The sequence below is a fragment of the Heterocephalus glaber genome, unplaced genomic scaffold (assembly GCF_053883595.1).
Source record: "Heterocephalus glaber isolate CG9 unplaced genomic scaffold, H.glaber_assembly_v1.0 deba00001497, whole genome shotgun sequence".
NCBI lineage: Eukaryota > Metazoa > Chordata > Mammalia > Rodentia > Bathyergidae > Heterocephalus > Heterocephalus glaber.
The window spans coordinates 4,354,627-4,493,554 of record NW_028258320.1 but is presented as its reverse complement, the minus strand read 5'-3'; the positions used below and the strand labels follow the sequence as shown (position 1 = coordinate 4,493,554).

General features: G+C 50.2%; 5 protein-coding genes, 1 long non-coding RNA gene and 3 pseudogenes across 11 annotated transcripts in view; 7 read left to right on the top strand and 2 right to left on the bottom strand.

Annotated features, from left to right (window-relative positions):
* The window catches only part of LOC110349606 (uncharacterized), a 6,066-nt gene extending 4,662 nt beyond the window's left edge, over window positions 1-1,404 (bottom strand). Inside the window, exons 1-3 of one of the 2 annotated variants that reach the window (XR_015440241.1) lie at window positions 1,333-1,404; window positions 444-840; window positions 211-337 (exon numbers count right to left, since the gene is read on the bottom strand). This is a non-coding gene — a long non-coding RNA (uncharacterized LOC110349606). Of the gene's footprint in view, window positions 167-210; window positions 338-443; window positions 841-1,332 lie in introns of those variants that run through there. The other variant, XR_015440242.1, reaches the window with a different exon arrangement.
* Window positions 1,405-21,472: 20,068 nt separating this feature from the next.
* LOC147825527 (high mobility group protein B1 pseudogene) lies at window positions 21,473-22,512 on the top strand (annotated as a pseudogene).
* A 39,235-nt stretch (window positions 22,513-61,747) lies between these two features.
* On the top strand, window positions 61,748-70,502 carry LOC147825526 (triggering receptor expressed on myeloid cells 3-like; annotated as a pseudogene).
* On the bottom strand, window positions 63,732-63,968 carry LOC101716359 (signal transducer CD24 pseudogene; annotated as a pseudogene).
* A 9,171-nt stretch (window positions 70,503-79,673) lies between the features above and the next one.
* On the top strand, window positions 79,674-80,278 carry Treml4 (triggering receptor expressed on myeloid cells like 4). The gene is made up of 2 exons (XM_087184392.1): window positions 79,674-79,734; window positions 79,905-80,278. The coding sequence occupies exons 1-2, from the start codon at window positions 79,674-79,676 to the stop codon at window positions 80,276-80,278; spliced, it is 435 nt and encodes a 144-aa protein (XP_087040518.1).
* Window positions 80,279-93,153: 12,875 nt separating this feature from the next.
* Window positions 93,154-103,256, top strand: Treml2 (triggering receptor expressed on myeloid cells like 2). The gene is made up of 5 exons (XM_004846606.3): window positions 93,154-93,361; window positions 95,456-95,776; window positions 99,049-99,427; window positions 100,154-100,260; window positions 100,442-103,256. Exons 1-5 carry the CDS (start codon window positions 93,310-93,312, stop codon window positions 100,534-100,536), a joined length of 954 nt encoding a protein of 317 aa, XP_004846663.2. The 5' UTR covers window positions 93,154-93,309; the 3' UTR covers window positions 100,537-103,256.
* Window positions 103,257-103,451: 195 nt separating this feature from the next.
* LOC101704193 (natural cytotoxicity triggering receptor 2) lies at window positions 103,452-112,264 on the top strand. Its single transcript, XM_021259857.2, has 6 exons — window positions 103,452-103,728; window positions 103,962-104,276; window positions 105,003-105,087; window positions 106,562-106,686; window positions 107,105-107,160; window positions 107,897-112,264. Exons 1-6 carry the CDS (start codon window positions 103,671-103,673, stop codon window positions 108,119-108,121), a joined length of 864 nt encoding a protein of 287 aa, XP_021115516.1. The 5' UTR covers window positions 103,452-103,670; the 3' UTR covers window positions 108,122-112,264.
* A 10,139-nt stretch (window positions 112,265-122,403) lies between these two features.
* Trem2 (triggering receptor expressed on myeloid cells 2) lies at window positions 122,404-128,274 on the top strand. Of its 5 annotated transcripts, none has more exons than XM_087184510.1 (5): window positions 122,404-122,687; window positions 124,045-124,395; window positions 125,370-125,443; window positions 125,996-126,183; window positions 126,256-126,473. In XM_087184510.1, exons 1-5 carry the CDS (start codon window positions 122,648-122,650, stop codon window positions 126,455-126,457), a joined length of 855 nt encoding a protein of 284 aa, XP_087040636.1. In that variant the 5' UTR covers window positions 122,404-122,647; the 3' UTR covers window positions 126,458-126,473. The 5 variants fall into 5 exon arrangements, with proteins under 5 accessions (XP_087040636.1, XP_004846664.2, XP_021115519.2 ...); XM_004846607.4 differs by having other exon boundaries at window positions 122,429-122,687; window positions 125,370-125,463; XM_021259860.2 differs by lacking the exon at window positions 126,256-126,473 and adding an exon at window positions 126,538-128,271 and having other exon boundaries at window positions 122,441-122,687; window positions 125,370-125,463; window positions 125,996-126,192.
* A 38-nt stretch (window positions 128,275-128,312) lies between these two features.
* On the top strand, window positions 128,313-133,587 carry Treml1 (triggering receptor expressed on myeloid cells like 1). Its single transcript, XM_013072782.3, has 6 exons — window positions 128,313-129,298; window positions 129,433-129,765; window positions 131,708-131,852; window positions 132,142-132,227; window positions 132,643-132,695; window positions 132,976-133,587. Exons 1-6 carry the CDS (start codon window positions 129,256-129,258, stop codon window positions 133,264-133,266), a joined length of 951 nt encoding a protein of 316 aa, XP_012928236.1. The 5' UTR covers window positions 128,313-129,255; the 3' UTR covers window positions 133,267-133,587.
* Window positions 133,588-138,928: the final 5,341 nt, after the last annotated feature.

Below are 138,928 nucleotides of genomic sequence, written 5' to 3'. Positions count from 1 at the left end.
AAGTAAATATCTGACGGTGGCTCAAGGAAGCCAGTCAAGACCGGCCTGGAGAAGAAACCCAGACCTCGGTCCGCCCCTCATCTGGGCAGCCCCCTCCCTGTGCGCGCGCGCAGGACAGCAGGGGCCCCTGGGCCTCGCCCCGGGGTCCCAGATAGCCCGTCCCCCTCCGGCCACCTCCCCCAGCCCGGCTCCCGGCCGGCGCAGGGTTACCGTATTTCCTCTCTGGCGCCTTAGCTTTTGAGCGCAGTGTTTAACTTCTCCAACCCGGGGAAAGAAGGCAGTCCAGTCCGGAGAGACTGGGTTTGTCCTCTTAGCTCTCCCATGAATCTCTCTTGCCCTGCACACCCGGAAACCCATTTTTCTGCTTGCACCTGAATATTTAGGGGGCCTCTCAAACAAACCCCTCACCCTGCAAGTCTCCCCTCCCCTCGCAGGACCTGTACCTGCGTCCTGTTCCTCTCAGAAAAGGGGAACTGTATCTTCCCCTCAGGCTCTGGAAGAAACTCTGGGGTTGTTGTCCACGCTTCTCTTTCTCCCAGCACTCACCCAAATGCCGCAGCAAATCTTGTTTATTTTGTCTTCAAAATGTCCAGAATCTGCTACTCCTCACCCTGCCCCCCCAATATCGCAGGACCTCCCTTGCTGCTCTGTCTCCCAGCAGCATTTACTTCCTCATCTGTCTCCCCTCCCGTGTTGCAGGGGCTAAGAGGACAGGGACTGCAAGAAAAGTCTCAGGCCCCAGAGCAGCTCCTCTCTCAGTCAGGCACTCAGAAGATAGCTGTTGAAGGAACCGAGTTTGTCTCGAAGGCCCAGGCCTTGGTAAGAAATGGAGGTCGTGGCCTGAGGGTAGAGGGAAGGCAGAGTGGAGCAGAGGTGTCGCTTGGCTGTGTGCCCCGGGGACCAGCCCAAAGCAGAGAGGCTCACCCCAGGGAAACTGTGACCTCCCTGGGGCCCGCCCATCCATCCATCCATCCATCCATCCATCCATCCATCCATCCACCCACCCATCCATCCATCCACCCATCCACCCAGGCATCAATCCAGGAAGTGTCTTTAAGGTCCCTGGTGTGCCCAGCCTGGGTGAAGCCCCAGGACATGAAGTGTAAGGCCAGGGCCAGTAGTTAGGGGACTTGGCCATCAGCAGGCCTGCTCTGGGCTGGCTGTGTGACCATATATGAGCTTCAGTTCTCTCAACTGTAGAAGACAGACAATCCCACCCTGCATGCCTCATGAATTAGAGCATCGTATGAGACAGCCCCACCAGACACTCCAAAGTGTCCGACCCAGGGATTGGAGGTAACATACGAAGCCAGGGCTCCCCAGGCACCCGACCTTCTGTTTCAGTCCTGGTCTCCTGGTTTTAGAGGGGCCGATGGGAGCCTTCCCAATCTGGCTTCCTTCCTGTTCCCACAGCCCAGTGAGGGCTCCCCCTCGTGGCACTGCCCGGACTAACAGGTCTCAGGGCTTCCTGAGGGAGAGAGATGGTTGTGGACCAGAAAAGGGAAGCAGGAACGGCCAGAAGAGGAGGATTGAGGCTTGGGAGAGGAGTAGGTGAATGGGAAAGGAAGGGAATCCTCAGAGAGAATTCCAGGCTGGAAGGGGCCAGAACCTCCTCCCCACCCCGTGTTATAGACAAGGGAACTGAGGTTCAGGGAGAGGGAGTCAGGGGTGGATCACAACTCAGGGGTCTACACCTGGCCCTGCTGGTGCTTGCTGCAGGACTCAGGTCTCACTTGCATTTCTGCAGGCTGGTGAACAACTGGTGCAGATTCCCTGTGCGTGCAGCAGCGTGGCCCTGAGGATGTCTGTCCACACAGCGTCCTCTCCTGGGGCGAGGATTCCTGATGGCAGAGACTCTGCCTCAGACCAGATACATTTGGAGCCAGAGACCAGAGAGCTCACTGCAGAGAATGGAGCCATCACTGAATGTTACAGAGACCTGAGATGAGCAGCTTGGCCAGAGGGGTGCACGTGTGTGCGTGTGTGTGTGTGTGTTTGTGCAGTTGCACATATGGAGCACTATATTTGAAGTGAGACACCAAATCACCAAGGAACTTGCCCAAGCTCAGGAAGAATTAGGGAAAGACCAATGCAGTGGATATAGAAGGCACTCACTAGATAGCGTTGCCAACCCAGAAACTGCCTGATGGGTTTTTGTTGGAGACAGGGTCTTGCTATGTAGTTCAGGCTGGATTTGAGCTCTTTATGTAGCCCAGGCTGGCCTCACATTCACCAAGAGCTTCCTGCCTCAGCCTCCCAAGAGCTGGGATTACAGGTGTTCGCCATCACACCCAGCTAAGACTTATGTTTACAGAGCTGGTTTCAGGGGAGCTCTTCCCAGCCTGAGATCACTTGCTCTTCTGTGGTGATCTCGTTAGCCTGCCTTGGACATGCAGCCTGGCCCTGGCTCTGTGGTTACGTTTGGAGGAGGTGAGGTGAGGGTGCATAGCAGTGAGGCGGGAGAGAGCAGGGCAAGGGGCTCCCCGGCTTGAGCTGAGGGGCATCTATGTGGTCTCCTCTCTGCCAGGTTTCTGTTCACCCCCGTGAGCTCTAGGGCCCCTGGGAAAATGTACCAGTGCTATCTAGGAGGCAGGAAGGGACCTGGGGCCACTCCCTTGGTACAGTGGCAGGGTGCCCAGGAGGTGAGGGAGGCCCTGGATTGCGGGAGGAGCCCATGGGCTCCAGCTCCAGTGTCTACTGCGAGACCCTGCCACATGAACTACTTAAGAAAATGCCAGGTGCATAGTAAGTGCTTAATAAACAGGACTGAGAATGAGGAAGGCACCTTCTGTCTGCACTGCATGTGGTTTACCCAGCTGATTCACAGACTAGAGCACTTGGGTCTTGGGACCCTAAAATCCCTCTGGCTCTGAGATTGTTCTGTGGCTCTGGGGAATGAAGCCTGGGGAAGTTCATGATGGGGTGGGGGACCTCAAGGGCAAACCTTGTGGCTCAAACCATGGTGCCCAGGGGTATCTTGGGACAAGTTGCAGGGTCCTGAGGGTCTTAGGTTGTCCCCACCCAGCCTGTGCCTTGTGGTTGGGTTTGGGGGAGGAGGAGAGAGGATTTCATAGGAGCAGAGCAGGCAGGGAGAGCTGTTTGCCCATCGTGTTTACCAAGCTGCATTGAATTATGACTGAACGCCCAGATCTGGCTGCAGGGGATTGCCTAAATCACTTAGGGGTTGACAAGGAGATAGAGAGGGGACATGGGAGCTGGAGGGAGAATGTTCCTGTAATTCTTCAGTGTGAGGTACATTAAGGAGCCATAAGCCATGTCGAGAGCTTGAATTACATTAGAGAGATTATCCTGTTACAGTTCATAATCCTGGATAATATACTGCCTTGGAACACACCTGCCCAGGATAAATCTCACCTGTAATGGGCTGACCCTGGGGACCAGGGATGCTGGGGTTGCTGGCAGGGCCATCAGAGTGGACGCGGCCTGGAGAGAGGCACCTGTGAGCCCCGTTGAGGCCCTGAGTTGTCTGCCTGGGGGAGGGATGGAGCTGGGATTCTTACACTTCTCTACCCCCTCACAAGGAGTGTGGCTCCCAGGCCCCAACCCCACCTCCTGCCCAGTACCCCGCCTCCTGCCCCCCCCCCCCCCCCCCCCCGTCTCTCCAGATTCCTCCCTCTGAATGTCTTCCCTGATCCCTGCACACCCAGCTTTTTGGTCACTGAGACAAAATACTCAACACTCACAATTTAAAAGAAAGAGCAGTTTATTTTGGCTCACGGTTTTCAGAGGGTTCAGTCCATGGTCCACTAGCTCCAAGGCAGGAAGGGACTGGTGGGGGACAGCTGCTCATCCACAGCAGCCAGGAAGCAGAGAAGGGAGGGGCAGGGAACAAGGACACACCCTTCCAGGTCATGTTCCTGGGGACCTACCCTTTCCAACCAGGGTCCACCTCTGGATGTGAGACATTTGGGGGATGATTTAGATCTAAACCATGGCATGTCATGGCCCACGGAGACCGTGGCTTCTCTGAGAAGCCACACAGACCTCTGTAGCCTGAGAGCTCTGTCCCACATCATGCATGGACCCGGATCCTCTCTCCTCAAGCTGTCACGTCCTTCCTGCACTGGTGCTGCACACTGGGGATGTCACCAGCCACGGGGCTGGCTCTGTCCTGGCACATCTTAGTGTGACAGGTCACCATACCTCCCGGGGCTGATCTCAGCGTCCTCAGGGCCCAGTCTTCCCAGCAAACTCTTGACACTTCCCAGGTGGTGAGGTGAGTTCTTCCCAGCCCGAGCCATCTCCCCTGCAGCCAGGTGTCCCTTCTGTCTCCAGGGAGGCCTGGCTGGAGCTGGGTTCCTGCCATGTGTCCCTAGTATGGTGCTGTGTGACAGCCCAAGGTCCAGCTATCCTGGGCTTTGCCCTCCTCCTCCTAGCTGCCTTCCCTAGGTTCATGGGCCACATGTGCCTCTACCTGGGCACATGTGGAAGACATGATTCTGAACCTCCTGGCTTCGGCTCCTGGGGCTTCTGCCAACCCATGTCACTTGAGAGCTTCCACAGACATCACTTGTCTGGTGTCACTGAGTGCCAGGCACTGGGTCACGCTATGCCCTAATGACCTTCTGTGTCCCATGCCAGTCTTACAAGGTCACTGTGACACAATTTCTGTTTTGTGTACAAGAATGCTGAGACGTAGAGGACTGATAAAAAAAAATTATGGTGTGTTGCCCATCATGGTGGCACACGGCTGTAATCCCAGCACCAGGGAGGCTGAGGCAGGAGGATCACTGTGAGTTTGAGGCCAGCCTGGGCTACATAGTGAGTTCAAGGCCAGCCTGAACTACAAAGTGAAATCCTCCTGTCTCAAACAAAACAGTGTGTTTAAATAAAAATAATTTATTACAGTAAAAGACACATTGCCATAAATTTCCCTCAGATCCTTCCCTTTGCTTTGAACACATTCATCTCATCATTCTTGGCACTTTCTGAATCAGTTCTGGAAGTCCTCTTTTGTGAGTGTCTTTTCAAGACTTACCAAAAATCAGTAAATTCTGTTGCCGAGCAGCAGAAAGGCAGCTCAGGAAAACATGACACTGTGTCCTCACCTACCTCAGTCACCGGATCTGGCACCATGTGACTTCCAGCTCTTCCCCAAAGTAAAAATAACCATGGAAAGAAAACATTATGAATAAACTCGGGACATCGAGGCAGCCAGGACAGCACAACTAAAGACACTCAATGTGTCTTTTACAGAAAAAAGAAAAAGAAAAAAAACCCACCATATTTTTTTTAACGCACCTTCTGTAGTGTCACAGGTCCACCCCTAGTCCAGGGCAGAAGTGGCCCTGGAACCCATGTTCAGAGCATGTGAGACAGTGGTAGCAGCTTCCTCCCCAGCTTCCTGTCCACGAGGCCACCCCCCTCCAAGCCCTGTTGTCCCTGCAGCCATCTCTAGGTCCCTGCTCCTGCCAGCCTCGGGCATGCTCTGCATTGCAGGTAGCTCTGTATTGTAGATTCCTCCCCTCTGTGTCCCCAACGGGGCTCACCCAGAGATGAGCCATCTGTCCATGGAATCCTGGTGTGTCCGGGCTGGTAGGAGCCTGAGACTTTACCTGACCTGTGGTTTTCAAACCAGAACATAGAAGTCCCAGTGAGAAATCAGATCGATAGAGGGAGGTGGTGTACAGACTCCACCTGGTGCAGTCCCCTGCCCTAGACTCCTGGTGCATACTGGGAAATAGTTGCCCACCTGTCCCCTCCATGGTGCACAGCAGGATGGGACACTGAAGTTCTGGGCATGGAGGATCAGCTGCTCAGCTCATAAGGACCTTGTGCCTTCATCACTAACTGAGGATGTAAATGGCAACAACTCACTTTCCCTAAGATCTGAGCATTGCAGGCCTGGGCCTGACCTTGGCTCCCACTGCCCATGCACAGAGCTGTGTGATCACGAGCAAGTCCATGACAGAACCTCTGTAGCTCTCCATCTCCTCTTGGAAAAATGGCAGCAATCACAGGACATACTGGTTTTAGTTTTCTGCCACTGTGTGAGAACTATCCTGGCACACAGAGGCTGGCAGTCAGTGTGGTGGTGTCTCTCCTGGGTGGCAGCTGGCTGGGCTCAGCTGGGTGGTTCTTCTTGTGGCTGCTCCACAGCTGCAGCCAGATGGGGCTGGGCTGGAGCCATTTGCAGGGCTGGCACAGATGCCAGGCAGCCAGAGGGCTCCGCGTCCGTGTGGGCTTTCTTGCTGCCAACCAGACTCTTCTATAGCAGCTTGGAGCCCCCCAGAGGCTCCAGTGGAGCTTCCAGGCCTTCTTAATGCTCAGGCTCAGAAGCGTGCAGGTTCCTGTCTCTAGCATTCAACCCATTAAAGACTAAAGGAGAAGGGAAATAAACTCCATCTCCCAGTGTATCAATGACATAATTTGTAGTCATTTTTAAGCTGCCACAGCCTGTGACCTTGAACACAAAAATGACTCAATCTATTTGTTTTCCCTTCAGTTTTCATTTCTGAGGAATGAAGACACCAGCCTAAGGGAAGCATGGTGTCTAGTGCATAGGAAGCACGCCCACATTAGCCGTTGCATGCTTTATTTCTAACTCACATGCCCAGCACTGTGCTAGAAATGGGGCCTGGGGGTGGTGGGGGTGACTCATAGCAACACAGCCTATACCCCTGGTAATAAATAATCTAGGTCATGAGATAAAATTAACACACAGAGAGAAATCAAAATGCTAATTCAAGGGCTTTCGTAATGAAGGAGTGCATGAGGAGGGCAGGTGACAAGGACTAAAGGAAGTTGAGGGACAGGGAGTGGAGGTGAGGCTGGAGGCAGTGAAAGCTTTGAGGAAGGAGAGGGCCCTTGAAGGACATCATGGCCTAATGGTTAGAGCCTCACTTCTGGGTCTGAGCTCTGTTGTCAGATCTCATGCAGCCACGGCCTGGATGTGCCCCTGTGGCCTTGGTAAGTTGCTTAGCCTCTTGTGGCTCAGTTTCCTTCCTGTGAAGTATAGCTCATCAGACAGAAGTGAGGAGTAAGTGTCTGATTGCCTACAAAGTGACCAGAGCATGCTGGGCACACTGTCGGCGCCCAGCGGAGAGAACCTCTCTGTCCCTAGAGAGAAGGCCTGGGGGTGGGGTGGGCAGAGGCCCCTGGACGGATGGTGCCAGTGACAGCAGTGCAAGGCAGGAAGTCATGCAAGTCCTGCTCAGGCCCAGGGTGACAGCAGCTTTGCAGGGGGCAGGGGTGGCTCTGGGGGAGCAGCAGGAGCCGAGGCAGAGAGCCGGAGCCCAACCTGGAGCAGCTTGGACTTGGGCCTCACAGGCTGAAGGGAGCAGGTGACTGTCTTTCACCAGGAGGGGCCATGGGGCTGTCTCAGGTGGTGTCTTTGAGACAGAGGAGGTATAGGGGCTGTGAGCCAGGGGATGGCCTGGGCTGCAGGGCCCCTGCCTCCTGGCCCTCCTCTTGCTGAGCCTGGCAGGTGGCTTCCACCCTGGCACCCTCTCCCTCCTCCTGGAGTGCCATGGGAGACAGCTGGGAAGCTTAGGGCTGCCCCATCTTGCCCGGGGTGGACTGGACCCTGTCAGGGGTCCCCCAACCAACAGGAGCAGCTCTGGAAACTTGGTTCTGGCCCAAACCAGGCTGCAGGGCCAGGTTGGCAGACAGTGACAGAGAGCCCTGGCACTGACTTTGTGTGCTCGAGAGAGTGTCTGTGGGCATGTGTGTGAGACAGAGGAACCGTGTATGTGAGACTGTGTCTGTCTTTGAGAGAGTGTATTTGCACTTGTGTGTGTAAAACTGTGAGTGTCTGGCCCAGATGAGGAGGGAGGACTGTGTGTCTTTCTTTGAGGGACACCCTGTCCCTCCTTACCCAGCACTTACCACGCCGGGCCCAGGGTTTAGAGCTGAGGGCAGTGGGTCCCTGAATCCCCTGGCCAGAGCCCCTGCTGGGGAAGAGTGGGTGGGCAGGGGACACCTTTGCTTCCTGTGGAGAAGCAGGGAGCAAGATGGTGCGAGCCCTGTGCTCTCCTCCGCTGCCCTCCCTCTTGCAGGTTTCCTCTGCCTCTGCTCTCCCACTCCCTGTCTGGACTCTGAGAGGCCTGTGTTCAAATCCCAGCCCCTGCTGTTCCATGCAGTGGCACCTGCAGTGTCACCTCAGCTCTGCTGTGGCAAAGGGCACAGTGAAAGTCACCACTGGGCAGTTGGGAGGAAAAATGGAAACGTGGTCTAAATGCCCAGCGAAAGCATTTTCTCTCTTTTCTCCATCTTGGTTCTTTACCTTTTTCTTTTTTCTTTTATTCATGTAAGGGCCATTTGCTGAGTTTTCGCTGCATCCTTTGGGCCACAGTGGAAAGAAAGGGGTGGGCTGCCCTGGCCCCCAGGTAGTAAGCTTCCCACTGGGGCAGAGGCAGCCCTGTCCTCTGGCCTCTGCCAGCACCCATCCCATCTTTTTTGGGAAATGGGAGCCATGGAAGGTTTCTGAGCAGGGGAGTGGGGCCTGGGGCACCATATGCATGCACACCCGTGTGTGTGTATGCATGCGTGTGTGTGTGTGTATGCACGTGGGTGTGTAAGTGGGGCAGCTGAGCCTCTGCAGACCCCAGCAGCCCCCCCCCATCTTCCTCTCCCTTCTCTGCGTCCTGACACCCCTCGCCCCCTCCCCATGCCGCTCCCCTCCGACTCCCCCTGCGGCTGCCAGCTGCCAGCCACTGACATCTCCTTTCATGTTTGGGGCTGAGCGGGCTTTGAATGTTCGTTTGATTCCGTTAAGATAATAGCTGGTTCACTGTCAGATGCGGGCTGATCAGTTAAAGCCTTAATCACTGCCTGTCTCCTGCACCGCACTTATTTTTTAAGAGATTAATCCCTGCAGCCCTGCTCTGGCTCACATTCGGCTTGGAAAAAAAAGAAAGGCAAGTTTTGTGTTCTCCGTGTTTTTGTTATTGTTATTATCGTCACCCTTGTTATTCTGCTTACGAACTCCATCCTTCTGGCCTTTCTCTTCTGTCCCTCTGGTTTCCCAGGCCCTCGACTCACTTGTACGTTTGTGAGTCTCTCTCTCCCTCTCTCACTCACACGCACACGTGCGCGCACACACACACACATTCATACTCACCGACATGGCTCTCCACAGTGCGTGATCTATGCAGATACAGTTACAGTATGAGCAACATGAGTGCCCATACCCTCTCTGCCCCCTCAGGCCACTTGGGTGCCCTACATACTGTGGGGTTTAGGACACAGGGCCAGGCACGTGTGGCCTGGAGAAGCAGAGACAGGCAGCGCTGTGCTCTGGGCAGGGGTGTCCTTTGGAGTCAGACTCACCTGCCCCTCCCTGCAAATATTCATATGGTGCCCCAAGGAAGCAGCCTCAGTTTCTGCATCTGTGAAATGGTCTGAGGAGGTGACCTGGAAGGTGCTGGCCAACCATGGACTGAACCCTTGGAAACCATGAGCCAAAGAAACATCTCCTCCTGTAAGTTTTGGGTATTGGGTATTTTGTCCCAGTAACCAAAAACTGAGTAATATAAATACCTCTGAGTCAGGAACAGATCTGTGCCACCCCTGGTGACATCCAGTTTGGTACAGCCTGGCCCGGTCTTTGAAGTGTAGGGAAGGGCCTTAGTAAATGCTGAGGCAGTGTTGGGCAGAAGTCAGCTCTGGCTGTGCTGTGCCTGACTGTGTGGCCCAGACTGAGTCCACACCTTCTCAGAGCCCTGGCCTAGTTGTGTGCTTCAAGGGGCTGGACTCAGTCTCTGGGCTGCTTCCTACTGTCAAACTTGACCTCTGACTGCAAACTGCAGACGCAAATCTTCACAGTCGGTGTCAGGCAGAGTCTCTGTCACCACCCGGACAAGGCTTGTATGCTGAACAGTGCTCACCCAATGGTGGCCAGGAAGCAGAGAGAGGGGGAGAAGTTGGGGGCAAGGGTCCACCCTTTCAGGTGATGTCCTCAGTGACCCACCTCCAACCAGGCCCCACCTCCCAACAGGAAGTCAGCCATGAACTCGTCATGGAGGAGCCCCTAATGAACCCATGATGCAGTCACCAACAGGCCCGCCTCTGAGTACCTGACACTTGGAGGGACATTCCAGATCTCAGTCCCAACATTGCTGTGGGACCAGGAAGGTTCTCTGCAGGGGTGGTGCTGGCAGAACGTGGCCTGCAAGGACTCCCAGGCAGGCCACTGGAGATGCTGGTTTTGCTTCCAGGCTGAGGGCAGGCAGCGTGGCCTGGGTTCAGTGAGAGGCCATCCAGGGGCTGGAGCTGCCTGCATGCTGGGTCTTCATGGAGGAAACAGAGATGCTTGAGAAGGAGGTCACAGTGGCAGGGACAGATGTGCATGAGAGGAGGGAGGGCTTTCTGTTTTGGGGCATGGGAGCTTGAATTTGTAGCCTTCCTGCCTCAGTCTTACAGAGTGCAGGGCTTACAGGTGTGCACCATCATACCTGACCATTAAGAGCTCTGCCGGTTGGAAATGTTGGATGTCCTGTAGCTTCTGGGGCTCGGTTTCCTCCGTACACTAGGACTGACCACAGCAGGTTTAGCACTTGGCGTTGGCCATGGCCATCCAGCTCAGATGCCTCAATGTGTCCTGCCCTGAGCTTAGTGCTGGAGACATAGAGCTGGACCAGATGAGATCCCTGCTGCAGTGGGAACTCAGGGAGTGCAGGGCCAGACAAGGGCTCCAGCCTCAGGGAGGAGGGCCGGCCTTCCGAAAGAGGTGGCTTGCGAGGTGGCACTTGTCTGTTCTGCTCACTGCCGATCCCCATGCCCAGTGAAGGCCAGCGCAGGCAGGCAGGGGCTCTACCAGTCCTTGCTGCGATAGCGAAGAATCAGTTGAGCTCGTTCCTAAACCAGGAATGGGGATGGAAATCCCCTTCTGGGGCCTCAGGGTTTAGATGGGAGCTGAGGGCTCACTGGCTATTCTAGGAATCTAGGCAACAGACAAGGGCACGTGTGGGGCTGGGGAGGAGGAGGACGGTTCAGGCTGGGTGGATCCCATGTCTTCCTGGAGCAGGGGCTGGGAAGGGCCTGAGGGGCTGAGACATCCAACCCCCAGGAGGCAGCTGGGGTTAATGGTGTGACATCCCATCCCGGGGCAGTCTACCCGTGGGTTTCTAATGCCTTTTCTAATTTGGTGAGGCTGAAGATTAGAAGGCAGGGAGAAGAGTTTTTCCTCTCGAAGGTTATTATCCTGCCAACTCCCCCGGTGCCCAGGGGAGGGAGTCCGTGTGCTCCAGAAGGGAAAGAAGCAAAGCCTGACATTCTGGATGGGGGGCCCCCAGGGAGCGGGGCGGGAGCCTGGCTGGAGCAAATAAAATTGATGCTATTAATGGATCCCGTGCTGGTAAAACGGGAGCAGCAACTCGCGGGAGGAGGGGCATCCTAGAAGTAGGACTCACGGGGCTGAGAGCAGAGATTGCTCCCTCCAAGGGCCCCAGAATTGCTGTTTCCTGGAAAAGAGGAGCAGAGGCCTCGAATTCGGGTCACCCCTGCTCAGCTCCGGGCCCAGGCCTTTGATTGGAATCTCAGCTCCTCAGGGAGAGCTCGGCACCCATGGCTGCCAGTCCCCAGAACCCAGCTCAGGAGAATTCTGTCTCCTACCTGGCCTTGCAAAAAGTGTACCCTGGGGAATGATGAGAGAGAGAGAGAGAGAGAGAGAGAGAGAGAGAGAGAGAGAGAGAGAGAGAGAGAGAGAGAGAACAAGGCAGAGCAGAGAAGAGATGAGCAAGGGAAGGAAGCACAGGGGAGGAGGAGAGGGTGGATAGGAGAGGCCTTTGAGCTCAGGTCCGACTGCACTGAGCTGGGGGTGGGCAGGAAGTGACTCAAGTGCTGGTCCCCAGGCCTTAGGAAGGGGACGGAGCACAACCAGGTGCCCGGAAGTCCAGGCCTGTTGTGAAGGTCCGCACAGGCTCCAAGAGGCGCCGGTTCCTCTTCACCCTTCCTGCAGCAGCCAGCAATTAGTCCCTTCTGTCTCACGCACTGCCTCCCCACGGACACCCTCCGAGGCCCCCAGCCTGCTTGCTGCAGGAGATCTTTTCCCTCCAGTACTGAGGATTGAACTCAGGGCCTTTGCACTGAGCTGCATCCCTAGGTCTTTTATTATCTTTCATTTTGAGACAGGGTCTTGCTAAGTTGCCCAGAGTGGGCTTGAACTTGCAATCCTCCTGTCTCAGCCCCCCAGAGTGCTGGGATTATAGACATGCACCACCATGCCAGTAAGCCTGGCTTGTTTTCTTTTGAAGGCAGCAACCCTGACTTCTGCAGCCACAGGATCTAGCACAAGGCCAGGCATATAGTAGGGGTCAGTATGTGTTTGCTGAGTGGCTGACATTTTAGAGATGCCACCCATCGCTTCCTTAGTGCAGAGACCAGCACTGACTGCTCAGAGTCACAGGGGGGCCTAGTGGTGCCCCCCCACCCACCTTGATTAGCTTGTCTTGTGGGGTCATGGAAAGCCATGGCTCAGAGGCCAGGAAAGCTGAGTCCTAGCCCTCCCTGACCCCGAACTAGCTCGGGACCTTGGGGGAGAGGGTGCTACTTCCCTTTGGGCCTCAGTTTCCCCAGTATGCAGAAGTGCTGACCAAGATGAGATCCCAGATCCTGCTGAGGGCTGTGGCCTCTGTTCCAGCGGGACTCACTGTGGTCACCGTGGCTCCTGGGCAGTCACAGCTGCAGCTGGACAGGGAAAAGAGGAGTGGGGGCAGACAGGGCTGCTGAGGAAGGGCCCTAGGAGTGAAGGGGCCTGGGCAGGGTGGTGGGGAGGGAAGCACAGGCCCACGACGCCCACTGGGTGGTCCGGCCACCCCAGGGGAGGAAGGGGCCAGGCCTAGTGAGCAGCCACAAGGCCTTGGCAGTGGCGGGCTCTAGGGCATTCTAGACTGCATTCCCTGTCTGTACCAGCAGGCACCGAATGTGTGGCCACCTCCAGGGAGTCACTTTTTTTTTTTGGTACCGGGATCAAACTCGGGTCCTTGCACTTGTGCAGCAGGCGGCGAAACCACTGAGCTAAATCTCCGGCCCCAGGGAGTCATTTTTAACAGCCCTGAAATGGGCCAGGTGTGGAGGTACACATCTGTAATCCCAGCACACAGGAGGCTGAGGCAGGAGGATTGTCACAAATTTGAGGCTAGTCCCCGCTACATAGTAAGTTCAAGGCCAGCCCGAACTACATAGTGAGACCCTGTCTCAAAACAAACTAAAACAAAAACAAAAACCAAGCAAAAAAAGCCATGGTGTCTCTTCACAGTACCCCAACCTACACTGTAGAGTTTACTTTTCCTCTCCCTTTTTCCTACTTTTACTCGGCCCAAACTGCCTCTTCAGAGCCTGTTTTTTTCTGCCTTTAATAAATGTGAAACATGGAAAAACAAAGCAAAACAAAACAAAAACACAAAACAAAATATAGCCCCCAAATGATTACCACAGTAATAAATAACAACTAAATAATAACGGTGGTTAGAAAAGAGAGAGACAGTGAAATGGTTCTTTTACTCAACTCTGTGTAATCATCTCAATAGATAATTCAATAAAAGACTGCAGTATACAAAAGGGCAAAAGAAGGTGGGATGGTGACCTTCACCTATAATCCCAGCACTCTGGTAGGCTGAAGCAGGAGGATTGCAAGCTCAACCCCAACCTGGGCAATTTAGTGATTATTGTGTGACACTGTTTGGAACCCAATGGACAGAAGTTGATGCATGGCTAACAGAGCCAGCTTCAGGATCGAGGACTTGCTCCTGAACTGAACTTGGCCTTGTGCCTCCCGTGTTCTGGGTGTTGATTCCCAAGAGTTCTTCACGTGGACCGTGTATTGGGTAGGGCACACTCTTCCCTTCGGGGCAAGTCACTGGGATGCGCCAATGTGCAGCTCAGCTGGATTCTTCTTTTTAGACACAGGCTCTCCCTGTGTAAATTCAGGCTGGTCTCGAACTCTCAGTGATCCTCCTGCCTCAGCCTCCTGAGTGCTGGGATTACAGGTATGCACTGCCACAGCTGGCTTAGCATTTTTCTTATTCATGGCAGGTGATGTGGACATTTCTCTTTGACAGTGTCGGACCCAGCTCGCTCTCCAGGCCTTGGACATCTGGCTCCCACAGGGACACAGTGTGACAGGGCTACTCCCTGCAGGTGGCTGCCCCCCCCCCCCGTGGGAATTCCTGAGGGTATTTTTGGGTATCACTACCTGGAAGAGGCGTGCCTGAATGTGGCCCTGGTGTCCAGTGGCTGGAGGTCAGGAGTGCTGCTAGCTGCCCTTTCACGCACGGTGCAGTCCCTGCAGTCCAGCCCGAATTCAGCATCTCGCTCTGGCCCTGCCTCCCTGGTCTCCAGCACCCACTCAGGGCCCTGGCATGGGCTTGGAGCTCTGCCTGGCTCTTCTGTTACAGGGACGTGGCAGGGAGCATGTGCCCCTCCACCCCTTCCTTTCTTATCTGTACAGGGGGAGTTAATAAAACTCGGGCTGTGGTGAGGCCAGCAGAGATGAAGGCTGAGGAGGTGACCTTGATCCTGACGCTGACCGTGATGGGCTAGGAAGTGTGGGATGGGAAACCCTCAGGCCCAAGCCAGAGGCTCCCTAAGATTCCATGTTGCTGGGGAGGGGCTGGACCTGCTGCTCCTCTCATTCCTCCCTGGAAGTCAGGGAAAGGGAGGGACGAGGGGAACCCACAGAGCCCGGGAGCAGTAGGCAGACAGCCCTGAGTCCGGGAAGCCCTAGGGGTGAATTGTGGCTCCTTCCCACCCTGGGTGCCACCTCCCCAGACAGCAGCAATTATGGCAATCAGAGTTGACACCAATTACAGCAGGTGGAGAGGGCACAGGCTGCCCGGTGTCTCCGCTTTGCATATCTTAATGGGGACTGGCAGATGCTGACCCCCAGGGGCACCGGCCTCGCCAGCTCTCAGCTGTCCCTGTGGCACCAATTTTCACAGCCAAATTACTGCCAGGGCCAGCCCGTGTGTAGGTGGACCTGGGTCCCCAAGGCAGAGCTGTTTAAGCCTCCAGGGCGCGAGAGGATAGCTAGGTGGCCCTTGCCGGGGTGGCTGAGGGTGCATGGGACCCTGGTCTCGGGGAGCTCTGGTCGATCCGCACAGCCTGCTTGGGGACTGTGCATGCATAGGCGTGTGTGTGTGTGTGTGTGTGTGTGTGTGTGTGTGTGTGTGTGTAAGGCGCTCAAGTGCAGCCTCTGCCCTGCAGGTGCAAGGTCTCACCCTGTCCCCCAGCCCTGGGTGGTGTAACAGACAGCAGGAGGAGACTGTGAAGGGTAAAGCTCCCATTAGAGGGAAAGCTTTCTTCCTTCCTTCCTTCCCTCCTTCCCTCCCTCCTTCCCTCCCTCCTTCCCTCCCTCCTTCCTTCCTTCCCTCCCTCCTTCCTTCGTTCCTTGAGACAGGGCCTCTTCATGTACTTCAGGCTGGCCAAGTCTTGATCCTCTTGCCTCAGCCTCCTGTGTGCTGGGCTTGCAGGCTTGCATGCCCAGCTGGACCTGGAAGCTCTTGCAGAGTGAAGTCCTGAGGTGGCCAGAGCCAAGTTCAGGTCATAGCACAGTTGGGATTGGATCTTCAGGCAATGGGATACCAACTTCCGGGAACCCACATGGCCCTTCCTCCCTTGGCACAGTGCCATGGGGCCTCTTGTGTCCCCTTGTTGACCCTAGACCTTCCCCGGGGCTTGTGCCAGCTACACCTGGGTCCCCAGAAAGTCCTTCAGAGCCGGGGGCCCTGCCATGTGCAGACACTTCCTCGAGTCCCCCAGGAGATGGATGAGTTTAGGGAGGCTCTTTCCCAGGGGCTCCCAGGCACAGTCACCCCTCACCCTGTCACCCCGACCCAGGCCCCTTGGGACATGGGAAGCCTCCCTTGCAACCTCGTGAAAAAGAACTCTTTGTGGGAAGCTCCTTCCCCAGGGAGAGGGGGTTCCCATATCCAGTGCAAAATCAGATGGTACAGGGGCAAGGAAGCTGGCGGAGTGGTGTGGGGTGGTTCTGCCGGGTCACCCCAAACCCAAAGTTCTGGACACCACTGCGTACCCGGGTGGGGCTCCATCCGGGGGATGCCAGGGCGCTGGTGCTGGCAGAGTCAGACCCATGCCAAGGCGACCGTCCGACTCTCAAGCCATGGTCCCTGAAAGTCCACACTCTGCTCCCAGCCTGGGCATCTCCTTCAAAAGCACAGCTCCTTTGAGGAGATCCTGGGCTGGTTCTGGCTCAGACCTCTTGATCCTAAATCTGGGTGCCAGGCTCATCCTTTGAGCTTTTGGGCGCTGCTGCTGGTCACTGGGGTACTTGGTCCTGAGGTCCGGGACCAAGGGGCAGCAGGCATCCTGTCCCCAAAAGCAGGGCAGCTGTGTTAGTCACTGTCCTGCCTAGCAGGGCGCCCGGCCCAGCAGACACAGCCGGAAGTCAAGGGAGGTAGGTGCGATTTGGCCTCAAGGGCGGAGGTTAGGCGGGGCCCCTGTGTCCCGTGGTCTGCTGGCTGCTGTGCCCTGCCCAGTCCCAGGGTGACGCTTCCTGCAGACTGAGGGAGGCGGAGAATGTGCATTGTGTCAGCAAGGGTTCCTGGGGATTCCTAGGGATTAACAATCAGACACAGGCAGCCCTGTTCTCTCCTCTGCCCTCTTCCTCACCCAGGCCTGAGAAAAAGAAAATCTGTTGGAAATGCACCCTCCACCCCCGCTGTCCCGCCCCCTTCTCCTCCTGCTTTCAGCAATTTAAAAGAAAAATAAAATACATTCCAGGAACCAGGATGGCTACGGAGCAACTCCAACCCGAAAATGCTTAAAGATGTTTTAATGACTTAAACACAGGGGCTGGTTTGTGCCTAAGTTTCCACATTAAAAGGTGTGGGGGAGCAGATTCAATATTAAATATCCTGCCGGCCCTTTCCCCAGCCCCTTCCCGGCCCCGCCTGGTTCTTGGAGCCTCTGGCCCGGCACCCACCCCCCCACCACCGCCCCACACCCCGTTTTCCCCTGCACCCCGGCCTTCAGCTGTGGGTTATTAGCACCCGGTGTGAACAGAGACCAGGCCCCTCCATAAAGTTTATATTCACATTCCAAAAAAGAAAAAACAAGGACGGGGAGAAAAACAACACCGGAGGTACAGGCCCCACCACTTGGCAGGCAGAGACCTGCCCCCAAGCCCAGGGCAGAGGAGCTGTTAACTAGCAGCTGACAGATGTTTACAACGGGAATTAGACCCTCATTTGGCTTGGGATTAGCCCAGATCTTCCATCTCGGTACTCCGGGCTTTCCTTCCTAGAGTTGGGGTGCTGGGGGGGGTTCTGTCTTTGGGGTCCTGGTCGGCAGGCTCACTCTACGCAGGGGTTGGAAGGCGCGAGGAGACAAGCAGGACTCAGGAAACTGGGGATTTGGGGCTCTGGGCATGGCAGGGAGTGGCCAGCGGGAGGACCCCGTGAGTTTCTCAGGCGTTAGTTGGAGCGACGTGGACAGTATGCAGTCATGGAGTACAGAGGCAGGTGATACCTTAGGTGCCAGGGTGCCAAGCCCTGGGGTCGACAAAGTCCAGCTCTGGACTGAGCCCTTTTGGATCTGATCCTCCTAGAAAGCCCTAGGGTTTACAGATGAGGATGGTGAGCTTAGAGAGAGAGCATAACTTCCCAAGAACCCCGCTGATGAGTACGAGAGCTGGAGTCGGGACGCAGGATGAGGAACTCCAGGCTCTGAACCTGTAGGTCACAGTGGCTCTCTTGCTGACCCCACAATGAGTTCCCTCTAGGAAATCGCTTGCCGTCGGGGTCCACCCAAGTTCAAGTGCTGTGGCTGCACCCCCTGTGTGGGCCCTGTAGGGGTGATGAGACCATGAGGGGAGAGCACTCACGAGGTCAGCGCCTTACAAAGAGGCTGAGGGGGGTGCTTGTCCCTTCTGCCCCTCAGCCATGGGAGGACCCAGCAGGAAGGCGCCATGTCTGCTGTGGAGAACGAGCCCTTGCTGGACCCTGCACCTGCAGGGGCCTTGATGTTGGGCTTGTGGCCTCCGGGCCTGTGAGCAATGGGACACAGGAGGGTCCTTCACTGGCAGGGTGCTTGGCTGGGTGTGGTCTCCCCAGAAGGCAGCTGGGTGTGTGCCAGGAGCCCTTCGGAGAGGGAGCTGTCAGCATCCGTCTGGAGTGCAGGGTGGGGCCTTGCAGCTGCCCAGATGTTAGGCCTCCTGGGAGCTCGGCTCTGCAGAGGTGCCTCCAGCTGTTTATGGGCTCTTCTCCTCCAGAGGGGCTGGCAGAGATGGCTCTGATAGAGGCTCCTGTGTGCCAGGCGAGCGCTCTACCTCTGGGCTACACCCCAGGGCTTTTATTTTTTATTTTGAGACAGAGTATCGCTAAGTCACCAAATTGCCCAAGCTGGGCTTGAACTTGCCATCTCCTGTCTCAGCCTCCCAGGGTGCTGGGATCACAGGTATGTCCCACCATGCCTAGCAATCCCGATGGAAAGGTGAGGAAAATTTGAGGCAGGTGTAATACTTAGACTCGAAGCACCCTTTCCAAGTTAAATTGCTCTGTCCGTTTGGGAATGTGAGAGCTTGCCATAGAACTTGATTTGCTCATAAGATCTTCACTTGGGTGTATTTCAAAGCTGGAGGTCAGAGAAAGGGAGGTTGGAACTGGAAGGTGAACCTCTAGCCCCTCTGCTTGGAGAGACAAATACAAGGTATATGTTGCCAACCTTTTGTCTCCTCGTGTGGGTTGGCACAGGTGTGGCATTAGAGGTCGTGGGTCAGAGCTGCCCCTCACAGAAGGGACCCCCAGGGGACAAGGCAGCAGAGCCAGGGAGGCCTGGGTGGGTTTCTCTAGGGATTTGGAAGGAGGAGGAGCCAGGCTTTGTGCAAAGGGCGACCCGTTTTCCTTAAGGCCGCGTCACTCACTGGCTGAGACAGGTCTCAGTGTCTCCTTTTTCTATTCATCCACCCTCCAACTTCTGGGGCTTTCATCCTGGAGCAGGGGGTCTCCCTAAAGTTCTCCAAGACACCCCGCCCCCCAAAGCTCAGCTTATTCCAGCCAACACTCAGGAGCCCCTAGGAACACAGGTGCCTCAGAACCAGGCTCGGCCCTCAGGGAGCCAGATGCAGGCCAGCACTCAAGACGACAACTGCCCCGAGGATGTCGCAGGAGGTTAATAACTTAAGCATCGTCAAGTCCAAATGAGAAAGAGGAAGCTCTGCCTTCTGACTGTGGAGGATGAAATTCTAGTGAAATTTGATGCCAGTCCGGGGCCTGGGGGTGGGCTGCAGGGGAACACAGGCTGGGGAGGCAGGGTGATCGGGTCTGTGGAGCCCCAGAGATGAGGTTGAGATGCAGAACTGTGGGTGTCGGTGCTCGAGGAGCAGTGAAACCCCTACTCTGGGGCTCTATTGAATGACCTGCCATCCATGCACCAGGGCAGGGCTTCTCCATGGGCACCTGTCCTGCTCTGGGCCTTCCGGGGCTCCTTGCCAACCAATCCCCAGGCTCTGCTGCCTTCGCACCTTTCACTTCTGCTCTTTGCTTGTGACCTGGACTCCCAGGGCCCCCAAGCCACCCCTGCCTGGGGATGCTGTCTGGGCAATGGGCAGTGTGTGGTCTCTGTCCTCCCCAGCATCCTCCTTCTCTGGGCAGTGGCCTGGAGGGAAGAAGTGACCCACCTTTTGGACATTTCAGGGGACCAGTGCTCCCAAGTCTCCCCAAGGAAGGCTCCACAATGTGGAGACTTGTCCAGATTTGGCCTTGTTCTCTTTTCCTGGGGGAAAAGTAGGGCCTGTGTGTGTGTGTGTGTGTGTGTGTGTGTGTGTGTGTGTGTATGTGTATGTGTTTGCGCCAGGCAGAGTCCTAGGCGTTGGAGATTTGGAAAGAAAGGGGATATGGCTCTGTTCTTCCAAATGACAATTTGGTACTGTAGGCTGACAAAAGACAACATTACAATGCCTTTAAGGGTCTTCATTGGTTTGCACTTGTGATTCTAGAATCATGAATCACTTCTTTCTCCCAGAGAGAGTATGCAGCCCAGGGGCTGAGCAGGGCAGGTTGGTTGGGTAGCAGAGAAGGGCTAAAAAAGCAGGAACACAGGGTAGCAGGTGGCTTCAGTGTTTCAGAGTTGCTTCCCTGTAAGGCAGAGATGGGAAGCAGCTGAGTGGAAACATCAGGTTATGTGTTCTCTGGTAAAGACTGAAGCTGGGCGAGGTGGAGCTCAATGGTGGGGCTCTTGCCTGGCATGCACAAGGCCTGGTTCAATGACCAGCACTGAAACAGAAAGAAAGGAAGGGAAAAAAAAGCTCTTTAGGAAAATTGGCTGCTGTCTTTTGCTTGGGCTTTTATTTCTTTGGAAAGTTGGATAACAACTTAGTTATGCTTTGGTACTGGGGAAATTTAGTATGAGTGACTGCATGTTGGTTTTTGTTCTCATTTTGGGGGACTTGTGTAGAAGCTTAGCCCAAAATAGTGGCCTCCTATGATTTTCATTTAATAAGACCAAGGATGCTAACATACACTTCTGAGAGCTGACAGAGTGCGTTACATATATGCTCGCTCGTGTAGACGTGTAATACTGCATATGAATCATGCAATCCTCCAGCAGCCCTGAGGGGCAATGACTGCCTCCTGTGAAGTGCCCAGGACCCGAGCCTCAGAGGCTCTGTCACTTGCCCAAGGGCAGACAACCAGTAAGTGGTGGAGCTGGGATTTGAACCCAGGCTACTTGGCTGGAGCTGCAGAATCTGTGTTTTTAAAAATTAACTTACTGGGCCGGGGATTTAGCTCAGTGGTTCCAGCGCCTGCCTTGCAAGTGCAAGGTCCTGAGTTCAATCCCTGGTACCAAAAAAAAAAAAAAAATTAACTTACAGTGTAGACTGGTGCAACCACTGTGGAAATCAGTGCAGAGAGTTCTCAAAAAACTAAAACTAGGCCGGGGATTTAGCTCAGGGGTTTTGCCGCCTGCTGCGCAAGCTCAAGAACCCGAGTTCGATCCCCGGTACCAAAAAAAAAAAACAACAAAAAACTAAAACTAGAGGCTCCATTTGACCCAGCTATACCTCTTCTTGGTATCTTCCCGAAAGAATTAAAAGCATCATACCACAGTGATATAAGCACACCCATGTATATAACGGCACAGTTTGTAATAGCTAAAGCTTGGAAACAGCCCAAAGAAGATGTGGTTTTTTATACAATGGAGTATTATTCTGCCATAAAGAAGGATAAGCTTCAGACATTTATAGCTAACTCAATGCTCTTAAGTGAAATAAATCGGACACACATGTTCAAATACCGCATTGTTTCTCTGGTGTGAGAAACCGAAAGTGGAGATAAGGCCTGAAATGTATAATGGATGTTGGGAAATGGGAAGAAAGTGTTTAAATGGGAAGGGGAACAGGGAGGAGGGAGGGAGAAAGGAAAGGACAAGAAAAAAAGTGAAAATAGAAGGAAAAAATGAAAACAAAGCTTTTGTACATAGGGAGGTAGGGGGTTGAAGGGGGTAATGGAATAAAATAAAATAAATAAAGTAAAATAAAAAAATTAATTTGCTCTCACAGCCATTGCAGTACATTGAGCTCCATAGAGACAGCGCTGGGGCAAGTGAGAGCCGGAGGGCCCTGGGCGACTCTGTGCCTCGCAGACAGAAGCAAGTAAACCTGGGCAAAGGAGATCCAAAGGAGCCGGGAGGCAGGACGTCATCACGGGCATTCTTGGTGCAGACCTGCCGAGAGGAGCACAAGAAGAAGCACCCAGACGCTTCCGCTAACTTCTCTGAGCTTTCTAAGAAGTGCTCGGAGAGGTGGAAGACCATGTCTGCTAAAGAGAAAGGAACACTTGAAGACATGGCAAAGGCAGACAAGGCCCATTAGGGAAGAGACATGCAAATCTGAATCCCTCCTAAAGGAGAGACAAGGGAAGTTCAAGGGTCCCAATGCGCCCACGAGGCCTCCTTCGGCCTTCTTCTTGTTCTGTTCTGAGTATCGCCCCAAAATCAAAGGAGAACATCCTGGCCTTTCCATTGGTGATGTTGCAAAGAAACTGGGAGAAATGTGGAATAATACTGCAGCAGGTGACAAGCAGCCTTACGAGAAGAAGGCTGCCGAGCTGAAGGAAAAGTATGAAAAGGACATCGCTGCCTACCGAGCTAAAGGAAAACCTGATGCAGCAAAAAAGGGAGTTGTCAAGGCTGAGAAAAGCAAGAAAAAGAAGGAAGAGGAAGAAGATGAAGAGGGTGAGGAAGAGGAAGAAGATGAAGAGGATGAAGATGAAGAATAAGAAGATGATGATGAATACGTTGGTTCTAGCAGTTTTTTCTTGTCTATAAAGCATTTACCCCCCTATATACAACTCACTCCTTTTAAAGAAAAAAATTGAAATGTAAGGCTGTGTAAGATTTGTTTTTAAACCATACAGTGTCTTTTTTTGTATAGTTAACACACTACTGAATGTGATAGCCCTGTGCCGGTGGTATTTCAATAGCCACTAACCTTGCCTGGTACAGAATGGGGGTTGTAAATTGGCATGGAAATTTAAAGTAGATTCTTGTTGGCGCACAGCACAAATTAGTTATCTATGGGGACGGTAGCTTTTCATCTTCAGTTGTCTCTGACACAGCTTATACGAAATGTTGTTCTGTTAACTAAATATCACTCTGTATTTACAAAAAAAAAAGTTGCAGCTGCTTTGTTGACATTCTGAATGCTTCTAAGTAAATACAATTTTTTAAATTAAAAAATTAATTTGCAGTCTAGCTGGGTGTGGTGGTGCACATCCATTATCACAGCACTCCAGGAGGCTGAGGCAGAAGGATTGCAAGTTGAAGCAATCCAACTTCAATTCCTAGTAAATAAAAAGAAAAGAAAAAGCCATTCATGGGGTAAGGGAGGTGGCAAGAAGAGCGTGTGTGACCCAGATGCAAAGAGGGGAATAGAAGGTACTTTATAAGACAGAATCCTAAACCTAACTTTTTCCAGAAAGAAAGAGAAGAAATACCCAGAACAAGCTGGGAAATCTCAGATCAAGAGGGTCTCGCTAGAAGTCACAGTGAGGAGGGGGACATTTCGCTGATGTCCTGCACCGGTCACCACAGGGGGAGAATCTTGAGGTCCAGGAGGACAAGGTGGACATGAGTGAGAGACAACCGAGTCTGGAGAGAGACAACGAGGCTGTGGAAAGCACCCAGTGTCTTTGTGTGACACCCAGGGAAGTGGCCCTCCAAGCAGTTGAGGACGATGACGGTGATTCTCCACAAAGTAGGCTTTGGTTGTGGACCTCACTCACCATCCAGATGGGGTGACTGAGAATGTGTTTGTCATAGGCTTCCGGGCTCCAGTCTGTATGTTTTGAGCAACTTAAGAAATAAATTATATATAATTTAATAAAAACAAAACTTGTTGTTTCAAAAGTCAAATAATGGTAGAAAGCTTACAGCAAGCCTGCTTGGACTCCTGTCTTGCGATCATTATCATGGCCCACACTGGTTACCTGCCTGGTGCATTAGAAGCAAGCTTTTCAACATTTGTTGCTTTTGCTTTAGCTTTTCAATGTGCTCTAGAATTTGCCTTCACATTTTAAAACAACATGTGTGTAATGTTGTCTCTTGGTCCATTCATTCTACACCATTTAAAAAACCACTCCTAGGTAAATATTACCAATTCCTCAAGGTTTCAGAGCTTTACTAGCCCACTTCCGGTAGACAAGGTCATGTGACTCTTTCTGGCCAATGGTATTGTAAGAGGAAGTGATGTGTGTCACAGGAAGACAAGATGGCACAGGAAGACAAGAGCTCCTGCCTGTTTCTCTAGTCTCTCTGTCCTGACACTTTCTGCCCATGTTCAGATGGTATAGCTATTACACAGATTCCCTGAAATATCATAGGCAGCAGAACCTCTGAGGACCCAGATGAGGACTACTGGATTAGTAAGACAAAAGCTTTTCTTATATTATGCCATTTCAAGTCACTATTGAATAACTTAGTCCATCCTGATGAATATGTAACTAATTATGAGGAGTTTAGCTGTTTACACCCTTTCTTCAAACCTCTCTTAATGATATCTCAGCTTTTTGTTAAGCACGTCAACACTGCTTCCAATTTAACGATTAAGTAAGATTTGTCACTGGAAGCTACATGGTGTTTTATGATGAAATCTTTTATTGTAAAATGGTTTATATTTCTAGATTTAGTAATTGTCTCATTTTAAAATTTGATTAGTTCTCTTTAATGTTCTAACAAAATTCTCATCAAATGACTATGCAAAATGTATCTTATTGCAATTTTTACTCTGTCACACTGTCATATAATTTATCAGTTCTACTCTTTTGCATTTCTTGGAGAGCACTCCAAACTTCTGCTGTAAAATGGACCGAAATCTCTCTAGACCTATACAATTGTTGTTCCCCATTTTCTGGATCTCATGTTGACCTCTTCTTCTTCTCCTTCTTCTCTCTTCTTCTTCTTTTTTGTTTGTTTGTTTAATTTCTTTCTGGTGGAGCACATCCTATAGTACCTTTCTGAGAAAAGGTCAATGGAAGATATACATTTTAGATTTTGCATGGCTGAAAATGTCTTTTCATTGTCTTCTCATATAATTGATAAATTAGCTGGGTACAGAAGCCTACACTGAAAATAACCATGAGAGAGACTATTAGGGTGGTCGCCCAGCATCTTGGGCACATGGACTACATTTCCCAGCTTCCCCTGCAATAAATTTTGGCCATGGCACTACATTCTCTTTAATGGATATTTAAAAATTCCAGGCCTGGCCCATTAAACCCCATGGTGCTCCTCCATCCTTTCCCTTTCTGGTAATATGAATGGAGGCAGTGAAAACAAAATCCTAGAAGTGTGCAGAGGCATGAGACGAAGGGAGCATCAGTTCTTGAATGGTCACGTGGGGACAAATCACCACCAGGAATGTTATGTGAGCTAAAGACAAACAGCTGTCGTCTTGGGCCAGTGAATTGGGGTCTGTGTTTGCAGCCTGACCTACTCTAACTAGTATACAAAATGAGTCTAGGAGTGGGCAGTGCCATCAGGAAAATTTAAAGAAGTGGTATTGGCTGGGGACGGGGGGAGAGGACACAGCCTGAGTGGGCTGGGAGCTGGAGATGCCTGCTAAGCCGGGACCAGCACAGCAGATGCCAGAGATCACGTAGTTTCCTTCTGCAATTGTACCTAGAACTGGAGAGGATGGGTTTCTGGAGCCCCCAGAGGATGGGATAAGGCTGAGTGGGGATTTGAGCCACAAAGACTGATTAAGTTGTCTCCATGAAACCAGGGGGCTCACCCCTCCTGGGAAGATCAGACTGAGGAGATCGTCTCTCTACTAAGCCTCTCGCTACAGATGGCCTGAGAGGAGCTGAGGTTTGACAGGTAGAGATCGACACGGAGCCAAAGGAGCAAAAAGCAAACAAATTTAAGAACCATGTCCAGGAAACTTGGGGTGCGGTTCCTGGTATGTGTAACCTAGGGGAAGCAGAGATCAGACATACTTGGAGGAAGACGTTGAATTCCCAAGGAAACCACAACCATGGCCCTGAAAAACTTAAAGACAGCATCTGGACCGAAAGCTCCCAAGAACAACATGTGTTCTGTGTAGAGGCGTCCACAGGCCCCGAGTTCAGGGGAGTCTATGCGTGTCGACAGCAAAAGGACATTGTGCTTTTCCTTGGCTTTGAAATGGAATCCAGCATTTCTTCCTGCTAAGGTTGTAGACAAACAAGCCACAGTGGCATCAGGAGTCCCTGCGACTTTGTCACCGGTAGAAGTCACACATATTTTCATATCACATTACGGTTGTTGCAGATATCTCAAAATATCATTACATTCATCACCGCTTGGAAATTACGGCAGTCATTAGACCCGCCACCAGCCTGTGCATAATTGCAGCCTCACTGTTGACAGACAGCCATGCACGCGACTGGCCGGCGCTGTGCAGGGAGGCACCTGCCACCGGAAGGGGAGCTCATGCGTGCTCACGTGGGATAGCTAGGCAGCTCTGTCACTTTCCCACAGTCCCTGCCTCAGTTGTTACTCAGTTAATATGAATGAAGCCTTAGCTCCATGCTGGGTGAGTGTGGGATAGCAGGAGGAAAGAACTGGGGCATGTAGTGCAAGGAAACAAAAACTGCCATTGTCCTGGATTTTAGTTTAGTTTAGTTTAGTTTTTGCCCTTGATTTTATAGTCTGCAAAAAAGCAAATAAGAATTTTCTCTTGCAACAACCCTCTAAGTCTGGTGGTGTTACTTATAGAAAGGAAAACTGAGGCTCGGAGCTATGAAATGATTCATCCTAGGCCCCTTTCTGATAGGAAATATAGGACCCCAGATATTTAGAGATAAAATCCACACTCTTTCCCTATTTCCAAGTGGCTGTTGATTTGATGAATAGATCCTGAAGAGGCTTAAGAAAAACAATTGGTTGTCTGTACCCAAATCTGGCAAGGGACCTCCCAGGAAGTAACTCCACGTAGAAGAAGTGTTTGCGTGGCTCATCCCCGATCCCCACAGCAAGTCCTAAGGGGCCAGCTGGTCTGTATCCTCGTCACCCCACCTCCTTACGTAGGGGTTGGAAGCACACACCCACAGCAGCTGGGCAGGTTAACATCCGGGACCAAGACGGGCCTGGGACTGGATGATGAGAAATGAACGAGTCTGGGGGTGAACTTGAACCTGAAGGTGTTCAAGTGTTAAGGGGGGGTCGGCACACCGTGGCTGGTGAAAATGTGTGTACAGGAACACTCACCCATCGCTGGTGGGAGTGCTAAAAATCTAGCCACTTTGGAAGATATTGGCAGATTCTTACAGATCCAACACGTTCTCCCCGTGGGCCCCAGGAACACGCCCCTGGGTGTTGATCCAAATGAGATGAAAACTTCTGTCCACACAAAACCCTGCACATGGATGTTGATAGCGGCTTATTGACCACTGCCCAAATGGGGAGGCTACCCGGCTGCCCCTCCACAGGCGAGTGGAGAAAGAAACAGTGCTGCATCTACACAGTGGAATATGAATCACGGGTAAGACAAGCTACAAAGCCATGAAAACACACGGAGGAACCCTAAGCACATATCACACAAAAATGCCAGTGCGAAAAGGCCACATGCTGTAGGATTCCACCAGCTACATCGCATCTCCAAAAACTCGATGGCACAGAGACATGAGAGATGAGCAGAGCACGGTGAGCGAGGGGAGGTGACCCACAGAGGGTTGTGAGGGCAGTGAAACCGCTCATTTGGACTTTTATTTTGTTTTTGGTACCAAACTCGGGACCTTGCGCTTGTGAGGCGGGTGGTGGCGCCACTGAGCTACATCCCCCCGCCCTCCATTTTGACTTTTGGGAAGACTAGAAGTCTCACAGTGCCGGCTCTGGTGAACGAGGTGGATAGAACACGCCCTGATGTTTTTATTTGTCAGAAATTGACATAAATATTTTGTATTAATTCAGGACACCGAGGCAGTCACAAAAATACTTGGAGGACTTGTGGAAGTGCTTCAGAAAGTTGCAAGGATGATGGAATGAGTGCGTTGGAAGTGAGGGATCACATTTTGAGAGGGATTTATGGCAATGTGTCATACTTTTTTTTTTTTTTTGAAACAGGGTGTTACTATGTAGTTCAGGCTGGCCTCAAACTCATGGCTATCCTCTTGCCTCAGCCTCCTGTGTGCTGGGATTACAGGTGTGCACCACCACGCCCAGCTCAACATTTTTAAATCTCAGCATTCACTGTGGCTTTGGATCACCTCTGTATCCCTAGCCATGAGCTCCCATGCCAGCTCTCAACATCCCTCAACCCCTTCTCTCCGTAGCGAAAATGAGGAGCCTTCCTGTTGTAGAATCCACTTCTTTGTCTCCACCACAGGTGGGAGAGACAGGGGTGAGACGCGGGCAGGCAGCATCTCCTCCTCACCCCTCAGAACTTCCTCTCAGGAAATGGGGCCAGAGCCAGAGCTGAGGGAATCTGCTCTCTCACAGTGGATGAATCTGTCCTGGTGCGATGCTGGCTGAGGGAGAGGGTGCTGCTGCCTCCCTGCCCTCCCAGCTCCCCACCATGCCACTCCTCTTGGGTACACCCCAACTTGTCAGGGAGGAAGAAGCAGTCCCCTCCCATGATTGTCTTGGGGCTCAGCTGTCCCACAGGCTCCGAAGTCCACAGTGAAGGCCAGGTGTTCGCTGCTGTCCCACAGTGCTGTGCGAGCAGGCATTGCTGCCATGGGCATGCGGTCTGAGGACCCAGCGACCCGCCGTCCACGTCCCCCCGAGGAGTCCTGCAGGCCTGTCCACGTGGAAGCCACGTGCCCACCCAGAGCCACTTTCCCAGTGAGGGCACCTGGAAAGGTGACATGACTCCCCACCTCCCTCACTGAGATGAAAGTGTATCTACTCAGCTGTGGTTCTCTCATCTGCTTAAAGCAGAAGCGACCATCTCAAGTGACACTTGATCTGCCCAGACTCCTGCCATTTAGGGGTCCCAGGGTCCTCGACTTTATGACTGAGGGTCTCAGTTATGGCTCCCTTACCCATAGGGGACAATGTGACCCTGGGATCTTTTTCTCCAGTGTCAGGATTCTGGTGGAGTCAGATCCACTGGAGTTCAATCCCCACAAATCAACTTCCTAGGATTTGGCTGGGAATCACATCAAGGGCTGGGAGAATTGGGCTCATCACAATATGTGCCCTCCTATTTAAGAACACAGCATGACCCCTCATCTTCGGGGATATGTTCCAGGATCCCAGAGGGTCCCCAGAACCATGGATATAATTATAAAATGCAATTTACAATAGCTGCAAAACCTGTCAAATGCTTACGAATAAATCTAGTGCAAAATGTTCAAGACTTTCACATGGAAACTATAGAACACTACTGAGAGAATTTAAAGACCTAAATACAATAGTCCCCCTTGGGTTGTTCAGTTCCACATAGACAACCATGGTCCAAAAATATTACATGGAGAATCTGAGAAATAAGCAATTTATGAGTTTTGCAGGCCTGTAATCCCAGCACTCGGGAGGAGGAGGCTGAGGCAGGAGGATCGCTGTGAGTTCAAGCCTAGCCCAGGCTATGTAGTGAGTTCAAGACCAGTGTGAACTACAGAGCGAGACCCTGTCTCAAAAAAACAGAGAAAAGAAAAAATAAACGAGTTTTAAATTGTGTTCCGTTCTGAGGAGCTTGATGATGTCTTATACTCCTAAAATTGTACTGTTCAACCCAATGTATGCTCTGTTTTTCCTTTACATACATGCCTGTGATAAATTTAAATCTATTTCTTACATAATTAAGGGATGAATGGGCCAGAGATTTAGCTCAGTATTTCCACTGCCTGCCTCAAAAGTGCACGGTCCCAAGAAACAAAAAAAAGAGAGAGAGATGAACGATAACAAGGAATCCTAAAAGAAACGACGACAATGATATTTTGTAACAAAGGTTAATACGTAAATCTGCCCCCCACCACTGTCTCTCTCACAGTTGCAAAATACCTTATGGTAATTTCACCTTTTCCCTCACATGAAGCACTTTCGGGCCTCTCTGTAGCGGGTCCGAGTCATCAGCATCACTACTCTCGCTCTTTGGGACCATTAGTAAATGAAATGAGGGTTTCTTTTCTTTTCTTTTTCTTTTTTGGTACCGGGGATCGAACTCAGGTCCTTGCGCTTGCGCAGCAGGCGATGAAACCACTGAGCTAAATCCCCAGCAAAATGAGCAAAATGAGGGTTTCTTGAACACAGGCAGCATGGCCCATAGTCGATCTGATAATGCGGTTGCTAAGTGACTAGCGGGCAGGCGGTGTAGACAGTGTGGATGATTCATGTCCAGGCTGATGGAGCAGAGAGGCCAACTGGTCCTGCTGCTCAGAATGGTGTCCTCCTCCTCCTCCTCCTCCTCCTCCTCCTCCTCCTCCTCCTCCTCCTCTTCTTCTTCCTGGGCTTGAACTCGGGGCCCAGGGCCTTCACACTGAGCTCCATCCCAGCCTTTCTCCTTTTTTTTTGGCGGTAAACCCTTTATCGGTACATTTTAGGTAGACATAATGATAACGCTCATCGTAGGGAATGTGTACCTGTACGTGATAGATCTTGCTGCTTTTTTCCCATTCCTTTCCCCTCCCTCTGATCCCTCTTCCCCTTCTTATTTATAAAAGCTTTGCTTCCATGTTTTTCTTTCTATTCTTTTTTTTTTTTTTGGTACCAGGGATCTAACATGGGACCTTGCACTTCCGAGGCGGGCGCAGTGCTGCCTCGCTGAGCTAAATCCCCAGCTGCTTTCCTTCTATTCTTTTGTCCCTTGTGCCTTCTTTCCTTTCCCCCTCCCCCTCCCTTGTTCCCCTTCCATTTCCCAGTGTCTGTTATACATTTTGGTCCTTATTTCCACTTTTGGTTTCTCACACTAGAGAAACAGTGCGGTATTTAAACATGTGTGTCCGACTTATCTCACTTAAGACTATGGTCTCAAGGTGCAGCCATTTAGCTAGAAATGTCTGCAGCTCATCCTTCTTTCCGGCAGAGTAGTGCTCCATTGTATAAAAAACTCCCATCTTTATCCTCCAGGCCTTCATTTTATCTTTCATTTTGAGTCAGGGTCTCACTAAGCCACTAAGCTGCCCAGGCTGGGTCTGAACTTGCAGTCCTCTTGCCTCAGCCTCCAGAGTGCTGGGATGCAGGCCTGTGCCACCATGCCTGGCTTTGATTTTTCTTTTTGACTTTTAGAAAGTGTCCTGTTTTTCCCTTCTAAGTGATTTACATCAGTATCTGCAGTCCCTTGGCCCCTAGCTTGCTGTCCCTCCAGAAAAGAGCCCTAGGGAGGAGTATTCCTCTGTTTTGTTTGTTTTGTTTATTTGAGACAGGGTCTCCCTATGTAGTTCAGGCTGGCCTTCCTCTTGTGGAGATCCTCCGGCCTCAGCCTCCTGAATGCTGGGATTACAGGCGTGTACCACTCCGACCAGGTGAGTTTTTTGGGTTTTTTGGGGTGAAGTATTCCTGCTGCTGGACCTTTCTGAGCCCCTGGGCGTGGTCAGGCTCCAACACTTGGGGGGTGTGTGTTTGGGGTGTTCTAGTTGTGGTTCCAGTGTGGCTGAGGCTGGTGCTTTGTACATCTCCTGAGAATGAGCTTGGTCCAGTGCCCCCGGAGCAGGCCCAGGGGAGCTGTCTAAGCCCCTCAAGGTTCTGGAGTCAGGGAAGGGGAGGCAGAGCTGGTGGCAGGGGATGAAGACCAGCAGGGGACTCCTCTGGCTGCCACCTCAGTTCCAGTCACAGCCTCCCCAGCACACCCTGCTCCCCGCCCAGAGTCCCCACCTTGACCACCAAGCCCTGGCCACTTCCAGGACCAGGACAAGGTTCTCAGCACTGCTGACATCTGGGGCTGGACAGTCCCTTGTGTGGCACTGTCCGTGCATTATGGGATGTTAAAGCATCGCTGACTCCACCCATGAGATGCCCGCAGCAACCCCCACCTGCCCAAGGGCCACAGCAGAGCAGGGCAGATTGTCCCTGGCTGAGAACCACTGCTCACTGATCTCCCTGAAGCCCCTCCACCCACCCCTCCCTCTCCCGGCTCCAGCTGTCCCTCACCTGGCAGCCCTTTCCTTCCTCCCCATGTCACACCATCACCCTTTACTCTGAACTCTGAGCAGCCTGAGCCAGCCTGACCTGCAGGCAGGAGAGTGACCGGCATTTCCTCTGCGTTTCCCTGCAGTTTGGGGAGGCTGAAGACTGGGAGAAGAAATTCCCAGCTTGAGTTCGGCTTAAACAGCTTGCCATTGCTGAGATGAAATCCCTGAGAGCAATAGCTTAAGGAGGAAAGGTTCATGTCGGCTCACGTGATAGTCCAGGGTGAGCTGGCTCCTTTGCTTGGTCCCGAGGTGTCACAGAGCAGAGCAAGGCAGGAGTTTGTGGCAGAGGGGGCTTCTCTCCTCGAGGCAGCCAGAGAGCAGAGAGAGAGAACAAGACAGGAAGGTGTCAGGGACAAGACCCGGAGCTACGTCCTTCAACCAGGCCCCACCTCCTCACTTCCTGTCACTTCCTAATAATGCCATAAATTAGGACTCTGTCAATGGATCAATCCCCTGAGCCTCAATGGTCCAATCACTGTCACAAAACCCTGCAAACACAGGAGCCTTCTGGGGGACACTTTAGAGCCAATCCATGAGATGTATATTCACACACTGCATTAATACAAGTGCACACCTCAACAAACATGGACAAACTGTGCATACTCATGGAACCGGGCCATCAGTCAGATCACCCCCAAATCTCCTTCACAATTCCTTCCAACCATGTCCTCTCTAGGCAGCCCCATCCTGCCTTCTAGCAGTGTGGACTCATTTTGCCTGCTTTCATATTTTTAACTAATGGAACCATGGAACATGGACGCCATTGAGAGCCATCTATGTTGTTGCTTGTAGCAATAGTTCATTCTTTCTCCTTGCTGTATAGTGTTTCATTGTGTAACTATGTTACAATTTATCCATTTTCCTGCTAGAGGGCATTTGGTAGTTTACAGTTTAGACCTAAAATGCTTCCTCAGTCTCATATGTTCAGAGCAGGGGCTTTTGGAAGGTGATTGGATCATGAGGAGCCATACTCAGTGGATTCACCCATTGAGAGTTCAAAGCTGGATGTACTGTTAGGAGGTGCCTGATGGGAAGAGGTGGGTCACTGGGGGTGTGACCTGGAAGGGTGGATTCTTGTCCTTGTCCCCAGTTCTCTCTCCCTTCTCTCTTCTCTCCTTCCTGGCTGCCATGGGTGAACAGCTTCTCTCTGCCAGGCCCTTCTGCCATGATGTTTCTGCCTTGAAGCCAGACGACCATGGACTGAACCCTTTGAAACTGTGAGCCAAATGAACATCTGTGGATTGCAGGTGTTGAGTATTTTGTTCCAGAGTTGGGGAAATGACTAATTCAGGGCTCTGGTATAGGACACAGCTGTGGACATTGTTGCAAAATTCCCCAAAGCTTGTGTAGAAGGAGGCTTCAAAACCTACAATTGGTTACCACTGCCTCCTAGCTTGGGGCTGTTCTCCTGAAGACAAGAGAAGACCACTCATGTACTAAGAACATTTGTTATAGGAGGATGATGCTGGAGCTTAAAGGGACCACACAGACCTTAAGTCCAGGCCTCTCATTCTGCACAGCAAGACGCTGAGGCTCAGACACAACGGTTGACTCGCGGGAGACGGTTGGCTCTAGCCTGCTTCCAAGCCAAGGTCCTGGACTCCAGGTCCACGCTGCTTTTTGAGAGCTCGAGGAGAGCTGGGGAGGACGGCAGGGGAACTGGGGGCTGGTCGGGCCCACCAGGTTGACAGAGCGTCTGGGAGAGCAGAGGGCCCCGCACTGGTGGCTGTCTTGCTCCTACATTTTCCATGCGTTTGGGCTGAAGCCAAGGAAAACACAAGCTCCACTCCTCCTCCCGCCAGAGAAGTCAAAGGGAGAGCTTTACAATTAGTCTGGAAAATCTTCCACCCCTCGTCCTCCCGCTGTGTGTGTGGGGCTCTGTTGGCAGGAGGGACAGGGGTTCCAGGGTCTGGAACGAGATGGGCTTCCCCCTCGGGGGGCTCACAATCTTTGCTAAAACCAGACAGACCTTAGCGCAAAACGCTATTTATTGCGCACTGAAATTCCATCCGCCGGGAACCAGGAAGGCGCATGAAGCCAGCCTTGGCAGAAACAGCCAAGCTGGGGACCCCCAGCTCCTGCCTGTTCCTACCGGGTGCCCCAGACCCACCTCTCTCCCTGCTACCTTCCAATTTCGCAGTCTGGTGTCCGCCCCAGCGTCCAGGGCCCCCTGCCAGTAAGTCTCGCTCCATTCATAAAGAGCTGGTTGAGGCCGGGGCTCGAAGAGTCCCACGCCCCCTGCCTAGGCCCAGCGATGCCCACCGGGTGGCTGTGACCTAGAAGAAGAATCAGAGGGGTTGCTTTTCTTCGCCAGTCTTGCGCTATCCCTCGACCCTCCCCAGGCAGCCGTCTTCCCACCCCAACTCCCGCGCCAGGCTGGGGCGCCAAGCAAAAACTGATCACAATGCAATTGCCAAGTCGTTAAGGTATTTGAATTAAAAAAAAAAAAAAAACTCCCGAGAAAGAAAGTATTTGATGGCTAATAATCTCATTTCAATATAATGGGACCTTCTTCTACAGAGAGCAAGACAGGTTAAGAGATATAATTATGACTTTGCAAACTCTCTCCAAGCGCTGGAGACGCTGACAGGTCTGCGCGCGGCTGCGCCCGGCTCCGGGCTCCGAGGGGAGACGCTTTGTCTCAGGGCCAGTTAAAGAGACACGGTCCCTTTCCCCCGCTCGGCCTACACTGCAATTTAACTGTCAGCGCGTGGCCGCTCTGGGCTGGGCGTCTGAGTCCCGCGCGCGAGTGGGGGTGGGCAGGGTGGGGGGGCGACCTGGGGGAGGGGTGCGAGCCCTGGACTCCAGCTGGGCTCTCCAGCCCTGCCCCTCGGGGCTTCTCCTAGGTCTCCTCTACACCGTCTACACCGCAGGCTCCGGGAGGAGCAAGGATGGGAAGGACATGGGCAAGCACATGCCCATTTTCGAAGTGGTGTGTTCTCAAAGGATACAGAAGGAGTCGGATCGCTAGAATTGTTGGGTGTCAGCCGCGGAAGGGAACCCATTTAGGAAGCTCGGGTTAAGAGACAGTGGTACCTAGCAGCGGAGATGTCTGTTTCCCCTACTCTCTGGGCAAACTTTTTTTCTATTTTCTTTCACTACAACGGGAGAGAATTTCCCATCTAAAGCCCAGTTAGGGAAAGTTCCAGGAAAGAGGAATTCTCCCAGGCTCACTGAAGTGGAAGGGAAGGAATCCCTAATGTGGTGTAGACTGTGCGCGGGGAGGGCGCACGGAGGCCAGCGAGCGCGCTGCGTGCTTAGCGAGGTCGAGGGCCGGCGAAAAGTCAAGGCCCGGAGCTCCGGGTGTTTGGGCCCGGCGGCCTAAGAGCTACGCAGCAAAGAGGCGCGCGGGGACCCGGGCGCGGGCTCAGAAGGGCGCGAGGACGCACGGTGTGCACAGCGCTCCGGGACGGCGCGGGGCTCCCAACCCCGAGAAATAGTCGGGAGCGGGTGAGCGCAGGCTGGGGCACAGGGAGACTGCGCGGGAGACAGTCCGCAGATACTCCTGTCGGGCGTGTCCACGTCTCCGTGCGTCCTCGACTGTCTCACGAAGCCTTCCGGAGCTTTACACTGGACAGCTGTCGCCGCTCTTGGCGCGGTCCACCTTTGCAGTGAAGGAATTCGGAGGAAGCGGGTGCGCCCCCGCGCCCCCAACACTATGGGCCCCGCGAAAGGCGGCCTGGCAGGAGGTGGCCCCCTCTCCGTGTCTCCGCGGCTTCTCCCGCTGGAGTTCCAGGCCTTCCGCTGCGCGGCGCTCGGGGACGTTTCCACCCCTTCCCGCTGCCTCCGCGCTCTGTAGAGCCCCTAGACAGCAATAAACCAGGGGTGGCGCTGACGCGTCCTGCGTGGCCGCACGTCCCGCTGCGTCTCCTCGCAGTGGAGTCTTAGCCCAGCTGGGTCACCCTCCCTCGCGGGGCCGCTCCCCCTTCTGGTCCCCGCCGCCGCCCGCAGCGCTGCTCGCCGAGTGGGTCTCGGTGGCAGCCCCTCCCCCACGCGCCTTCGCCTCTCGGGCCCACGGTGGCCGACAGTGCCAGGCCACTCCCGGTGGCCCCCTCGCTGCCCCTGGGGCTCCCAGCAGGATGGGGGGGGGCCTGGGAGTAGCCCGGTCTGGTGCACCAGGCAATAGTTTGCCACGGTGGCCCTCTGTCCATGTCCCCCTCGGTGTCTAAAGTGTCCCCAGGGGACCGTGCCGAGGCAGCCACGTGGCCGCGAGGGCGCGTTGCGGGGTGATCGTGGGGATGTGGCCGAGCCGAGCGCGCCGAGGGCGGAAGGGGCCGCTCGGGGAGCCGCGTGAGGCTGGCCAGGGTTCTGGCCCGGTGGGGGGCGCCGCAGCGTGCGCCGGCGGGGTCACGGGTGAAGGGCCAGGCGGAGGGCAGCGCACGGGGAGCCGGCGCGGCGGCTCGGGTTACCGCGGCCCGGGCGCGGGGGCCGGGGCGGGCTCGGGCCGCCCCCCGCTGTTTGCATTTCTCTGGCAGGCGGCGGGGCTCGGCTTGAAAGGAATCGCCTTCATTTGGAACGCTGTTTATTTTCCTTAACTACCCAGCGCCGACAGACGACCCCCGAGCCCCCGAGGCCGGCGGCCGGACCTCAAGCCCGTTCTGGGAAAGGGTCAGGACGGGGCGAGCTGGCAGAGGGGCCCCCTCCCGGGAAGGCGCCTTCGTCCCCGGCTGCCGGCAAGGGGGAAGGGTCAAGGACGGGCCCGCAGTGGGCGCTCTCAAGCTTAGGCGACCCTTCTCGACTGTTGGCTCCGGGACCTGGGCCAAGACACCCTTGTGACTCAGTTTCCCCCACCCCCCTGGAGTGTAACGCAGAGCTTCGCTGCAGGTTGCAAAGATGCAATGAGTTAACGCAGCGTGGGCACAAGGCCAGGACTTTGCCAGGCGCTCAGGTGGCCATGGCGCTTTTTTGTGGGCGCGATAGTCTTTTTTATAGGTGGGGTGGGGCCAGCCAGCAGGTGTGGGTCCACGGGAGGGGACTAGAGAGGAAGGCTCGTGCGTGACTCCCCAGCTCCGGGAAGAGGCGCGGGCTGGGGCGAGTTCTGAGCATTTTGACATGAAATGAATAAAATGCAAATGATATTCAAAGCAAGATGCTAATGAGGATCTATTCTGTGAGCGCCCACGGCCCGCAGTGCCCGGGACGGGAGGCTCCCGCCGTCCTGGGCCGGGCCGTGGGAAGCTCCTCCGGCGTGCGCGGCCGGCTGGGCGCGCTCACGCCGACTTGAAAATGAGGTCAGGGAAGGTCGTTCCACCCCGAAGCATAAAGCAAGGAGGAAAGGAGAATAGCTGTGCGCGGCAGTCCCCGGAGGCCGCCGAGAGAGGCAGAGCAGCGAGGGGGCGGGAGGGAGAAAAGTTCTGGGTGGAAGTGTGTGGGGGAAACGGACAAGACCGCCGACCCCCAGCCTCCTCCCGGCGCCCCAGGCTTCTTCGGTCCCCGCCTTGGGTGTTCGGCGCTCAGCTCCCGGCGCAGTCGCGTCCCGGCCGGGCTGCCGCGTCCCAGCCTCTCTGGCTCTTTGCCCACGGGCTGGTACTGTCCCGAGCGAGGTCCCGGGACCCGGCCAGGGACCCCGACATGCTCAGGCCGCCCTGGGGCCCGAACAGAGACGCAAGTCCCTGGTGACCCAGCTCCCCGGGGAGGCCGAACCAGACCGGGAGCCCTCGGTGGCTTCCCGGCTTCCCCGCGCTCCCTGACCCCGGGAAGCGCACCTGACGATGGGCCGCGCCTCCATCCGTCTGCTCCCGATTACGTCCAACTTTATCTTCCTTATGACAGCGAATAACGCCAAGAAGCCTAAAGCCTGTGTCGGGGGTGCACAATCGTCCCCCTCGGGTTACATTTGCAAAACGCTGGCCCCGACAAGATTCTTCCCAAGCCGCCACATTTTGCAAATCAGTTTATTAAGTCAAACATCCAGTCAACAAACATTTAAGTAAATTCCTATCAAGTGTTGGAGCAACTGAAGGACAAAACCCTGGTGTTTCTCCGGGGTCACAAAGACAACAAACAAACACAGGAACAAACAACACGGTGTCTGCGGAGGCGGCCGCTCCCCAGGGAGCAGGCAGAGCCCAGGACGAGCGGAGTTTCCCGAGTGGGACCGAGGTCAGGTCTTCCCACCGGCCCCCTCCGGAATCCGGGACCCCAGCCTGTACGTCTGTGGAGTATCCACTCCATGCTCTGCCAACCCCGGGCCTGTGCCCGGCTGCAGAGGCGGGGAGGTGGGGTCCACCCCTGCCGACTCCCATCCGCGCTCGGGGAATTTCTCTCCGGCTCACGCACGGGAGGCTCCGGCTGCGCGAAAAGCCGGCGCCGCGGTCCCACACCGCCTTCCGGTGGCCCCAGGCAGCATTGCAGCCGGAATCACAACCAGTTGCAGAGCTGGGCCTGGGACGGCAGAGGGCGCGGGAACAGGTTTCTCGATCGCCTGCCAGGTGCCAGGTGTTGGCAAGGCGCTCCTCTGACTCCTTAACGAATGACTTCAGGAGATGCTGGTTCCTGGGGCCACCTCATCCCTGCAGTGAAGATGCTCGCGATCTGTAACCTCAAGGTCCCGAGGCCCCTGCTCGGCCCAGGGACGCCCTCGGTACCGTAGGGCACTGGGGCTGGCTTTGCACCTGCAGCGCCCGGGCTGGGCACAGCGCCGCCTCTGCCCGGCAGCGCGGGGCCGGGAGCCATTCGCCATCCTCTGCTGCCCTCTAGTGGTTCAGGTAGACACTGCTGCCAGGCTCCTTCCCTGCCACCTAGCAGGACAAGGCCCTGGGAGAGGGGCAGGAAACTCCGGGGAGATTTGGCCGCGGGGCTGTGCCACGTGACCCGGGTCGCTCCCTCCGGCAGGCAGGCCCTGAATGAGCCCTACCTAGGCTCAGCCCTGAGAAGCGGCCAGAGACCCCTGCTGCTTCAGAGCATCATGAAGAGCAGGCGCCAAGTGGCTCCCGCGATGGTCCATGATATGTCAGAGGAGTAAAAACTTAGGTCCACATAAAAACCTGCCAACACCTGCCAACGAGCACTCACAGCGGTTTTATTTGTCATGGTAAAAAACAAACAAACAAACAAACTCAAAAAGCAAAACCAGAAACAACCCAGATGTCAAAGACATTCTTTTTTTCAAATAAAGATAGATTCACAGGAAGTTCAGAGATTGTGCAGAGAGGCCTCGAGCCTCTTCCTCATTCACCCATATGTATGTTTCCTTCCTTCCTTCTTTTCTTTCTTTCTTTCTTTCTTTCTTTCTTTCTTTCTTTCTTTCTTTCTTTCTTTCTTTCTTTCTTCCTTTCTTTCTTCCTTTCTTTCTTTCCTTCTCTCTTTCTTGCAGTACTAAGGCTCAAACCCAGAGCCGGCTCACAGGCAGGTGGCTACCACGGATCCACACCCCAGCCCCTGAGTGTGAATTCTGCAACCAAGACACGATGATTTCACCGCTGCAAAGGGCTCCCCCTGCCGCCTCTTTATGCTCCCACCCTCCCAGCTCTCTCAGCCCCTGCCAGCTGTTAATGCACCCCCCTCCCCAGCCCTGTCATTCTAAGCTGTAATATAAACAGAACCATACAGTGTGGGAGCTTTTGGAGTTGTTTTCTCATGCCATGCACATTCCGTAAGCTCCACCCCAAGTATTTCATGTATCTGTAGTTGGCATTTTTCATGGCTGAGTAATATTCTACAGATGTGCCCTGGTTTGTCTACCACTCCTCTGTTGAGGAACTTCTGTGTTCTTTCCAGTTTCTGGCTCTCACAAATAAAGCTTCTATGAACACTCTGTTTTAGGATTTTATGCAGACATAGATTTATGTGTCTCTGGGGTAGATGTGGACAGCGTGGAGGTCATTATGCTCTGAAATAAGCCAGGTGAGGATGCGGCACACTCTCACTTATGGGTGGAATGGGAAGAAACCCTTTTTATTTTTTACTTTGAAACAGTGTCTCACTACATCACTAAGTGGCCCATGCTGGGGATGTAGCTCAGTGGGAAGGCCCTGGTTTCAATCCCTAGTACTACAAAAAAAATAACAAGTGAGAACCAGTGACAAAATATCATCACTGTGACAAAATACCTGAGATAATCAACTTAAAAAGATGAAAAGTTTATTTTGGCTGTGATTCCAGAGCTGCCAGACCCTGGTTGTTCGGCTCTGTGGCTTTGGGTGTGTGGTCACACAGTGCAGTGTCAGGGCCACATGCAGAGGAGGCCTGGGAACTACACTTAGAGCCACATAGAGCCACAGGTGGGGACAAGCCTTCCATGGACACTGGCCACCGTCCCTCCCTAGATGTGACCCCTGGTGAGCCACATCTTGCAGTGAGTCTTTTTTTGTTATGTATTTGTTTGTTTTTATTCTATTGAAGATTGAGCCCAGGGCCTTCAGCCTGAGCTCCACCCCCAGACCTTTTAAAATTATCTATTTTGAGACAGGGTCTCACTGAATCATTAAGTCTTCCAGAGTGGTCTTGAACTTATGATCCTCCTGCCTCAGCCTCCTGAGTGCTGGGATCACAGGCATGCACCACCATGCCCAGCTCAAATAAAGTTTTATAGACACTTTTGTGTGCATACACGAGCTATGCGCTCACACGGACACTAGAGATGGAATCTGCCTGCAGGAAGTGGCTGACGTCTACTATCTTGATACCCCTGGACTGACCTCCTACGTGTGCCCCAATGTCTATTTCCACCAGCAGCATTAGAGACCACAATTTTCTTACAACCTCGTCACTACTGGGAATAACCAGTCTTTAAATTTTTATTAATTTGCTGGGTACAAAATGATCTTCTCATTATTGCTTTTAATTTGCTTTCTCCCAGTTGCCGATGAAATTGATCTTGTCTTCCATGTATTACTTTTCCCTGGGCTTTTCTTTGAATGGCAGCTTCTGACTTTTCTGTTTCTTCTGCTGAGTCATTGCCCTTTACTTATTGATTACACAATTGTGCCCTTGGTGGGACATAGGTACTGGTTTGTTTATCTCTTCGAATTTCTAAAATGCCTTGTCTTGGGTGTGGTTTGTCGTGCACAGGACTGTGGTCTCAGCAGAGCCCTCTGTCAGTCCCTCCCGGTGAGGGCGTGGGGACGCAGTCACACCTTGTGGTAGGTCACAGCGATTTGCCGAGAGCCCACCCTGGCCTGTCTTTCCCGGATGGGCCCGACCCTGGCCACAGCTCCTTCCCACCCCCCATTCCTCAGGCCCCACTTTTCTCCCCAGGAGTCTGGAACTCAAGGCCTCCAGGGCCGCAGTGTCTCCCAAGTGCTGCACCCGGAGTAAGCCAGATGCACCTGCCTGCTGCCCCCTCTGCCTGCTCCCTGCCTCCCATCTGAAGCCAGGCCCATGTGGGCCAGGTGGGGTCGCAGGAAAGGAAAGGGGTCCTCGACCAGGCTTTCAGGGTGAGGGGTGAGGGGCTAGGGCCTACCATGGTCCCTGGGTAGTGGGATTCACTTTGGGGCTCCCCTGCACCTCTGAGGAGGAAGAATGGAGAAGAACCCAGGCATTGAGAAAGTGGGGAGGCCCGAGGATTTAGCTCAGTAGCTTCGCTGCCTGCTGTGCAAGTGCAAGGACCCAAGTTCGATCCCCGGTACCAAAAAAAAAAAAGAATCTGCTGAGAAAGTGGAGAGCCCAGGAGGATGGTCTCCCAGGAGTCCCCAGTGTCCCTGGAGCCCCATCCTCCAGGTGCACAGGGCATCTCTGGACCCTGAAAAGCCTCAGCTCTGCCCCTCCTTGGCAGCCACGGGGTGCTCTGGGGGGCTGTGCCCAGCCTGGTTTCCCCTCCTACCCTGGGTGAGCCTCAGCAGAAGGGGAGGGGGAGGAGGAGACTGTGGCCTCTGGAATTTGGTCCTACCTCCTCCTGACACCCGCCGCATTTCCTGGGCCCTGCTTTTTTGGTTCCCCTGGAAGGGTAGCTGAAGACAGTTGACAGGGTCACAGGCCCATAGGCCCATGACCTTATCCCCCCAGGGCCCTAGGCCTCATACCCACACCTACTTGGTGGGTCAGTAGTGTCCCCATGGGGGTGGGGTGGTTAATGGGGGTCAACAGGGTGGGGAAGGAGCAGGAAGGCATGAGGCAAAAGTGGGGAAGCAAAGCGGATGGGGGCAGAGAGGAAGGGACAGGAATGGGGGATTGGTTCAGGATGGGGGGGGAGGAGAGAGAAATCTGCAGCCCGGGAAGCCAGGCTGCACCCCATCTTCCCACAGCCTCCCCCGATGGTGCTTGAGAAATGTTGGTTGGAAAAGAAAGCAGGTGAGAGAATGGAACATAGTGTCTTTTATTAAAATTTATACATAGTTTACCAGAAAAGAAGGGACAAAAACCAAACAGGAAACGATTTGTGAGGTGTGCAGTTCCAGATGCGCTGCTGAACAGGTCTGCTGTCCAGTGCCGAGTGCAGGCCACTTTGCTGGGACCACGGGGTGGGCTTTGGAGGTGGCTGTTGTCTGATGACCACCAGGAGTCCTGGTGTGTTGGTCACCAGGGCAGCCTTGGGGGGTGAGAGGGGTGGATTTTCTAGTAGTTCTCAGTCTTTTCAAGGTCAGGTCACCTGTCTAATTTCTTTAGAGGAGCAGGAGGTCCCTGACACAGACATTGCCCACATGCTCCATTCCACGTCTGTATTTTTAACTCACTGTATTTTTTATGCAGAAGTATTTTTAAAATAAATTGCAGATATCCTGACATTTCACCCTTAAATAGTTCATCATGCATCTCTCTCTCTAAAAAAAGAGCTTCTTGCTATATAGCAAATTAACATCACCGCAGCCAATGCAATTAAGAAGCATTTCTTAACAGCCTTCTCGACCCTGTCCACACTCACAGTTTCCAAGGAAGTCCTGCTCTTCAGCTGTGAGCAGAGATCTGGGCCTGCCTGAGACCCAAGCTGTCCCCAGACTGCCCTGCCCTGTGCCTGGTGTGGAGCTCGGGCCCTGGGGAGACCAGGAGGAAAGTTGGGAACTGGGAAGGGAGGCGGGAGACAGGGCTGTAAGGGAAAGACCCCCAGGCTCTGGAAGTCCAAACTATAGCTGGACACCAGGGTGCTCCCATAGCCTCAGGTGTGAGAGGAAGCAGGGAGGGCCTCCGGTGTCTACTCGCTCTGTTGGCGGCGGTCACCCTGACTAATGTGGTTCACCCTTTCCCGCACTGCCTGTGGGCTGTCCGTGTTCCACATCTTCCGACCCTCTTTACCCGCCTCTTTTCCAACCTTGCTTCTTGCCATTGTCCCTTTTCTCTGTGTGTCCCAGAATCTTCCATGGGCCTTCCACATGCCAGCCCCCTGCTGTATTCTTGGGCTGGCTCCTTTTGTTTCTTTGGGGCCTTCCGTTCACTGTCACTGTGCTGGTATCTGGGCGTGGCCTGTTCCACAGAGATTCTTGCGTGGAAACTTGGTCCTCAGCGGTGGCCTTTGAAAAGTGGGGCCTGGAGTCCACACTGGTCTTGTGGAGCAAGTTCTGTGAGGATGAATTGCATTCAAATGAGCGAGGTTGTCCGCCTCCTCTGGCTTTCTCTGTCACACACGTTCCCACCTAATGACACCCGCCAAGACGTGACACAACCAGGGGCTGAGGAGATGAGGGTGTGCCATCGTGACTCACAGCCTCCAGTGCTCTCCAAACAGACTCATACACCTGGGCGCCTCACCTCATGTGGCAGGGGCTCCAGAACCTTCTCCACCTTCATTTTCTAGAGAAATAATGGAGGTTCAGCGAGGGACATGGCCTGCCCAAGCCCACCAGGGCCGAGCCAGGAAAACCAGCCCAGGCCTAGGACGCATCTGTCACCACTTCCGAAACTGGGAAGGTCTGAGGAGGTTGGAGTCAGGAACAGCGGCGGTCAAAGCCTTATCATTTCAGTGCCTCATACAAAGGCCTCCAAGGAGGTTAAGGGTGTGGGCCTCATAGATTTTTTAAATTAAAAAACTAGCAGGTCTAAGAAGCCTCAAGGCATCATTTTCAGCCTCTTTGCCGAAGCCCCAGGCAAAGAAGGAGCTCAGGTTTTGTGGATGTGGCTTTTGTTTAATGCTGGGAATCACAAGAGGGGTTGAAAGGGACTAACTTGTTTTTTCGTGGTAGCACTGGGGATTGAACCCAGGGTCTTCCCATTGAGCCACGTCCCCAGCTTTTATTTTTATTTTGAGGTAATGTCTCCGTGAATCACTAAATTGCCCAACCTGGCCTTGAATTTTTGATCCTCCTGCCTCAGCCTCCCAGAGTGCTGGGATCCCAGCTGTGTGCACCTCACCTGGCTGAGACCCACACAGTTTTGAAGAGAATGACATTCACAAAACACCGCTGTCTCAGACTAAAAGGAATAGAGATGATTCAAAGCACAACCAAAAACAAAGACAAAAATCCCCAAATCTTTGCACCCCTCAAGTTCTACTCAGAAAGCAACCTGAGGGAACTAGGTTGCCACCTCCCATGTGGCCGCCACAGGGTGGGTGTCTGTGGGTAGATGACTGTCCGTGGGCTCCATGGTCTTCATGTCTCATGCCTGAGACTCATCCCAGGGGAAGGACACGCGCCCGGGCCACATGCTGATGCTCTCACTGAAGAGGCTTTTGGAGGCTCTGGAGGAGGTGAGCATATTTACACACTGGAGGGATATAGATCATTTCTGGCCAGAGTGTGTCTGGTGGGGATTTAAAAATAGGAGGGGTTGGGCCGGGGATTCAGCTCAGTGGTTTCGCTGCCTGCTGCGCAAGCGCAAGGACCAGAGTTGGATCCCCGGTACCAAAAAAAAAAAGGAGGGGTGGATCAAAAATACAGTGAATGTTTAAATTAAAAAGAAAAAAGTTACAGTAAAAGATTCACTGCTAGCTGGGAGTGGCAGCATAGGCCTGTTATCCCAGTGCTCGGGAGGCTGAGGCAGGAGGATCAACTGTGAGTTTGGGGACAGTTGGGGCTATGTAGTAAGACCTGTCTCAAAACTAAAAAAATTTTTACACAAAGGGCTGGGGGATGAAAAACCAAAATAACAAAGGACTGGGGATATAGCTCAGTGTGAACACCTGGGTTCTGCCCTGAATACACACACACACACACACACACACACACACACAGAGGAATAGAGGGATCTAACCATTGTTGGACTTCACAGACCAGAAAAGCCAAAGGCTTGGGAGGAAGCTGTAGGGCCGAGGGTTAGAAATGGGTCACTTTGACCCAAGGGGCTGAGGAAGTCAGCAGCCCACTTCCTCCCCCGCTGCCCTTTGGGGATCTGAGAGGCTGAGGAGGGTCACAGAGGTGCTGGGCACCGCCGAGACAGCACTGTTGGGGCGGAGGGAGGGCAGACCCTGGTGAGAGGCCTGGGAAGGGAAGCAAAGATGCATCGAGGGGTTGGCATCTGGGGACAGCGTCTGGACGAGAGGAAGCTCCGTGGAGTGTCAGGGGCTGACGGGGCAGAGCAGGGGCCCTGGTAGTGACACTGGGCTCACGTCTAGGCAGTCAGTGGTTTGGACTGGGCTCCTGGTCTCGGCCCGACAACCAACCCCAACCAACATGGAGTCACTCATGCTAACGTTCTGCGCCACCACGCCCAAGCTAAATTGTTCTATGTTTTTGTGGATTGAGCCCAGGGCCTTTGCATGGAGCTACATTTTCAACTCTTAAAAAAAAAAAAAAAAAAAAAATCTGAGCAAGTTCTCACTAAGTTGCTAAATTGTACCTGGCTTGGACTTGAACTCGCCACCCTCCTGCCTCAGCCTCCCGGCACTGGAATTACAGGTGTACACCAACCACCATGCCTGACTGCAAACTAAATTCTTTTTTTTAGGTACTGGGGATCGAACTCTGGCCCTTGTGCTTGTGCAGCAGGCGGTGAAACCACTAAGCTAAATCCCCGAACTCAAACTAAATTCTTTATGTGACCTTCTGGGAAATCAGGGAGAGATAAGAGCCAAACCCTTTCCCAGGCAGAGTTCAACCAGCATGATAAAGTAGTCCCCTCTTTGGCCACCTTTATAAGAGAAGTCACTTTGGATGAAGGAACTGGCTTTTTGGTTCCACTCTCCCCAGTCTGTTTTTGTCTTACATCCGAGGTACAGAGCTGAGCATCCAGAACCTCTGTTAGTTCCAAAGGCCCCAGAATCCTGACTGGTTTTTGCTCTTATAAACTCCGTTATGTGTATTTTGCCTGAGTTTTTTCTTCTCCCAGGGGCTACACGTGGAAGGGTGGTGGTGATGTCACCAGATCAGGGGTCTTGTCCACGTTCTTGACATCCTGAGAAAAGAATTGAGCAGCACACTCAAGGGAGCAGCAGAATGGAAGATTTATTTGGAAGTGAAAGTCCACTCCACTGGGTGGAATCAGCCAGGGAGAAGAGTTTGGTGCTGAGGGTCTTCAGCCTTAGGGTTTGGGGTGGGATTGAAGCTTTGGTCTGCGGTGTGACTCTTGCCAATGAGTGGCTTGGCTTGGCCCCTCTGTTGGGCAGTGGAATTTTTGACCTTTTGTGGCCTCAGTGGAACTGTCATGGGGTCCAAAGCCCACAGGGGGCAGGGCCAAATCTGCATAGTCAATGACATGATAATCAGGGCTGGGGTCACCAAAGGTTTCTGAAGACCACCTGGCTAGTGCAGGGACTTATTGTACATTGGCCAATTTAGCTGGTTACTGTCTCCCATCGTGTTTATACCTGGGCATCTGGTCCTGGGCTAGCGTTGAACTCAGAAGGTGGTACTGGGTCCTGGTGGGGTCACTTTCCCCTCAGCTACTTCTGGTCTCAGAGGTGGTGGGGGAAGAATGGTCCCCAGGGCCTCAGGAGCTGCTGAGATGTCACGCTGGGCTTTGCTGCCATGAGAAGAGGACCCTCAGGGTTGGCTCGAGGGGTGCTGTCTAGCTCTGGGCTTGTCTCTGCAGGGCTGCAGGGTTCAGAAGTCAAGGAGCAGCTCCTGGGGGCCCAGGTCTGGGGACCCTGGGCGTCTGCTTCAGGTTTTGTGGCTCAGGGGAGCCCTGTGGGCCTGGGGCTAGGGCCAGCTGCTCCTCAAGGCCCTGCAATGCCAGGAGGGGAGAGAGGTGAAGTGACTTTTGTTTTGAATGGAAGTTTCACTAAATTGCCTTGGCTGGCCTCAAATTCCCGGGCTCAAGTGATCCTCCTGCTTCAGTCTCCTGAGTGTTGGTACCACAGGCATGTGGCTACCTAGATGAAGTGGCTTGAACTATTCTTGGACCCTGCTCCCTTCTCCCCACAGCCCCTTCCCCCAGCAAGCCTGCTCAGGGCCTGGCCTGACCTTTCCCAGACCTTCCACCCACACTTTTCTGTCAGCCCTGACTCAGTTTCCCCACCTTCCCAGGGTGGGCAGCAGTCTTTGTCCTGTGTCTGCCCTCCCTCCCTCAGGACTTGGGATGGTTGGAGGCCTGGAACTGGTGGCTCTGGGAGGTTCCTGGATGGGAGCGGGTGGGCAGTAGGGGGACCCCAGGCTGTGCAGGTCAGTGTTCCTGAAAAAGCAGGGTGGGGGGTTGCAACACAGAGAAAGAGGAGGCCGAGAGAGGGGGTGTGGGAAACAGGGCGGGGAGGGAGAAGACAGAGGCGGAGGCCTGGGATGGCCACCGGAGCTGGGATCTTGACTTGGACTTCCCTGCCGTCACTTTGCCGCCATTGTCTGCTGGTGGACACCCCTGTGGCCCTCTGTCCCGGGGCAGGAGCTGTCCCCGCTCCCTCAGCCTCAAGCCCAGCCCAGCCCTTTCACCACAGCAGGACCAACAGTGCCAGGCTCTTGGTGACAAGGAGTCCACAGAGCCCAGGGACCAGGGCACAGGGGGCCGCAGGGCCAGGGCAGAGGGTGACATTCTGGGGCCTGGAGGGTGGAGGGAGAAGAAGGGGTGGTTGGTCAGGTCTGCTGCCCCGGTGCTGGGCAGGAGTGGACAGGGCCCTGTGCCAGGCTCACCGTGCTGGCGTGGTGAAGGCAGATGAAGCCCCAAGATGGGTTTTGGGCTCAACATGTGGGCAGAGCACAGACAGAAGTCCTGGTACTGGCGGAGGGCATGGGCACTGTGGGGCTGACAGAGTCCCTCAGGGAGCTCAGAGCCTCAGTGACTTCCCCTCCCAAGGGACCCGCAGAAGGCACTAGGAGAGAAGAAGGCGGTGGTCTCAGGGGACCCTGGCCTGGTCCTTCCTTCTCTCATCCCTCCCCTCCTTTCCATCCAGCAGGCCAAGCTCTCCCCACCCCCAATACCTGTGTGTCTGTCCCTAACCGTCCCCACCTCCCAGAGGCTCCCGGGCAGAGTCCCAGCGAGGCCACAGCCCTCTAGCAGGGTTCCGAGACGCCTTCTCTGCCACCTCCAGTTCAAAAGGGGCCTCTGCAAACCAAGAGGAAGCCACCCCAAATAGAAAAGGCAGGAGCAAGGGCTTCCTCCTGTGCTGGTTTAATACTGAGTTGCAGGGAACGCAGGGTCAACGTGGCCCCCAGCCGCTAGGCTTTCCAAAGAGATTTTAAAAGAAAGTAAATCCAGGGCAAACCCGAAAAGTGGCTAGCAGCAAGTTAAGTTTCCGAGGTTAAACATAAGATCAGGAAAATCAGAATGTAGAATGTAGGAGTAGAAGACTCCACGGCTCTAAATTCTACCAGGAGCAGAGTCCCTCGATTCTTCCATTCATTAACTCTGTTTGCCAATCAAGAATTTGAGGAAGATTAACAGTAGAAGGGTCAAGAACACAAATCCGCACAACCACTGGATTTAGAATTAATGTCAATAATTCACGGATAGGATAAGGAACTTTAAATAACTGACATAAATATTCTCAGGGATATTTAAAAGAACATTGTACTTCCGTAGCTGGCAGACATTTACAAGGTAAAACAAACTGCAGTATTGTTTTTATTCATTAAGGTGACAAATATTTTAAAAAAATTATTCATACTCGGTTGCGGAGGGTGTGGAGAAGCTGGTGTTATCATACCATTATGCTTTGTGTCTAGATGTCCTCCCCAAGCCTCATGTGGTCATAAACTATGTTGGAAGTGGCTGAATCTAGAGTGTGTGATGGATTCATAGTGGGGGTAGGCCCGAGGGCACTAGGATTAAGGGCGTGAGTGCTACCTGCCCTAAGTAGTCTGAATAAGATAAAAGGGGCAGAAAGAGGCATTCAAAGTTTCTTGCTGCTTTTGCAGTCTTTCGCCACCATGAACTGTTGTCCCTCTGGCACCCCGCCTTGGAGCCAGTTGATTATGGACTGAAACCTCTACAAACTGTAAGCCAAATAAACCTTTCCCCCTTTAACTTTGGGTGTTGGGTATTTTGTCTCAGCAACAAGAGAAAAGAGACTAAGACACATATGTTCAAAGTGGAAATATAAATTGCTTAGCATTTTCAAATGTAAATGAGAGGGATCTATGAAGTTTAAGGTATGCATTCTTTGACTTACAAGTTCTACTTCTAGGTCTCCATCCCTGAGATTGCCTGGCTGTGTGGATGTGTGTGCATGGCTCCTGCCTGGGGAGTGGTAGGAGACACAGGAGAAAAGGGGCTAAAAGCCACGCAGTCCCAGACCCCTGCCTGGCCGTGAGCATTCTCCTGGGCTGAGGGAGCCTCTGTAGTGGACCCAGGGCCAGGGACCTGGGAGAAAGCATCTCAGGGGTGTTTTGAACTAACCAGAGTTATTCACTTCCAAGATGTGAAGGAAGAGAGGATGCAATGCTGTACAGACAGAGGAACTGAGTCCCTGGTGGTAATGTTCCAAAATTCCCATGTTGATGTGTATTGATGTGGGTCCTTTGTCATTTACTGTGCTGGGAACCCAGGGGACCTTTGCAATCCAGAAAAATGTGTCCCCAATTCTAAGGCATAAATGTATATGTATATATTTTTTCTTTTGTAATGCTCTCTCTTTTTTTCTGTTTTTAATTTGTTTGCTTGTTTCTCTATGGAATTTTTCCTATGTTAATTTAGGCTTTATGACTCTATCCTACAAATTCCTCATCTTTTCTCTCTTACTTTTCATCTTCTTTAAAACCCTTTTTATTGAAATATAATTGATATATAGTGACACGCACAGGTCTTAAATGTGTAATCTGATGAGTTCTGGCAAATGCTATAACCCATTCCCATATCGTGATGGAAAATATTTTCATCACCACTTTGATCCCAAAGGCAAACATTACTCTGATTTATTTCACACAGATTGGCTTTGTCTCTTCTGGAAATCCTTATAAGCAAAACCATAGAATATGTACGCTTCTGAACCTGCCATTTTCCACTCATCGTCATGTTTTTGAGGTTCATCCGTGCTGTCCTGTATATACCAGTAGGAAGTTTTTGTTGCTGGTAACATTCCATTGTAGGACTACAACACAATTCATCTATGTACCAGTTGACATTTGGCTGTCTTCTGGCCTGGTCTATTAGGAATACAGCTTCTGTGATCATTTAAATCCTTTTATGGACACACAGTGTGTTGGTGTGCTGGGGCTGCAGACGTGCATTTTCTATCGATTCTGGATGGTGACAGACTGAGATCAGTGTGTCAGCATGGTTGGTGTCTTCTGAGAATCCTCTCCTTGGCCTGCAGATGATTGTCATCTCCACAGCTGTCCACAGCTGGCCTTTCCATGTGAATGTCTCTGTATCTTAATCTCTTCTTATAAGGACACAAGACATAATGGATTAGGGCTCATTTTAACGCAGTTTCCTAAGGTGTTCAGTTACATGTGTTTCTTATTCTTCTTATTTTTCTGTATATCTGCCATGTTTTAAAAATGAAAAGTGAAAGAAAGACTAAAATGTAAAACTAGTATGAAACTCATGTGTGTGTGTGTGTGTGTGTGTGTGTGTGTGTGTGTGTGTGTGGTTTGCTATTAGATCTTACTCCAGAACAGAGTGACTTTGGCACTGTTGACATTCTCAGCCAGAATCATCATGGCTCTAGGGGCTGTCATGTGCACTGCAGGATATTTAGAAGCATCCCTGGCCTCTGCCCATGGGATTCCAGGAATACTGTTCCCTCATTTATGTTGACAAAACATTTCTCTAGACATCGACAAATTTCTCCCGGGTTGGGGTGCAAATCACCTCCAGTTGAGGACCATAGATCTGGAATAATTGGAAAGAATGTCCACTTTTTGAAAGACCCCTTACTCTGAGCATCTGTAGTACTTTTGTCATGAATTCGTCGTTTCCTCCTAGAATATTTTATCATTCCTATCTGGGACAAGGAAGGGGTATAAGCCTGGCTGCCGGTATTTTGAGCCACATTATTTGTATGGTAATAATAATCACAATAGAATAAGAACTTTAGAATATTTTCCAAAATGTAGAGAGAAAGAGAATTGAATTATAAAATGATCTATAATACAATAAAGAATAGACAGCAAAAGTATAGGTGGTGCGCCTGAAAGACAGGCCAGAAGAATAAGAGAAGAAGCAAAGACTTAAGATGTAGTAGAAGAAAACTTCACTTGAACTGAAGAAAGAAAAGTGTGCTGATTTAAAGAGCTTACTGCAAAATTAGTAAGATCAAAATCACTGTAAACAGACAAAATCAATGGAAGCAGAGGTATGCTCTATCAGCTAAGAAGGGCTAGTTTATGATTAAGTCATACACAGCCTCTAAGCTTCAGTGTCTTCATATTCATGCAAAAAAAAGTTTCTTTCTTTCTTGCATGACGTCTGCTGCTGGTCCAGGCAAACCTCCAGGGAGCTGCCTTGTAGATACCTGTGGATCCCCCAAACTAACAAGGACTTCAGCAGGGGAAAAGACTGAGTGCTGGGAGTTCAAGCAATTAAATGCTCCCATTTGAAAGTGACACATGCGTTTATATTTCTTTGGACAAAACAAGGAATATTGCCCACCCAATGTCTAGAACACAGAGGGATGTGATAGTGCCAGTGTTTAGAAACAAAGATAACTGAATCCTGTTGAATAGAAGTAATGTCAACCATGTACCTCGAGGTACATTGGGCAAACCAAAAATTTTTTTCTATGACAACAAAAGGAAGGAAAATTCTGCAAGCATCCATGCTGGAGGGAAGAAAGAACTTACAGAATCTTGTTGATTTCAGAGTTCTCTGGCACCACACTAAATGCAAGAAGACAACACATTATCTTCTTTTGAGAATGGAAAATATTATGACCCAGTGATTTTCTGCTTCATTAAATTGTCCTAATTTGTGAGGCAACCGAAAGAATTTCCATATGAAAGAAATCGAGGTATCTCTCTTTAAAAATATAAATTGAACATTTACTTCAAGTCACTGAAGTAAAAAGTAAAAACAAAATCCACAAATGAGGAAGTTGTGGTTTAAAAATAGAGTTAATCAGAAATCATACTAAAGCTCAACTATCAGCTGCTACTTTGTTATAAAGATAAGCAAAACATATTTGTGGTTGTCTCTTGCCAGGGCATAGAAATGTAACTAAGCCTTGTGTTTGATCTTATCTTCTAATGGCATTTATCATTTTGGAATTTGTACCTGGATCACACATCATCTGCAAACAACACTCTATGACACTCTATGACATCCTTCAGGTCCTTCACTGTGGCTTTTCCTTCTTTTTTTTTTTTTCTCTCAAGACAAGGTCTCACTTGTAGCTCAGGCTGGCCTTGAACTAACTGTGTAGCCCAGTCTGGCCTCAAACTCCTAGTGATCCTCCTGCCTCAGCCCCCCAAGTGCTGGGATTACAGGCATGCACTACCATGTCTGTCTGTCTTCTTGCTCTAAGGGATTGTTGTAAATTTTCAGTACTTCAGGCCTAGAAGAGACTTTATAATGAGGATACTCATGCATTGCTCCAGGCAAGAAGAAAGGTCTTCAGCTACTGGCTCTGCAAGATCTTTGGAAATGTGGTTTTATGCATTTATTTTTGCACATTAATATCTATTTTTCAAATTAGTCTATGTTTATGATACATAATAATTACATTGCTTCTGGGGATATATATATATGAGAAAACCTTCCCTGCTTTCATATCCCCCTGAAAATGTGATTTTAACTTTGTTTTATTTATTTTTTGTAGTACAGGGGAACAAACCCAGGGCCTTCCCACTGAGCTTCTCCCCAGGGTCTCACTAAGTTGAATTTGCAATCCTCCTGTTTCAGATTCCCAGAGTGCTAGGATTACAGGTGTACATCACCACATCCAGCAAGGCTGGTTTTAATTTTTCTGAATAACTATTTTTTGGTATGTTTTTATTACTTATTCCTATTTTATTTTATTTATTTATTTTTTTTGGTACTGGGGATCGAACTTGGGTCCTTGTGCTTGTGCAGCAGGCGGCGAAACCACTGAGCCAAATCCCCGCCCCACTTATTCCTATTTTAATTTAATTGTGGTTGCCAACGATGGACTATATTCTAGAATACAATGTGCCCCATCTATGATTCTCAAGTTCTTGTGTTCCAGTTTGGGTTTGGGTTTGGAATGTCTTCCCAAAGGCCAATATGTTAAAGGCTTGGTCCTCAGCTTGGTGCCATCAGGTGGTATTGGAACCTTTAAGAGGTGAGGCCTAGTGAAAGGTCTTAGGTCATTGGGGGAGTGGCCCCTCTCTCTTTTTCTTTTACTTCCTGGACTCCATGAAGTGAACAGGGTCAAACACAGCAGGGACTGAAGCCTCCCAAAACTGGGAGCCTTCATAAAACTGTCAGGACTGGGGATTTAGCTCAGTGCTGCTGCATCTGCCTTGCAAGCACAAGGTCCTGAGTTTGATCCCCAGTACCAGAAAAAAAAAAAAGCATAAACCAATCAGTCTTAGATATTTTGTTGCAGTCATGGAATACTGACCCACACACCTATAGACAAAATTAGTCATTTAACTAGGCTCTGATCAATACAATAGAAGCTTGGACTATAGAGTGTGTCTTAGTTACTTTTCCTGGTGCCAAGATAACATAGCAGACCCCCAAAGTTAAAGGAGGAAAGGTTTATTGTAGCTCACAGTTTGTAGAGGCTGCAGTTTATGGTCGGCTGGCTCCAACGTAGGGTGATATGACAGAGGGCCATCATAGAGGAGAAACAGCTCATGGCAGGCAGAAGGGAACAAGGCAGCAAATGACAAGTGGCAAGCAACAAGGGAAGACCATAGCAGCTCTCTTTCTGTCTCTTATATTTTACTCAGGCTACCCAAGGGCAGGTAGCACTCACAGCCTTAACCTAGCATTGCACAATGAATCAATCCCAGCATCACATACCTTAGACCCAGCCACCTATGACCACATGACGCTTTGGGGGAACATCTAGATATGAGCCATAACTGCGTGTTCTAGACTTATCCTTAAGAAACAGTTCTTGCTCTTTTTCCCCCTAGCTAGCAAACCACTATAGGTTGAGCATTCCTAACCCAAAAATCTGAAACTTTTTGAGCACTGACATGGTGCTACAAGTGGAAAATTCCATGCTGTGTATTTTTTTTCATGCACAAAATTATTAAAAATACTGTATGAATTTACTAAAAATACTGTATGAAGTTATTAAAAATACTGTATGAAGTTACCTTCAGGTCATGTGTATAAGTAAGATTTATATGAGGTTCCCATGGTTTGAATATGGGTGTCTCTCCTGGAACTCATGCAGGAGTTTAAATCCCAAGGTCATATGCTAAAGGTAGTGAAGAGCTTTGGTATGGTCTATACCTAGACATCCCCCCAAATTTCATGTGTTTATAGGTGGGGGTTTTGGGAGGTGACTGGATCATAGATGTGTGATATTCATCACTTTGGAGGCAATGAACTGGGATGCTGGAGTAGAAGAAGGAGCCAAATTTCCTGATGATGCAAACCACCACACCAGCTCCGAGTGCCTGTCTCTGAACTTTTGAGTGAGAGGTAATGAACTATTTTGCTCAAGCCACTTTTACTGGAGTTTTCTCTTATGTGCAGCCAGTCAGTTTTAACTGAATCAGAACCAGATCTGCCAACCTTGTAGAGAGGGGCCTGATCTCCCCACCCCTCCCTAGATCATAAATCCTGCATGTCCACAAGATAAGCCGGGTAGAAAGGCAACCTTGTGCTTCCTCTGGAAGAGCTCTTTGCAGGCTCCACCTATTAAAAAAAGAAAGAAAAGAATATTCTTCTAGCTTACATTACTTTAGTGTGGCAGACTTTTTGAGTTTTGTGGTCTGAGCATAAAGTGTTTAATCACTACTGTCTCCCTGAAATTCTCCCCTTTAATTAAGCCATAGAAAATAGAAGTGAACCCAATAAACCAGGTACTGTCATTGCTCTCGCTAATGTGACTTTAGTTTATATTGACCTGAGGGGTTTGTTGTTTGGTTTAAGGATAAAAAAGTGGCTTGATTTTGGAAAAATTTTAGGAGATAAAGAATAAAAACTTTTTATTCTTTAAAAAGTAACATTTTACTCCTTCTCCTTGGTAATAATAGTGCAGTTACTATGGAATGAATGACATTTCCCTCCTGCTCAAATTAATTAGGGGTTTATGAGATATTTATTTTATAAGCATTTTGAAAGTTACCACTATCAAATTGGTTATTATACAAGTAGAGGATGTCTATATAGCTTGGGGATTTTTGTTTTGTTTTGTTTTTTGTTTTTTGAGACAGGATCTTGCCATGTAATTCAGGCTGGCCTTGAATTTACTAGTAGCCTAGAACCTAGACTGGCCTTGAACTCATGGCGATCCTCCTGCCTCAGCCTCCTGAGTGCTGGGATTACAGGCATGTGCCACATGCCCAGTTTATAGCTTGGGTCTTGTAATCTGTATGAAATAGAAAATTGTGTGGCCCTACTGTAGTCACTCTACCCAATATTTCTATAGTAATTCTTAATACAATTGAATAGATTGCCTGTAATAATCTAGTAATAGTTGAGATTGTTAAAAAAATTTGGGCACTTTGGACTAATATACTGGGACAATGAATATTTTTGAGAAATTGAAGTTTATTAAAAAGGAAAATGGTTAGCTGGGCGTGGTGGTGCATGCCTGTAATCCCAGCACTTTGGAGGCTGAGGCAAGAGAGTGGCTACAAGTTCAAGCCCAGCCTGGGCTACATAGTGAGTTCAAGGCCAGCCCAAACTACATAGCAAGACCCTGTCTCAAAAAAACAAAAAGGCAGTGGTCAAAGAAAGCAATACTAGCCTATACTAGAGATGGAATCCAATGTAAAGATGTAACATATATCACACATGCATGTATATATGTGTTCTATGTAAATCATATACATACTCTCAAACACATGCACATATAATTTTGATATAGATAGACTATGGAACTGAGACAATTTTAGATAAAAACTAAAAAATTTGGTTTTGCCTGCCCTTTCCCTTTCATTTATATGTGATTCTACCTCATTTCCACTGGAGGCCTGGTGTTTGGATGATATTAATGGGGCAACAATCCAGCCAAATACAATGTAAAAGAAATACCAAGATATTTGGCCTAAGAATTGTCAGGAACAAGAGATATCTTTACATTTATTTAGGTCTTTAAAAAAATCTTTTAACAATGTTTTGTAGTTTTCCTTTGTGCGGCTTGTATTTGCTTTGAAAAATTAATTCCTAAGTATTTCTTCTCTGGGATGCTATCTTACTTTCTATTTGTTTTTACACTGTCCACTGCTCGTGTATAGAAATATACTTGCTTTTAATGTATTCATCCTTTCAATCCCCGGTACCAAAAAAATAAATTAATTAATGTATTCATCTTGTGTCCTACAACTTTACTCAACTTGTGCATTAGCTTTAACAGTTCTTTTTAGATTTCTTAGAATTATGTTACCTGTGAGATAGTTTTCCTTCTTGCCTTCTAACGTGGAAGCCTCTTGTTTAGGTGGAAGGCTGGTGTGATGGCTGGTAGCAACACTCCTAAAAGATTTCCTGTCCTTGTTTATCAGTTGTGTGAGTGAGCTGGTTATTCAGCCATCATCTCTCTGGTGAGTACTTCCCACTGACTTGAACTGAGGTTTTTTTTAGACAAGGTCTCTCTATGTAGTTCAGGCTGGTCTTGAACTCACTGTGAAGCCCAGGCTGGCCTTGAACTTGTGGCGATCTTCCTGCCTCCATCTCCTGAGTGCTGGGATTATAGACATGTGCCACCACACCTGGCAAACTAAGATTCTTATAAATTTTTTTTATTAGTACATGTTTGCAGAACATAGTTATTACATTCCTTGTGGGGAGTTGGTATGTGTACATTATACATCTTAATTCTTTTTTTTTTTTTGGTACCGGGGATCCAACTTGGGTCCTTGCGATTGCGAGGAAGGTGGTGGAACCACTGAGCTAAATCCCCGGCACATCTTAATTCTTTTCCTTTCTTCTTCCTCTCTCAACTCCTTTCATCTCTTTGTCCCCTTCCCATTTGCAAAAGATCTATCTCTTGCCAGGGATTTAGCTCAGTGGTTCCGCCACCTGCCTTGCAAGCGAAAGGACCCAAGTTGGATCCCTGGTACCAAAAAAAAAAAAAAAAAAAAAAAGATCTATCTCTTTATTTCCTATTATCTTTTATTTTGCTTTTAAATTATTTATACTTTGGGTTTCTTGTACAAGAGAAATTGTGAAATATTTAAGCTTGTATGTCTGATTTATTTCACTTAGCATTATTGTCTCAAAGTACATCCATTTTCCCACAAATGACTCAAGTTTATCTTTCTTTATGGCACAGTAGTACTCCATGGTGCATAGGTAACACATTTTCTTTATGTATTTTTGTGTTGGTGGATATGTAGGCTGCTTCCAAAATTTAACTATTATGAGTTCTGCTAGTATAAAAATGGATATGCATGTATCACTAAAATATGATGTTTTTAACTTTCTATTTTTAGTTTTTTGAGAAATTTCCATGGTAGTTATACTAATTTACATTCCCACCAACAGTGTAGAGGGTTTCTTTATCCCACATATCCTCGTCAGCATTAGTTGTATTTGCGTTCTTGATGATAGATAGCCATTCTTTCTTTTGAAGAACCAGCTCTTTGATTAATTGATTCTTTGTATTTTTCTGGTCTCAATTTCATTAATTTCTGCTCTCATCTTTTTTTTTTTTTTGTACTGGGTATGGAACTCGGGACCTTGTGCTTGCAAGGCAGGCAGTGGAACCACTGAGCTAAATCCCTGGCCCTGCTTTCATCTTTATAATTTCCTTCCTTGTGCTAGCTTTGGATTTGGATTGTTCTTGATTTTCTAGGACCTTGAGGTGCATCATTGGGTTATTTATTTGGGTTCACTCTGTTTTTCTGGTGTGGTCATTAACAGGTAGAAACTTCTCTCCTAGGACTGCTTTAATTGTGTCTCATAGTTCTGGTATGTTGTACTGCCATTATCATTTGATTCTAGGAACTAATTTTTTCTGTTATTCATTATTCAAGAGTGTATTGTTTAATATCCATGTGTTTGCATTATTTCTGTAGTTTCTTTTGACATTGATTTGTAGTTTTATTGCACTATGATCTAATAATGTGTGTGGGATAATTTCAATTCTTTTATACTTATATAACCAGGCTTTATGGGCTAGCATGTAGTCTATTTTGGAGAAAGTTCTATATGCTACTGAGAAGAATGTGTATTCTGTTATTGTTGGGTAGAACTTCTATAGATATCTAACATGTGGGTTTGTTCAAAAGTGTGGTTCCCCAGGTGTAGTGGTGCACATCTGTAATCCCAGTACTTGAGAGGCTGAGTCAGGAGGATTGTTGCAAGTTTGAGGCCAGCCTGGGCCACCTAGTGAGTTCAAGGCCAGCCTAAGCTACATAGTGGGACTCTGTCTAAAAACCAAACCAAACCAAACCAAACCACCAAAGGTGTGGTTCAACTGTGATATTTCTCTATTGATTTTTTGATCTAGTAGATATATTTGTGAAAGTGGGGTATTGAAGTCCCCCATAATGATTGTGTTGATATTTATCTGGACTTTTATATCCCATGGTGTTTGTTTTATGAAGCTGGGTGCATTAGTGTTTGGTGCATATATATTTATAATTGTTAATGACTCTCTTCCTGTTGAATCATTCCATTAACCAATGTTATATAGTGACTTTCTTTCCCTCTTTGATCAGTTTTGGTTCGAAGTCTACTTTGCCTGAAAATAAGATAGCTACTCCTGCTTGCTTTTGGACTCCTGTTGCATGGAATATTGTTTTCTTTTCTTTGATTTTTAGTCTATGAATTTCTTTTTGGATTTCATGTATTTCTTTTATATAGGATACCATTGGGTTTTGTGTTTTGAGCCAATCTGCTAATCTGTGACCTTTGATTGGGAGTTGAGACCTGGAACACTGAGAGCTATTTCTGGATGTATTGTCTTATTCTTGTCATTGCATTATTTTCCTGCTGCTGATTCCTTCCTTCCTTCTTCTTTTTTTCCCTTCCTTCTTCTTAATTACTCACCCTATCTCATGTATTCATTCCTCTAGACTTTTGGGCATCCTTGGCTTCATTGTCTCTTTCTGGGATATCCTTGAGACTATTTTGGAGTGCTGATTTGGTGGTCATGAATTTCTTAAGGTGCTCTTAGTCATGGGAAGACCTGAAAGATGCTTTTGGAAGGTATATTAGTGTGGGTTAAAAGTTGTTTTCTTTTAGAGGTTGAGACACATCATTCCAAACTCTTCTGGCCTTTAAGGACTGTGTTGAGAAGTGTGCTACAATTCTAATGGATTTACATTTATAAGTGATTTGTTGCATTTCTGTGCTTGGATTTAACTTCTAGGATTTTGACTGTGATGTGGTGTGGAGGAGTTCTTTTTTAATCATGGCTATTTGGTATTCTATACACCTTGCTTACCTCTATGTTAAATTCTTTCCCTATACTTTTTTTGGGGGGGGGTGATGAAGAGGTTTGAAACAGAGTCTCACTAAGTAGTTCAGGCTCTCCTTAAACTCACTGTAGAGCCCAGACTGGCCTTGAACTTGCAACAATCCTATTGCCTCAGTTTCCTGAATACTGGGATTACAGGCATGTGCTACTACATTTGGCCTTCTTTCCCCTTACTTGGAAAATTTTGTGCTATTATCTCTGTAACCAGGTTCTTATGCTATTTGTTCTGTCTTCTGATTTTTCACTAATTCCAGTTAATCTTCTATTAGTCTTTTTTGCATCATCTAAAAGCTACTACTATATCGCCTTTAGCAATAGAAAGATCTGCAACAATAATATGACATAAAGACAAATCAAATACTGACACAGAGTAAATATCTGCTAAATGAAATGACTATATCACCATTAACAATAGAAAGAATTCAACCATAATAGCACAGAGTCACCTAGATATCTAAAGATATAATTTTTTCCAGATAGGGTCTCTCTATGCAGTTCAGGCTGGCCTTGAACTCACTATGCAACCTAGGCTGCCCTTGAACTCGTGGCAATCCTCCTGCCTCAGCCTCCCAAGTGTTGGGATTATAGGCATGCACTACCACTCCTGGCAATATCTAAAGATTAATAAAGCTTAATAGTAACAGTAGTAAAAGTGGAGGAGGTGAGGAAAGGGGAAAATAAGAGAAATAAAATTCAAAAAATAAAGAAGAGGAAGATGAAAAGAAGGAAGGAAAGAGATAAATGATCCTATTAAGGAGTGATAGAAAATTAATAGAATTAGATAAAATCAACAGAAAGGAATAATAAAGAAAAGGATGGGAAAAAAACCCAGGGAGCAAAGAAAGGAAAAAAGAAAGAAAAAAATTCCCAATCCCCCAAAACCCAGTGAGGAAAATAAGTCAAAAAATTCGGGCTGGGGATTTAGCTCAGAGGGCCAGGGATTTAGCTCAGTGGTTCCGCTGCCTGCTTTGCAAGCACAGCAAGGTCCAGAGTTCAATCCCTGGTATTAAAAAAAAAATTCCTCTGTGTTTTTGAATAAGTGGTTTCTTTTCAGGTCCACAGTATTGGAATCCACCAGATATGGGGAGGGATAGTAAGTCACTGCTAAGTCTTATTGTTTTCCACACTTGTATTTTTGCGTGCTATGCTGAGTCTTGCATTGCCTTTCCTGCTGAGTGTGTTTGGTCAATGGTGTCCACCATAGGACTCTACTCACTTCAGCTGCTCCCGCTTTCCATGTCTCTGTGTGCCCCAAATCACTGCTTTCTCTGCCTAGCTTTACATCCTGTAGGTTTGTGAGATGCCTCCTGTACTCAAGAGACCCCTCTGTCTGTGCACCCCAGGCTGTGGCAATGAACCAAGCCAAATTGCATTCCTGATCTTGTTGGCAGGTGGGGACAGCAAATAGAGCACACATTTCTGTGCTGAGTGTAGGTAGTAGGGTGGGGTGGAGGTCAAGCAATCTGCTGGACTTACTGCCAGCCTTTTGGACCTAACCCCCTCCAAAAACCACACTTGACCCGATTTCCTCCAAAAACCACACTTGGAGAAAGTGAGACACCCATGTCCTCTCCAGGCTGAGCTTGAACTTCTCAATGGGTCTGTGTCTAGGCTGCACCGACTCTGTGTCTGTCTCCTGTGGCTGTCTCTCACCCACTCAGCCTGGGGTAGGATGACTTCAGAAACCTTAAGTGTACTTGATCTTTAGCTCAGTCTTAAACAATCAACACCTTCCAAAAATAGCTTCTGATTATCTCTCTCAATATGGTGGGTGCTGCAGTGGATTTCTTCTCCAACATTGCCTGCTGTGAGGAATGATTTATTTTCAGAGTAAAACCCCACATTGCTTTGCAGTTTACAATAATGGTGGGGTATTCTTGGGGATAGAGCTTCTGGCCTGGTCCACTATTTCTCTCTAAAGTTTATTTTGTGTTAACAGAGACAGGTCCCTCTCTGGGAGCTGGGGTTAGCAATTCAGACTGCTTTGTTCCTTTCTCTGTAATGTGTTCAGCTCCCCCAGTTCCTGCCTTGAAGGCAGCTGGTCATGGACTGAACCCCCTGAAGATATAAACCAAGAGATGGATGTAGGGGACGAGAAGGGAAGTAAAAAGAATGAAGATGTATTATGTGCATGCATTAACTTCCCAAGTGAATGTGACCATTATGTAATGCAAATAGGTGCTAATAGAAAATTTAAAAATTAAAATATAAAGGACATAAACCCAAATTAAAACACTTCATCTTTCACTTCTGGGTATTGGGTGCACTGTGTCCAAGCAACAGGAAGGTGACTAATAAATTTTCTGATGAGGGGAATGGTTTCAGGTATTTCAGGAAGCAGTGGTCAGGGCCCGTGACAGCAATGGCTTGGAGACCAGGGGCGGTGGGAGGGGCCAGGCTTTCTATGTCCCAGAATGGGGAGGCAGCAAGTGTTTCTCAACAGGACTGTGACATAAGGAAGGCAGGAAGGAAGCTGGCCTGGGCAGTGCCCTCTCTTCTCTTCAGTTTCTGTGTTTCCCAAGCTGTGCCTGGCGTCACGTTTCCCTTGGGATTTCTCATCAAAATCAGAGCCAAAAAAAAAAAAAAACAAAAGACAGCAGAGCCTCAGGGAGAAACCGGTGGATACTGTTCTGTTCTGGGCAGTGCAATCCAGCAGCTGAGGAGGCCGGGCACTGGCAGGCAGCAGACCCCAGAGGAGCAAACATGGAGAAGACAGGGGTGCAGAAGTGGCCACTGAGGGAGCTGCTCCTGCTGCTGCTGCTCTGCGTCTCAGGTGAGCAGAGGCAGGTGAGGAGGCTGGGGAGGGCACAGGAGGGAGGAACTGGGAACAGCCCAGGGTGGCCGCCTCTGTTCTCTCATTTCCTTAGGATGGACTGGAATGCGACCGGGGTGTGTGTTACAGACAGGCAAGAACAAGGAAGGGACAGACACACTCTTTTTGTTTTTTGTCAATACTGAGAATTGAACCCAGGGCTTTTGGACTGAGCTCCATTCCCAGGCCTCTTATATAGTTTTTTTTCTCTTTCAGCCATTTATTTCTTTATTTACAGTTTGTGTCCAATGCAAATCAATTCCATAACATGAGGAGTTACTATGAATCAAAGCATAAATACACAAACAATATATAATCCGAACACATGTGCAGCATTCAGATATGAAGAAAAAGGGAGTGTTCATTCACACTGCACAGTAGCTTCAGATCTGTTCAGTCTGGTTGTTCCCCTGTAGATTTCCAAAGATGGGAAAGCAATGACTTGGATTATCAAGACTATTATGGTCCTATTAGATACTGGAACATGTAAGCATCAGCGTGTGACCATGCAAACAAGAGTTTAGGGTGTGTCTCTTTCTTTTTAAAGGTTTCTGTGTATCAAGGCAGTTGTAAAAGACAGCAAAAATCAAGGCTTAGGACAATTCTAACTATCTAAAAATATTGACTGATAACAGAATGGGTTCCAACTGTGGCTATTGTGATCCATAGTTTTTTTTTTAAAAAAGTATTTACAGAAAAAGTATAAAGTTTTTTGCAAATTTATGCAAATTAGCTTCTAGTCCTAGCTTCCCAAATGCTTGATTTAGTTTTGGCTCCTTCACATACTTACCTTTTTAAATTCAAGATTTGTAATTTTATCTTCAAAACAGACTGTATTTTTAATTGTGAGGAGTATTCAACATATACAGAAATAAAAAGGCAGCATTTTCAAATTAGTTGAGGTCAATACAATTCTACTCTTTGGAATCAGTTTAGCTAGATGAATCTGGTACTTGTGTTGAATGAAAGTGGGTGGTGGGGAATGCCTACCATTTCACTTTGGAAAGATAAGATTTCCTGGAGATACTTAGACTTGGGGGTGGGTTCCTGTCTACTATTGCCCTGGCACATGTCAATTACCACGTAAAAAGTCAAACGTAAGGTCAAATCCAAAGCCACAGCCAAAGCCACAGAGGGTGGGGGAAAGAGTTCCGTTTCCAAGAAAACAGTGATAGCTTAACAATGTGAAACTACCTAGAGGATATCAGCGTTAAATGAGTACTGTAGAAACGACACATTGAGGAATTAAGGTAACACCTGGTAGTTCCTTCTAATGTACATATAAATAGCATCATGGAAGCTTTTTATATTATGTTTTATGGCCTTATAGATTTAATGAACCTAATGAAAACTGAATCTCTGTTCCACATCCCATCTTTTATTTCTAAATAAAATCTATTCTTGTTTTCAAGGTACAGTTTTAAGTGTCCATATTTCTTAAGCCATATTTGAGGAAATCATGGGTAATCTTGGATGTTGTTATCTCTCTTCATCTTGTAAAAAAAAAAACTCCAGCAGATTTAATACTGGCATTCATCGTCTGTCAGTCCCTTCACACGTCCTTCAAATGAATCAAATTTGGAATTCTCAGCATTTTCTGCATCGCTAAAATAAGGTGTGGAATTAGATTTCTTCCTTGCCACACTGAACTTCTAGTCATTTGGATTGGGTTTACAAGATGGGGAAGTAGAGACGCTCTTGCCCAGAGTCTCTAACAGTGCAGATGTAGAAGAGAGATCGAGACCAGAAGGAGACTGGCTGTCAACTGCAGGGCACCGCTGCCTGCCTTGGTGGTGGCGTTAGTTGGATTTAGGGTAGTAGAGGTGCTCTGGGAGGTGTTATTTGAAGGTTGCACAACAGCTGTTTGGTTTGAGTAAATCTGTGTGGGTAGGAGCAGTGTCAAGAGCAGCAGCCCCAGCCCCAGCCTGGCCACCATCGCTCTGCCCATGTCCGCTCCTTGGGTGCGTGGCGCGGCTCGCTGCAGGCCAGGTGCATGGAGATCAGTAGGCCCAGGCGGGCGCAGGGGAGGTCCTCTTATATAGTTTATCTTGAGACAGCGTCTTGCTGAGTCACTAAGTGGCCTAACTGGGCTTGAACTTGAGATCCTCTTGCCTCAGCCTTCCAGAGTGCTGGGATCACAGGGGTGACCACCTTGCCAGCTGCCTGAGGCTTGCAGTGAGACAGCAATCTTCCCGCATACGCCGATCTCCCAGGAGACCCGAGAGAGAGGAAAGCAAAGCTCCCTCCAGAGAAACATGCAGCCAGGGCAGGGGAGGCATTAGCAGAGGAAAGGTAAATAGCAACACAGGGTCAGGCTGTGACCGGAAGAGGAAGGTGCAAGGCAAGTCAGTGTTGCAGGGTGCTGAGGAGGAGTGGGGCAAAGGGGCAAGGGCGCTGGAATCAGACAGAGCTGGGTTCAAGTCCCGTCTGTTCCTTTGTTTAGATGTGCAGCCCTTAGAAAGTCCCCTAACCTCTTGGAGCCTCAGTTTCCTCATTTGTGGGTTGTTGTTGTTGTTGTTGTGGCCGAGATGCTCGAGAGTGTGTTTGTTCCAGAACATTCTGTATTGGCACGTGTTGGCAGTACCTGATGATCTCACTCACCGTGGGGCGTCGGTACATGCACAGCACACGTCCTCCTTCCCTTTTCACTCCCCCCTTCCCCTCTGTCCTTCCTCTCCCTCCCTCTCTTTTGTCTATTTAGTTTTTGGTACCAGGGATTGAACTGGGGGCCCTGCACTTGCGAGGCAGGTGGGGGCACCACTGAGCGAAATCCCGGGCCCTCACTCTCCACCTCTCCGTCCTCTTCTCCTTTGAGAAGGATCTGTCTCCTGACTTTCTATTATCTATCCTTTATTTTCCTCTTTACCCTTTCGGTTTCCCATGTAAGGAAAACCATGTGCAATTGAAGCTTGTGGGTCTAATTTATTTCACTGAGGATTATCTCAACGTGCATCCATTTTTCTACAAAAGACTCAAGAGTATCTTTCCCTATGAAGGAGTAGTGCTCCTTTCTGTCTAAATACATTTTATTTTTTCATTTATGCCTTGGTGGGACATAAGGCTGCTTCCAAGATTTAGGTCGTTGAATTGTGCTGCTGTAACCATGTGTATGCACGAGTCACTGCCATGTGATGTCTTTGCCTCTTTTGGGAAGATCCCTAGAAGGGGATAGCTGGTGTCCAATGGGATTGGTAGTTTTTGTGTATTGAGGAATCTCAACCCTGATTTCCATAGTAGTTTTACCAGTTTACCTTCCCACCAACAGCACTGAAGGCTTCCCTTCTCCCTGAAGCTTTGCCAGCATCTGTTATTATTTGATTTCTTAACGACAGCCATTCTTTCAGGGATAAGTTGGAATCTAGTGTGGTTTCATTGGCATTTCTTCATGTATTTGTTGAGTATTTGTACTTCTGTTGTGAAGTGTCTACACATTTCACTTGCCTATTTTTCACTGGGTCTTATATTTGAAGGGCATCTAATTATTTGAGTTCTTTACGTGGCGTAAGGTTGGGTGAAATGCACCCAGACCTCAAATTATGTTCCTTGGCATGAAATTTAGCTTCAATTAGTCTAAGTATGAGTTCTCTGTCTGAGGAATAGTTGGAAACATTTTTTTCCCAATCTGTAGGTTGCCTTTTCACTCTGTGAATTGTTTCTCTTGTTGTGCAGAATTTAAACAATTTGATACAATCCCATTTATTGATTCTCACAAGTATTTCCTGTGCAACCTGAGTTTCGTTCAGAATGTCCTTGCCTAAGCCTGTGACTTCAAGAGGGTTACCTCTTTTGTCTTCCAGTAGGTCTAGTGTTTTTCTGTTCTAGTATTTAGGTCTTTGATCCATTTTGATTTTAGTTTAGTGCACAGTGAGAGATGTGGGTCTAGATTCAGTCTTCTGGAAGTGGATAGCCAGTTTCCCCACATCATTTATTAAAGAGGCTCTTTCCTCTAGCTGTGGTTTTGGTCCCTTTGTCAAAGATCAAACACTTAAACATGCTTGGGATTGTTTCTGTATCCTATATTCTGTTCCATTGGTCCTCATGTCTGTTTGTGTGCCAGTACCATGCTGTTTTTATCACAGTAGCATTGTCAATAACTTCAGGTCCAAATGCCTCACATTTTTTCCCCTCAGGATTTCTTTTGCTCTTCTGGGTCACTTCTGGTTCCATAAGAATTTTAGGATTTGTTTTCTCCAGTTCTGTGAAGAGTCCTGTTGGAATTGTGATTGTGATTGCAGTAAATGTGATATCAGTTTTGGAGTCATGGACACCCTGATAATATTAGTTCTGGCTATCAAGAAACAGGGGATTTCCATTTTCTGATGTCTTCTTCCATTTCCTTTTTCAGATTGATGTAGTTTTCTTTATAGGGGTCTTTCACTTCCTGTGTTATGTTTATTCCTATGTATTTAATTTTTCTTAATGCTCCTGTGAATGATATTTTTTCTATTTTCTTCCTCTGTCGGTTCATTGTTAGTATATAGGAATGCTATTGATTTCTGGGTGTTGATTTTGTACCTTGCTACATCATTGAATTTGGTTATTAATGCTGAAGAGTCTTTCGGTGGATTTTTCTGGGTCTTCTATGAAAAGGATCATGTCATCTGCAACTGATGAAAATTTGACTTCCTCCTTTTCTAGAAATATTCCTTTTATTACTTTTTCTTGCCTAATTGCTCTTGCTAATGTTTCAAGTACTATGTTGAACAGGACTGGTGATAGTGAACATCCTGCCTTATTCCCGATTTCAGAAGGAAAGCTTTATGTTTTGCATTTAGTATGATGTTGTCAGTAGGTTTGTTCTAAATGGCTTTTACGGGAGTGAGAAAATTTCCTTGTATATCTATTTTCTTCATTGCTTTTATCATGAAATTATGTTGAACTTTGTCAAAGGCTTTTCCTGCATCTATTGAAATGACCGTTTGATTTTTGTCCTTGCTCCTGCTTATATAGTGTATTACATGTATTGATTTGCATCTATTGAACCATGCTTGCATCCCTGGGATGATGCCTACTTGATCATGATGTGTGATCCTTTTGATGATTTGTTGCATTCTGTTTGCCTGTATCTTGTTGAGGGTTTTTACATCTATGTTTGTTAAAGAAATTGGTCCATAGTTGTTTGTTTTGGTTGGATTCTTGTCTGGTTTTGGAATCAGGGTGATGGTAGCTTCCAGGAGTGACTTTATGAGTCTTTCATTAAAGAGATTGGGAAGTACTGGTGTTACGACATCCCTGAAGTTTTTCTAGAATACAGCAGTGAACTCATCAAGACGTGGGCTTTTTGTAGTTGGTAGGTGTTTTTTTTTTCTTTTTCTGCTTCAATTTTATTGCCTGTTATTGGGTTATTCTGAGCTTTTAAATCTTTTTGACTTAGTGTTGGTAATTCATATGTGCCTATGAATCTACCCACTTCTCCTGGATTCTCAAATCTATTGGTGTAAGTAGTTGTTAAAATCGTTTTGATTTTGGCAGTGTTTGTTGTGGTTGCACCTTTTTCTTTTATAATTGCATTGATTTGGGTTTTCTCTCTCTCTCTCTCTCTCTGTTAGATTGCTAAGACTAAGTCTTTTTGTTTATTCTTTTGACGAAAAACTATTCAATTCAGTAATTCTTTGTATTTTTTGCCTCACTTTCATTGACTTCTGCTCTGATGTTTATCATCTCTTCCTTGTACTACCTCTTTTGGATTTGGATTGTTCTTCTTTTTCCAGGACCTTGAAGTCCATCATTAATTATTTATTTGGGATCTTTCTTCTTTTGTGATGTGGGCATTCACAGCTATAAACTTCGCTGTTAGGAAACTTTCATTGTGTTTCATAAGTTCTGACTTGTTGTACTGGCATTATTGTTTAGTTCTAGAGATGACCGTGTCTAGAGATGTCTGTCTAGAGATGACTGTCTTATATCTTCCTCGATTACTACTGTGACCCATTGTTTACTTCATAGTGTACTGTTTAGTTTCTGTGCATTTGCATAATTTCTGTGTTTTCTTTTGTCATTGATTTCTAACTTCAGTGCATTATAATCTGATAATATGCATGATATGATTTAAATCATTTTACACTTATTTAAGCTTATTTTATGGGCTAGTATGTGCCTTATTTTAGAGAAAGTCCCATGTGCTGCTGAAAAGAGTATATATTCTTTTTTTGGGTAGAACAAGGCAGATATCTATTAAGAACATTTGTTCAAATGTTTTGTTGAACTCTAATATGTCCTTGTTGATTTTTTTTGTCTCATTGACCTGTCAGTGTTTGTGTGGGTATTGAGGTTCCTCACTAAAATTGTGTTTATGTTTATCTGATCTTTTATGTCCACTAGTACTTCTTTTATAAAGTTGTGTGCGCCATTATTTGGTGCATGTGTTTGTTATCTCTTCCTGTTGGATTGTTTCCTTCTAATATGTAGTGCCCTTCTTTGCCTCTTTTGATCAGTTTTGGCTTGAAGTCCAGTTTGTCTGAATATGGGATCAAACACAGGATCCTCTGCTTGCAAGGCAGGCATGGTGCCACTGAGCTAAATCCCTGGCCCTATACATCCTTTGATTTTTAATCTTTAAGGTTTTTTTGGTATCAAATATGTTTCTTTTTCTTTTTCTCATCTTTTTAAAAAAATTCGTTTTAGTTTTTTAAGAGAAGGTCTTGCTATATTGTTCAAGCTGGCTTTGTACTCACTAAGCAGTCCAGGTTGGCCTCACACTCATGGCAATCTTCCTGCCTCAGTTTTCTAAGTGCTCTGATTACGGACATGCACCACAAAACCTGGCCAAATGTGTTTCTTGTAAACAGCATGCCCTTGGATTTTGGGTCTTGATTCACTCTGCCAGTCTGTGTCTTTTGACTGAGGAATTGAGACCATTCAGCTTGAGAGTTATTACTGACAGGTACTGACTTATTGTCTTATTTTCCTATTGTAGATTCCCTCTCTTTCCCTTCTATTTAACTTTTTACTTTACCTGTGTATTCATTCTATTAGGTCTTTAGTCATTGTTGGCTTCAGTATCTCTTCCTAGGTTATCCTTGAGACATTTTGGGAGGGCCAGATTGGAGTGTAAATAGCACCTGTTCACAGGTATTCATTTTGTGGCTGGCACATACATCAGAAAGTTGTCCTAAGAATTAACTAATAGACTGATGGCTCAGTACTTGGCTCAGTATTTAGGACACAGGAAGGACTTCATAAAAATTATGTGGATGATGATGCTAATGATCATGATCCCTGGTACTGAGGGCCAAGAGGAGATGAGATTAGTGCCAGCTGGAGATGTTCAGGTGGGCTTCCCTTGGGATGAATGGGGTTGATGCAGGTGGAGAAGAGTATGAGGAGAATTCCATGTAGGGACACCAGGAGCTAAAAGAAGGGATTGTGTGCCACACAGCAAGGGGGCACAGCACGACAACCATGGGCAGAATGGAAAATAGAGGGTGAGGTTGTTGATGTTGTTGTTAATTTTTATTTGTTTGTCTAATTTTGTTTTGCTGTAATGAGGTTGAATCTGGGGCCTTCACATTGATCTGTATCTCAGCCCCCATTTTATTTTACTTTTTATTTGGAGACAGGCTTTTGCTAAGTTGCTAAGTTGCCCAGTTGCCCATACTTGTCCTGGAGGCTCATCCTGCCTCAGCTCCCCAGAGTGCTGAGATAACAGTTGTGTGTCAACAGGCAGGACTCTTCAGTTCCTTTTTCAAATTGAAGTTTTCATTTTTCTAAAATGGAGATGGTGGGGTAAGTGAAGGGGGATCAGAAAGAGTCAAGGTACTATCATAGATGTATCAGTTTGCCAAAATGAATGCAGTTATTCTACCATTTAACAAAAGAACCAAAATGGAGACAGAAGAGCTACCATAATACCTAGATTCAAGCCCTTAACCAGGATTTTGCTGTGCCTTACTCACTCCATATTTGAGTGTCTGTTCCTGCCCCTACAATAAACTGCCTAGTGCCATCCAGTACTGACAGGAGCCCAGTCGCTCCTGCTCCCTTGCCCAAGCCACTAAGGTCCTTCGTCTTTGGCCTTGGGCTGTGGCCAAGGCTGGAGTCAGCCCAGGGCTCAGTGACTGCTTGCTCTTCCCCTAGGACTCCATGCTGAAGGCAGGGAGGAGGGGCACAGCCTGACAGTGGTGTATCATTACAACAGGCAATACAGGTACACCATCAAGGCCTGGCAGCGGGTGGAGAGCCCTGGCCTCCCCTGGGACTGGTGAAGACAGACAGAAATGATGACCTGAATTGGGCCCAGGTGGTGAGCTTCCTGCTGGAGGATGACCTCACTACTGGCTTCATCACCATCACCATGATGGGGCTCCAGAGGCAGGACGTGGGGCTGTACCAGTGCGTCGTCCCCGACTCCTTGTTGCCTTGCAGGATTGGACTCAGCTGGTAGGTGAGCACTGGGGACCAGGGTGGGGAAGGAGTCTCCTCAGCAAAGCAGGTGAGGGAGGGCCCCGCCTGCCATCTGGGGCCACTGTGGAGTGACAGCTTGGAACAGCAGGGACAATTCTAGACCTGAAGCCAGGGCACTGGGGCGCCCACTCTGTCACCGTGCAACACGAATATGTCACTGGTATTCTCTGGGCTGAAGTTTTCTTCCCTGTTAGGCAGGGGTGGGGGGTGAGGTGAACTCAGATCTCCCCTGACTCTGGCAAAGAATCTTCTAGAGAAACTGACAGCTGACAGCCTCCTATGTGCCAAGTTTGTCACTGGTTCCTGTCCCCACTGGAAGCACAGGCGAGAGGTTAATTACTCACTGTGCCTTTCAGCAGGTGAGTGGAGGCCCCTGAGGTAGCTCAGATACCTCCTGACTTCAGGGTCCCTGGGCCCTGTTTGGTCAACAGGATGCTGTTCCCTTTCTCAAGGGATTTAAAATGGAGTCAACAAGGAATAGGTCTGGTGAGGGTGGACTTCCCTTGCCCCTGGTTGGTGAGGGCACTGGCGTCCCCTCCTCCTTTGTTCCTAAGCCTCTCTTCCTGCACAGGGAGGCAGCACCGGGAAGGTGGGGCTCCATTGTCCCTCAACCTTCTCCTCTCGGGCTGTGAGTTTGGGAGGCCTCCACCACCAAGGGCTTTGCTGCCCTGCTGACCCCCAAATGTGACAGTCTGGACAGTCATGGGCTCTGGTTGTCCCTCCTAGGGTCTGGAACAGCATTGACCACACAAAAGGTACAGGCTGCATGCAGGGCAGCAGGAACATGTTGACCCTGGAATAGAATAAAATATTCCTCAGCCCGTGGAGCAGGCTGGCTGCAGCTGTTTGTACAGTGACCCGGGAACTTGGTATTTACCTGGCCATGGTGTCTGAGCTGCAGAAGAACTAAAAGCACAGACTTTGCAGATGACGGTGACCAGTGTGCCCAAACAGAAGGTGCTGGATCCTCTGTCCCTCTCCCTCTGGATGGGGCTTCTCCTCTGGGACATTCAGTGGCTCCAAGGTTTTAGGTTCCTCTGGGCACAGGTGGGTAGCTTCGGCCCACTGCTGGAATCTCTCATCTGATTTCCACCCCGACCTTTAGCCAAAGTGTTAAAAAGACAAGAGGAGCAATGGGGAGTGGCTGAGCTGGTGCATCCAATGAGAACCACATGAAGTTTAATACAGGGTAAACTTGAGCATGATCATTTCCCCCAAACCGCACATGATACGAAGTGGCATTTGGTAGCAGCTTCACCGTCCTCCCCTGCAGGAACGGAGGACCTTTGAGCTGCTGTATATGGCCAGGGAGCTGGTGTTTTGCATGGATTGTCCCCACCTAGAGGAATTGCAGGAGAAACTGGGACAAAGCCTTCACCAGGATGCCTGTGACAGGACTGAAGTTGCTTGGAGAGGAAACCCTCCTCCCCCAAGGACTGTCTTTTTAGCGAGATTTAAACAAGTAGACACAGCAGGCTCTTTGTGGGGTGGTATGGGGTGGCCTAGAAGACTTTCCCTTCTCAGATTGTGGGGAATCCTCCTCTATCTTTTCCTTCTCTGTCTTTTCTTCACCTGTCAGGTGGAGAGGGCGCTGAGAGCAGAAAACCAGGCCAGGCTGAGTGGGCAGGTCCTGAAGGCTGACATCAGCATGATGTCACCACCAGACACACACACTGGGTCTCCAGACCTGGGTCCCTTTGCTGACTCTGCTGCTGTCCACAGTGTGACCGTAGGCTTCTGTCAGCCTGCTACTCGGGAGGTTGGACTGGGGACATTGAATGCTTCTATGTTTGACCTTCTAGGACCTGGCACACCTTTCTCCCAACCAGAGTACAACCCCAGGGCAAGAGAGAGCCGGCTTAGCCTGTGGGAGATTTTATCTCTGATGAATCTCAGGTTGTCAGCCAGGTTGGACAGAAGCGAGCTCAGGGCATGCTGTCCCGTCTCTACCAAGGATTACTGGATGCCAGAGAGCCGGACTGGGTGGAACAGGGACCATCTCCTGCTCCAGATAGGCCCAGAGGTCCCAGCCCCAGCCCAAGCCTTGCACATTAGCAGGCCAAGGCAACAAAAGTCCATCCTCCAGCCTCAGAGCTGGAAGGAAACCCAGGGCTGGGGAACAAGCATTGCACCTCTGAATCACAGAGATCAGCAGCCCCTGCCCTGGAGCTAAGCAGGGGCTGGACAGATGTCCTTCCCCACAGAGCAGTTCCCCCCAGGAGCTGAGAGACACCCTGGAGCTTGGGCAGTTGGTGATCCAGAGGCAGTGTCAGAGACTCGGAGCGGAGTAGGGTTAGGGCAGAGGGTAGGGTGGTATTCGTGCCTGGCAGAAGTAGGAGCAGGCAGTGGAGACACATGCAGTGTGTGTCGTCTACAAAGCCAGACAGCTGGCCAAGTAGAGAGAGGAGATGGCCAGGTCACAGCAGGACAACAGGACACTGTGGTTCTGCCCTTTGTGCTGCAGGCAGTGGGGAATATGGGGGCCTCCCCAAGCCCTTGGAAGAAGTGGGTGAGCTCAGGGTAACCAGTGGCTGTACTCAGGAGGCTGAGGCAGGCAGGTCCCAGGCAGGGGACCAAGTAGATCCCTCCAGGGTAATGGGAAAGGTCGAGACCTCATCTACAAACGGTGCAACCTCCGGTCCCTGCTGGCAGCTGACACTACCCTCTCATATTCAGGAGCTTCGACCCATGGAGTCACCCTACACCGACTTTATCCTCAGACCTGGGCTGCTGGCCGGCGTTCTGATGTGCAGGTTCACCCTGAACAAGGGCGTGGTGGACTCTGTCCTATTTATCCTTCTGCAGAAGCCTTGGCCTTGGGTGAGTGGGGCCGGCGTGAACCTGGAGACTGAAACAGGGGAGGGGACAGAGACACCCACCCTGTGTGCTGGCGTAGAGGAACTGTCTCCCAGGGGTTCCCAGAGCCTGTCCTCTGCTGCCCCTTTCTTCCCTCCTCAGGAGGGCAGGGGCAGGACCGGGCCCTGGGACAGTGCCAGGCAGCCAGGCATGAGTCAGGATGCTGGGGACGAGGTGAAGATGGCGGAGCCGGCAGGGAAGTGGGAGGTCAGGCAGGCAGTGACCATGGGGGCAGCACAAGGAGCCCCTGGGACATAGCAGCCCCCCTGCAGTGGCTGGCACAAACCGGCCACCACTCAAGGGACAATGCACAAGGCTTCCTGAGCCCCCCTGTGAGCTTTCTGCTTGGTCCCTGAGCTCTCTTCCACCAAGGGAGAGGAAACACTGGGGCTGGGTGGAGGGAGCCCAGGAGATGTAGCCAGAGGCCATGGAACTGAGGGATCTGGGTCTTACATAGAGCAACTGGGACTCAAAAGAATTCCCCAAAAGTTCCTATGTCGGTTCCCTGACTGAAGCCCAGATGTGAACATTCCTGGGGACTTGTCTGGAACTCGGTGGAACTTATGCCGAGGCCCACCAGTCCTGCACATTTTTTAAAAGAAAAGCTTATTTTTAGGGCAGTTTCAGGTTCCCAGCAACATTGAGGAGAAAGTGCAGAGGGACATCCCACCCAGAGTGGGGCATTTGTCACAGTGGATGAGTTCCCCTGATTCATTCTTCCCTTCCGGTTGTTTTTGAGTAGGGTTATTCTTAAAAAAAAAAAAAAAAGAAAAGAAAAGAAAAGAAAGAAAGAAAAAAAGAGCTGCCATTCAGCAATTCAGGTAGGGAAGGAGGCTCTATTTAAAACAAAAGCCTCTGCCCATGCCTCTGGATCGGGGTTCCCCAGGGACAGGTGGGCTTGACTTTCTTTGCTCTGCCATCTCCACAAGATTCCAGCTGCAGCTGGGGGGGGGTCCAGCCTGTAGTGGTGGAAGGAAGAAGAGGAGGGAGCAGGAAGCCTTTGACAGCCCTGGGCCCCAGCTGGCATTGCTCCGTGGGGCACTGCTGGGGCTCTTCCGCAGTCTCTGTCACCTGCAGCTTCCTGTTGCAAGTCAACACTGCCTCTTTCCTGGCTCTGAGCACTTGTCCACTTCCGGCTTCTTCCCACCAAGGTCCTGCACCTCCTTTGGACAGGATCAGTGACAACCCAAGTGCATGCGTGAGCCCACATTGGGCCCATGGGGAGTACTCTCCCACTGCATGCACCCCAAAAACACCTGGTGGCTCCTCATCAGCACCACTTCTACATCCTGCCCCCCACCAACAGCTGGCTGTCTGCAGTCTCTGCCCAAATTGCAGGACACTGGACAAGTTCTCCCAGTTCTGACCTCAGAAACCCCTCTCCAAGCCGTGGTAAAGTTAGCAGAGAGGTTCTGATGTCTTTTCACAGGTGCTATGCTCTGGCCTCCCCCTAATTCTGGAACATGACATTCATCTCCTTAGGATTTGCACCAGCCAACGCTCACTTGCAGACAGCAAAATCCAAACTACCTATTTTAAGTAGAAGGAGGTTTTAAAAATAGAGTGTTAAGCCAGTCGTAGTGGTGCCCACCTATAATTTTAGCACTCTGGGAGGCTGAGGCAGGAGGATTCCAAGTTTGAGACCAGCCTGGGCAATTTAGCAACTTAGTGAGACCATGTCTCAAAATGAATTTTTAAAAAGTGGAGATATAGCTCAGAGCAAAGGCCCTGGGTTCAACCCCTAGTACCAATAAATACATAAATTTTGAAACAATTTTACAGAGTCAGATCCTAACAGCTTCTGGGAATGACCCTCAAAGCCATGTTGCAGCACAGGCGTATGAAGGGCCATTGCTCTTACCCAGTTGGGAGAACTATGATAGCCCCGGAGAACCCCGAAACTTCCCCAGTCAGGAAGCTGCCAGTGCAGACAGCTTAGCTGGTGAAATGGACGCCTGCCTTCCAGTGTAGCCTGGCTTGGATTTTAAATCTCACAGAAATGTGTTTGATGGGTGGCGCTCACAATACTTGGAAGCATGGCTGGCAGTGAATGTGAGACAGCCTTTTCCAACCTTTTACTGTTAAAAGGCCCATGAGAGGAGCCAGGCACGAAAGTCAAGTCCTGGGACCCACCCAGAGGGCTCCATGGAACCTGACACAGAAATAGTTCCAATGTGAAAGTTTTGTTGCTTTGTTTACTGTCAATGAAAGAAAAATATAGTAAGTGGAAAATAAACATTCACTCTTTGTCTGGTTATGCCAAATACCTCTGGTGTCTCTGATGCCAAAAACAGCCCATTGCATGCTATGTGTTATAAACTGCCCTCAAGGCAGAAAAAGGTGCAGACAATAGCTTCAATTTTAGCATCCCGTAAACAAAGTTTTCAAGAATCTGTGCAATCAGAAATGAGTACTTTTGGAGCCAAGGAGGTGTTTTGGGTAGGGGCCAGGCAGCTGCCTCAGTTTACCTTCTTGGTCTGCCTATTGTCCCGAGTCCCCCTAGCTCAGGACTATCGGTCTCCGCTGGAGCGGGAGGTCCCCGTGGCCTCCGATTCCAAGCTCTCCCTGTCGGGTTATTCCTGAGAGTTGCCTTTGCTAGGGAACAGCAGGACATCTGGCATGGGGTGGCCAGGAATGGAAACCTAACCTGCTTCTTACATACCATGGTTTCTCATATTGGCCACTTCCTCTCCCAAGCTGGACCTCAGTCTTCTCCTTCATGTAATAAAAGGGACACATATTCCCAGGTTAACTGCAAACATGTTCTGTTTTTATTGTACCTTTTTTGCCTTTTCTTTTTGAGATGCAGTGTTGCCGTGTTGCCTAGGCTGACCCTGAACTCCTGAGCTCAGGCAATCCTCCTGCCTCAGCCTCCCAAATAGCTGAGACTACAGGCACATACTACTGTGCTTCATGTTGAAGCACCTGCCTCACACCAGAGCCCTCACTAAGCTCTGACCTTGCTGTTCCCTCTACCACTGTTGCACAGCTTTGTGTTGTCCCAGGTAGTGAGATCAGCTTGGTGCTGACAACGCCTGGGACACAGCATTTGACAGTGTGGTTAAATTTATCTGTGTCCCCTCTATGATTTGTATCATTGGAGTCTTACCTAAGATCTTCCTGATCTGAGCTGCAGTGACATTTTGAGTATTGTCTTTTAAATAATGTACAAAGATATCCCCATGCGTTGTCTTCTATTAGGCTCCCTCCTCCCCCTCCCCCTCCCCCTCCCCTCCCCCTCCCCTCCTCTCCCCTCCCCCTCCCCTCCCCCTCCCCCTCTGTACTGGAGATTGAATCCAGGACTTTTTCACTGAGCTACACACCCAGCCTGTTTTATTTGTCTTTTGAGTCAGGATCATGCTAAATTGCCAGGCTGGGCTCCAACTTGCCATCCACCTGCCTCAGCCTCCCAGAGTACTTGGATTATAGCTGTGCACTCCCATGCCCAGCTAGCTTTACAGCTTTAACATTTGGGCTGGGAATTTAGCTCAGTGGTTCTGACACCTGACCCGCAAGCGCAACATCCTGAGTTTGATCCCCGGTACCAAAAAAAAAAAAAAAAAATCACAAACACAGCACAGCAAAAAAATCTGTCCGTCATGTGGGGGCAGGAGTTAAAGTCATCTCAGCTGCCTGGAGCTAGGTTGTCCAGAATTCGAGCCACGGACCCCAGGGAGCTGTTTGCCCTTAAGTTAACTAAAATCAAATAAAAATTAAAATCCAGCTCCTCAGCCAAACTTGCCACATGTCAGGTGCTCAGTAGTGGCCCATGGCGACTGTCATGGGGGCTCCAAACCTCAGGCATCCATCCCACGGGAACTGGCACAGGATGGAGTGGCTTTGAAAGCTTCTGCCCAGTTCACAGAACTTCCAGTTCCATTTAATTAAAGCAGATGTTCTTCTTTATGGGAAAAACACAGGTCTGATTTTCAAGTTCCTTTCTCAAAGACAGAGTTCATAGCTTGGTGCCTCAGCCCTTTGTCCTTTTTGCCTGAATCTCTTCCACCATCGCCTTGACCTTGGGCCTGAGAAATTCGGGTACTCTGGGTAGATAATGGGGAGAAGTTTGGACTGGAGGGCTAGGGAATGAAACTATATCAATGGACAAATCAACAGGAGAAAAGGCACCCAGGTTTTATTAATTCTCACGTGCATGGAAGTTCACAGAAGGAAGTGGAACACAAAGATGCAGACGCTGGAGGTGAAGAGACCACGTGAACAGGGCAAAGGGGTTTGGGCTTTGAGGGACACTCAGTTTTGGGAAGTGACTGGGAAAGATGTGGGGAAATGAATGGAAGGTAAAGGTTATTTTAGTGAAGTCTGTTTATGCAAACTTACCCTGGTGTCAACTCCCATCCTAGAAGTGAGCGCTTCTCTCTTCCTGGTATTGGGGGTCACCTTGAAAAGAGAGATTTTACGCCCAGCCTCTAAGGCAGAGAAGGAGAGGACAGGAAACTTTTCCTCCTCTGTTGGTTCTCAGTTGCTTTGAGCTCAAAATAGCTCCTTATGCCAAAGTGGCCTACTTTGGGGTGCCATGTTTGGGGTGAGTGGGGATTGCTCAGGGCGGGCAAAGTCCTGGATATGTGTCCGGGGACAGAGAGTGAGGGTGTGGCAGCAGCAGCAGCTTGGCTGTGGTGAAGGCCTCAAGGCAGATGGTGTCCCCAGGGCAGGAAAGCATCCAAGAGGGGGCATCGAGTCCTCAGACTGGAAGCCAGAGGGAGAAGGTCTGAGTCCTTCCGGGGAGTCCTTCCGGGCCATGCCTCCGTTATGCTGGGAACCCCCACTCGGCCCCACCCTGGAGGGTTCCACACTGCCTCCCAACTCAGCCATCTGGGTGGGCACCAGGCTCCCAACCATGAACCTTTGGGGTAGCAGTCCCCAAGCTTTTTGGCACCAGGACTAGTTTCCTGGAAGACAATTTTTCCACACATGGGGCAGAGCTGGGGGTGGGGTGGGGGATATGATGGCTTCTGGATGATTCAAACAGCTCCCTCCCACCTGCAGCTCTCAGTGGGGTCCGCACTCCTGTGAGAATCCAGTGCCTGCTGATCTGACAGGAGCTGGAGTGCAGCAGCCAGGCCAGGGCTGGAAACACAGAGGAAGCTCTGCCGTCCTGCTGGCCCGCTCACCTCCTGCTGTTTGGCCCGGGCAAACGGAGGCAGCAGCTTCTCCCTGATCTTATGGTGGAAAGGAGAACAGTGTTCCTCCCTGGCAGAGGACAAACTCACTCCCCTCAGTGGCACCAATCCTACCACGAGAAGGAGCCCTTGCAACTTCATCGACTTCCCAACAGCCCTACACTCTTGTGACCCTCACACGTGGGGTTAAGTGTCCCCGTATGATTCCAGGGAACACCAGCACTCAGGCCATAACCGAACCCTCACGCATGGGAGATTTCCCTCTTCTGCTCTGGTTGTTTGTTTATTTGATCATTTGTTTACATCCACATGGACTCAGGAATACTTGTTTTTGGATGGGAAGGCCCACTGTATATTGTCACTAGATTGTTCCAACTTTGGCCTTTTCCCCCTTCACTTTTGTTTTGTTTTGCTTTTTTGAGACAGTGTCTTGATATGTAGCCTAGGCTAGTCTTGAACTCCTGGCAATCCTCCTGCCTCAGCCTTCCAAGTGCTGGGATTACAGGTGTGCATCACCATACCTGGTCCTCCTCACACATTTGTACACACACATTGTAACTTAACTGGAGTTTTCATCTGTACACCCATTTCCGTATTCCTCCAACAGACCTAGTCTGGAGTCATCCCCCCACCCCGCCTTCTTTCTCGGCCTTAGCTGATCTGTCCCCTCCTGCTTCCCCGCTGATAATCCTTACACGGCAAGCTTCCTGCCCGACTCCTCTGTCCCCACTTTCTCCAGGGATCACCCTCAGCTCCTGTAATTGAAGCTTGCCCCTCCCCGAGACCCTAGGGTGAAAACTCATTACGCCCTGTTTCAGCCCAGAAAGGGTCCCTGACTTGTGCCAGGGACCCTGACAAGGACTCTGGCTGTGTCTCCAAGGGCCCCTGGCCTCTCCCAGGGAAAGCACGGAGAGAGGGAAAAGAGGAGCTGGATGGGGTGAAGCTGTAGGGAAGCAGAGACAGGCAGAGGTCGGGCCAAAGGGAGCTGAGCAATGGGGCTGAGGCATGGAGGGCTGGGAGAGACCCTGCGGCTGGTGCCCCCAACCTGAGCCTGGCTGCCACCTCTCCCCTGAGCCCAGTGCACTTGCCTTCCCCGGCCAGTCACTTCCCCAGGCAGTGTACAGTGTTGACCTTCTGGGTACTGCCAGGCCAGAGTCGCTGACAGTCGGAAGAATGGGGCCCCTCTTCTGGTTCCCTTTGCCCAGAGGGCTTCCCTTTGTTCCTCTCTCTCACTGACAGAAGCAACTTGGGGTGCCATGACCTGGAGGGGCCCCGAGCTGATGCTGCTCCCTTTGCTGCTGGTGCTCCTGGCCTCAGGTGAGACAGAGGGGTCCAGGATGAGGGTGGACGGGGGCCAGCTGTGCCCACAGGACTGGCTCTGGGGCCACGTCTGGCTGGGGCATCAGAAGTGGTTCCCTCTCCACTTTTTCCAGCCCTGGGAGCGGTGGCCCGGCCAGGCTGTGACCGAGGGAGGACTTGTTGTCCAGGTTCTAGGGTGTCAGCAGCAGTGCCCAAGGAGCTGCATGCAGTGGTGGGACAGACACTGTCTGTGCGGTGCCAGTACACACCCCAGACAGGGCCCTACCTGAGAAAAAGCTGGTGTTGCCAGACAGAAGAGAAGAGGTGCTCCAGGGTGGTCACCACCTCCCAGCCCTGGACGACAGTGGAGGAGCTGCGATACACAATCTGGGATGACCCCCATGCTGGTTTCTTTGTCATCAACATGAGTGACCTGAAGGAGGACAACTCGGGAAAGTACTGGTGTGGAAACTACAATGTCTCCATAAACACGATCTTTATTCTCAGAAACATCACCCTGGTGGTGTCTCCAGGTGAGACTTCCTTGGGGAAACGCCCCTAGCAGAGGGACTCAGGCTGGGCTCACTCATCCCTGGCCCGTGGCTCCATCACCTAATCCTGCCAGGCAATTCTGCTTGGGTCCAAGGGCAGAGAGGAGCCCTGTCTCAGAGATGGGTTTTCACTTCTGCTCTACCTGCCAGTCCCGGTCCCAGCTTGGGGGGAGACCTATTCAAGGCTTGGGGACAGGAGTCTCACTCTCCATGACCACAGGTAGGTCTGGGGTCTCACATGGGGGAGGAGAGAGGGATGGCCAGGCAACTTGGGGGACCTTAGTGTCAGGAAAGGAGAGAGCAGGAAGGCCTGCGGTGGGGTGGATGTCCTGGGCCGGGGCTGTGGGAAGCACATCAGGGCATAAGACTCAGAGAGATAAATGTGCTTTCTCTGATCTCATCCTGAAACTGGCCACATTCCTACATGTGAGTGCAAATCTTTCTCTCCTAAATGGAATTGCAGTTAACCAGAATATATTGCAAGATAATAAAACTCCCCATTTGGGGCTTACCTCATATGAATCTCCTATCTTGGTGGTATCTCCAAAACATTACAAAAAGTACAAAAGTGAGCTCATGGTCTCACAATATAAAAGAACAAAATCAGGAACCAAAAGGAGGTGGTCAGGAGAGTTTTATTGAAAGTAATAATAATAAGAATAGCTCCTGGATTTCCAGGAAGGGCCCCGAGTGGGTGGCTACGAGGACCCTCGACCCAGAATTTCTTATAGATAAGCAGAGCATGGGCACTGCTCAATTGTTTAATGTTCACCTGTCACAGGTGCCTCAAATGACCAATGGAAACTCAGGCTGTCTGACCCAGTTCCTCCACATGTAGGGTTTAAAGGAAACTGTGGTTTTACAGAAAAACTGTTTATTCTGCTTTTAAATTCCTGGAAACTCGGGGGAGCTTAGTAGGGAGGACCTGCAACTCCCTTTCTTAGGGAAGGGGCTGCATTCTGTGCTGCCTGAGGAAGTTTATTCTTGGTCAAAAGTCCTAGATCACTATCTATTCTTATTTTAATTCTTATCAATATGGTTGGTCACCCAGCTCTATCTCAGGCCCTTTCCCTAGCTAGCTGCCTTATTCATAAGCTAACTAAACTATTTTTTACATTTTGAATATTATGCAATGTAAACATGTATTGAAACATCCTTTGGTACCACATAAATATGTGTAATTTTAAGTACTAGCTCAAAAGATGGAAGAAAGAAAGAAAGAGAGAGAAAGAAAGAAAAAGAAACAGAACTTAGGCCCAGTTACCCAGTTACCCCTGGTCTGGGACCCTGAGGAGCTGGTTCTCTCCTTTCTCTACTCCCTCTTCTGGTCCTGGAGACCCAAACTCATGCTCTGTTCTGGTTCTCTGAGCAACCTGTCTTTTCTGTGTCCTCCTAGCTCTGGTCGCTTCTCCAGAGGGGACCCCTGGGCTTTCCATTAATGGGTCTGAGCACAGGTAAGACAGGTTTCACATGGAAGGAAGATCCTGGGAAGGGGTGGCCGGAGAGTGCATGGAGCATCCTTTGAATCAGGGAGGGCACTTCAGCATTTTTTGGAGGATGGCTGGGCACAGTGTACAGCAGAGGATCTCTCATGGCCCAGATTCAAAGTTGGGTAGAGAGGAGAAGGATTCAGGTCATTAACTTTGGAGGAATTATAGAACTATAGACATTTAAACATGGGTCTCTGAAGGGGACAGAACAGAACCTGAGAAATATGGGAAGTGGAGGCCATGCAGGAGTGTGTGGAGAGTGACCACATCCTGGGGCAGACAGTGGAGCAGACTTTTAACTTCTGCTCTTGACCCTTGCAATCGGGGGTACTGAGGCCATCATGGCCTTCTCTTTATAGAAAAAAAGGATAAAGTGGCCTAGGCCACAGGTGCTTTGAGAACCATGAGGCACAGCTAAGGCAGCCAGCATTTGAGGGAAATAGATGGCCAGCTTCCTGGAAACTCCCTGGTCTGCCCAGCTCAAACTCCAGACTACGGAGCACCTCCCAATGAGTTTAAAGATAGAGCCCTAACTGAGAGTCTGAGAAGGTAGCAGATGGGTTTACCTGGGGTCTCGTGTCCTAGGAAGGACTCCCCATACTTCTAAAACTCACTAGGTCAAAGGATTTATCCTCCAGCTCTTCACCACCAGACTGGGTACCTGATAAGGCCAGAAGAATGTGAGCTCTCAACCCCAAATAACTTGGCAGCTTAGAGGAACTACTGTATTAGAAGAATGACAATACACCAAGCACTGGAAACCACCCAAAGGACAGACGTGGGAACCAACAGTACAATGATTCTTAGTTAATATGATCAGTTCAGCTAAGGAGGTAAATTAACTATGAATCAAGAACGAGAAGCACCAAACACCTGTGTGTGTAGTGGCACACACCTGTAATCCCAGCACTGGGGAGGCTGAGGCAAGAGGATTGCCAAGACTTCAAGGCCTCAAGGCCAGCCTGGGTTACATAGTGAGACCCTGTCTAAAAAAAAAGTAGATCAAGCAACTCAACCCTGCCAGAAATGCAAGAAGAAGTAAGTGGCTTACAGGTGTAGTTGGAGAGTCACATCTTCCTCAGAAGATGGAAGACCAATGAGACTAAGAGTAAACAGAAGAATCTAAGTTCTAAACCCGGTAACTAAAAAATTCCAAGTATTATGCCATTTATATAATATTGACAAATATACACATTATGATACCTATTTATAGGAATATATTACAAATCTTTTTTAATATTTTCAAATATGTATGTACATGTTGAAGATTTTTTCAATATGTTAATATTGTTAATATTAAATATATAGATATTTAATAAAATGCATTATGTATAAATACATATAAACTGTATAATATGCATACACATAAACATACACATATCAAACATGCTGCATACATATAATGTATATTCCTCAAATACATAGAGAACATTTATAAAGTAGACATAAAAGAAACTTGAATAATTCCAAAGAATTAATGTGATACAGAATATATTCTCCAAACATAGTGCAACATAATTAAGAATGAATGAGAGGGGCCGGGGATTTAGCTCAGTGGTTCCGCCAGTACCTGCTTTCCAAGAGCAAGCAAAAGTAATATTTATTAATATATTTTAATGTAAATTATTAAAAGTATAATAAAATATATTATGATAGTAGAAACATTACCTAAAAAGTATGAGGCATAACTAATATTTAGGGGGAAAACAATACCTTTAATTAAATTTGTTGGAAAACATAAGGGGTTAAAAATTAGTTCAAGAAGATAGAAAATGAGCAAGAGAACAGGCCCAAAGGTATATAAATATATATATAAACAATATATGAAGATATATACATATCTAGGTACCCAAATCTCTCAATATGAAAAGGTGAAGGCTGAAATAAATTAAATGGATTAAGATGGTGGAAATAAAGGAAATCTATAAATGGTTCTTTGGAAAGTTGTGTTGTTTTTTTTTTTTGGTATTGGGGATTGAATTTGGGACCTTGTGCTTGTGAGGCAGGCAGCAGCACCACTGAGCTAAGTCCCCGGTCCCAAGGAAAGTTTAACAAAATAGACATATTGCTGTTGCAATCAAAATACAAGATTTAAATAAATAACAAATTGAAGGGCAAATTCTTGTCTGAAATCCGACAAGTGGACAAATTCCTTAAAATATAAAATGCCAAGGCTATCATATCTCCTCATAGTAGCCCAACCCATACTGTAGGATGCATTTATTTTTATTTTCTTCTCCTTTTTCCTAGTTTTACCTGGCCCAGACTTGCTCTACAGAGCCTATTTTTTCCTACCTTTAATAAATGTGAAACTTTGTCACTGTTAAAATATATATATGCCAGGGGTTTGGCTCAATGGCGCCTGCACCTGCCTCGCAAGCACAAGGTCCTGAGTTTGTTCCCTGGTACAAAAAAAAAAAAAAAAAAAAAAAAAAAAAAAATATATATATATATATATATATAATAAAATGCCAAGATTTACAAAGTAATATACTTAAGTAGATTGATAATTATGGAAAATTGAAATGTTAAAAACACGTCTTCAAAGAAAACTTGAGACTCAGATAGATTTACAGATCTCACCAAACTTTTAAAAAATGTTTGATTCATGTTTTATGCAGGATTTTGCACAAATAGAAAAGAAGCAAAAGCTATTGTCTTAGTTACTTTTCTTGTTGCTAAGACAAAATACCCAACACCCAAAATTAAAGGAGGAAAGGTTTATTTGGCTCACAGTTTGTAGAGGTTTCAGTCCGTAGCTGGCTGGCTCCAAGGTGGGGTGCCCTGGCAAAGGGGCATCACAGAGAAAGGGTTCTTGGCAGGCAGAAGGCAGCAAGCAGTGCACTAGTGAAGCAGCAAGCAGTAAGCAACAAGTGATGGCAGCAGCCCTCTTTCTGGCCCTTATAGTCTGTCCAAGGTACACGCCTTTGGGGCAGGTAGCACTCATGCCCAGGGAGGGACACCCATTATTAACACCTAAACTATGCCAAACCAATCCAGTGGACTAATTAAGTATAATTAAGTAATCACACACCCTTGATCCCAGCATCACACACTGTACATCCAGCAACCTCTGAAAAGCCCCACTTATGACCGCATGAGGCTTTGCGGGGATGTCTAGACACAGACATAACAGCTGTCAGTGCATTTGGAGAGGCTAGTGCCTCAAAACTGGCTATAGATAACACAAGAAAATTAAATTACAGGTTCATGCTGGGCATGAAGTCAAAAGCAAAAATGAATGCCAGCTGACTGAGCTCAAAGTGTATCAGAAAAGAGGGAGCCACGATCAGTGTGATTTGGTGGGGTGTATTTCAGGACTGAAAGGGTCATTCAGCCATAGAAAACCTATCAAAGTAAATGGAGTAAATCTAATAATTAATTAATAAGTAATAAAAATGTACAGGAAAAATTCAACTGCTGTAGAAAATGCATTTGGAAAAGTTCAATACATCTATATTATAAGGGGAAAACGCCATAAAATAGAAATAGGAAGATAAAACTTGGTAAAGATTGTATGTCAATGATTACAATAAATTATTACTAAGTGGAAAAATATAAATACAAATTAAGGATTCTTACAGCTACTACTAATGGTTAGTATAGAGGTCCTGGCCAGTGCTAGAAGAAAGTAGATACGAGGAAAGAAGACAAGAATTGTAAAAACTACACTTGCAGATGACAGGATCATCCATATTAAAAAAAGAAAAAGCAGAATCAATGAATATTAGATCTCATGAAAGAGCTTAGCAAGGCTGACAGATTCAGGATCAACTGGCAAACATTTAAAAAAGATGGGTATGGTGGCTCACACCTGTAATCCTAGCTACTCGGGAGGCTGAGGCAGGCAGATTGTGAGTTCAAGGCCAACCTGGGCAACACAGTGAGACATCATCCACCTGTTCCCCCAAAACAAAAGTGATTTTCCACTTAAGAGTAATCGTTTAGCAAAATGTAAATAAAATAAAATTCCATTCACTAAAAAAAAAAACCCAAGAGTTTCTAGAAAGAAGTAATTTAACCAAAATCTCTTTGTAGAAAACCTTAAAATGCTAATAAATGACACAGGTGATCTGAATAAATAGAAATAATCCATGATCTTTGATGAGACAATAATATTATAAAGACTTCAATTTCCCCCAAATCAAAGGCTCTAAATGTAATTCCAATCACAACTTGAGTTCAATTTTTTTTTTTTTTTTTTTGGTACACGGCATCGAACTCTGGACCTTGCGCTTGCGCAGCAGGCGGTGAAACCACTGAGCGAAATCATCCCCGGCCCTTGAGTTCAATTTTTTAAAAGAATTTGATCAATTTACTCTAAAAGTATGTGGAAAAATAAAGATGCATGAGTAGCTACCACGAAAAAGTAAAACTATAAGCAAGGACTTGTCCTACTAAATATTAAGCAATACAACTGATACCGGTGTAGGCTGGTGTGCAAATGAATGCAGGGATTGGTAGGCCATGCTGAAGGTTCCTGACAGACCAGTATAAACCCAGAAATGTGCCTTAGAATAAGGCAGCCCCAGGAATCAGTGAGGCAAGGAACCTATTATTTGGAAGACATTCTTGAGCTAACAAGCACAACATGTTTTAAAAAATGAAAAATGAATCACAAAATTGGATCCCTATCTAATTATCTAATTACAGACAAAGATGGACTCCAGCTAGATTCAGGTGTGTGTGTGTGTGTGTGTGTGTGTGTGAAACATAAAATGAAGTCCTTAGAAAAAAATATTGCAGAAGCTCTATCTCCCTACGTCCCATCATCTGTTATTTTGCTCTTTATTTATACCTGGGGTTTCTTAGATAAGAGAAACCATGCTCTATTAAGCTCAAAAGTCTGACTTACTTGACTTCACATTATGGTCTCAAGGTACTAATACAAAATGAAAATTGGAAAAAAAAAATACAAAAGAAAAAAATACTGCAGGTGAATATCTGGTGGCCTAAGGCTGAGGAAGGACTTCTTACACAAAACTTTCAAGACACCAACCCTAGGGACAAAAACAATCAAAGCAAATCAGTTACATCAGGAACAAGAAATTTTATCCAATGAATAACACTACTGGAAAAGTTCTCAAGCAGGTAACAGAGTGGGGAAAATGAATTGCAAATGTCTAAAACAAGCACAGCAGTACTACCTAGAGTCTCCACAGGAAAAAGGCTGGAATCCTGCAGAGATGGGCAAAGCCCGCTACAGGCAGTTAGAGGAGAGGAAATCTGAAAGGCATAGGAGTTAAGGCTCACACCTGTTAATAATACAACCATGAAATGCTCCCTTCTCCTTTTCCACTGGCAGAGCAAGGATGCTGGTGGGACCCAGGCAGGCTGACGGCTCTTGGGGAGGGTGTCGGGGAGGGTGCTGGCTGCCCCTCCCTGCCCAGGGGAGAGAGGAACAGGTGACACCCCCGCCCTCCTCTCTCTCCCCGCTTCCAGTAACTCCAGTGGCCCCTTCCCCCCAGATGCTGCTTCCCCCGAGCTCCTGTTCCTCCTGCAGGGTGGACTCCTGGCGGTCAAGGGTCTGTTGCTGTCAGCCCTGTGCACGGTTCTGTGTTGCAGGTGCTGCTGCAGGGTGAATGGCTGCGCTGGGTCTGGGGTCCATGCAGCTGGGCCAGCTTCCAAGCCAGGAAAGATGGCGGGAGGAAGGTAGTTCAGAACGTCGCAGCCAGATGTAATTGAAATGGTCATTATGTCCTGGAATCTCTTCTGGTTTTCCTTAAGAAACAGACCTCAGGGAAAGAGGGGCTTTCCCGGGCCCTCATCCTCAGGGGGCAGGAGGAGAAAGCAGAGAGTAGCAGGGTGGCGTCTGGAAGAAGGGGCAGGTTGGAAGCAGGGGGAGGGGAGAAGGAAGTGGGAGAGGAGATTAGGAAATGGGCCAGGGTAAGACAAGAGGCAGGGAAGAGGAGCAGAGAAAAGGGCTCACTTTAATTTACGAGTTTCCTACTCATCCCCCTTCCCCAGGGTCACAGAATTGCTGCAGGTTTCTGATTACACCAGCTTCATCCAGGCCCCAAAGCCCTTGGGTGCATTCGGCCATCTCCCTGGACACAGAAGGAACACCTATTCTCCTGCCCCTGATGAAAGGCAGTACCCAAACCCGGGGAGATAACTCCCAGCCCCCCATCATCAGTGATATAGAGCACTCTAAGATCCACTTATCCTGTATAGAGCAGTGTAAGATCCAATTCCGCTGCCCTGCCCTCAAACTGACCGCCCATGGCTGCGATTATCTACATCCGGGTCAGCGCTTTCCACTGTGACCCAGTGCCCTGCCCAGCATCTTCCCCCTACTGCACGCATGCTCCTTCCTTCCCAGGGATCTTGCATCCTTCCACTTGCCTCAACCCGACACCAGGATTCCTGCCTTTGCCTGACTCTGCAATACTGTACCTCTATGTATTCCTTCTTGTGCTTAAACTCTACGCCTTGCACTGAACTTTGTCAGGGGCAGCTGAGTAAGATCTGTGAGTGGATCCCCTTGGGTTCCAGTCCTCCCATCCCAGGTATCTTAACCTGAGATAAAAATGGCTTTAAAATAAATGATGAAATTGAAATTAAGAAAGGCAGTGATCAGCAGACTGAAAAATGAATTCTTAGAAGTTCAAGAAAGACTCAGATGCAATTAAAATCGGTCATCCACAAGTAAGATCTGACAACCAAGATCCAATTTTCTGTTTGTTCAACATATAAGTAGATTCATAGCCTAAAGGCGAAAATTAAGTTGAATAAAACAAAATAATTGGGTAGAAGTGAAAGGGAAATGTTTTAGGGAGTAGAAGAAGATATTACATCCATAAAACAAAAACAGCCTAGGGTCACATTCAGAACATTTAATGTCCAGTGAGGCCCGGGCATTTGCCACTGAGAACAGTGACCCCCTGGAGGGACCAGTGTGTGCCAGCTGGATGCCAGCCGTGAAAAGGCCACCACCAAGAGCACAGCCTGGACAATACAAACCATTTCCTTTTCGTGAGTGTGTGTGTGTGTGTGTGTGGGTGTGTGTGTGTATAATATAAACATTTCTTCACATATATTTCAACTAGAGCCCCATGGTCTTCTATGCACATACCACTTTTCTTCATCTCTTATTTATTCATTTTATCCTCATTTTCTACTTTCACATGTCCCGTTTTCAAGGCAACTACTCTAAAGCATTTGCTGTATAATCATGAATTTGAATGTGTCCTTACGAAACAGGCAGTATTATTTTTCTGTGGCTCTATTTTTCATTTGCACTAAAGAACTGGTGCTATACCTTTTTCACACACTTGTTGCACACACTACTGGGTGCACACCCAGGCTGCTGCTTTCCAGGCTGCAGCTCACACTCTACTGTGTGCACACCCCCCCACCCCCAACTGCACCACGTGGAACCAGGGTACTGATGTGGGCTGGCCTTCACCTCTCCATATTGCAGCCATGCTGCCATGGATGTCTTCCAATGTGTTCTCTGATGGAATCATGGGAGACTTTAGAATATATACTTAGGTGAGATGAGCTGGGTTGTAGGGTCTTGGACATGAGGTTAATGCTGCCGGAACCTCTTAAGACAAGCAGAGAGCATGTGCTTTCTGTGCATCTGTAGGAAGCACACAGCACCACCTATGGGCTGGTCTTAGCTATATTTATTCTCACATCCTACTTTCCTCATTTTTTGGCAAGACCAGCTGATAGGTGGTGCTGTGTGCTTCCTACAGATTCACAGAAAGCGCGGGATCTCTTGCCTGAGGCAGGAGATCACTTGAAATCACGAGTTCAAGTCCCAGCTTCTGAGTAGCTGGGACTACAGGTATAGGCTACATGACAAGACCCTTTCTTGATTTATTAAACTTACACAGCTGCAGTGGGTTGGGACAAATTCACACTTACAGTACAGAAACACCTAGATTGCTTACAGCATATTAGCAATGGGATAAAAGTAGATAGAATAAAGATATATCTTTATCAATTCAGATGCTAAGAGAGGGAACTTGGCTATAGCTTTTAAACTTTTTTTTTTTTGGTACTGGGGATCGAACTCAGGACCTTGTGGTTTCGAGGCAGGCAGCGGCACCACAGAGCTAAATCCCCGGCCCTGCTTTTAAACATTTTACCTTTACATCCGTGACTTCTAAGTGTCTTCTCTTCACCACATTTTCAAACTTGTGATAAGTTTGAAAACATTGTAAATAAACATCTGAGTTATTTTTCTTCAAACATTTGAGCATATTCTTACATCTTCTTACTTCCACTGTTGTGATGGGAAATTCTGATATTAATCTGATTTTTCTTTATCTTAACTGACCTATTCCATCTCTCTGGAACATTTTATATGTTTTATTTGATGATGTGTCTTAATGCAAGGGATTTAATTATTCATTCTATTTTTAACTCTCTCAATACATTCAGTCTGATGCAATGCATTTCTTTAATTCTGAGAAATTCTCATTATTATTTTTTAAATAGTTCTCCTCCATTTACTCTTTTTTTCCCCCTTCTGGAACTTCTTTGAGGAGGTGCTGATGTTTCCATTTTTATCCTGCATACCTCTTAATTTTTTTATGCTTTTATATTAGTTAGCTTTCCAGGCTCTGGGACATGATACCTGCCACCTGCAATTTAAAGGAGGAGAGATTTAATGTGGCTCACATTTTAAGGGGATTCCATCCATGGTTATCTGGTTCCAAGACAGAAGCATCATGGCAGAAGGCATGATAGAGCTGAGCTGCTTAGTCACAGGCAGCTGGGAAGCAGAGCAGGAAAACGGTGTCAGAGAGGAAGGGCACAGACCAGTTACAGTCTCCAAGATCCCAGCTCCATGACCCACCAGGCACACTTAGGAGTATGTGCCATCTGTCCCCTGTGTGGCTCTCAAGCCAGTATTGTATATGGTGGGACCCAGTCAAGCCAGGCTAGTTGACAGCATGAAGCTCACCCATGCTGGCCTCATCACTTTGTCCACCCTAATGCCTTTGGGGTCACCGTTGATGCTATGTTTCCCTCACCAACTCATCTTGCTCATTGTTGCATCTACAGAGTTCCTCATTTCAACAATTTCCTTATTCATAATCAATACCTCTAATTTGTTCTTTTTCATGATTGCTTATTTCTGCTGCTCCTTATCTCCCTGAGAATATTTGGCCTACTTTAAATTATCATCCCATCACTTCTGCTTCCTCTGTAATAAATTGCTGCATTTATTTCTCTGTAGGATAGTTGTTCAAGTTATTGTCTTTAGTTCACAGTACTTGGTAATTTTTCCTGTGTTCTCACCTTTTATTTCCTGGTTTGTTTGTTTTTTTGAGGATCAGAGAATCACTAGAGATTTCACTATGTAAGGATACCCCAGAGGTAAATCAAGATGACTAGCTTGCCAGAAATAGTCCAGATATGCAGTTACATTTAGTATATTGCAAAGAAAGCCAATTCACATTTGACAAATGGAAACAAAGCATGTTTAACTCTGTAGAAAATTAAATTGTATCTCCTTTCCACACTGTAAATGAACTTAAAATGACAACTGTGCAGTAGGAAAATATTAAATAACTAAAAAAATAACTGAGAGGGCGGAGATACATAAGGAATGCAAGAGAGATAGAAGCCGTAGAGAAAAAAGGTTCAGAGATTTGACAAAATAAAAAAAAAAGTAAAGGCCAGGCATAGTGGCACACACTTGTAATCCCAGCACTTGGGAGGCTGAGGCAGGAGGATCACTGTGAGTTTGAGGCCAGCCTGGGCTACATAGTGAGATCCTGCTTCAAAAAAAGAAAATTTAAAAAGTAAAAACTCTCTTGCCCTAATATACTATAAAGAAAAGGTAAAAGCAAAAAAATAAAAAAGAATTTTTGAAATTAAATTACCAATATCAGCATTCCGCTATCAGAGATCTGGAAAGAAAGGGATATGGGCCTGAAACAGTGTTGGGAGAGATGTCTTAAAATCTCTTACACTTGGCAAAGGTGAAAGCATACAGATCTTAGAATGGATCTGAGCGCAAATAGAAAGAACCCAAATGCATACTCGCCAACACACACTTCCTAAGTAGACTGAGAACCGAATCTGAGGAAAGTCTTAAAATCAGCCAGAGCGCTGGTTCTGTGCAGCCGCAGAGGCTGAGAAATGCAAGGCTTGCTTGAGGGGGTGAGCACCCAAGGCAGGTGCTCAGGAAGGGCAGCAGACAAGTGCCTGGGAGAGGGAGCCCAGCTAGCGAGATAGGGCAGGGTGACCCGAGCACAGGGGAAGGCTGAGGCACGAAGACCTTGAGTTTGAGCCCCGCCTGGGCACACTTAGCAGCTTGGTGAGACCCTGCCTCAAAGAATAAAAAGAGCTGGGGTAGGGCCGGGATGTAGCTCAGTGGTTCCACCGCCTGCCTTGCAAGTGCAAGGTCCCGAGTTCGATCCCCGGTACCAAAAAAAAAAAAGGAGCTGGGGTAGGATGTAGCTCAGTGTGAAGGCCCTGGGTTCAGTCCCCAGTGCTGCAGAAAAGGAAGAAAGGAAGAAAGGGAAAAATGGCCCAGGTAAGGAAAGGGAGCACACATAATCATGGGGTCCACCTGGGCCCCTGTAGCCAGTAGTAGCACAGACAACAGACCTGCCCCTGGGGATCGAAACCAATCCTTCCCTTCAGCTGGGGACTAAGCGAAGGGCGGGTCTTGAGCGGAATGCTGGGTCATTTCCAGGAGCCTGGTGGCTGTGGCCCAGAGATAGGGCGGAGGGGAGGAAGTAGAGGGGCACAAGGCACGCTGACAGGGCAGGGCTGGGGAAGGGGCTCTGTGCTCTGGGCCGGGCGGCTGACAGCAGGTGGTGTGGGGAGGCTAAGAGGTGGCTTTCCGAAGCCTGGCGGAGGGAGCGGGCACCCAGAGGGTGATGGCAGGTGATGGAGACGGTAGGAGAAGAGGGAGAGGCAGGGAGAGGGGTGTGTGTCTGTGTGTGTGTGTGTGTGTGTGTGTGTGTGAGAGAGAGAGAGAGAGAGAGGACTTGCCCCCTTGTGGCAGCACAGGAGCCCCTCCTTGAACCTGCACTTTATGCTGAGTCTTACAGTTTGCACTTCCTGCAAGGCAAAACTAAGACGGCGTGTGAGTGAGTGAGCATTGGCAGCTGTGGGCAGTGACATCAGTGAGCGTGAAGCGCTGAGGAGACGCAGGTGACCAGACCTTTCCTGGACCCAGGCCCTGAGGATCCCAGGCAAGCCTCACACCTGTCCCCTAGGTGCCTCCTGCCTCAATGAGGTGGGGGTTTTGGAGAGACTCAGGAGGGCAGGAAGCATCCCCGCTGGGCCCCAGCCTGGGTGGAGCGGCCACAGCCACACCTGCCCAAGTTCTGAGGAAGAGGCGGAAACAGCCACCAGCTCCGCCCTCTCTAAGATAGGCGCTGTGGGGCCTGCGGTCTGCGGGTGGCACTGGGTCCCCGGGACCTCACTTCTCTAAGTGGGCAACTTCACTTTCACAGCCCGGTGTCCTTCCCTGGTGGATGCAGATGGCATGTTCTGCAGCAGCCTGGCCCTGACCTAGGGTCCCCCCCAGTAACCCAGCCCCCCGCAGGGCCTGTGACGTCTGCCTGGATGGAGCCATGGCCCTGGGGCTCCTGCTTCTGCTGCTGTGGGTGCAGGCCTGTGTCGCAGGTGAGAGGACAAGGCAGTGAAGAGGGAGGGAAAGGCCGCCTTTCCTGTCCTTCCCTCTCTGCCTTCCCTGGCCCAGTAGCCCTAATGCTTTGCAGGTTGGACAGGAGGAGGGGGAGGTTGGGAGGGAGAATGTGCCATGCTGGCACCTGCCCCAGGCACTGCCAACCAGGCCTCACGCAGCCAGAACCATGCTCCCTCCGTATTGGCCCTTTTTTTGGTAGGCTGTGTCAGAGCCGGATGAGGGCCTCTCAGTTTCCTCACAGAAACGGCCTGTGCTGCCAGGAAAGCTCTGCCTGGTTCTAACGGGAGGCATAGCATCAGGCCACCGCACCTTGGAACTCAGTTTTTCCCAGGAGGCTGATGCCACTTCTGGTCCCTGCCCCTGTCCTGGAGGGACCCAATTGCCTAAGGCCTTTCCCTCTCCACAGTGGCCCTGGACAGGGCCTCACCCACTCTTGTCTCCCTTGCTGCCATGGCAACCAGCTTGCCCCTTCCTGTTCAGTTCTGGGCATGGTAGGGTTGGCAAAACCCACCCTCCACCACCTGCAAGGGGACCCTTCCCAATGTCAGCCACCTCTGGCCTTCACAAGGACACCAGGTGACTGTCTCTCCTGGGGTAAGACACCCTGGGTTCATCCATCAAATCATTGAGTTGAGTCATTCTGTTCTGTTGCCAGGAACCGAGTGACAAAGACAGTACAGTGTTCCCTTGCTGAGAGCCACAGTAACAGCGGCAGCTGGGTCAGGAACTGGGGCAGATTTCCAGGCTTCTGGGCCCTTGATTTGGGTGCTCTGGGGTCCATTGGGGAAATCTGGAGCAACTTGCTTTTGGGAAAAGGAAGTGTGCATGCACAGTAGCACATATTGTGCTCAGGCCACTGTCATGGGGAGTCACCTTGTTTGACCGACGAAGAAACAGAGATACCAGGTGATCTTCTCTGCCATGGAGTGGTGAGACCAGGTTTTAGCCAGGCCTTTATTCTGACTTCAGAATGTGTGTTCTCTATTCTAGTCTGCTGCGAAGGGACTCTGTGTGTGTAGAAGGCTCTGGGGTGACACTGTTGAAGGAGTGGGTACTCAGTTTAGAGCAGTGAACAGCTGTAGAACCTTCTGGTTCTCACTTTCTCAGCAGTTCACGTGTCTGTCCGAGGATACTCAATATATGGGTTTTATGTAACTTTGAATATTATAACCTTAAACACCACCTAGAATGAACTAAGGCAACTTGCTATTGAAAACAGAGACTGTAGGGCTGGGGATGTAGCTCAGTGCTGCTGCCGCCTGCCTCGCAAGCGCAAGGTCATGAGTTCGATCCCCGGTACCCCAAAAAAGAAAAGAGAGACTATCAAGCCAGGCACAGTGGTGCACACCTATCATCCCAGCTACTCAGGAGGCTGTAGCAGGAGCATTGCAAGTTTGGGGCCAGCATGGACAACTTAACGAGACCCTATCTCAAAGTAAAATAAAAGGGGCTGGGATATAGCTCAGCAGCAGAGTGCTTGCCTAGGATGTACAAAGCTCAGGGGTTCTTTCCCTCGTACCATAAAAAAAAAGATGACTACAGTAGGGGAATGGATTTGACCCCCAGCACAAACAAAGATGACTACAGCGAACTTATTTGGGAAATAAGTAACTACTCATTTTTTCAAATATTGGACTTTTATATCTACCTAAGCTGTTTGTGCACTGAAATTCCAGCATGTACCGACTTGGGCATCTGTCTTACTGAGATCAGGACCTGAGTCTAGTCTTTCTCACAAGACTGGGAATCCCGGAGGTCCTGAAAATACCATGAGCAAAGGGAGTGTGGACAATGGAGCTAGGTGTGGAAGAGCTAAGCTTCCTGCCTTAGACTGGGGACCCCTGGAAGCTGTGTCAGTTTCCACATCAGGCCGAGAGCTGGCTGTTAGCAGGGCCTGTGTGTCCCCCACCACATGGGTGGTTGTTGCGGGCAGAGCTGTGCTTCCCCCTAGGATCGTGCACTCCTGGACAGCAGGTGGTCCTCACTTCCTCTCACTGGGCCTGTGCCTGGAGTCTGCAGATGCCTTCTTCTTCCTCTCTCACCAGATGGCTCAGCAAGCTCTGTCTCCCCAGGTCTGCCCGCCCTGAGTGCATACAAGAGAATCCGGCTCCGCGAAGGGGAGACGCTCTCCGTGCAGTGTTCCTACAAGAGCCGCAAGAACCAGGTCGAAGGCAAGGTCTGGTGCAAGATCAACAAGAGGAAGTGCGAGCCCAGGTTCCCCCGGCACTGGGTGACAGGACCGAGGTATAGGATGCAGGATGATGTCCAGGCCAAGGTAGTCACCATCACCATGGTGAACCTCAAGCAGCAGGATGCAGGCCGCTATTGGTGCATGCGAGACACCACCGGGATCCTCTATCCCCTAGAGGGCTTCCTGCTGGAGGTGTCTCCAGGTGAGCTGGCCTGTGTGCCCTGGGATGGCTGTGGGTGTCCTGACCTTGCTAGGGACACAAAGCTACTGGGTGGTAGAGATGAGATTTGAACTCAGGACTCTGTTTTATTCAGTCCTCCATTCAACATGCATTCATTGAGTCTCTGTGATAGTCCAGGCACTGTTCTAGGCTCAAGGAAACCAAATCAACCACAGTCCTGCCTTGGGGAGATACCAGGCAATAACACATCATCCAGGCCAATCACTGCCAATAACATCAATGTTCTTAAGAGAAGAAAGTGTGATGAACCAGAAAGTAACTCAGCAGAGCCCTGAATGATGACCATTCTCTAGCGCATTGAAAGTGGGGTGCTTGGAAGGACATTCTGTGGGGAGAGCAGTGGAAGGGAGCAAAGGCCCTGCAGTCAGGAGGAGCTGCATAAGGAAGGCCTGTGGTTGGTCCGTGTTGCATGTAGGGGACTTGGGTTAGGGGAACAAGGAAGGGCAGACAGTAATGTCAAGGTACTGGCTGTTGTTTTCAGGCTTTGAGGTTGGAAGGTCAAGGATCGGCCCTGAATTCCAGGATCCAGAGTTTGGGATTTCTTCTAAGCACAACAGGAAGCTATCAGAGAGCACAGGGCGGGTGTGGTGACTGCTTTTTGTTTTTTGTTTTTTTGGTACCGGGGATTGAACTCAGGACCTTGCACTTTTGAGGCAGGAGGCAGAACCACTGAGCTATATCCCCGGCCCTGGTGGCTGCTTTTTAAAGGTGGTAATGGCTGCTTGTGGAGAGGAGGAGCCTAAGAGCAGGGGCAGGGAGATCATGGGGTGTCTGGCTGGATGGGGCGGTGGCTTGGGGCGGGACATGGGCACTGGAGGGAGAGGTGGCTGGGCTCAAAGCCATGGTTGTCAGACTTTTGGGCACAGAGCAGGGCAGGATTTGCTCAAGTGGGAAGTGAGAGTTCAGCAGTAGCAGCAGGTTTATGGGCAGACTAGACCTGAAAAAGGAGCAAGTTTGGAGGGGAAAATCAAGAGCTCTCTTTTGTCAGGTTGAGTTTCAAATGTGTCTTGAGACTCAAGTGGAAGAATGAAGTGGGAAGTTGAGCTCAGCCTGGAGCCCAGTGAGAGAGGGCCCGGCTCTGGTGGGTGTCTCTCAGCAGCTCAAAGGCAGCATCTCAAGTCAAGGGCTTGGAGAAAGGATTAGTGGTTGTTTGGGGCTCAGGAAGGAAAGGGGTTTGAGTCATGGGTTTCTCTTTTGGATGAAGAAAATGTTCTAAAATCCACTGTAGTGATGGTGGTACAACTTTGCGCATGTACTAAAAAGTACTGGATTTTATACTGTTAGTAGGTGTATGGTATGGGATGTGAATTGTTTCCATAAAGCTGTTTTTAAAAATCAAGGGGATCGGGCCAGGGGCTTAGCTCAGTGGTTTCACTGTCTGCTTCGCAAGTGAAGGACCCGAGTTCGATCTCCGGTACCAAAAAAAAAAAAAAAAATTAAGGGGATATAAAACTCTCCCTTGAGCATAGAAAAAAGACAGAGAAGGACCAAAAACCTGAGATGCAAGGTTCGCCATAGTTATCAGAGAGGAAGGGGCGAGGAGCTTGGAAAAGCATCCAATTTCATGACATTTATTACCAACTCTTCCCTCTCTGCTGACCCACAGTGTTCCACGGGTCTGAGCCATGGAAGAGGCCCTCTCTGAAATGGAAAGTTCAATTTCAGTCCCCGCCCTCCCCTTCTGATTTGACCCCAGAAAGAAGTCCCAAGCCACTTCATCGAGGTCTTCATCTGTAGGGACAACAGCACATGGCGGTTTGGTTTTTCCCGCATCATCTCTCCCACTGTGCTATGTGAGATGACACTGTCCACCTCTTAGGGATACTCCGGGAAGATTCCAACTTCGTAGACCTTTGCAGTTGCTAGGAAATCAATCCTCAGCCTGGTCTCAAATTAATCTTCCAGCAATCCATTGCTTTGTGGCTCCACCTTGCATAGCAGGTTTTAAGGTCCAGGCACCTGAGCTGGGGAAGACAGTTGGTTAAGCCCGGAGCCTGCCTGAGCCCCCTTCACTGGGGAACTGCGATTCCTCTTTTGGGGTCCCTCACACTAGGAATGAGGGAGAGGGACACAGCAATGTGGTGCAGTCCTCTCTGCTGGCTGTCGGTGCTTTTCTGCCAACTCTTTTCGAGCCCATTCTGGCTGGAGGTCCCGGTGCCAGCTCCCAAGGCACCAGTGTGGGGGTCTTTGGAGGGGTCTTTGGGGCTGTCCTCACTGCTGAATATAATGCTGTTCCGGCCTCTCTTGCCATCCCCATCTTCAGCAAAGCTGCTTGTTCTGGCTCCACTTGCCCCCTTCCCAAAATGGCTTGAGTTCAGCTGCCCTGCACAGCCGCCACTGGCCCCTAGCAAAGGGTGTGTCGAGGCGCAGCAGCCTCTGTCCAATGGTCTTGATTCCCACGGAGGTCTCAGAGCCTCCCACCCCAGACAGAGTCCTTGCAGCTTCTCCAACTCCTCTCTCCACCACCGTCCAGACTCCAGACTTCAGGACAACGGGATGGTAAAGAGCTGGGTTGACGGAGGTCAGGCCAGGGTCAGGCCAGGGGTGTGCTGTGAAGCCCCCTGTGGAAGGCGTTTGACCCCAGCTTTCTGGCTTTCTCTGGAATTTGGGACCCTCGATGTCTCCCTGTTGTGTCGTTGGTGAGCAGCACTGGGCCGAGCAGCTAGCCGGGATCTAAACTCGGTAATGAATTTGAGGATGGAGTTGAAGAAAGGAAGACACTTTATTTGGAAGGAGGAAAAAGCAGAAGACAGGAAGCTGCCTGAAGAGGGGTAGAGGGTTCTGGAAAGATGGATTCCTGCAGGTCCTTTGCCCCCCAGCCTCTTTTATCAGGTGATAGGGACCCTTCCTGCTGGAACTTGCCACAGCCTGATTGGCCCTCTGGGCCTCTTCAGATGGATCCCAGGCCACAGGGCCCTAACCTGGGCACCACTGCCTATGTGCAGTGGTGGGCTTTCCCTCACTTCTTCCTGCCTGTTTGTCCTCGTCAGGGCCTTATCTCTGGGATGTATAGGTTGGCTCGGAGGAGTCCTGCAGGGGGAGGCTGAAGAGAAAGTGACAGTCTCACCCTTCTTTATTCTGCTTCCACTTCCCTACCTGATATTGCACCTGGTCCCTCAAGTCCTAGAACCGAAGCTGAGGACCAAGGTCAAGGAAGATGTCCCCCCCCCCCCCGCCCCATGTAGACCCCATGGGGCTGACTGGCCGACTTCCCTCCCTCTCTGGCCCCTCAGGCGCCATGACTGAGAGGACCGACCCCCTCACACACCTGGCTGACGAGGACCTCAAGAGTAGAACTGTCTTCACAACAGGCCCAGCCCTTACCTCAGGCCCTGATGCCCCCTTCACCTCTGGTGTGGCTCCATTCACACCTGGGCCCCTCGTCTGGGCCAGCCCCAGGCCTTCAGCTACCTTGGGGATCCCCAGGCCAACCTCTGTGACAGGCTCCAGCCTCACTGGTATCACCGCCGCCATGGGGCCCAGGAGGACCATGGGGCCCCAGCCAGTGACTGTGTCTCCCAGTGATACCAACAGTCCAGGGTCCATCTCCACCAGGCCCAGCAGCAGCTTTCCCACCTCGAGAACGTGCCGAGACCAACTGCCCTCCACCAGGTACCTGCTGGGGGACATGGCTCCAGGCGTGGCCCCCGCTCTTGGGGCTGGAACAGACCTCAAGGAGGAGCTCTGGTATCTGACCTTCCCCAGAACTCCCCCTGACCTCCCCTGGCCTCTCCCAACCTCCCTCTGTCCTCCCCCTTCTGCTCCCTGGGATCTTAGCAGGGCTGCAGGTAGGGGGACCTGAAGGAAGGCCGAGGGGAGAGGGGTGGGAAGTAGGACATGGGGACACTCTAACTTGGGGTGCCCCAGAAGCCCACTCTGGGACGAGAACTGACGTCTTATCTGGCTCGCTAGAGAGAGCGTGGGTGTGGCCAGTGCAGGGAGCCATTCACCACAGCCGGCCCTTGAATCCCCGAGGGAGAAGGGCTCTGGGACAGAGGAGCCAACCCCTGCCTGCCACAGGTGGCTCGGAGGGCTGCGGTGACAGGGAAAGCCCCCACCCAGTTTCACCAGTGGGTGTCCACCCATGTGGGAGTGCGCGTGTGGGCGCCCTGTCGTGTGGCAGTGCTGCAGGCGGTGGTGCCAGTGGCACCTGCAGCGTCCACCACAGAGCGCAAAGCAGGCTGGCGATGTCCTCGCGCACGGAGGAGACCAGAATCTCTCCATTTGCAGTGGGGTCTTCAGGGTCCTTGTCCTGCAGATGGACAGGCCTAGGGCACTGCGGAGCGGGGGTCACACTGTTCGGCTGGGGCCTGGCACTCACCTCTGTCCCTGCCGCAGGCTGCAGGAGCCCCACCTCACAGCGCTGGTGGTGCTGCTGACCCTGCTCCCCGTGCCCGTCATGCTGGCCGTGGCCTACAGACTCTGGAAGAAGAAACACATGGGAAGTGAGTAGGACCGCCCTGTGACCCGGGTCCCCGTGGGGGGTGTCTCTGGGCCTGCCCAGCAGAGGAGCCAGAGGGACCGGGCATGGGAGGAGGTGGCCAAGCAGGATGTCCTGGGGGCACTGAGGCAGAGCCAGCGAGGGGCGGGGTGGGGCCCACCTCTGTCTCTCCTGCCTCCTCATAGCCTACAGCCTGGGCAGCTATTCTGCCAGACCCCGGACACCCCCAGCGAGAAGACCAGAGCCCCTGTTGAAGCCCGCTTGGTTTGAGACCACTTAACAATGCTGGGAGCTTCTCAGGGAGACCCAGGAGGCTTCAGAGAGGACTGAGCACCAGGGACTGGCCAGAGGGGAGGGGACAGCCCCAGGGGCAGCCAACGCCCTGCCTGGCACATCTGCTGGTTGCTCCATCCTGGAAGCCTGAAGGGCCCTCGCTCCCTGCTGCCACCGACCACCACCCTGCCTCTGTGGTGGCTGGCATTGGGGCTCTCCTCCCCAGTGTTCCTGTGCTCTGGTGCCAGGTCTGAGCTCCTCAGGGTACTGGGGGCCCAGCAGCCTCTGGCAGGGTACCTCGCTTGGCGCATAGACACTGGTGGGGAGGCCAAGCTTGGCTCAGAGAAAGGGTGGGTTGCCCGTTACCTCCCACCATTCACTGCCCCCTGGGAGAGAAGACCCACTTGGGACACAGTGACAACTCGGAGCTGACCACAGTCTGGAGGAAATGGGACCCCAGCAGCTTCAGGCCAGGGTCCAGTGGCCCTTCAGTCTGCACCTGCCTGCCCCTTCTGGCTCAGACTCAACCTCTACCATCCAGACCGCCGGCCAGAGTCCAGCAGGAGAGGCTACAGGGTGCTGACCAGATTCCTCTCCAGAGAGGGGCGGCCGTCAGCCTGCAGTGACCGGGGTTGTACCTGGGGACAGCACCTGGGGACAGCGTGACATCTCTGCCCTCAGCCCTGGGCCAAGGACCTCAGGGTGGGATGGCAAGCATCATGGTCAGGAGGGTGACACTGCATGGGCCTTGGTGGGCAGCTGACGTGGGCCCTGCTGGGTGGGGCAGGCGGCAAACTTGGGGGGCAGCAGGGAGGATGCCCTCTTCCCTGTGTCCAGGAGAGGGCAGTAGAGGAAAGACTCTGGCTGTGCCCCTGACAGCCTTGGTCCCTGGACGGAGAGACACAGGCACAGGGACATCCACTTCCTCCCTATGCAGCAGGGCCTGCCTCAGCGGGGGCATCAGCCCCCCTGTGAGCCCTCACAGCGCCTTTGGTGGCCCGGATGGCACCATCTCATGGACAGCCAGGCGCCCGGTGGGAAGAGCACTGGAGGAGTCAGGGACGGGGCCCAGAGATGCCCTTGTCACTGAGCAAGTCACTACCCTACCTGGGCCTCATTTTCCTCTCTTGTCCAAGGGGCCCATGATTCCTACCTCTCAGATTATTTCCAGGAGACAATGAAAAGACATGAGCACAGTGACGCGTCAGTGCCATCGTTACTGTCCCCTGACTGCTGTTCCATGTGGCTGCCTCTCCCCTTCTGCATTTGAGACCCGAGGACCCTGTTTCTGTGTCCTCTTTTCCCCTTCTCCTCACTACACGGAAGCTGGGGTCCCTCTGGAACTGAAATAGCATTCACTGAAATAGAGGCCTGGGTTCAAAGCCTGACACAGCCCGACTTCAGCTTGACTGTCACAAGTCCCTGTCCCTCTCTGATCCCACCTCCTCATCTAGAGGAGGATGAAGATGAGTTTTGGTGAGGGGAAGGCTGGGGGTCGGACCTAGGGCCATCGAACTGAATTACACCCCCAGCCCCTTTTTAGTTTGAGACTGGGTCTCATTAAGTTACTAAGTTGCCCAGACTGGGCTCAAACTTGGAATCCTCCAGGCTTGGTCTCCCAGACTGCTGGGGTTATAGGTGTGCTCCTTCATGCCCAGCTACTGTATATATTTCTACGGGGTTTTTTTTTTTTCCGTTGTTTTAGTTGTTCATCTGTCAGTATGAACAGCCTGTGGCCCTGATTCTCCATACCTCCCTGTGGCAGATTAACTAATGGTCGACTTGGAATGCCCAGGTGAACTGAGTCAGCGTGGACAGGGCGTGGAAGACCCACCTGAGGATTATTGCTTAAAAGGAGAACTGGGTGTGTGTGTGTGTGTGTGTGGTGTATTGTATGCTGTTGATTTTCCTGGAGAATCTTGATGAAGCTGGTTTCCCTGATACGAATTCAGCTGTTCTCATCATCAGAGGAGCTTGGTTCCTCACTGTCGCCCGGAATGGCTGCTGTTCTCAGGAGAGCTCTGGTCTTCACCTTGAGCATCGCTTCCTGGCTCCAGTGCAGATCCCTCAGCCTGGTGGCATAGACCCTTCTCCCTGCCAGCCCAGACTTTCTAGCTTCCACCACTGGCCCTTGGGCCTTCCTGGTGCAGACCCTCGAGACAGACTTGCATGAGACATTGCTGTGGGCCCTAGGCCTCTGGCTGGATTTGTGGGGGGTGCTGCCCTGGGATCCAGGGCCCTGGCTGGATTCTTCCAGTCTCTAGCATGTAGACAGATCTCTTGCACTCCTCTGCATTTGATTTTTTTGGGTGAATATTATAAAATAATCCTATAAATTGCGTGTCCTATATTAAATCTATTCCCTTGCAAACCCTAAGTGCAACACTCAATTTTATTGGTACTGGGGATCAAACTCAGGACTTTGCATTTGCGAGGCAGGTGTGGTGCCATCGAGTTAAATCCCTGGCCCATCACCTAATTATTTTAAACATGGGCGTGATTACTGCAGCCTTTCCATGGATGCTCACAGAGGGAGCCTGGCCACTGGGGGCGGGGAAACTGAGCAGGTGCAGCGCCTCTTCTCGTTCCCTCCTCCGCTGTCCCTCTCTCTGTCCCTGGCTTTCTGTCTCCTTCCTCACTGTGGCTCTCTTCCCTAGGACCCTTCCTGGAGACGACTCTCCATCTCCTTTCACCTTGTCCCCTCCGGTCCCTGGGGAACTGTTCTGGACACCAGGCCTCTGCCCGCTGGGCACCAGTGGGGCTCAGGTCCTTGTCAGATCTCCTAGTCCCCTAGCTCTGTCACCCGTGCTCAGGGTGGGTGTGGAGGAGGAGCTCTGAGCTGGGGAAGTGGTAGCCTGGGGCGTAGGAGGAGAAATAGGTTTTACCACGGTTTCCTCCAGTTTCTGGGCTTCCCCTCACACACCAAGAGGAGGAAGGAGCGGCAAGGGGATTTTAAGTCCCAGGCAGAGGCCTCCGCAGATCCAGAGGTGGGGCTTGCAGCCGAGGCCTCTCCATCCTCCACTTCTGCTCGTCTGTGGAGGCCTCTGCTCTCCTAGGCAACACATCCTGAAGGCCTGGGGTGGCTGGGCCAAATCCCATCCAGGTCCTGCTCCCTTTTCTTGGGGCTTTGGAAGAGGACCCATGGCCTGGGAGGCCACAGGCCTGGTGACCCCCTTGCTGCTGGTGCTCCTGGCCTCCGGTGAGGAGCAGGGACGGGATGGGGTCAGGGAAAGGAGGGGAGCAGAGGGTGAGTGGGGGAGATGGCGCATGGGAGTGAGGGGCTATGTGGAAGGCAGGCTGGGAACCCCACTGCTGGTTCTGGGGTACATCCCGAGTGTTGCCACAGTGGCGGTTGCTCCCCAAAGCAGGAGGCCCTACCTCCTAGCTCTGCATGGAAGTTGGGGGCTCCCTGACCTGAGCGTGTATTCCCAGGCTCCTGGGCCCAGGACACAGTGTTGTGGAGACTGGAGGACGAGGCGCTCACTGTGGGGTGCGGGTACAGCCTGCACAGAAGATCAACGGCAAAAATCTGGTGTCGGAAGATGTCAGCAAATATTTGTAAAGTATTAGTGACCAGTCTCCAGATTTGGGATCCACGATATTTCATCCAGGATGATCCTAGGTCTAACAGCTTTGTGGTCACCATGATTGGGCTCAGTGTACAGGACTCAGGAGTCTATGTGTGTGGACTCTATGAAGATCAGCAGATCCACATTCTCAAAACAGTGCGCCTGATGGTGTCTAAAGGTGAGTTTTCCTCTGTCTTATACATGGGTCTCAGCCTTCCTGAATTGGCAGTACCAGAGCTGGGGGGGGGGGGCCCTAGAAATCCTTCCCTCCAGCCCTCTCCTGGCCGAAGACAGGCTGGGGCACAGAATCAGCCCTAGAACTGGTCTGCCGGTTCCCGTCCATTCTTCCACATCACAGGTGTCTGACACTTGTGTGGCTGCCAACAGGCCCCCTTCATCTGCTTAGAAAGCTCTTAGGCCCATTCCTGGGCTCCCTCACCCTGAACCCAACCTTCCTCCAAGGACTATGGGGCCCATTGGACAGAGAGGGGACCACAGGGCACCTGGGGGTGGGGAGAAATGTGGACAGCTGGACAGCCAGGCAGAACTGAGACTCGGGGTGCGGCAGCCTCAGGCACTGGGGACCTGTCCCTGGAGCCTTTAAGCTTTGGAATGGCAAGCCTGGGGTCCCTCCAACCCCGAGGCCCCTGTGGATTCCTTCTGAGAGCTGCCTGGTTCCCTGCATTTACCCGTGATGTTCAGAGCTCATAGCGCATCTCCCAGGTCCTCCTGGGTGCTGAGCCTGCCAGGCCATTTAGGTCCTTCTTTGTCCACGTCTGGGCTCAGTGCCCAGTCCACAGTGCCCTCCATGGCCAGGAGTGGGCTCCTGTCACCCAGGGCTGGTGGTGGGAGCCCTAGGGTGTGGGGGAACAGGTGGGCACCTGCTTAGCGTTATCTCTTACAGCTCCAGCCCCTTCCACCAGCAGTAGTGTTCAGAGGACCACGAGGGTCACACTCCCAGCTGCTGGCTGCAGCCCTGTGACTGACAGGTACTGCCAGCCCCTCCCCTGCAGCTCTCCCCATCTCTCCGATTGTGCTGATGCCCTAACTCTGGTCTGGCAGATACCCAGCTCTCAGCGGATGGAGTAGGGTCAGACGGATCACCTCAGGCCAGTTTTCTTGGCCTCAGTTTTCTCAGCTGCAAAAGGGGAGCAGTAGCCTCCTACTCTTACATCAGGGTTTGTCACTCTCCACCCATTGACATCAGGAGCCAGCGGGTTTCTTTGTCCCAGGACACTACTCAGCATTGTCAGATGTTGGGCACAGTGCTTGACCTTTACACATTGGATGTCAGGAAAACAAACCTCCCCCTGCCAAATGTGCCCCCCAAATGCCTCCAGACTTTGGGGGACACAGAAGCCCACCTCATGAGCCCTATCTTCCCAGTTGCTGTGAGGATCAAGAGTGTGGGCCAGGGATCTAGCTCAGTGGCACTGTGCCTGCCTTGCAAGCTCAAGGTCCTGAGTTCGATCCCCAGTACCAAAAAAAAAGAATATGGATTTGGGTGACCCGGCCCAGGGCAGGCACAATGCCATGCCACAGTGGTCTAGGTAAGGGCATGGGCTGTAGTTACTAAACCCACAGCCTGATTTCTTCCCACCTCTGCCTGATTTCTCCGGGCTCTCGGGCTTTGTCTGACCCTCCCTCTCTCTCCCCACCATCCCCTCAGACCTTGAACCCTAGGCTCTTGTGAACCATTGCTTGTCAAGAGATAAAACCACAAAGCTGGGCATGGTGGCACATGCCCGTAACCCCAGCTCCCAGGAGGCTGAGGCCGGAGGATCAGTACAGTCCAGACTACATAGTGAGTTCAAGGCCAACCTGGACTACATAGCAAGACCTTGTCTCAAAAAACCAAACCAAACTAAACCAAACAAACAAAAACGTCAGAAACTAGGTGGTGGTGATCTGCTGAGCTGAGAAATAGTGCTGGAACCATCCCTCTTCCTTCTGGGCCTGCCACCCAGACACCTTCCTTCGGGGTCTTCGAGGGCACAGAGTGTCTGCTTTTGTGTCTTTCCTTTGACTTGAGACACTCTTCTTTCTTTGCAGTACTGGGGATTGAATCGAATACCTTAGCACTGAGCTACATCTCAGCCTTTAAAAATTTTTATTAAATTGCCCAGGCTGAGCTTGATCCTCCACCCTCAGCCTCCCAGAGTGCTGGGATCACAGGCGTGATCCACACCCAGCCCTAAGCAGGACCTCTTGAAATGTGCCCTGAGGGCCCTGAATGTCACGGGGAAGGGCTGGGGAGGAGCAGCTGGTTGAAGGTGGAGGCCAGGAAGGTACAGAGCCTCCAAGAGGGGTGCAAGGAAAACTAGAGACTGAAGTCAGAAGGGGGAAGGGAAAGAGACCAGCCCTGGCACAAGTGGCTGCCACCTCCTGGGGACCCCGGGAGAGGCAGGAAGCCCTGTGTGACCGCAGGTGGTGACTCCTCCCCTCCCACTTCTTGTCCCCAAGTCCTCCAGGTGACTGGAGGTGGAAGGCGATCGTGGCTGGTGTGGTGGTGGCTGTCCTGCTGCTGCTGGGCCTTGGTGTGCTCACAGCCCTGTACCTCAGGAAAGCCCGAGGAAGAGCCAGGAAAGGTGAGCCTGGGTGGCCTCAAGTGCTCAGTCACAGGACAAGGTTTATCATGCTCATTTTACCAGCGAGGGCCCCAGAGGGGACACGTCCAGGTGGCTGTGATCCCCAGCAGAGGCCCGAAGTCACCTTGCTGAAAGCCAGCTACCTGCACACCCACTTGACTACAGCTAGGTGTGCAGGGACCCACCCGGGGCCAGACTTCAAAGCCGTCTTTATGGTTCAGGACCTGTGGACGAGTTTATGTAAAGACTTTTCCAGTTAATGGCGTTTTAATGGCATTTTTAAAATTTTGTCTTCCTCTGTGTGAAGGAAAGAAAAGGCCAGTTGTGGGTCAAAGGATACAGAGTGGCAAATGCATAGGATGAGTAAGTGGAAAGATGTAAGGACGGCCCATCCCTAAACTTGACTCTTTCCTCACAGGTAAGAGCGACTCCCACCACATCTCCGAGGATCTGCCAGCCCAGAAGGGGACCACTGTGAGTAGTGACAGCCCTTCTCGGGACACGGAACCGCAGCATGTGTTCCCGGCCCCGTTTCAGTTCCCCAGCCCGCACCCACTTGCAGTTTGTATTTCCCCCAAATCTTGACACATACTCGTGACTGCTTGTGTCCCTGCTGCCCCGTGGCCCTAACTATGCAGTTCCTTTCCCATATTTCCCAATACCAGTCTGAGGGAGAAGTTGGCTAATCGCTCGGGGCAAACACTCAGCCAACAGCATGACCCCTAGGTCCCTCTTGGCAGGGACTCAGTGGTTTCCTTGGCTGGGTCCTGTCTAAAGTTCCGAGACCCTTGGAGTCACAGATCACAGGACAGGAAGGGCCTGAGGTCCTGTGGTCCAACCCCTATGTGAGGCCTGCATCAATTCTACAATACCATCCCTAGCGAGCGCTCTTCAGCTCAGTGCTCCTCAAACTTGGGTGTGCGCAGAATTGATGCAGAAAGCTTGTTAGTCAGGGCTTTCTGGGGCCCCTTTCTGTGATTCTACAGCTCTGGGCTGGCTCTTCTTCTGGATTTGGAACAAGCTCTGGGCTGCCGGTGTTGCTGGCTGCCCAGCCTTCTTAGACATGCTCCCTGACAGTGAAAGCAGCTTTTTCCAGACCCCCACTCCCAGAGGTGTGCAGGGCCCTTTCCTGCCTCACATCCTGAGTGCCGCTGAGCAACGCAGCTGTGACCTGTGCAGTGGACATCTGTCTGTCTGCTTTGATTCCCAGGGCTTTGATCAGCCGGTCATCTCTGACCAGGACTCGGGGACCATCCACTATGCCTCCATCATTCACCTAAACCACTCTGGTGCCAAGGACCCCATCTGGTCCAACAGCCACGCCACCTCAAAGCCCATGCCTGACACCCTCCTGTCCGTGGAATATGCCAGCATCACTGGACACAGGCCCCAGCCCTCCGAGTTGGCCACCCTTGACAGAGAGCCTAGGAACTGAGGGTGGAGTTCACTGGGCAGCGGGTACAAAGCTATTCTGCCTGCAGTGAGGTGACTCTGTCAGAAGAGGCCAGGCTGGCCAGGGTCCGAGTCCTCCTGCAGGGAGAGAGGACGGAGCCAGGGGAGGGAGAGCCCTGGGCACAGTGGAGGGGTTTCTGGGCCCTGCTTGGCCCCTCAGATCTAGGAAGATGCTACCAGGTCAGAGTCCAGTGGAAGAGGGGCCCTTTCTCCCCTCCCTCAGTGGCTGTCACTTTCTTCCTGGCCAGGGCATGAGCGCCTGGCAGGTTGTGCAAGTCCCCCTGTTGCTGCCTCTGAGGCCTTGAAGCCAGGCTGGGGTTCGGCCTCACCCCAGCTCCTCTCCTGCCTGGTCTCCTGGTTCTGACTCATCAGTCACAGATTCTCTTGAACCTGCCAGGAGGAAGGCTGGACCATGGGTGCTGCCGGCCACCCGGGAGTCTCCTGGAGCTCTGGCCAGGCAGGGTGGGCAGGGAGCTTCCCTCCCGGTGGCTGTGTACACAGCTCCCTCCGCTCCGCCACCTGCACCCCTGCTACACAGCGCGGGCTCGAGGATGCTCTGCCCAGCTCAAGGCTCTGCTGGGGACGGGGTCCCTTAACCGTGCTTCCCAGAAGTGGCAGAGCTCAACTCAGGGACTCCAGGCCCAGTGGGCAGGAAGCTCCTGTCACCTCTGCCCGTGACATCCTTGCTGCCGCCATTCACCTTCCAGGGTCCTCATGTCAGGATGAGGTTCTTACCCCAGCCTTGGACTCCATGGAGACACAGACTGTACCTGCATTTAGGGCCTGGCGCTTGGGCTGGGGGAGGTGGGCACAGGGAGGGTGTGGGATGCTCTGACAGCCACCCTGGCTCCTGTGGTCTCCACCCTGTGCTGCTGGGGTCCCCTCTTCCTGCAGTCCAGAGCTGACTGCTAGAGGCCAGTGACTGCCCTGACCTCCCCAGCCTCTGGTCCTTCATGACTCTCCACTGCCCATGCTCTTGGCCTACATGGGGTCCCATCTTTGTCTTTACCAGTTGGGTCTCTGGCAGGACTGAGAGCCATGCCAGGGTGTCAAAACCCTAAAGACTCCTCTGTGCTCCTGGGCTGAATGATCAGTGTTCAAGGTACCTCTGATAGGCGGGGGCCTGGCCCAGGGCTGAGGACACAGAGATTAATTCTAGGAAGCCAACAGGATGGAGCGAGAGCATGGGCCAGACTCAGACTTAGGCATGGCTTGAACATGCCTGCAAGCGAAGTACTTTCTCCATTTTACAGATGGAGAAACAGAGGCACAGAAAGGCTAGGTAGCACAGCTAGTAAATGGTGGATCCCAGGCCCTGAAGGGGCAAGCACCATGCTTCTGGGCCCAGTGCACTGAGGACCTGCATGTGTGTGGGTAGATGTGTGAATAATGACGACACAGGGTCTAGGAGAGGATGCGGGGTGTGTGACATTTTGTGAGACAAAATCTCTGGGGGCCCAAGGGGACGCAGCTTAGACATTTACAGGGAGAGATTCCCCAGCAACCAGTGGCCCTGGTAAGAGGACTTGGGGCCCTCCTTTCCTCCCTGTGCCTGCCCCAGGGACAGGGCTGCCATGCTGCCCCCAAAGGGCCGGAAACCCCTTTGCAGAGCTGTGGGCTTAGGAACTTGCATCTCTTCCTACCTCAGTGTCCAAGCACCATGCAACCAGGCTCCCCATAGGGAGCTGCCTGAGGAAGGGGAGGGAGGGGAGTTGCCTTGGCCCTTGGGGCCCCAGCAGGTTTGAGTCCCCTGTGAGCAGCACCCCCAAATCTGCAGAGTGGGATGCAGTTGATACGCTATGTAAAGATGTTAGCCTTTAACTCCTCTGTCCTACTTTTCAGTGGTTGTTTCAAGCTATTAGGTCTTGGGATAGTTTGTTATGCAAAAAAATCAAACCAAACTGCCAAGACAAATTTGGGGAACAAGGCCACAGAAACCAGACTTACGCTAAGCAGTAATAATCCCTGTGTCATCCTAGAATGGAGGTGGGCAGAGGCGAGGAACAGACCTGTGAATAGGTGACGCGTGACAGAGCAGGGGACGGAGATCAGAATGGTTAATGTGGCTGACAGAGCTGTCTGTCCATTCGGGGGACAAACACAGTTACATTCCTGCCTTATATTTTACACAAACATGAATCCCAGATGGGTTATAAAGCTAAATGTGTGTGAGTAGCCAAACAATAAAATGTTTAGACAAAAATCTAAATGTTCTTATAACTTCAGAAAAAGACATCAGAAGCATGAAAGCATAAAGGTAAACAATGTAACAGGTTTGACTCTGTGAGCGTGGAACACAAAAAGAAGACACCAGGAATCACGGGATAAGACAAGCCACAGATAAGGAGCGAAGTGTGCAAAGTGTGCAATGATTAAAGGACTCGTGTCCGGGAATTATACCCAGCCCATTTACATCAGTAAAGGGACAAACCATTTCCAGTTTGCGTACAGGTAAAAATAGACAAGCGTCGAGACATTTTGAAAGAAAGCTGTTACTATAAAATCTCCGTCCTTAGGGAAGCCTCCCCAGGGTCCAGAAACTTATCTGTCTTCTCCTCTCACGTGCCCTTGCCTCTCTTCCTGCAGAGCTTCCTTCCCTTGGGAATCTCTGGTGGATTTCTGCCAGCCCCTTGCTCTGCCCACGGTGACCTCCTGTGTCTATGCTTCCAAGCCAGGCTTCATGGTGGTCTTGTCTTTGGTGGGGTTTCAGTCTAGAAAATTCTGGCTGATACCAAGAAAAAGTCATCAAAAATACCTAAAGACTTGACCCTGCCTTTCAGGGAAACACACAAGTTTGCATTTTCTGAGTCCACATTTACCTTGCTGTCAATACCTGGCAATGAACATCTCCTGTCTCCCAATCAAATCCTCAAGCCAATTTTTCCTGGATCTGGATCCCGTTGCCTTCTCACCAGGAGGTGTGTGGTGTCTCCACTGGAGGAGATGGGTCTCCTCAGCCAGAAACTTAGGAATCAACAAAGTGAGCCTCAGGGGAAAGTGTGGACCCACAGACCTCACTGGTTCCTGGTATTTTAGCTCTTACGTGCCAGAGGTTGAGATGTTTGAGGCCGTGGTGACGGTGTGCGGGTCTGGGGCAGGACACTGGTTCAGGGTGAAGCCTGCTACAAGAGAGAAACCTTGTACCACAAAAGAATCAGATCACAAGCTAACCTGAGTACGCTTACTACATCTTTTGGAGTATTCTGAGTCACTTCCCAATACTCCATGAAACATGAGTGTCTTCGCAGATATTTGTGTCCTGTGAAAAAAAATCCATGCTGGTAATATATTTCCCCCAAATACATTAACAAGAACAAGTATGGCATGTTTATCAAAATTTGCAAGAGCCAACTCATAACATCCTTGGATAGGAGCTGATTAAATAAGTTATGCTATACTATACCATTCTATGCAGATACTATGAAGAATAAAGTAAAAACACACCTGTTGATAGGGAAAGAGATCCCAGATATACTAAGTGAAAAGTGCAAGTCAAAACAATAACATTTTTTTTTTTTGGTACCGGGGATCGAACTCTGGTCCCTGCGCTTGCGCAGCAGGCGGCAAAACCACTGAGCTAAATCTCCGGCCCTCACAATAACATATTTAGCATGAGCTCATTTGTGTGTGTGTGGCCACAGAAAAAAAGTCCATGTGAACAAACACCAACATATGAATAGTGATTATCTCTGGGGAATTGGAATCAGAGGAGTGGAGGAAGATTCTACTGTTAATAAAATTGTTGAAATCTAGATCTGGAACCAGACTACCAAGGTCTAAATCCAAGTTCCAACTTTTACTGGCTACACGATGCTAGACTGGTTATTTAATTTCTCTGAACCTCAGTTACCTGGAACAATTATGTTACCTATCGCATAGATAACAATGTAATGTATTGCCAGTTAGCGTACCTACGTGCAGGACTGTAACACACGGTATTGTACTACCACTCAGTACTATAATGCATAATGATGTTATAATCATTAAGTTATTTAGAGGAATGGAGAACACTCAGTGTACAACTCAATAAATCCTCCCATTTTAAATGATGGAATCAGGAAAAACTTTTACCTCTTTAGAGTGAATTTTTTTTCTTTTTTCCATAAAGTCATAAACATGGCATTGGAGGAAGCAGGGAGGGAGGGTAGGGGTAAGGGATGAATAAAGGAATGAAGATGTGTTGTGTACAGGTACCAATTCCACAAGGAATGTAGACATTAGGTGCTACGAATGTGTACTAATGAAAAAGAAAAAAAAGTTTTTAAAACCGTGTTAACACACTTTATGTAGTCAACATAATAGACATTCTGGCCCTGAGTATGGCAGGTGGCCTGGGAGAAATTGCCTGTGGATTGAAGGTGCGGTGTTTTGACTGCACAAAAAGTACGTACCACGTCTCTGTCGATATCACAGGCATCGGTCATATGCTTTATAAGTGCTCTTATGCCTGGAGCCACAATTTTAATACACAGGTCTTTTAATTTTTCTAAATTGCTATTTTTAAAAAGCTGCTTAAGTCTTGGAGAATCAGTTAATTTCACAGCAACTGATCAGCCTTGAGGACTATTTTCGCTTTTTAATCCAGGCTCAAATTATAACTTCAGAGATGCCACTGACATCCCCCAAAAATGTAATTTTGGAAGGGCTCCCGATGAGACAAGGTTAGGATGACACTGGTGATGGTGTTTTTGATCCTGAGCACGCATGCACTGAGGATAAAGGACTAGTGACCAAGCTCAGACCAGGGCGTCCCAGGGAAACAGCGCCACCTTCTGGGCGGCTCTCCATGCAAGCCTCAGCAATTCTCACCACCATTCTTCAATAAGACCTTGTGCTTCCAGCTCAGTCAGGGCTTGAAGGGAGGAGGGAAAGGAGACGCTCAATTTACTTCCTGCCACCCCCGCTCCGGCGACTCCAACCAGAGTCGCGACTCAGCAGTGAGCCAGAGAAGGAGTAAGGCAGAACACGGATCAGGGTGGGGGCAGACATGAAGACAGTAGCTAGCGCCTTAGTCAGGAATGTCAAAGGCAATGAGTGCAGCGTGGTGTGCACACCTGTAATCCCAGCTACTCAGGAGGCTGAGGCGAGAGGATCTCAAGTTCAGGTCTCGCCTGGGAAACTTATCAAAAGCTTGTCAGGAGGCTGAGGCAGCCATTCAGGACTTTTTAGAGTGTAGATGTACAAAAGAAATAGTAGAGCATGAATAAGAGGCCATTTAAGGTCAGAAAAAACCCATTTTCCTCTTTTTGTGCTCAATACTCACTATAGAATACTTGTCTGGTCTCCGAAATGGGATGACCCCCCCCCGCCATATCCAGCAATTCTCCACTGGACCCCAGCTGTGTGTCCTACAATAAAACTCAGTCCCAGTGACATCTACCTGCAGCCAGCACCAGACCTGGTGGGTGGAGGGCTCAGGTCCATAGAGCTGCCCCTACTAGTCCAGATTCCCCGCTGTGCTTTGGATCAGCAAGCTATAAATTGGAAGTTCTCAAGATCCTCTCTTTGGTGTTGATTGGTTTTCTATGGAGGCTCAAAGACCTCGGGGAAACACTTTACCTGTATTTATTCTACAGGATCTTAAGGATACAGATGGGAGCCTGATGGAAGAGGGAGAGCTCAAGGCAGGTGGGGAGGGGAACAGGCATCTGTACCTTCCTGGTGCTCAGAATTCTGCAGCCCCCAGATCCTGCTCTCCTAGGCCATTGTGGAGTCTTCATTGTGGAGGCAAAATTGATTGCAGCATTGGCCATTGGTGAGCAACTCAATCTTCAGCCCTTCTCTACATCCTGGGGTTGAGGATGGAGCTAACATGTGGTTGGTTCCCCTGGCAACCAGTCCCCTTCCGGAGGCTGTCAGCTCACCAATGGGAAGCTCTTTAGAATAAGAGGCTTCCATTACCCAGGAAATAGCAGGGGATTTTGGAGCTCCTCCACCCATTTAGAAAATTTCAAAGATTTTAGGTGAGGCAGGAACCAGGGGCCAAAGACCACATATTAGAACTAAAGATTCTCCTAGCGCATACCCCCCATGAGGAGATGAGAAGCTCTGTGTCAGAATCTGAGGCAGAGATCAAATGTGTTTTTCTTCTTACATCATGATATCACAAAAGTCATCCCCTCTCCTCCAAAAAACAAAAGAAAAAAGAAAGAAATACATGAACCTAGTTATGTATCAAGTTGGTGGCCTCAAACAGAGAGGAAGAGCTGTGTATAGTAATTTTAATTGTACATTCCTAATAGGATAAACCCTAAGAATTAAAAAAAGTCAAATAAAAATTTAACATTTTTCAGTAAGTATACTGAGGGTGGGGGCATTGGTCTTAGTGTTCTGTGACTCTTGAGTCTACTCTTTTTTTTTTTTGGTACCAGGAATTGAACTTGGGTCCTTGCGCTTGCGCAGCAGGCGGCGAAACCACTGAGCTAAATCCCCGGCCCAACTCTTGAGTCTAATATGAGACAAAGAAATGGAATAATTATGTGATACTCTGATTCTACCATTCTGAGGTGGAATTCTAAGTGTTAGATAATGCAAGATAAAAGATGTTAAATACTAGCTCCATTTATAGTCCTGATTTTGTGTTGGAAGTATCATGATAAACTCTTGAAGAATTATTCTTCAGAATTTATACTGGTGTCTATTAAAAAAAACCTTAGGTACAATGATACCTAGTACCAATGAGCAATCCACAGGGCCAGATTGTGGTCTTGAAATGCCAATTTTTTCCTAAATAGGAACCAGGGATCCTTGAAAAACCAATGACCCAGGTCTAGCAAGAAATGTACAAGCTATGGTTAAATGTATCAAGGCTGTTTAAATCGTTCATTCATAAATTATACCAAACATTAAAATCTAATCAGTCAAGCTGAGGATTTAGCTCAGTGGTTCTGCCGCCTGCCCTGCAAGTGGAAGGTCCTGGGTTCGATCCCCGGTACTAAAAATAAAAACAAAAACCAAAATCTAATCAGTCACAACTGAAGAGTGCTACTGAACTCACATAAAGAATCCCCCCATGCCACATCAGGCATCTCCTGCTGGAAGAATAAACCACACCTATGAAGTATTTACCAAAAAAAAATCTGCAAAGTTTTTGTAGCTAAGCATCAATTTATAGAAAATGCATAGGACAGGGGAAAAAGTTAAGCAACACTGTGGGGATGAATCAGCAAACTCCACACTGTAGGAAATTTTACAGGACAATCTGGTTTCTTTAACAAAAAAATTGTAAGGGAGGAAAAGGGTGGGGGAGGGGGACTCTATATACTAAAATCAACATAAAATACATGTTAGCCAACAGTACGTGTAGATTTATTTTGTGTCAGATTTTTTTTTTTTTGGTGGTACCGGGGATTGAACTCAGGACCTTGTGCTTGTGAGGCAGGCATGGTGCCACTGAGCTAAATCCCAGCCCTTTATGTAGACTTATTTTGATCCATTTTTTAAACCCATTTTTTTAAATACATAAGACAGGGCCGGGGATTTTGCTCAGTAGTGCTGTACCTGTCTCTCAAGCGCAAGATCCTGAGTTTGATCCCCGGTACCAGGAAAAAAAAAAGCACCTATGACCTTGTTGAAACTATTGGAAATTCTTGGAGTTTTATTTTACTTTTTAAAAAAGAATTACTTTTGAACCAGGGATTTAGCTTAGTGGTTCTGCCGCCTGCCTTGCAAGGGCAAGGTCCCGAGTTTGATCTCTGGTACCAAAAAAAAAAAAAAATCACTTTAGTAGAAATAATTATAGATGAGATGATACAAAGAATGAGATTCGCTTCACATAGTATTTTTGCTTCAAAATACTATGTGAGCAAGGGAGTAGATTAGGCAAAAGTGGCTGGAAATCGATACATTGTTGAAGATGGGCTGTGAATTGATACAATGTATCATAGGTTTCATTGATACATTGTTGAAGATGGATGAGATTTATACTATTCTATCTACTTTTGCATATATTTAAAACTCTGCATAATAAAAAATAGGAAAAAATGTAAACAAGTGAGCGAGTGGGAGGGAGTGGAGCTGGTAGACACAGAGCAGTGTCAAGGGGAGCGGGACAGGACAGGGCAGCACCTGAAGGGGCAGTGAAGGCTGCCCAGACAGAGGACACCATGTCCTTGAGAAGGGGGACCCAGGTGTGGGTATAAGGGAGCAGAGGGAAGATATGAGAAGGGGGGACACAGGGAAGAAAACTAAGGATTATCAGGGTGAAGGGAAGGGTCATACTAGATGAGGAAAATGGATCAGGATAGAAGTAGCTGGGAGGAAGAGGGGAGAGTTTAGAGAGAAATATATTATAAAAGAAGAAAACAATATTCACTGCTTTATTCTTTAAACAAACCAGACAGTGAAGCCAGTCTTAAAGAGTTAAGAAACTTGCCCATGGCCACATACACAGCGTGATAAAAAAGAAATACAGTGAATGAGTGCTTAAGTTAAAAAAATTATAATAAATTTTACTTCTTTTGTGAGTGTCTTTAGCTGCACTGTTGTGACTGCCTTGATGTCCTGAATCAATTCAAAACATTTTCCTTTCTTGGTCATTTTGACTTTGGGGAAGAGCTGGAGGTTGCACAGTACAAGATCTGCTGAATAAAGTTGATGAGGACACAGCATCATGGTTTTATGAGGTGCCTTTTGGTTGGAGAGCACTGGCCAGCAGGATTCACTGCAGTTTTTAATCTCATCCAGTAAGGACACTCACCAAAGAGGACTTCCAGAACTACTTCAGGAAGTGCCCAGAGTGGTGGGAAAAGTGTGTTCAAAGAGAAGGGAACTATTTTAAGGGGGATTCATAGCAATGTGCTTTTTATTGTAATACATTTTAAAAATGTAAACATTCACAATATAGTTTGATCACACTACATAGAATAAGATCTGTAAGAAGCCACAGTCTGGGACCAGGGATTTAGCTCAGTGGTGCCCCACCTGCCTCCCAAGAACAAGGGCCTGAGTTTAATCCCCAGTACCAAAAAAAAAAAAAAAAGAAGAAGCCACAGTCTGCATCCTGCCCCCTACTCTGTATTTCCAGTTGCTGTCACACACAGCTTTCCTGTCCCACACTTTGGTCCCGTGCCCAGGCGGGACACCGTGCCCGACCCCAGCCAGAATGTGACCAGTTCTGATCCAGGCAGAGGCAGGAGAGAGTGTCTGTACTTCTGCCTCAGCTCAATGCCTGCAGCACATGCACTGGCTTCAGCACCCAAAGGTGTCTCATCTCCTGTGTTCTGTGGCAGACTGGCCTGAGACCTGCCTACTTGTGACCTTTCCAACCCCAACCCCCCCCCCCCCCCCCGCACAACCCTGGGAGCTATCCTGCCCAGAACAGGAACCTTGATTCTCAACTTAGAAAGCACGAGATGTTAGGAGTGGACTGGACCTAGACGTGTGAGAAAACTGAGCTACAAATACAGAGAGGGGTGGGAAGAAGGGAGAAGACTGAGAGGAATCAGAGAGAGCCAGAGGCCGGGATTTGAGGACAGGGTATGGATCCAGGAAAGTGAGGTCAAACACAAGCAAGGCAGAATCAAAGAGGGAACTGGGAAGGGGGTCTTAGGTGGCCACCTAGGAACGACACCTGTGGACTGCAGTGGTTGTGAGTGGTGTCCCCAGCCAATGTCAGTGTGGACACCACCACTCGTCCTTTCCACGCCATGTCCCAGGCTGGCCTGGTGCTGTGTCCCGGTAGAGTCTGAGTCGTCCCAGGCTAGAGAGGCCTGTTCCCACGTCAGAGGTTCAGGTCCCACTGTCCCAGCTCCAGCCGGTGTGGGCGCTGGCCGTGGTCCTGACAGGATTCCCGAGCTCCCTGGCTGCTCAGGTTGGCCGGAGTGCGGACAGAAGATCTGAAGGTGGTGACAATACTCACTTCTGATGTCTTGAGTGATTTCAGGGGACAAGGACATGGGGAGAGTGTGTGGCTGAGGAGGGTGATGATAGGGAACAACTCCTGTAGGGTTTTACTGGGGAACCTCCAGAAATTCTGAAAAGAATTTCCCAGCAGCTGCTAGGGCTCAGTGGAAGTTCAACGGCAGGCATATGCCACCATCATCACATCCGGGAACATTGAGTCCCCCGAGACCCGAGGTCCACAGCACCATGATTAGCACGTGGCTGGTGGGTGAAGGAAGCGTGCATCAGTGAGCAGTGGGGTGCACATGTGACCACAGAGGTGAAGCGTGTCTGTGGCCAGCTGTGAGCTGGAGCAATGTGTGGACTCAGATGCAGCAAAGGGAAAGGGAGGGTCCTGTGCTTGGGAGGGGGTGATGGGAGAAGTTCCCGTGCTCAGACATGAGGGGCACAGGTCAGCAAGGCTGCAAGGAGGCCACAGTCGGTGTGCATGTGACAAGTGTTTCTGGGTGCCTGCCCTTTGCTCAGGGGTGAGAAGGACTGAAAAGGAGCTTTTCCTTGGGTAGGAAGGAAAGGCAGAGAAGGAGCCAGAATAAAGCATAAGTGGGCCAGAAAATAGGAAAAAGATTTATGGAACTTCTGAAATCTGCTTCTGCCTGTGATACAGAAAGCTAGAAACACTTAAAATAGCACAAAATATCATGAAATATATAGGTAAAAACTTAACAGAGTGTGTGCAGGATTTGTATACTAAAAACTAGAAAACATTTATCAGAGAAATCATCGAAGAAATAAATAACTAAAAGATCAAGTTGTGTTCATGGATTGGAAGGCCCACTGTGTAAGGGTGTCTAGCCAGGCCTGGTGGAACACAACTGTAACCCTGGCTACTTGGGGAACAGGGGTTTGAGCCCAGCCTGGGCAACTTAGTGAGACCCTGTCTCAAAACAAAAAAAAATAAAAAGGGGTAGAAATGTAGTTCTGTAATGGCAGAGTGCAGCCAGTATATACAGCTCTAGTGTTACAGCTCAGTGCAGGTAGTCCACGAGAATGGAAGACACACCGAGAAGTTTTGGAGGCAGGGTGTACAGCTTTAGTTGGAGATTTCTCTGCAAAGAGACTGACCATACCACCCACCCAGAACTGGGTTGTTATACATGTAGGGAAGGGGCGGGGTTACAAGTTCCAATCCTTCATTTACATATGGGCCCAGAAACCTTATTGGTTACAGCATTTCACATACAGCAGGTTCATTGGTTAACACAGTGCACCGAGTTCTATCTTATTTGCGTATGGCGGGAAGGCAGAACAAAGAAAAATCTCTGAGATGTTTGAGGGAGCCAGGCAGCCCCACGCAGGTTAAAAGTAGTGGAGGGATGTCATCTTTCCTTGTTAGCAAGTCCAGCTTTAGCTACAGAGAAGTTTATTTCCCTTTCAGTTCAGTAGTAGAGCATCACTAGTTTGATCTTCAGTATCGAAACAAAATGTTTATTTCTCTCCAAGCTGAGCCATAGAGTCAATGTAGTCCGTGTGTGTGTGTGCGTGTGTGTGTGCGTGTGTGTGTATCTTGTGGGGGGATGGAAATGAACAACCTGATCCTAAAACTGACATAGCCAAGTAAAGGAGCTAGACAAGGCAAACTACCTTGGAGAACCACTACTGGTTTTGATACCTGATAGTAAAACTACAGTAAGTAGCCAAGACACTGGGATGTTGGGGAAGTTCTGAAGTATAGAACTGCACAGACAGTCAGGAACTAGACCTACGTACACATCAATTGATTTTTGACAAAGACACTCAGGCAATTCAATGGAGAAAGACAGCCTTCTCAGCAAATGATTCTGGCACAACTGAATGTTCACATGTAAAAAAACAAAAATAAGAAAAAAACCCAAAAAATTCTACTGTTGGGAGCAATTCTACATAATTTTAGGGAAAAATCATCTCACAATTAAATCATGATTAGGGCCTAGTTTTCCCTGTCTACAGACCAGCTACAGCGTGTCTCGACATAACTCTGTTGTTGCCTCTAGTCATAGCTAAGACCTCAATGATTCAGTGATGCTGTGATGCTCCAAGGCAGGATTATACCAGCTGGAGACATCCTGGGAGGAACCAAATCTTCATCTACATAGTTTCTCATTGTTCTGGGGGTTATCACAGCCCCCTGAGTCATCTGCTACATTTGTTACTCCCGATATACCAAATAAAGGTGCGGCAACTTGGGGTCTTTTGTCTTTGCTGCCCAGAGCAGCATTGATCAGACCCAAAGCCCAGCTTCTTCTCTAAATCTCATTTCTGCCTACAGATGAATTAATTTGCCTTGTGCTGTCATGGCTCACAGGAGACTAGGACTTAATGCAGAGGTTCTAGTAACGTTCCCTTTCCCTGTTCCCTACATTCTACAAATTAGATCTCGCCCCATATGTAAAAATTAACTAGAAATTGGATCACAGACCAAAAGGTAAAACCTAAAATAAGACTTTTAATGGGAAACAGGAAAAGACCTTTGCAACTTGGAGGTGGAAGAAATTCATCAGTGGAATGCCAAGAGTGCAAATCATAAAAGAAAAATCGATAAATTAGACTCTTTAGCACTAAAATCTACCCATTTGAAAAGAGCTGCTAAGGAAATGAGAAAACCAATTACAGATCAGAAGAAGGTATTTGCAAATCACATGATTGATAAAAGACTGGGGTCCAGAACATACACAGGAGTCTTACAATTCACTGTTAGTAACATTACATGGACAAAAGACTTGGACTGATAGCTGCTGAAATAAGATTGCAGACAATAATAATGAGAGGGCGCCTAACATCGTTACAGTCACGGGGATAACACAAAGCCATGATGAGATATTACCTTAAACTAGTGGAAAGGCTTAAAAAACCTACCAAATGTTGACAAGGATGCAAAAATAATAAAACCTCTTGGAAAACAGTTTGGTCCTTAGGGCTGGGGATTTAGCTCAGTGGTTCCGCCTTATGGAATTACACTAACCATTTGACCCAGCACTCCAATCCTAGTATGGATGGATTATTGATTATACATTATTGACTAATTTGCAGTACTAGGGATTAAACTCAGGGTCTTCACACTGAGCAATATCCTCAGCCCTTTTGTACTGTGGTCCCTTGACTTATGAACTCATTTCATTCCTGAGGGCTGGTTGTAACTCAGAGTTGGACAATTGGAGGCTCAGGCTCCTCTACACAGCCTTCAAAGTCTTTCTCCTGTACACAGGCAGATCTCAGAGTCCTTAGAGAGACACTGGCCCAGGATTTCTGAGCTAACCCCACACAGGAAAGGATGTTGTCACGTTCCTTCCAGAAGTCTTTAAGGATTAAATCTGTCTCTGAGACCATCTGGAAGCACAAGAGGCCAGCATTCAGATCATAACCCAAGACTTTGGTTGTGAGTTAAATTCTGGTTGTAACTCAAGTTGTTTGTATGTCTGGCCGCCGGTTATAACTCGAGGGTCCACCATATTTTTATTTTGAAACAGAGTCTCCCTAAGCTACTAAGTTTCCCAGACTGAGCTCCAACTTGTGATCTCCTGTCTCAGCCTTCTGGTGTGCTGGGATTACATGTATGTGACAAGCTCATCTCTACTCCTAAGACTTTGCCAAAGCAAATGAAACATGCTTATGAAAAAAAAATATATATATGTTAGTTGGGACTTTCTGCATTATTGCCCCAAACTAAAAGCAACCCATATGTCCATCAGCTGTTGAATGGATGAAGAACCTGAGGTCCACGGTATCATAAAGTACTGCTCTGCAACAACTGGGGAGGAATGACTGAGAAAGGCAGCTGTGTGTGTGCTGTGTGCATTGCGGTGAGCTCGAAAGGGCTCATGCTGTGTGGTTCCCCGAGGATGACATGCTTGAGAGGGCAGGGAGCTGAAGGAACAGATGTAAGACCGGCCGTTGCTGGACTAAAGAGGAAGACACTGGCTAACACAGGGGATGAGGACACTGGGGGGGTGAGGGAAATGTTCTGTATTATAATGCTTGTTGACAGACTCAGTGATGGTGGTTCTTACATAGGGTAACAGGAGTGTGTTGTGATTCACAGAACTGGATGCCACCCTTGGGGACACCTTGCTGCTTACAGGAGGCTGATCTCAAGCAGGGGACCCTGGAAAGCCTCCCTCTCACCCAGTGTTCCCTGTCCCTTTGCACTGGGACAACAGCAATACCTGTACCTGCTGGGTGCTTCCTGTGCCACAAGCCCTGTTTGGAAGCACTTTTGCTTGGAGGAATCCGAGTCATGTGCTGCGTCCTCGCTATTCCCATCTTACAAGTATGGAAACTGAGGCACAGGGGCATCATGGGCCTGTGGTTGCCCACACAGGAAGTTGGGAAATCTGGTCCAACTCTGTTCTCATTACACAGTCCCACGCGCAGGGGAGGCTGGGAAGGGGCTGCCGAGGCTTCCGGCTCCCAGGGGGAGACTCACACTGCCCAGCCACTCCGAAGGAGGCCTGCCATCCTCTCCAGCACTGTCACCCTCTGCCCCTGGCTGGTCCCTTCCTCCCGCCCACGCCCATCCTGAATCACAGAGTTCCTGTGGGCCGTGTGTGCCTGACCCTTGCTTTCTGCAGTTCCAGGGAAAGACGAGCGCTTGCACAAGGCCCTGCAGTGTCTGCCCACGGTGGGAGGTGGCATGGAGCCTCTTCGGCTGCTCCTGCTGCTCTTTGTCACAGGTAGGTCCCCTTGGGGCCTTCCTTCCCTCTCTTTCCTGAGCTCGTGGGCAGCTGTGGGGAGGCGGTGAGTGCAGCCGCAGGAGAAGGAGGCTGCAGCCCGAGGCCCTGCTGTGCTCAGCCCACTCCCTGCTGCCCACCTCCCTCAGTCGCACCCCTGGGGCCACACCCGTTAGGGGTGCAGATGTGGGGGGTCCTGAACCCTGGCCTTGCAGGGAGGGGTGGAGTCCTGATGCAGCCTGGGGAAGCTTAGGTGGCACTGATAAGAGCCCCTAAAATGATGACTCAGTGAAGCATAAGAGCATCCTGGGGGTTGGCAGGGTGGGCAAGAGGGAGGGAGGAAGAAAGACCCCAGGCCATGACCTGCATCTTAGGGGACACTGGGAAGGGACTGCAGCATAGGATGGGGGCTGAAGGCTTCTGTCACTGAGATGGGGGCATGGGCACCCCGAAGCCCTTCTGCCTGTGGTGGGGACAGGCCCCTCCTCTCACCTTGAGATAGGATCTCCCTAAGTCACCCAGGCTGGGCTCCAGCTTTTGATCCTCCTGAATCAGCCTCCCAGAGTACTGGGATTACAGGTGTGCCACACCACACCCGGCTGGGCAGCTCTGGCTGGCCTAGCGCAGTGGCAGGCCTGGGCTGGGGAGCACTGTTCCCACAGCTCTGCCCTGCAGCTTTGGCTGGGTCCCCTGGAGAGGATGCATAGGGTCTCGAGTTCCACAGCGCAGGCCCTCAGCACCTCAGTCCCATCTGTCACAATTGTGGCTGGCATGGGGCGGTGGGGCCCAAGCCAGGACGGCCCCTCAGAGCCCCTGTCCCGGGCAGTGGGCTGGAGCTCAAGGCCAGCCCCTCCTCCCCAGAGGACCCCCAGAATAGCTGCTTCATGTCTCCCCCAAAATAGCTCGAGACAAGTCCTTCCTGAAAGGGGAACAAAGCCACAGAAATACAGAAGCTGGAGGCTGAAGGTCAGGATGGAGGAGGATGCAGCACCAGTGCCACTGTGGACGGCTGGGGCAGGGAGGGGGCCACTGGCCCTGCTCTCAGGGTGGAGAGGGGACAGGAGAGGTCCTGGTCTCATGTGACAGGGGAAGGTGTGTGCAATGGAACTTTGCAGGGAGGCCTCTGGGAATAGGCTCAGAGAGGGTCTGTTGCTTCTCCAAAGTTGCCTGGCAAGTCCAGCAGTGAGACAAGCAGACTCAAGATCATTTCCCAGTGACAGGCCCAGAGCCGGGTCATCTTCTGCAGCCTGTGCCAGCACCTGAGTTCCTGCTGGGCTGGGCTTTTCTCCATTCAGTCCATGACACATAGTAGGTGCTCAAGAAATACTTAGCACACCGATGAAAGCTGTCTCCCCTCCAGAGCTGTCCGGAGCCCACAACACCACAGTGTTCCAGGGCGTGGTAGGCCGGTCCCTGCAGATCTCCTGCCCCTACAACTCTGCAAAGCACTGGAGCCGCCGCAAGGCCTGGTGCCGGCAGCCGCATGAGGAGGACCAGTGCCAGCACGTGGTCAGCACGCACAGCCTGTGGCTGCTGGCCTTCCTGCAGAGGCGGAATGGGAGCACGGCCATCATGGATGATGCCCTGGGTGGCAGCCTCACGGTGACGTTGCGGAACCTCCAAGCTCACGATGCTGGCCTCTACCAGTGCCAGGCTCTCCACGGCGGCGAGGCTGATACGCTCCAGAAGGTGCTGGTGGAGGTGCTGGAAGGTGAGCCTAGGACTGGGCCTCTTATTTGGGGTCCCTATGTGCAGGAGCATCTTCTGGGCTCTTTGGAACTCTGGGAAAACCCACAGCGTAAGACCCATGGATGGTTGCACAGATTGCTCACTGCACAAGAGAGCCCAAACCAGGGTGTGGCCCCTGGTGGAGGGCTATGTCAGGAAGGGCGTCTGCCTCTAATTTGCATGAAGACATTGCCTGCCTTGGCCCTGCTTCTTTGAACCCTTGGGCTCTAGTGGATGAATTTATCCTCTCATCTGAATGGCCAGTGGGCCACAAGCAAATGAAGCACCAACCCGGTGCAGAAAGACATCCTGGAGAGGAGCGCTTGCTGTGCTCGGGAGCAGGGGAGAGGACACCCCACACAGCCTCCTGCCCTTGCCTGGCTGGGGTCCTCACTCAGGAGGCGAGACTTCCGGCTGGAGCTTTGCACAGGGCCGGCCCGGGTCCCGCACTGGGCTCCCTGAGGAGGAGGAGAGCAGCTCCTGGTCGCAGATCCCTTCTGACTCCCCCATCCCACTCTGCCCTTTTGTTCTGGGAACAGGATCAAGAGGAGCGACTGACTTGGGGAGCAGGGAATAGACCCCTGGGCACAAACCCCTCCTCCCTCACTGTCCTAAGGAGCTGGGAAGGAAGAGACAGGGATTATCGGCCCTATCAGGGTATAAGGCCCAGCCGACTCCCCGGAGGGGGGCAGGCAAATAATAACATAGCCACCAGAATCCATGAGGTGTAAACAGCTCGGCAGATTATATGGTTTGCAAAGCTGTGCATTTGCTCTTGGCAGACCTTGTGCCAAGGCTGGTTATTCGAGGAGATACTGTTTCAGGACCGCCCCCCCCCCCCCCCCGCCTTGAGAACACTGGGTGAGGGGTCTGATCCCTCTAGAGGTTAAGAACCAGATCAGGGTCTGCTCACTGGGCAGCAGGAGGGCCGTCAGCACCTTGCACTGTCTCCCACAGACTCCCAGGAGCGGCAGGAAGATGCAGACGTCTGGGGCCCCGAGGAGGAGTCTGAGGCCTTTGGCGGTGCCCAGGTGGAGCAGAGCATCTCCAGGTGCCACAGGGTCCTTTTCTCAGAGTCCTGCTGGGCTTGGAAACTGCAGAGCCTGGCGCAGGATGGGAAAGGGGTCCTAGGACCAGCAGTTCCTGTGTTGGCGGGCAGGAAAGGGCCTGGGTGTGGCCTTGCTTAAACCCCTGCAGCCTGCCTCGGGCAGTGCCGCAGCCAGGCCCTGGATTCAGTGGCATAGAGCGCTGCTCCAAGACCCTGGATAGGCAGCCTTTGTGCAGCCCCACAACCCGGCAACATCATTCACACAAACATTGAGTACACACACACACACACACACACACACACACACACGCACGCATGCACTCCAACCAGAAAGATGGTGTGTTCAAAGGCACCTAGCAGGTTTGAGGCAGAGCCTGGTCTACAGTGACCACAGCCTCCCCAGGCCCCACAGAGCCCCGTTCCAGGGAGGGTGCCCAGGGCCGGAGCCTGGAGCCCATTTCTCCCCACCCCTTCCCCGAGGGCTGACTCCACCCCTAGCATCTTGCCTTCATCTGCCTTCTCTGCCTCCATGCAGCCTCCCGGGAGAGAACCCCTTCCAACCCACTACCATCCTCCTCCTCCTGGCCTGTGTCTTCCTCAGCAAGCTTCTCGTTGCCGGGGTCCTCTGGGCTGTAGCCTGGCGCAGGCAGAAGCTGGGGGCACTTCCGGCCAGGGAGCTGGACGGAGGCCACGACCCAGGGCACCAGCTCCAGACCCTGACAGGTGCACCAGGTGAATGGGCTGGGGCCGGGGCCCTGGAGGGCTGGACGGGTCTGAGCGCTAGGTCTGTTGCAGGACCGAGGGACCCGTGAGAGAAAGGAACCCCAGCCCAGGGCCACCTGGCCCTGCACTTGTCCCTCAGCCACCGAGCCTCCTGGATCTGCTCTGCTGTGGCAAGGGGCCACTCTGCTTGCACCTGCTTCCCCCAGGGAGTGTGTGTGTGTGTGTGTGTGTGTTAGGAGTGGTTGCCTGTGAATGCCTAGGCTTTGGACATTAAAATGCTCACAAACCAATCCAAGACGGATCTGGTTTTCCTGGCTAGTTTGTGCTTCACAAAGGTTTTCTCCTTTGCTTCAGGGCATGGAGCAGGAGTTTGGCTGAGGGAAAGATACTGCAGCCCTCCCTTCCCATAGGCTCTCATCTGGGGAATCTTCATCTTCCACCCCCTCCCTAGATCCCACCGCCAAGTCCTGCCCCTTCTCTGGATATCATCAGCATCTGGTGCCTCCCCCTGCACCCCGGTGTTGTTCTCTCCCTTGGTTGTTGGAGGATGTTGGCTCCATCCCCATCTGACTCGGGCTGACTCCTCCTCTGTCTCCCTAGAGCTTTGCTTTCATCGATGACTTCCCTTCCGGGGCAGAGTCATAGTGAGGATCACAGCACATCAGAGCTGTATACTGCAAGCCTCTTATGGTACATGAGGCAAACTGAGGCTCAAAAAGGGCAAAGGGCTCTCTCTCCTGAGCTCCCCAGTAGAGCCTGGAAATCCAAATTTCACCTGGAACTCAAGGCATCCTTCCCTCTAGCTCAGTCCTACCCATTCATTCATTCATAAGTGGGGCCCTCTGGCCTGCACCAAGGAGAGGAACATGGGGAAAGGGTCCTGTTCATGTTCTAGCAGGGAGGCAGACAGACGAGAAATGCAATAAACAAGTCTGAAAGGATGTCAGAGAGCAAAGTGCTGAAGGAGAAATGGAATAAACCAGGGCAGAGACGCTGGCATGCAGAAGGGACGGGGCCAAAGCCCTCTGAACAGTGGCTGGAAGGTGCCCTTGGAGAAACACTGGGAGGAAGGGAGGGAGGGAGCCAGGAGGACAGGAGGGGCCTTTGGGGACCAAGGGGATAGCTAGTGTGGCTCCTAGAACCCACTGGGCGAGAGAAAGGGGGAGCCCAGGCACTGTTCCGGAGGGCGAGCGGCTGAACAGGCTCAGCACGGGGCCTCCTGCCAGGTGCCGGGTCCCTGGGTTTTCGCTTCGCCTCTGTCTCCCAGCAAGACATCCAGGGAACGCCCCTCACAACAGTGAGGGAACTGCCCACAACAGTGCAGGGCCGGGGATTTAGCTCAGTGGTTTCGCCACCTGCTCCTCTGGGTCTCAGTGTCCTTGCTTATGAAAGTCAATCAATCAACACTTCCCTTTGCCTACTTCACAGGGTTCGCATGAGGTTAAAAGAAATGTTTGTGGAAGTCTCTGGCCAGGTGTCTGGGCACAGTATGTCCTCAAGAAGCCCAGCAGCGTGGCACTTCCTGGGTGCTGCCTGAGCCCCCTGTGCCCCAGCCGGGACCAGGTTCATCTGAGGAGCTCAGCTAAATGCTGGGTCCAGTCCCGCAGGCCACACAATGCCCCTGGGTGGCTTGTTCAAGGGCAAATAACTTCCTTGCCCCAAGTTAAAGAACACCAGATAGAAATCTGCAGGCCAGATCAAAGGACTGGTTTGCAGAGGACTTGTCCAGCTTTAGCATGAAAGCCCCTTGTCCCAGGCAGGCAGGGACAGTTGGTCATCCCACCCACCATGTCCCCGGATGCTCAGCCTAACACACCACCAGCTGCCTCATCCCCTGCTCCGGTTTCCCCTCAACTCCTTGTGGCTGAAGGAAGGGGGGCCAGAGGAAGGAGAGAGGAGACAGTGGGGAGGGATTCCCAGCCACACAGGCCACTGTGGTCGCTTTGACGGCTGCTACCACCCTGGTGCCCGTGGTCAGATGGAATTCCCCAGGGGAATGCAAGTGAAGGCCCAGTGTCTCCTGTGCTGGCAGTGGCTTTGTCTCACAGGAGAGGAACACCAATCAGGAGGCTTGCAGGAGAAGGGGAGAGGGAGGGGGGAAGAGAGGAGGGGAGGGGAGGGACTCAGGAGAACGGACTCCAACAGAGAAATGGCACTCAAGAGACAACAGTGCAGGGCCGGGGATTTAGCTCAGTGGTTTCGCCACCTGCTGCTCAAGCGCAAGGGCCCGAGTTCGATCCCCGGTACCAAAAAAAGAAACAAAAGTGGTGTGGTCTAAACAGAGAATGCCTGGAGAACAAGAAAGAGATCTTGTACATTAAAAATGTCACAGAATAAAAATTTAAAAGACAATAATGAAAAAAAAGGGTAGAGGAAAAATATGAAGAAATCAGCAAGCAGAAAAAATGGACAAACAGGGTCGGGGATGTAGCTCATTGGTTCTGCTGCCTGCCTTGCAAGCGCAAGGACCTGAGTTCAATCCCTGGTACCAAAAAAAAAAAAAAGATGGCAAAATGAGAGAAAAGATATGAAAATATTCAACTAGTTAACATGTTGCAGGGAAACAGAGGATGGGGGAAGAATATGAAGAAGCAGCTATCAAAGTAAGGATCCATTTCCCAGGACTGAAGAACATGAACAGCTATGGAAGGGTCCAGTGTCCAGGCAGGACAGGAAGAAGGACAGGGCGGGGCACCACCAAAGCAGGGCTTGGGCACTGGGCCTGCGCTGGCAGAGGGCTGGCTCCTGGGGTCAAGGACTTCCCTCCCCAGCTCTGCAGCCTCAGCTTCAGTGTTTGAAAGGCCTCAAAGACCACCCCGTCCTCCTCTGGCCTCCTCCCTCTCCTGGGCTTGCTGACCAACTTGCCCAACACTACCTGGGGCAGTCCCGAGCATGGAGCTAGCCAGGGATGGGAAGAGCACCCATCATCACCCGGGAGGTGTCCACCCCCCCGCCTCCCACCCTGTGGTCCTGGCGAGCCCCACGTGACCACGGGAGTCAGATGTTTCCTGCCTTGGGGCGAGGCTGTGTCAGTGTCCAGGCGAGTCCTGGGCTGACACCTCCCTGCCAGACATGGGCCCCTGCCTGCTCCTGCTGCTGCTCCTGGGACTAGAAGGTAAGGTGCAGACGGCCACCCCTCCTTCCCTGCCCATCTGGAGGCCCCAGAGTCCCCAGCCAGCCTGAGGGTGGCTTTGCTGGTAGCTCCAGCTCTTTGATGGGCAATTCCCCTGCACCCTTTCCCTTCCCTAGGTCAGGGCTCTGCTGACAGCCACCCGGAGGTGCTGAGGGTCCCCGTGGGGGCCTCCATCCAGCTGCAGTGCCACTACCGGCTGCAGGATATTCGGGCACAGAAGGTGTGGTGCCGCTTCTCGCCAGAGGGGTGCCAGCCCCTGGTGACCTCGGCTGTGGACCGCAGCGAGCCGGGGAGCAGCCGCACGTTTCTCACTGACATGGGCGGGGGCTTGCTGCAGGTAGAGATGGTCACCCTGCAGGAGGGGGACACGGGCCATTACGGCTGCCTGGTGGAGGGCACCTCGGGGTCCCACTTGGTGCACACCTTCGCCCTGGAGGTGCTGCCTAAGGGTGAGTTGGCCCAGCTCCCTGCTCCCACCCGGGGCCAGGGCTCCTGGAGTTGAGGGACAGGCTTCTGGGGGTGGGGGAGATTCACTTTGACAGCTGTGCAGGCAGCGGAAGCCACACTGGTCCTGAAGGCTGAGATAAGGCCCTTCCCTCCCACCAGCCTGTCCTTCCAGCATTCCCTACATACTCGATGCTACCTTTTTATATATTTTTAAAATTTAGAATTAAAAAAAAAACAGGGGCTCACTATGTAGTTCACACTGGCCTTGAACTCAGTATGGAACCTAGGCTGGCCGGGAACTCACAGAAATCCTCCTGACTCAGCCTCCTGCACAATAGCATGACAGGCATGGGCTACCACACCCAGCTAAATTTAGAAATGTTTAAACAAAGCTGAATTCAAGCATATAATCTGAAGTTAATTTCTACACTTTCTGGTTTTTTATTCCTGCAACATTGGATGACTTAAAATTTAGTGAATTTATATCTCAATTAATAACTCGTGGTAGGTGCCTACTGTAGAAAACTACAATATTATTATTTTTGGCTTTTTTTAGAACAGGGTCTCACTATGCAGTTCAGACTGGCCTTGACATTACTATGCAGCCAAGGCTGGCCTCGAACTCACAGTGATTCTCCTCCCTCTGCCTCCTGAGTGCCGGGATTACAGGTGTGTGCCACCACACCCAGCTACAATGTTCTATTAAAAAAAAAAAACTGTTCTGGGAGGAAAATGTCAGCCACTTGAAGAGGAGACTGCTGCTGCTTTCCTTTTATGGATAGTGACACCCCACCCATTTTTTTGGTGTTTTTTGTCCTTAAGTAATTTGTGTCCACAAATAATAAAACTAAGGCATTTTCCCTGCTCTTATTTTTCCCCTAAGTAAGAGGGAGGACTTACTAAGTAAGAGGGGGTCCTTGGAATCCCTGTGGTCTCCAGTGGGTGCTTACATTTTGAAACTTTAAACACACTCTTAGGTCACCCTTGTTACCCTTCGGCCCCCCCACCCAGCACTATAGGTTGACACCCCAGGGTTTTTGCTCCCTAGAAAGCAACCTGCAATAGGACAGGACCCTCGGGGAGCAGGGGCAGGGCATCCCAGCTGCAGTGGGAGGAGCCCCCAGGGCCTCAGGGGTGGCTCATAGCTCCCCTGACCTCGGCTGTAGAGAGGCTCATTCAGGTGTCTCATTGGCACCAGGAGGGTGTGTGTGGCAGGATGGGTAGTTTTCTAATAATAATATTTAAATTTTTAAGTTTTAATAATAGATACTGGAACGATGTGGGCTGTGAGAATGAAACCTATAAAAGCAACATGGTTTCTACACTGAAATTCGGGTTGAGAATGTTGGCCCACATATCAGGGACACGCTCAACACATGGCAGTGGCCACTTTAGTGCAGGCAGGGAATAGGAATGGCCAGTCACTCGAGAACTCGGCAAGGCCCCCATCTTTGGGTACCTGGAAGGCCTGACTGGGCACCCAGGATGTATCTGACCCAAGGAAGCCAGCCCGGGTCCTGCCACCAGGAGTGCATAGAGGGTGACAGAGCCTTGTCCCAGGCTGGGTCTAGGGACCATGGAGCTCAGCTGGTGCACAGCACAGGAGGGCAGAGCTTGGGATGGGGCCAACCTGTCTGGAGGTGGGGTCACAGGGCTGCAGGTGTTGGGGAGTCCCACTTGTGACCCGAGAGAGCTAGGAGCAAGGAAGTCTTGAGGATGGGGGTGGGCAGAGGAAACAGTTTGCTTCCAACCAGCTGGAGGCCAAGGAGTCGGTGCAGGGCTGGGACCCACAGTGGGGGCCCCTAAGGCCTGGCCCAGCCTTGCCCTCTTTGCACTTTTCCTTGGAGCCTCTGCTCCATGGCTCCATCTTTCCCTCCATGGACCTCAACCAGCCATGGAGGCCCACAGTGCGCACACTCCACTCTCTGTGTCCTTCTGCCCCAGATCCTGGCCTGGGAGAGGAGAAAGAGCAGAGGAAGGAGGAGGAGGAGGAGGAGGAGGAGACCTCTGGGATTGCCACCCTGGCTGAGGACCCCTTCTCGGACCCTGAAGGCAGTGCCAGCCCTTGGGGGCCCACTCAGCATAAGAGGTGGGGGAAGACTGGGTCTGGTGGCTGGGAGAAGGGGGTGGTGAGGATGCTACTTGTTTTGAGCTCCAGACTAAATGAAATGGGGGGGTTGCTTAGGGTTCCTTCCTCCCCTAGGAACTTCTGACCACTCAGGCAGGCAGCAGACAGACTCCCAGCTTGGCAAGGGGCCTTCATCCTGTGGATTTCAGCTGGGACGTCCTGTCTTATTCTGCTGCATTTCCTCACCCCGAAAGGGCCTGCCCCCCAGCCCCACCTCAGGGCTAATCCTGCCTGTCCCTTCTGTCCGCAGTACCCCCTTGACCTGGGCTGTGGTGCTCCTGCTGGGCCTGCTGGTGGTGGCTGTGGTGCTGTCTGCTGTGATGGCCAAAAGGAAAGGTACGGAGCTGTGTACTGCCTGTCCCAGCCCGGCTCTACTGGTCCAGGATGGACCAGTTTTGCAGATGAGGCCAGGTGTCTGGGTCTGCACCACTCTAAAGGGATTTTTGGGGGGGATTTAGTCAAGCTCTCACACCCCAGAATTCCCATGGCTGAGGGATGGAGGGGAGGGACAGATTCAGTGGGGCAGACAGGAAGTGGAGAGGATTCGGCAGTGGGATTGGAGGAGGGTGGGGGGATCCTCGAGGTCCAGGCAGGTCGAGGGTGGACAGGCACATGGAGGGTGGGGGCTTTGGTGGGCATGGAGAGGGCAACTCTCCGCTGGAAAGAGGTTTCAGAGGCTCCAGAAGGGAGTGAGGGGACAAGCTTGGAACCGCCCCGGAAGTAGACTGTGCTGCTGTTGCTGACCCTGCAGGGCACAGACTTGACGTCCGGGGCCATTTCCAGAGCAGCAGAGTCTCGGACACGGTAAGAAGCCTCTGCAGGTCCCAGCCCTCCATGCACACTCTCCCAAGAGTTCCAGGCTGATGGGTGGTGAGGGATGGAGACCCAGACAAGAACCAAAGCCTCTCCTAATGCCATAAACTCGGCCTCAACCTCCCCAGATCTGGGGAGAAGCTTGGGCTTGCTCACTGGTGGACTTAGGATTCGAGAGGCTGATGCAGTATGGACGCCACTTCCCACCAGAGGGAGCTGGGGCAGAGGGAGGGCTCCTCCCCTCACCTGATCTGCCCGCTCTTCTGCACAGGACCCTTCCTCGGCAGCCCACCCTGCCGGTGACTCTGGGCTGGTGGACGTGAGGCTCAACTCGACACCCTCCTTCTACAATACGACCCACACCAGCCTGGCATTCGAGCCCCCGTCAGGGAAAGCGCTGGTGTCACCTCCAACCTCACCACCCCCTCTGCCTCCTAAGGTTGTGATGTCCTCCCAGCCCGTCACTTATGCCACAGTCATCTTCCCGGGAGGGGACAAAGGTGGAGGGCCCTCCAGTGAGCCGACCCAGGACCTGCCCAGCAGTCCAGGCCCACCTAGCTAAGCTGCTCAGCACACTGGACGCTCAGGGACTGTCCCTGGGGCTGGTCATCCACATCCAACCCGTGAATGCCCCAGATCAGTGGTGGCGAACCTATGGCACCCGTGCTCCTTGGGTTGTTTGTATCATGGAAAGCTCTGAAAGGTTCGCCATCACTGGCCTAGATCCTTGGAGCAGCCAGGGGCTTTGGGTCTAATCTAATATCCTGACATTACCAACAGGGAAGGTGATGCTCAGATCTCACGGAGGTGTTTTGGGGACACTATCCCCGTCTGCTGGGTCCTCTGCAATGACACATTGGGCTAAATAAACCCTAAATGATGATATGGGAATCCTGAATGGCTGGGTGGGAGAAGAAAAGGGTCCAAGTCTGACTGGAACTGAAGACTTCTCGAGTTTATCCTGCCTGATCGGCCAGGGAGGAAATGGTTTTTCCTCTGCAAGGCACTAGGGGGCACCCAAAAGACTTTTTTTGAAAGTACTTCCGGGCCTCTCAGGATGCCTGAAAGTACACATTTGCTTGGGTCCAGGAAGCTCTGCTGCTTTTGGCCCTGCACCTTGGGAACAAGTGACACATTAGTATGGGACAGCGTGCTGGACCGGGGGGCAGTTAGTGATAAGTTGAAGGAGACTCAGGACAGATGGGGTGTGGAACTGAAGAGAAAGAGGAGAAAGGACAGAAATGGAAATGGACAGCATGTCTGTTCCCCGGAAGGACAAAGGCTTTTCAAAAGCACTGGGACATAAAAGACCTTCTCAGACGTGAGGCTTCCGGGAGGGAGCAGGCTCTCAGCTTGGCCATGGCAGCGCTGTTCCCTTTGGCCTGGGGAAGGGGAGGGGCGTAGCCACGGTAAAGGGTAAATGAAAGTTAGTCCGGACGGAGGTGGGAGGGCCTTGAAGGTCCCTGCCAGGATTTCCTAGTAAACTGTTTAATTGGAAAATATCTCCCCAGATAGGGTCAGAGGACTTAAGTGGAGGGGTGAAGAACTCGGGAACCTACTTTTGGTACAATCACGGAGAACGCAGCGTAAAGAGGTTTCCCCTCAGAAGGTCCCTAAGGTTGGCCTAGGCACCTCATCCTAAGGCTTAGGCTTGCCTTTCCCCCCCCTTCTCCCACATCTATCTACTCTCTTGTACATCTCCAGAAAGTTCCCTGCTCCCTCCAAAGCCACAAGTAGTGTGCTAGGAATTTTATCTCCTCTAACCTTCCAAGGTCTTTGTTCCCACTCTCTTATCTTTTCTCTGTGGACCAATCTCCTCAATATCTTAAACAAAATCAAACAGAACAAAAATATTCCACCCATTTCCTACTCTACCATATCTTTTTTGCTATCAGCTCCAATTTCTGCTACCTTCCCAGAAAATAAAAAAAGAATTGGCTAAATAATCCACTTTTCTGTTGAGCTGGATGATCTGGTAGCTGCCCCTCCTCACCCTGCTAGCCTCCCTCCTGGCTGCTCGGGGCTTGTCATCCCCCAGGTCACACCATGCTCTCTCCTGTCCCGTGAGTGTTCTTCTACCGGAAATGCTTCACCTTTAGCTCTTCATGCCCTTTTCACCTCACCATTCATGTCCCAGCTTCAAGAACTCTTCTTCTGAGCCTCCTACGGCTAGCTTGACTTAGAAAAACTCCTCATCCTACAATTATATCTTTACTGCAGTTAATATCCTTAATAGAGGATATAATCTATGATCATTTTATTTACTTATTATCTGTCTCCCTTAGTAAAATGAAACCTCACGAGGGCAACCTTTGTATTTTTTTTTCAGCCCCTGTATTTCTACCACCCAGTAGTTTGATATTGCAATGCATACACCATAATTTTATCTCCTTCCTCTGAAAGTGGGAGACCTTTGATATTTATTGAAGGGTGAGCAGAGAGTCAAATAATCAAGTTGAGGAGATGCCACAAAGTAATTATTCCAGTGAATCTCAGGACATGGACGTAATGGTAAGGGGTGTTGTCAGTAAAGGCTGAGAATATCATTGAGGTAGTGAAAGGTACAGTGTCAGGGTAGTTTCTGCTGGGTCGGGCTAACTCAAAAGCTCACGTGGGTGCTTCTTTTCTGTGAACCTATTACAGTGCACATCACTGAGTAGGTACTCCAAATGTTTACTGCACAAATAAGGAGGTTTTTTTTTTTTGCTAGATCAGGCAAATATCCAAAAGCTTAATACATATAAGAAAATAGCCAACGCTTTCCTCATAGGATCAAGCGGAATAGCAGAATGGAAAGGAGATCTATAAAATGGCACATTATTAGAAGGCACAATTCGAGGAACACTTTATTTTGAAAAAATATAAACATGCAAGGTAAAAACTGAAAGTAGCGTTTTCTCCCTTTTCTGAACATTGAGCACACAGGACTCAGGCTTGTAGAATAGCAAATACAGCACAAGGGAAGAACTAGCCTGTCAGTAGCAACCTGATAGAACCACAGTTGATGGGAAAGGAATGACTTTTAAGTGACCCTTTAAAAGGACCCCAGGCTCCCTTCTCATAAAGCCGGCACCACACCCTGCTCCCCCCATGCCACTACCAGCTGAAGAGCTGGGCTAGTTTGCCCCTGTCATGTTCTCAGCTGCAGCTCAGGCTGAACTTGTCCCAAACCCTGACCAACAGAGCAAAAGTTACTGTTAACTCCAAGGCTTGCTTTTCAGCCCTCCTCCCTCCACCCATCAGGCGAATCTGAAGGAATTAGATCCCTTCAAGCTGATTAAGCTGGTGACCCAGTGTTACCCGCAAAGCACTCAGGGCCGAGCTGGTCACGGAGCCCCTCTCCTCTTCAGACAGGTGCCTTTGTCTCCCACCCTCTCCCGCTTCTGGCCAAAGCACTTTATGTGTTCCTTGTGAGGGAGAGAAGGCTGGGCGTGGTGGTGCACGGCTATAAACCCTGCACATGGGAAGCTGAGGCAGGAGGATCATCAAGAGTTCGAGGCCAGCCTGGGCTACATAGCAAGATCCTGACTCAAAACAATAAAAAAAGAGAAAACGCCGACAGGAGGAACAGAGTAAAGCCTAAAGGAGAAAGCATAAGGAGAGGCACCTCACATTACCCATCTTCACATTCACCTTGCCCCTGCACCGGGATGCAGAGGAGGTCGCCTGGGCCCGGGCCAACGTGGTTCTGGTCTTGGGCTCCTGAATGGCGCCCGCAGACTGGGAAGCACTTTCGCCGCATGCTCTGCGGTCGCCAGGCGGGGCTGCCCAGATGGCAGCCAATCTGCATCGGCGGTCCTGGCGGGGCCCGCACACCAGCCAATCCACGCAGGCCCTCTTGGGGCCCCGCCTCCAACCACTTCCCAAGCCCTCTGCGGAGCTGGGCCCTTGGGCGCAGAAGGCGAAGGATGGCGTTAAGGACCAGAACTGACAACTTTGACTCTACTTCCACGTGGAGACGAAGATGCTTCCAGGATAAAGCAGATCATCTGGGGGTAAACAACAGTAAGTGCGACGGTCGTCTCTGCGCTCCGCAGGGACACGTTTTGTTGGAATAATCTGACCAGTGCAAGTCCTTTCTCCTCGTTAGGGAGTTTCTTCTATCCGAGAGCAAAGACTTGCGGAGCCTCATCTGACGCTGGCTCCTGGTTCCAGGACTCCCCGGGGAACTGCACATGGGAGGTGTCTTCGCACCCAGATTCCTGGAGACCCTAATGCTGCAACAGGATGAACACGCTGTGGAGTTATATGATCAGGAAAGTGCTATGTGTTGGCTGTGGAAATGAAAGCAAAATCTAAAGTATCTTCACTTTCCAACACCCAATAAAGACTGTTTTGGTGATAAGGAAAGTGCTCAGGGAATTACTTCATCACGTTGAGAAACACTTCCCGATCAGCCCACTGGTGTCAAAATCCTCAGCAGAGTGGGAAGGCGGAAAGGGAGGGAGAAGAGATTCTGTGCCAGATGAAGTCAAAAGGCCCAGACACCCTGAATTTGACTGACAAAGGATTACATGTCAACATTATAAAGAGACTTCAGCGCCGGAAGCTAGAGTATCAACATTACAAACATAACCCAGTAGGCAGGAGATGCATACTCAAAAGTCAAGTCATTTTTGGGCCAGGGATTTAGCTCAGTGTCTCCGAGTCTGCTCGGCAAATGCAAGGTCCTGAGTTTGATCCCCGATACCAAAAAAAAAAAAGTCAAGTAATTTTTTAGTATTATAAATTTATTTTAAAAAATAACAATTGCAATGACATCAATGATTGATCACCTGGATCCCCCCTTCTGCTGGGGCCATATAGCTGAGTCCCAAAGGAAAATCAAGGCGTTATGATGGGGCACCCTGTAGCCAGAAAACACTGTTGGTCCAGTGGTACAGACATGGACCTGTTCCATGTACCAGTGCAATTAAAATATATACATTTAGTCATCCTGCAAAAAAGTGACAACTATGCAGTAGACCGATTCATTTATCCATTCACTCTGCATCTTTGAGGTCATCACTACAGCCACAAAGGCAAAGGAGTAATAGAACTAGTAAAGAAAAATCAAAGTCACCTCCTAGCCCCAACCTTGTGGGCTACTGCGGTGTGCTAAAATCCACAATAAAAAGGATCGTGAGTTAACTGAAATGCAGGGACAAAATGACAACCGAAGCATTTCATTTCAAAACAAAATTCAAACTTGTCCCCCAAGATGAAAACTTCAGCAACGTGAGGTTTACTATATACAAACTTACATCTACAAATAAATAGGATTTCAGAACTGTCATAAGCACTAGAAACCAGGTCTCAGAAATCTTTCTGAACTTTTCATCTTAGATTCCTCAACTAACCAAGAGAAATAAATTCGATATTTTTAGTAGTATCTGAAACTCCTATCAAGTCCTGGAAGTTTCTAGTGAGCTTACCGAGTCAACCCCTTGCACAACTGGAAGCTAGAAATGATCAGACTCCCAGGATGAGGAGGAAGGTATTTCACTTGCAATTTTGCATAGATCTACACTTCTATTTCTGCCATTACAGTGGTAGTTTATGATGTCTTTTCTGTCTTAACACAGTTAAGAGTGAAGTCAAAGAGGACCTATCTTTACTCTTGGTATTTAACCAACCCCTGATGCTCTTCGTAACTGATGTTTTCCTTGTTTCTAGAGAAAACAGCCAACTCTTCTGAAGTATCACCTTGGTTCTCTCCCCCAGGATTTGACATTTAGAAGACAGATTTCTGAGGCCCGTCCCATCCTGGGAGCAGTGGCTTGTTTTCTGGCCCCACAGGCCTCTCTATTTCCAGTCTGCAATTTACTCCTGCAGTGTGGGTGCCATGGGAAAACTTCCCGGAAAATGAAAGCAATGACACCCGAGAATCAGCCGCCACAGGAAGTGCGAGGAAGAGTGATCGCGCTCTGGTGCCAGCTTTGAGCCAGCACAAAGTGCTGCAGAAGGAGCCAGCACCCACACTTAAGGGTCATGCAGGTAACCTGGACTCTGCCCAGGACAGTGTGCGTGAACAGTGCTTTCCAGAATCCAAGGACCGAATAGGACTTCTCCTGTCAGTGCCTGGTGAAGAGGTTTAAATGTAAAGAGAGGCAAATCTTTTCATCTTAGTGATTCACCCACGCTATCTATCTGCTGTAGAAGCATGGTGTCAACACATGGGTGGCTGTTCCTCCTTGAGAGACACATGAACGTCCTAGTCCCCAAGCACTGTCACAAAATCTATG

What these genes read in the sequence shown, in the direction of transcription:
- LOC101704193 (XM_021259857.2), top strand. Translation starts at nt 103,671, where the DNA reads ATGGCCTGGGAGGCCACAGGCCTGGTGACCCCCTTGCTGCTGGTGCTC. An exon ending in GCTGGTGCTCCTGGCCTCCG is followed by an intron (nt 103,729 to 103,961) that starts GTGAGGAGCAGG and finishes GTGTATTCCCAG; the next exon opens with GCTCCTGGGCCCAGGACACA. An exon ending in CAGCCCAGAAGGGGACCACT is followed by an intron (nt 107,161 to 107,896) that starts GTGAGTAGTGAC and finishes TTTGATTCCCAG; the next exon opens with GGCTTTGATCAGCCGGTCAT.
- Treml2 (XM_004846606.3), top strand. Translation starts at nt 93,310, where the DNA reads ATGGCCCTGGGGCTCCTGCTTCTGCTGCTGTGGGTGCAGGCCTGTGTC. An exon ending in CCTGCTGGAGGTGTCTCCAG is followed by an intron (nt 95,777 to 99,048) that starts GTGAGCTGGCCT and finishes CTGGCCCCTCAG; the next exon opens with GCGCCATGACTGAGAGGACC. An exon ending in GACCAACTGCCCTCCACCAG is followed by an intron (nt 99,428 to 100,153) that starts GTACCTGCTGGG and finishes TCCCTGCCGCAG; the next exon opens with GCTGCAGGAGCCCCACCTCA.
- Trem2 (XM_087184510.1), top strand. Translation starts at nt 122,648, where the DNA reads ATGGAGCCTCTTCGGCTGCTCCTGCTGCTCTTTGTCACAG. An exon ending in CCTGCTGCTCTTTGTCACAG is followed by an intron (nt 122,688 to 124,044) that starts GTAGGTCCCCTT and finishes TCTCCCCTCCAG; the next exon opens with AGCTGTCCGGAGCCCACAAC. An exon ending in CCAGCTCCAGACCCTGACAG is followed by an intron (nt 126,184 to 126,255) that starts GTGCACCAGGTG and finishes GGTCTGTTGCAG; the next exon opens with GACCGAGGGACCCGTGAGAG.
- Treml4 (XM_087184392.1), top strand. Translation starts at nt 79,674, where the DNA reads ATGACCTGGAGGGGCCCCGAGCTGATGCTGCTCCCTTTGCTGCTGGTG. An exon ending in GCTGGTGCTCCTGGCCTCAG is followed by an intron (nt 79,735 to 79,904) that starts GTGAGACAGAGG and finishes CTTGTTGTCCAG; the next exon opens with GTTCTAGGGTGTCAGCAGCA.
- Treml1 (XM_013072782.3), top strand. Translation starts at nt 129,256, where the DNA reads ATGGGCCCCTGCCTGCTCCTGCTGCTGCTCCTGGGACTAGAAG. An exon ending in GGGCCCACTCAGCATAAGAG is followed by an intron (nt 131,853 to 132,141) that starts GTGGGGGAAGAC and finishes TTCTGTCCGCAG; the next exon opens with TACCCCCTTGACCTGGGCTG. An exon ending in GCAGCAGAGTCTCGGACACG is followed by an intron (nt 132,696 to 132,975) that starts GTAAGAAGCCTC and finishes TCTTCTGCACAG; the next exon opens with GACCCTTCCTCGGCAGCCCA.